Raw genomic sequence first — 144,179 nt, forward strand, 5'->3', positions numbered from 1 at the left:
TTTGATAAAATATTTCGGAGGGGTTGGCAATATTTCGGTTGCCAAGGAACTGGAGAGAGCGTCTGTAAAGGGTCAATGCAACAGTGTACATTGATTCTTATGTAAATGTACTATATTTTATAAAGCAGCGTGAAAATATTCCTATTATTAAAATAATAATACATAATACTTAATACTTGATTTTAATCATAAAGTTATTTGTTTAAAATGTTTTGTAGGTCGGCGCTAAAGGTTACGAAAACATTTTAAAATATATAAAACATTTTGAAGGTAAGGTTGCTTAACACTTGAAATCCCCAATTTAATTATCAACCCGAAAAGAAGAAACGGCAAGATGGCGCCACACCGTAGTGACTATTAAATCCATCCCGGAATATCTCTACGAAGCCAACGTCACTTTATGACGTAAGCGGAGAGTAAAAGAATAGGTTGTGACGTAACCTTTCGCCGACGATTGCTATAGACAATAATTCCATATCTTCCACCTATACGAACTGAAAATTCGAGCTATTTTTAGAAATCATTTGGCGGCTAGGCCTCGGTAATTTTGATGTTATAACTATAATAATTTTATTTTGTCCTAAAGTTGTGGGATTTTTATTGTAATTTAAATCATTTTAAGACGACTTAGAAATTAGCGTATATAAATGCCGTAATAAAAAATAAAATGCAAAGGGCGCATTACGCAATTATATTATAAAACATTATTTAGTTATCTTATATGCATACCACAAGCGCATTTTTAGAATCCCAAAACTTGATCCCCAAAAATCGACCATTAAACGACCTTGGACCAACGCCTTTTGAAGTTATCTTAACCAGATTTATCCATAAATTCGGCTGAGAGTGTAAAATCCCGAGAATTTTTGTAACAACCAGGTTAAACCATTTCTATCCTTCGTATAGTCATGTCAATATTATCTGAAAAATGAAGACGTATGAGAATGTTAAATAGTGACCAGGACTTCGACTTTGTACCTTTCTCAATTTTCTCGAAACGAAATAAACAAACAAATACGGTTAAAATAAATAGGCCCAGAATGACGCTGTACGAAAACTTCTATCGTAGAGATAAAATGGCATCAGTCATGACGACATTTATGCCATTTTTCATTATGACATGATGATATAGAATTATGTAGTATTTTTAAGTCCATGGTTTATTATCTTAAACGGTGTAAAAAACAATTCCGCGCATAAAGTCGACGGGGTAATCGCTATAATTGATAAAAATTAAGCCAACCTCGTGTGTATATATAAACTTTTTGTTCTACTTAGACGGCGGCAGAGGGCTTTGGAATTCTTATGGGCCTAGTTTCTTCGAATCTTCTCACACTACATGGCGTCGAGGTTTCATCAGAGTAGACCTCCGCGTCCCAATATTGGATGCTAGCCAGTGTCGCTTTCTTGTGACTCAGTAGTCGAAGCATTCGTTTTCTCTTTACTATTTTTTAATAGATCAAATAGCTTATGAGGATTTCAAATTTGCGGGATGCCATATAAAAAAAATATTTTTACATTTTATTATTATTTAGTAAAACAACTATAAAGCTCCTCGACAAAACGTCTATCTTTCAGAACTCTATTAAGCACAATTAGCGGTGAAACCGTTCCCCCTTGGTTAATCCTCGGGGCAATTTCATTCTCTTTTCTAGCATGTGCCCTTGCTTCTTGAAAAACTGTACCCTAAAATTTGTAATTTGTATTAAATGTATTATTGCAATAAATTAGAAATATTTTTTAATTCACTATTTTATGTTAATTTTCTATAATCCCAATGCCCGAAGTATTAAGTTATTTTAAAAAAACGCATTTATCACGGTGGAACTATATCTTACCTACCGAAATTTCCAAAACTATCGCGAAAAATCCCAGCGTAAGGTTACAAAATTTTCAATTTTGCCGCGCAGGAACGATACCGAGCGAAATTAAAGCGCGCGGAGTGATACGGGTTTTCGCTCCCCGTAGAATCAGTTAGTAAACAAGCTCTCAGCTGTACGGGTTGTTTAAGGCTTAGGCTCGGATTTCTTATTTCTACGTGGTTTTTTCTCAGTTTATAGCCGTTGTTTTTTCGGGGAAAAGAGCTCAACTCTTTCCTTTTCGGGTTAATAACATGTAGGTGTTAATTAGGAGCCGAAATATTGGCTTAATTAACGGCGAAAGAAAATAGTCGCGTAGTGGACACACTTTTTCGGAAGTCGGTCGAGATCAATCCCGAGAGTCACCGACGGGCTTGCTAGGCCTAATCGCCGCCGACCAAAAGATGTCTCGTCGAGAACTTCTTCGTAGGTAGATAACTTGTGGTCATTTAACTGGCTCTTTTTAACGCGACAACGAGATGATTTGCCAAGCTTAGGCGAAAATTTTGCATCATGTCCAACGTATCGACAAATAGGTATGTCGTCTTTTTCTCGTATTATCTCCTCTCCTTCGAGTCGCTCCTCCGATTTCCTCTTTAAGGCTTTACGGCTAATTTTTACGATTTCGTCCGCATTCGCTGGGACGGCCATTATTATCCTTGTTGAAAGTTCCCGTACTTATGAAGTTATTGAAAGAGCCTCGTACTCATATTCATCCATATAATTGTTCCATCTATTAAAGTGGATTATTGTTTAATAATTGGAATTTTTTTAGTTAATTTGGACCTGTTTTTCGCTTCGAAACTTTGTATTTTCCTCAGCCACGTATACGAACGTTATAATGCCGAGGCCTATTGTATAACCCTTGTCACATTCTTTCTGCCAGACCTGTTTTTGTCATTTTTGTCGGGAATTTTCTGCCTTTTTCTAGGGGTAATTTCGCTTGTAAAATCTAGCTGAACTTAAATTTTTATTTTTTAAGTTGATTTCTCAGTTGACTTAAGTAATTTTTACCAAAGGCAACTATGCCTTCATTTAATTTAGGTTTATCTATGTGAAATTAGAACAAAATATTAATGTTTTCAAAAGTTATTTGTTTCTTTATTAAGAGTTATTTGTTTCTTTATTAAGAGTTATTTGTTTCTTTATTAAGAGTTATTTGTTTCTTTATTAAGAGTTATTTGTTTCTTTATTAAGAGTTATTTGTTTCTTTATTAAGAGTTATTTGTTTCTTTATTAAGAGTTATTTGTTTCTTTATTAAGAGTTATTTGTTTCTTTATTAAGAGTTATTTGTTTCTTTATTAAGAGTTATTTATTCTTTATTAAAGTTATTTAATTGTTTTACGTTTAAGTCTAACATTTTTATATTGGTTAACAACAGTTATCCGTCATTGATTATAACCAAGTTTTATCATTCAAAATTGGCAAAGACTGGTTTAAATTCCAACATAAAATCGACTTAAGTATCTATCTGGTTCTTCAGCCATGTTATTCCAACCAGTTCTTCAGGAGGGGGATGGAGGAAAGAACTAGGCCATAGATTTCATTAAGTAGGGTAACGCACAATAGTTTTCACAGATGGCAGCTCTGATCGAATGTAGTTGCCCTCCTACTTTTATGTGCCAATTGTTTTCTTGGCTATTGGGTAATTAGTAAATAGTAACAAATCTAAGAGTGCTACTTGTCAAATCTAACATTTTGGGTTGCGTTTAAAATCCCTTTCATGCTAATGAAGTCTTTTAGCATTAAACAACATTACACGCAACACAAATCAAATTCATTCGTAAGCTTTGCATTTCTGAAGCCTTGGGATGTAATTTACATATCACCAGTAGACATTGAATAAAAATTTTGAAGTATTATCCAATTTTATTTTTGCGTATCTAAATTTCAGATACGATATTCAGCTGTACAAACTTATCTTTTTGTCTGATAATAACCTCGCAAATTTTTAAAATGCGAAAGAAAATTGTACAGCTACACATTTTTATAGACCTAGCTCTAAATATTATTTTGTAAATTAGCTAAATGGTTGGGAGAAGGTTATTGAAAATGAGCCTTTTACATTCGTATCTATTGTTTAATAATTGTAATTGTGAATAACACCTGTCTTTTTCCCAATCAACAGGTGCCATATTGTATTTAAGATACACATACATTAAGAGATGCTCGGTACGCTGTTGTTAAGGCCTGTATCAGTTTCGGATAAGTTAGTCTCGAAGAAGCCAGGATATCTATATTCAAATTATACGCAAGCCGTAACCATTTAGTACCACAATAAATCATCAAAATGAAAAGGTACAGTAAGCAATTGTCCTAATATTGAAATGTAGTTCATTTGCTGGAGAATTAACGGAATTAAATAAAAAACCATATTGGAAATATGAATTAGTGCCCCAGTCCATCAAATTATTTAAATGAAAAGGCATTGTAATGATGGTACGCAGTTTTGATAAAATTGAAATTTTGCTCATATGCTAGAGAATTAGAGAAATTGTTTCCATTTATAAAACCTTATTGAAAATGTCAAGGAGTACATCAGTAAATTTAAGTTATTTGAAAGAAAAGGTAGTTAGGCAATTCTCATAAAATAGAGATGAGGATCATTTGCTAGAGAAGTAGTTATATTTATGCACTAAAAACTAAAGGTAATTATTTGAGGTATATTTAGCTCGCAATAGTCAAGGGTATTAAAATGAGACTGGTTTATCCCCTGCTGGGTATGCCTTAAGCGAGATACCTGCTTTTTTATTCTGGAAAAGTGTTGCGTAATTGGGTTGCACAAATAAAAAACATCGCGCGGTTGGAATAAGCTAGAATATATATTTTTCCAACCCATTGTTTGTCAAATGTCTGAGGGGCTGGGCCCTTTTGTTAGAAATACGAAGCAGCGTGGAATTTGATCAGCTGTGTTTTTAATATCGACAGGTCCTGATCACGCTTTCTCAAGGACCTTCGCTCGACTGTTTTACGGGCCGTTTATTTCTAATAGTTAAACCAAATAGTGTATACTTGGGGACAATCTTTGGTTAAACTGTTGTTTGCGGAAATTTCAATGGTTTTGAATAATTGTTTGTCTTAACCGTTCGTAAAAAACCTAAGTTGACGGTTCTCCCAGCCATATCAAAAACAATTTTTTTTTCCACAACACACAATGAGTATTACATATTAATAACCCAAGGATGCGTACTTGGTAAACTTCCATATTTTTTTCTGGTACGGGGATAAAGCGTAAACAATTACTTCAACCATTTTTTCCTCATGAAAGAGTATAATAATAAGCAATTTAAACTTTTCGTAGCCCTTACATTAAATAGTAATTACGCTATTTCCCAAATTGATATATTAGATGAGATTAAGCACGCAATGAGCTTGACGTAATTAAGGTTATTTGTAAGAAATTTCACGCTAAAAACAAACTGCAGAGAAATCGGACACCGTCGACTGTTTTTTTGTACGGGCTCAAATCTTTCTATTGATATTAATTTAAAGTCCAAAGGGCGTGTTAATAAAGGCTAAGTACAATGAAACGCCTGAGAAGCACGAGTAGAGTGATAAACTGAAATATACTAAAACCCAGGGTGATCGCACTTGTATTTTAGAATTTTTCCTATAATTTCACTACACTAATTTCATATTTTTCTTATATTTGTGGAATTTTTCGGGCTTCACCTGTTAGAAGTATATTATTTGATATAAAAATTTACAAAGTTAGAAAGAGGTTTATAAATCTTTGCTCGCTCAACCAATTATCAAATCGCCCTTAAAATACACGGATTTTCACTTCAAAAGTACCTAAAACCTACATTTTCCAGTAATGTTAATGAAATTTATCATATATTTTCATTTATTTTGCACAAAATATCTCTTACAAAATCCCAAATTTCTGTGATTAACGGGAAATACTTTGCATATGCTTATTTCGTTGTTCAAAACTTGTCAAGGCCTAATAAAAGGAATTTGGAAACTGAGCACCCACCAGATCCTCGAAATATCTAAAAATCCCTATTTATAACCCATTTTTAATATGCCCATGGTACCTAGAATTCCTGGGAAAGTCAGGGAATTTGAATATTGGTATAGAAATCAGGGAATTTGAATATTGGTATAGAAATCAGGGAATTTGAATATTGGTATAGAAATCAGGGAATTTGAATATTGGTATAGAAATCAGGGAATTTGAATATTGGTATAGAAATCACGGAATTTGAATATTGGTGTAGAAATCAGAGAATTTGAATATTGGTATAGAAATCAGAATTTGAATATTGGTATAGAAATCAGAATTTTAAAAATTAGTATAAATCAAGGAAATGTCAGGCAATTTAATTTCAGTTGCAAATAGGAAACTTTTACCAAAATAAAAGTTAAAAAATACAAAATCTAGGCACAAAATAAGTCCGGGAAAAGTCAGGGAATTTGATTGTGAAAAATCTGTAGCAACCATCGGCTCCAAATATTTTTATACTTCTATTTAAGGGTAGTTAACAAAATAGTTAAAATTCAGCACCAAAGTTAGTTTTTGAGATAATTAACTTTTTTTTGATTCGATAATTGAAAACAAATTAGTTTTGGGTATAATTTAGGCCTAATTGAAATAAAGATTTCATTTTATTGGTTCCTATTTTCCCCTATTTTTTTATCGTCAATAGTCCTTTTCCCCCTCTATTTTCCGAATTTCGATGTTGAAAAAAATTGAACGTGAAAACAATCAGAAACCAGTCGTTTTTGTGTAATCTTTAATATATCTGGTACAATAGCGTAGGTCAAAAATAAATGAACACCATTATCAGATGAAACTTAAATTGCCTCGGAAAGGCTAAGGTTTAATCATAATTAACATTTCAAATTATTCAAGAGATTTGAGTTTCAAACAATGCGCGACCAGCTTACATGGTTTTTATATATGAAGTTCGTGGTGGACTATCCGATGGCTGACACGTACATATCTTTATTGAATTATTTGTTCGGGCTTTATCTTTCCCAATAAACCCGTATAAAATGTATTTCGTAATATTTTGACAAGCAGGCTGGCTCGATTTACCGACTCCCGGAGAGAGATGTCATTGATTAAAACCTTTTTCGTCGATATTTTCTCGAATTTGCATCGCGCGATTTGACACGTACAATACACTTCGAATTGAAACCGCGGTAGCGTCAGGGGGACGTCGGGTAACCGCCGGTGATATTTTGGGGTCTATATTGACGTAGATTTCAATAATTTTCTCCTTCCGTTGTCGATTTGAACTCTGGGCTTGATTGCTACATAGCGCGCGTACACTAACTTGAGAGAGATAAAGGTGTTGTTTCTAAGCGTCCTTGGAGCCGCGGCGTGGTCTCATCTTGCGGATGAGAAGCACCGCCTCCCACACCAGCTTTCTACTTGCCCTTTATGATTCTCTCTCTGCCTTTACGTTGTCTTTATACAGGGTTAAAGCGTCTCTCCGCGCGTATATAGTATCAATATTTTGCCAGCATATACGAGACGGGAATTTCAAGAATCGATATCGGAGAAGGCTAACCTGTTGTTAGCTACGCTCTAAAGCCTTAATAACGTTGCTTTTTTGTCACGTTTCGAAAAAAGGGTTAAAACTTATAATTGAGTTAGGTATTCGCGTCATTGTCGATTAAATTGAAGCGAAAAGTCTGGTTTTTTTCCATACTTGACGATAATGAGAGTTTGGTACATTTTTATCAGGGTTGTCCAGATGAAACCTCTTTTTAGTTTAAGGCCATAATTTATTGATGTTTGAAATGTATTTTTCTACAATAACGTCAAATTACTTTATTTAAAACGTTAAACGAATTAAATATAGAGGTAGTAAGTAAAGGTTGAAACACGAAAACAAGAGGGTAGAGATAATTAATAATAACATATGTAACATAATTACTCGTAAGTATGCCACTGCACCTTTATTCCATTCAAAAAAATCTTGACTAACGGTTTGTTTCACCGCGAACCAGTAAAAAGGTGGACTACGTTAGATTTTAACCTTTTTATTCATTCCACCAGCGTTAGTAAAACTCATACCAAGCCTAGAAGAGTTAGGCCGAGGCTCAAGAGAATTTGCAAAGTTCCAACCTTGTAGATGCCCCAGAAAAGCTCAACCTGAAGTTCCAACTATTTTTTCCAATAAACCTGCTTCTTTTATTTGATAATGCAAATTTATTTTAGAACCTGAGTCCCAGAAATCTTCATTAATTGCATTATATTGTAGTTCATTGTAGCTCCTAAGCCTTGGTTGTTCAAACAGGTTTGTTTACCAAAAAATGGCCGTCGGTTTATCAGACGTAGAGCTAATTGCGCTACGGCATAATCGGCAATTGAGAGTCGATGACGTCAAATATTAAGTAAGCTACGGATGACGCAATATCTGTGAAACAAACCGTTAGTGAAGAAATAGAGCTAGAGGCATACGTATGAGTTATTATGTTACATATGATAATAATAATAAGCTAGGCTAATATCCAAGGCACACCGTAGGGTTATATTCCGAAGAAGCGTAGTGGAAAGCCCATTCATTATTTTGTTTTCGAGATTTTGGATCCTAATCAGATAATCTTAATTTCGGTATTTTTAAATTTATTACTAGACCTCGTAATAATTTTCTTTCAAATTTTCTATTTGGAAAATATTTCCTGAAAAAGTGTACTCAACCTCTACACATTTTTAATGTCAAATTACTAATTTGATCTAATTTGTCACCATGCGTTCGTCGATAAATATAAATAGTCTTTTATAAATTTTTGTAAGGTTAACTTTTATTTTAATTTAATCGCGCGTTAAAAGATCAATTAGATGAATGGTTGATATGCTGGAAACGAATTGAAAGTTTAGATTCAGCTGACTAAAGTTTAATCTAACCCAGAATGTGTTTATTTATACTTTGGAAGACTATGTTGAAATGATTCTCGAGCATTATGCTCGAATTTTCCCTCGGAACGAGACACCGGGCTGATTTGATTTTCGTTTCGGGTGATGGAGCTTGCTTTTAGAGTATGAGGCCGATTGGGAGCAACTCTCAAACAAGTATAAATAAATACTTTTTGTCCTTGATATAGCGTTATCGTTATTCAACCTGTAATAAATCAGTTATATAATTAAGTTAATAAATATCGTTTAGTTCGTAAGAATGGTAGTAAGCTGGATAACGTTTAACTCTGGCTTTAAACTGGGTTGCCACACGTCAGGGCATTTAAAAATGGGATTAAGAAGTCAGGGAATTTAAAAATGGGCCTAAAAAGTCGGAATTTAAAAAGGGCCTAAAAAGTTGAGGGAAAAGTCAGGGAATTTAAAAATGGACCTATACAGTCTGGGAAAAGTCAGGGAATTTAGAAATGGGCCTAAAAGGTTGGGGGAAAAGTCAGGGAATTTAAAAATGGACCTATAAAGTCTGGGAAAAGTCAGGGAATTTAAAAATGGGCCTAAAAAGTCGGGGAATTTAAAAGGCCTAAAAAGTCAGGGAACTTAAAAATGGGCCTAAAAAGTCGGGGAAAAGTCAGGTAATTTGAAAATGGGCTTTAAACGTCGGAAATTTTAAGAATTTGTAAAAATTCAAGGAAAAGTCAGGGAATTCAATTTTATCTTGGCACTTTTTGAGGGTAATTTTATTCTAGATCTATGACAATTTCTGTGATTATCATTTATTTCCACGAAAGTGTAGCTTATTTTTTCAACAATGCAATAACCTTTTTACTGAATTATAAATCCATTTAAATTTATTAACTTCTGATAAAAGTGAAATATAAAATAAAACTTGACTTAAAAAAATCGGGGGAAATATCTTAAAATGGTCAGGGCAAACAGGGAATTTTAATATTTTATGACAACCCTGTCAAAGTATTAGGCTATTCTGAGGAGTGAAATTCTGATATATTCCGCGATGTCATAATGCCTAACGACATTAAAACCATTGATGACGTCATTATTCCGAACTAGATGAAATAAAAGTAAATTGGTTTACAGTATCCCCCCCCCCCCATGTTTGCCTTACAGTTGGATAACTTTGTATCCAGCTATTACAGTGAGATGAAAATTTGGTTTCTTGGGTAAATTTGGGTGTGGCATCCACTGGGTGATGGCCGAATTATTCAAAAAAATTCCTTCAACTGATAAAATATTTTTTTGGGGGGAGGGGGGAGGGGCATTAGACCTGTATAGTGAACTGAACAAATGTATTACCATCCCGACAAAATTCACGAATTATATATTTAATTTACGTTTGTCAGCTCATGTATCGATTTATTTAATATTGTGCAATTTCGTAAAAATTTGCTTTAAATTTCCATATAAATATGTTTTGACCAACTGGCAACTTCACTAAAATAAGAGCTAAAGTAAAAATATTAAATTCTAATAAAAAAATATGAAGTTCTAAAATGACAAATTTTGGCCATTAAAAAGATCAGGGAAAATTTATAAATTGATCAGGTAATTTGAAACTGAAATTTTGGTATCAAAGTAATTCCAATTTTACTTTTTCGTTTTTATCCGCAGCAAACATGTAACAAGCTATAATTTTTTCGTAGGAGCTTTTTTTATAGTTAAAGGAAATAGTTTAAAATTTAAAAGGCGAATTAAGCGTCATATCGCTTTAACTTGTTTAACTTAATTTCATATAGATAACCTTAAAAGTGATATATGCTTTATATGTTATATTATATTTGTGAAAAGAAACAAATTTGTTACGAGCGTGAATCTTGCTATACAAGCAAATACAAATTAAATTGTCCTTATGTTTACACGTCTTATAATTGATTGATGTCGCTTGATATTATGAGCGTACTTCATTGGCTGCAGAGTTTGATTAGTATGTGGAACATTTTAAGATATTTCGAAGTATATAAATATCGTAGAATGTCCTTGTACTAAGCTCCGTTTATTTTCTTCACTTTTGTAGATTCATTTTCGAATATCAATAATGTTTCTGTAAAATAAATTAAAAAAACAAAGAAATAAAAAAATGTTGCTGTTGCGTCATAAGACAGATCTTTATTAGTACACTCTTAGCACGCGCTCGCACCCTTGTGAAAGTAAGAGACGGTGACGATTTTGTTCAAAGTCGGGCGTAATGTAGACCTATATGAGGTATGCAATTTCCCAAAAGGAGACGTTGCACTCACTACCCATTCGATTTGCCATGGCAACCGAAAATGTTTTTGACCACTTAAAACAAGAATAAGATTTTTTCCTTATTTTAACCCAAAAATGTTCCAATTTACCCAAACTTGATGAAATTTACCTAAATGTGGTCCAAATTACAAATTGCGTGATTTTCAAATTTAAAAAAAAAATCCGTGATTTTTTTAAATGGAGATTTTTTGTTTTTAGTGATCAAAAACATTTTCGGTTGCCATGGCAAATCGAATGGGTAGTGCAACGTCTCCGTTTGGGAAATTTCATATCTCATATAGGTCTACATTACGCCCAACTTTGAACAAAATCGGCAATAAACACCTCGGGTACTCTCCTTGTAAGTTATAGAAAGAACTACTTCTTTTTATAACGCATTCTATAAAGAAATTGTAATTTTATTTTATTATTTTAAGTTTTGAATTCTGAACGGCGGATTTACTAATTTTAATTACTGGGAAAGACCAATTTCCGCGGTAGTATTTTCGCAATTCTAATGTTAGATAATTGAGTTGATATCAGAAGTGTTGTTTTTGTCATTTTAAACAATAGCAATCGGAATAATCGGGCTTGATACGAAAAGTGGTGTCTTCCATTTGAAAACCAGTGAAGGTTTTAGCTCTTCAGTTCCGTTCGTAACCGTGCTTCACTCGTTCCTCAGATATCTAATTCTGCCGGTTATTCACGCTGTTAACTCCTGATAGGTTTTACGAGGCGAGTCAGTAGAAGTAGAAAAAACCGTTTCTTTATCGGTGACTGCGTAGATTCCGAAATAGATTCGGAGGTTGTTTTGTAGGTCAAGAACCTTATATATTTTTCCCATTCGAATAATTTTGGGAAACAGTCGCCCGGGATTTTCGTTGTACGGCTATTAATAATTCTTAAACCCTCAAAGCGGGTTTTACTTTATTTCTTCGTGTCAAAAACCAATAGGGGTTCTCGTGCCTTATTAATTTTAGTCCCCGTCGTCAGTCGCGACTCCCGCCTGTCACCCTTCCCCGCCTTTCGCCGCCGAAAAGGAATACGTCACGGAGTCGAGTAAAACGTCGAGCTTGAAAAGAACGCGAATTAAAGAAAAACATACGGGTCTCGAAAGGTTTCCTTTCACGTTCGCACCACGCGGATCACGTCTTCGCCTATTTATGCGAAGGTTGGACCAACAAATTGCCTATTTCACATTCCAACTTCAAGAAAACCGAATTATTTTAATCTCCAAAAAACCGATAGAAAGATAAAAAGCAGTGACGTCATTTTGTTATTACGTCATCGTGTTTTTCGGTTTATTAGTCGACTGAAATGAGCGTGGAAAATCAATAGTAAATCTTAATTTCTTGATGTTATTCCGCCATCTAGTGAATTATCTTCAAACATAACGTATAGGTGGTAGTCAGGAGAAATTTAGAAAAGATGGCGGCTATAGATAGTTCAAAGGCAGGGTTGGGATAGGGGACAGGGTGGATGACGTTAGCCTTCAACCATGGATAGTAGATTTTAGAGGATCGGTAAAAAGCCTGGTTTTTAGCCCCCGTAAGTCGATCACACTAAGGGAGTCGGCCAAGGGTATTTGAAAAAAAAACAAGTATCGCTAAGAGTGGACGATACGGTTCGAAAAAAGAAAAAAGATAAACACGAATTACATTTTTACGCCAAAAGCTATTTTTTCACGTCTTTATAGATTAAATATGATATACTAAATATCAGTTTATAGTTTTTATTGAATTAAAAAACCAAAATTAAAAATTACTAAAATATAAAGCGCAAAAAATTACGTAACAATATCAACCGCATTAGATTGCCATTTTGAAATTTTAAGATCGCGTGGTACAAACGACCTTGCAAGACTCCCTCGGTGTCTCTCGGGCTGATTGATACGCGGGGAGAAATAAAATGCACTGTGGAAGGGTATCGAAAACCTGTCCTCTTAATTTACTGTCCATGCTTCAACTATGGTGATGCCGACGTCACCAGAATACCCCCTAAAAACATTTAATAAAAATAATTATCGAAATAAGTTCCATCGCAAGATGCGCACTAAACTTTCGCGCTAATGTGTGTCGTAGTGAGAACTTAACTTAGCTGGTGAAGACGATTTTCGCGTCTTTTCTAAAGAAATAAGAGTGCTATTCTCCAACGAAGTTTTCGTCATTTCTCGGGAGATAAAGGGGTTTGGTGGGAAAAAATTGTTTACGGAATTTTCTGGTTTCATTTCAATGAAAGTGAGGCGGCGTAGAAATAGGTCAATGGGTCGCGGGCCTAAATAACGACGTTCGAAACGCGTCGGGGTTCGACATCGCTCGCTACACCGTTGATTTTAACCTCAATCGGATTTCGCGCGCTGTAACAGCCCCACTACTTTATTCGCTCCCCTCATTGTCTCTTCTCTCAGGGCTGCGGCTGAATTATATCCCTACAAACCCTACTAAGATTCCTAGAAATACTAGCGGAACGATCCCGTACGACCAAATTTACTTATAGGGAGTATAAAGTTAACATTTTTATGGCGGATCACCTAATTTCGTTATTTTGAAATCGATGTTTGAATTTTGAGGGTCTGGTTACGTAATCACGGGTTTTGGGATGGCCGGAATGTATGGCAGAGTCACGTGACGAAAGTACGAAAACTACCCGAATATTCATACGATTCGGTGAACTTTTAACAGAAGTCAAAGCGGTTGCCACAGAACCTGTAATTCCTGGAAAAGTCAGGTTATTTTAGAAATTAGTCGAAAAGTCGGGTTATTTTAGAAATTAGTCTAAAACTCGGGGAAAAGTCGGGTTATTTTAGTAATTAGTCTAAAACTCAGGGAATAGTCGGGTTATTTTAGAAATTAGTCTAAAAGTCGGGTTATTTTAGAAATTAGTCTAAAACTCGGGGAAAAGTCTGGTTATTTTAGAAATTAGTCTAAAACTCGTGGAATTTAATTTCCTTTGCCAATAGGAAACATTTAAAAAAAATATGTTAATAAATACAAAATCTGATCACAAAATAAATTAGGGAAAATCGCCGGAGATGGTCAGTTAAAACTTGGAAAATTCAGGGAATTTGAATAAAAAAAGTACCGTAATTTGAAGGAAAAAATCTATATGGGTAATTACAAGAAAAACCCACCGAATTGATAATGTTCGACCACTCTCCCGAACAGACTCTGAATAAAAAAGCGACTGTATATTTCTCATTGAATATTTTGATCATTTTCGGAGTGTAACGATGGCCCTAATGGTTCGATGTCTGGGCTGGGTGTGGGCCGCTTTAAAGTCCCGTAGACGTAAGGAGGAGGGGGGGGCGCGTTAGGCCCCGGGGGCGCCGCGGAGTGGCACGTGTGTCCCATTTAGGGGAGAAGCGAGAACCTTCTACGCGAGGCCTCCAGCCAAGGCACCCGAAGACGCCGGTTCCTTGACATTGGCCCGGACAACACGCGAGAAAGGAATTGGCGACGATTTTTTTTGCGAGACCCTTTTTCGGTTTCGGTAATAAACGATAGTAATTATATAGCGCTTGATTTACGGCACATAAATCTTCTAAAAAGCTATTCGGTTTCTCTCTCGCTAGCGTATCGAGTTTCGAGTCTTTTTTTTTCTATTTCGTTAAATTTGTATTTATATTGAAGAAATATCTATGCTTTAGTTTATGGATTAACGCGCTGACCCTTTTGACTAACTTGTTTGGAACTATGTAAAAATTTCGGGATGATTTCATAAATATAAAACTGATTATGAAATTTTGGTAGGGGCTAAAATAAGGATTTTTTAAAACTACCCAAACTAAACATAATTACAATGACGAATATTTTAACAAAATTATGAGAGCCAAAAATTGGCTGCGTTTGTCGACATCTCCCATACTTTGCGATAAATAGCACTGCCCAAATCCGATTTTAGAACTGCCCACTATTTAAGGCCCTAAATTTTGGTATCGGTTTTTTGCCTGTTTAATTCGGATTTTTGAGATGATTAACGTGCACAAACTTTATTAATATTATTTTAAGATTTTTTTATCCTGTGTATTGTAAGGTACCTTAAAGATCAAATATTTATTGTTTAATGTGATAATCATAAGTTAGTTTTTCTGCCCAACCGACAAAGTTCATCACTCGGAACTAGTCCTTATGCATTGAGTTTGCAAGTTTTCTCCCCACTGGGTTTTACCCGAGTTCTTCGGTTTCCCCTTTCCATAATTACTTATAGATGTTTACGGTTATAGTGAGTGTAGGCAGCTGTTGGCTCGCGTGGCATGGAGGGCTTTCCACCACCCTCCTACGCGTTGTAACCCGGCCACCTATTTAAAGGCATCAAAAAGTCGCTATAGATGACTTGGGCCTAAGGTGGTGCCTTGGTGATTATCTTTCTAGTATATAGTTTAGGAAATGTATTTTTAAATTATAGTCAGGGAAAGTTTCAATTAAATTATAGTCAGGGAAAGTTTCAATTAAATTATAGTCTGGGAAAGTTTCAATTAAATTATAGTCTGGGAAAGTTTCAATTAAATTATAGTCTGGGAAAGTTTCAATTAAATTATAGTCTGGGAAAGTTTCAATTAAATTATAGTCTGGGAAAGTTTCAATTAAATTATAGTCTGGGAAAGTTTCAATTAAATTATAGTCTGGGAAAGTTTCAATTAAATTATAGTCTGGGAAAGTTTCAATTAAATTATAGTCTGGGAAAGTTTCAATTAAATTATAGTCTGGGAAAGTTTCAATTAAATTATAGTCTGGGAAAGTTTCAATTAAATTATAGTCTGGGAAAGTTTCAATTAAAATAATTACGTTAATTTAAGATTATCGTTTGGTTAATTAAACACATATGAAAGAGCAATAGCTATAGCAATTGATCTCGCCATTAGCATAATTTGTATAATAATTAATCGACATCAACTAATTGAATCTTTTCTTAAATAATAATAATAATAATAATAATAATAATAATAATAATAATCAGCTAAGCTAACACCCAAGGCACCACCTTAGGCCCAAGTCATCTAGCGAGTTTTAATATCTTTAAATCAGGTGGCCGGGTTACAATGTGGCAAGCCCTTCGTGCCAACTACCTACGCGTATTATTACCGTTAACCTCAAGTTTTTAACAACTGGTTTGAATAGAGCCGCTACCGATTCGGCGTTTACTGATTGTAGTTTTAATTTATGTAGATAGTTTAGTTATATTTCCCCAATTAATTTTCTTATTCGATATTCCAAAACAATATTTAACAAAAGCCTTTTTATTCCGCGATAAATTAAATTCATTATATGAAACGATTCGTTGCTTGCTCGTAGCGTCATAGACATAATACCTCGTACCTTAATTTAATGTCAGAGATCACGAGGCAAAACACGATCCTACGATGCAAATCCTCACGTGATCACCTTGGGCGTCTTAATGTCATGGCCGACTTACCTTGGCAACGGAAACAGGCCACACCCACGAGCCAGCTTCGATTTTCGTAGTAAGTTCTGGGCTCTTACAATTTTGTAAAGATTCGAAACGTTTCCTCAACAAGTTACTTTGATTGTACTAAAGTAAAATAGACCATCCGCAAATATTGTGTACTTGAAAATTATGCTAACAAACTAAATTTATATAAAAGATCTTGCTTTTTTAACAATATTTACAGTATAATCCATTTAACGTGTTGATCAAACCAGATACCTTAAATATATCAACCAATTTCATGGCTAATACTTGGTTACATTTTCTGAAATCGGTTACTAAAAGTTAATATTTTTCTAATTTGGCTACTAAAAGTTTCTATTTTGAAATTTATTAGGTTATTTCTACGAAAAAATATTTTACCATATTTAATTTTAGTACTGCCCATAGAAATCAGAAACGCCGTCTTTTAGCCATATCCCTTATTCGTAACGAAGGTAGGCTCTCGGGCGTTTGCAGGTCATCGGGGGAAAATAAGTTTCGAGATTCGTTATAAATGTCAATGGCTCTAGTATGTGTCACGTAGGAGAGAGAGTAACCTACTGCTGCCAAGTACCGGTGTCTATGATGGGCTTGACTAGTGCACGAAGTGAAAGAGCCCTCGTACATCTGTTATTGCACAAAACCCCTGGAATATCGAATGAAGTAGCTTAATTTTTGCGTATTCCGTAACGCAAATTTGGTCTTCGGCTAAACCGTTATGAGTAATTTTATCGTAATTTTGGTAATAAAGTTAAGCCCTACAATATATTGTGTTCCTTAATTTAATTCACCAATTATAATTATGCTTCAATGTATTTGTGGAAATGTACAAAAGTGGGCTGTCATGCATTATCAATTCTGAAAAAAACTTATTAAATTTAATAAATTAATCGGGGCAAGATAAAGGCATATAACGTTAAATAAATTAATAAAAAAATCAAAGCAATAAAAATCGAATGATATCAAATAAATGGATTTTTTAGATTTAAAAACAATCAAATAATAAACACTCCTCGCGGTAGAAGGCGTTTATGGTGCCTAAATCCGCAATATTATATTTTTTAACGCAAATATCTTACGAATAACCTTAATTAAGCCATATTATGTTAAAAAATGAGTGAAAAAATTTGCCCTAAAATTTAAGTTATTTAAAAAGAAATCCATTGATTTAAGCCAACGGCGGAAAATATTTTTTTAATAATTTTAAGCAAAACCTGAACAAACCAAATGTTTAAATAATACTTAAACAGAATGAAGGTGAAATTTTCGTCAATGTGGCAAAACGTACAGAAGTAAATTGTGCCCGAAAATAAATACAAAAAATAAGACTTAAATTAAATTTTCAAATTCGATTGAAATGAAATTACAAATTACCAACATGAGTGTGTACTTAATAATTAGTTAAAAATTGGATATAAATTCTGATAATTTTCGAACGAAACTTGTAGGTTAGTTTTGGGAAGTTAATCCCCCTTCTCCCTATTAGCGACCCCCGTTGCCTACGCTTTTATGCCCCCCCTGTGAACCGACTGGTTCTGGCCCCCTTCGCGTATCTCCCAAAAACATCTGGTCGCGCGAATCACAAGTCCCCCCAGTGGTACTACACCGTGCAAAGAGAAAAAAAATAAGATTTTGCCTCTCGCGGTTAATTGTTCCGTTAGCCTCCCCATCAACACCATTCACAAAAAGAAAGATATTTTATTTATTTTTTAATAAATGCGTTTCTTTTATGTTTTCTTCTGGCCCTGTGACTCCTTTTAAACTGCCTCCTACCGAATCCCCCCCCCCCCATCCTTACGTCTTCATCTGTCAGTTGTCGCTCTTACAATTTCCCGCCCTGCAACGGGGGGGGGGGGAGGGTGAATATCAGACTATCAAAAGATGGATACTCCGGGATGAAAGTCGATCATCATCTTTGCGCAAACGGTTGTTGAACTTTCCTCTCTGTGTTTCTCCCGCAGCTCCTCGCTCCACTTACGGCTCGCACCTTCTTTCGGTCGTCTTCTCCGCGCTGTTTCGCCCTCCCCCGCCGCCTTCTGTGCATCCCCCTGCCGGGTCGCTTCTCTCTTTCTTCGGGGGTGGGCACGTTGCGCTCTTTTTGGAGCCGTTTGGGAATCGTTGAGTTGAGCCGTGATGAACGCTAAAGTGAGTTCAGTCGCGCTCAACTGAAAATATCCCGTCATTACAGGGTTGCCAAGGTATCTGGAATTTCTGGAAAAGTCGGGGAATTTGAGTATGGGTATAAAAATAATTGAAAAGTCGGGTAATTTTAAAATTAGTCTAAAAACCCGGGAAATGTCAGGAAATTTAATTTCGGTTACAATAGGAAACTTTTTCTAAAATATAGGTTAAAAAATAAAAATCTTGGCACAAAATAAGTCGGGGGAAATCTCCAGAGATGGTCAGGGAAAACCTGAAGTCAGGGAAATTGATAATGAAAAAATGTGACAACCCTGTATTAGGTTGTTGATTAAAAAAGGGGAAAATACCAAAGGTTTCGTATTCACGAGGGAAATGTGCGATGGCTGAGAACTTGTGTGTTGAAAATATGAGTAAACCTTGGAATAGCCCAACAATCAGCGTGCCATTACGCCATATATTCTTATGAAACCCGTTATTTAGCTGTTAACGAGAGGCGATTGAGAGCGCTAAATATTCGGTAGGTTATATGGGCCGCAGCCTCTTTCTTTTTAAGTGAGCCGCGCTTAAATATGAGCTTATCTGTCGGTCAAATATTGAAGAGATTGAATATTTCTAGGCTACAATTAATTTGCCTTAACTCTATCAGGGTTGCCACGGTACCTGGAATTCCTGGAAAAGTCAGGGAATTTGAATATGGGTCTAAAAATCAGGGAATTTTAAAAATTAGTCTAAAAATCAGGGAAATGTCAGGGAATTTATTTGTGGTTGCAAATAGAAAACTTAGTAAAATATAGGTGAAGAATTACAAAATTTTGGCACAAAAAAAGTCAGGGAAAGTCTGGAAAAGTCAGGGAATTTGATTGTAAAAAAATGTACTTGAGTTCTCTTTGCTGTTACTTATTTTCATAAAAGATATTCGTAAAAATCATATAGCTTAATGTTTTTAAATGGTTCTCTTAATTTAACGCGTATTGAGTCTTATTTCAAGTTAGAACGAGCGCTTTGTGAGCTGAGCCCGATTTGTGTTAAAGAAAATGTCCAACCTCTCTCTCTCCGGCTGGTCGGGGGAGATTTCTTCGTGACTTTTATAACGCTGCGCGCGGTTTGTTTCATTCGAAGCATTCGACACCATTCTTAGCTAACCTAGGCTTATACCAGTACTGACGAGTGAAATTGGGACGATATACTGTTATCATCCGGATAAATTGTTTCCGCTTGTCATTGCCGCGCGACTAAGTCGACGGTTCGGGGTGAACTGAATTAACACGCTGAAACAAAAACTCGGTGTTGAAAAAGGGCCGACAAAAATATTAGTTTAGTCTGTTTCGTTGGCCGCCGCGAAAGGGAAAAATATATGGCGTTCTCTCTCTTCTTAGGACCCCCCCCCCCTGCCCTGCCGGCCCCCCTGCTGAAAATCAATACCAGGATTTAGATCCTTTCTTTTCCACCGCGTAAAAAAAATCCCCGAAACTTGGAAACTCATTTCGTGGAAAGTTACTGTTTAATGTAGTGTGATGTGTCGTTGACGCCACCGACGACTTTCATCCGTGTGTGGATGTATTGATATTTTTTTTTATATATATACGGGGCAGACTGTTTAGTTTTCGTTTTATACAAAATAAAATATTATTCTTGCGGGTGGATTTGTCCTATAAAATATGCTTCTTTAAGGGCGTCTATTCACGAAGGGTGCCAAATTTAAGATTTTATACTTATTATAAATGAAGGTTTTTTTTTGTAATTTTTCTTTACGCGATTATTTTTAACATGAAAGCTGGCGAATTAAAATAATGTATATCAATTTGACGATTTCAGATCAACACTAACGGATTTAACTCTACATGGTTAGTATAATCCGCGAAAATATTGTCAAAAATGTGATACGGAGAACCTTTTTGGGTTACTGAGAAAGTACGAGTCTACTTTTCTTGGTCTTCTAGCGCAGCGGTTCCCAATTTTGTTTTGCTATGGAACCCTAAATTATCCACCTAATTCTGGCGGAACCCCACTCAATTGTTTTACTTATCTTAAAAGACTCTTGACACAAACAAATATGGCTGGACTGTGATATCTCGGAACCCCTGTGACCTTTTGAGAACCGCAGTTCTAGCGTGATCTCCTACTACTCCTCCTTCAAACGCAAACCCTCATTTTTTTCCAATTGTATGGCGTCATCTAGTATAGGTCGTAAGAACGTTTTATTTTATTCTTCTGTATTGTATTTTACAGATAAGTTCGATTTAATTCTTAATTTATTTCGTTCATCTATAAGTAAGTTGAATTCAGCCATTCAATATAAGAAAATATTTTTTAAACAAAGTCCCCGACAGATGGCGTTACTTTATCAATTTGAATTGCATTGTTTCTGTAAACGGGTCGACTCGTACGTTCTCAGTAACCTAAATAGGTTCTTTTCTCTGTGCTATAGTTTTCATTTCGAAATAAAAATAAAAAAATCAGCTAGGCTAATACCCAAGGCACCACCCTAGGCCTAAGTCATCGAGCATCACAAACTCATGCGTGATCTTGGGAGGTCAAAAACAAAGCACGTTTTGTTTCGCAAATTGTGAAAAAGCGACCGAATTGAATTGGTTTTTATAGAATGTATATCAAAAATGTATTTATAATTGGTGACGCTATCCCCCCCCCCCTCCTTTCTTAGCGAGGGAAAACAGGACCATGATGCCCGCGAATAGCCTCGACAGTATTAATCCATTCGTGATACAACGTACATGTTTTAATTTCTGAGGATTAAATTTAAGTCACCGAAAAATAACACTTTATTACCATTGCAGCTAGGAGCAACAAACACAGCACCCCACAAGGAGAACGCAACCCGTCAAAAGTCGTGCATTTTCTCGCTTACAGTGTTCATTGGTTAGACGCTTTAGCGGCTGCTGCCGTAGGAAGGGGAAAATTCTGAAATTGTCTTCCCCCCGCCCGTAAAACGTTCAGCGTAAAGATTCGTCCAATGAAATTTGTACACATCACTGCGTTAACGTGTTTAAAAGCTAGCCGCGTTCTCCTTGTGTGTTTGTTGCTCCTAGATTGAAGTAACCTTCTATTGAAACAAAGTCATTCTACCAGAGTATAAATAAATTCAATGTTGAAATCCCCCCCTGCTCGAAGGGTAAACTCCCTCCCCCGAGAAGAAAAATAAAATCAGCCCTATGTCTCATTGGTTCCCTGAAACTTACGATTTTATTGATATTTTATCCATTTTAAGTCCCGCCACTCACAATGTCAGTGAAATTGCTGGATTTAGCTATAGAGTAATTTCAGCTCGTAGCTTTGGCTATGGCCGCCATCGTGCGCGGGTTTTTTCTCTATGTGAAAAAGCATGGATGACGTCGTGTCACGTGAGACTAAAATTACTGAATAGGATAAATTCTTATACCAAGTCATTCTAGTCTATACTTTTGTTATTGTCGACATGGTTAGCTACTAGTATATATTGGTGATAAAATGGTAAAATTTTGTTTTTTTAAGTGAAAATCAATGATTTCACTAAAAATTGATTGTTTTTAAATGCATAAAGTTAGTAAATGAAATAGCATATATAGTGCTATAAAATCCTATAATTTCGAAAAAATATCATGTAAAGTCCTACATTTCTAGAAATATAATCCTATTTTTAAAAAATTTTGAGTGGGGGCGGGTCATTCCACGCGACTGAAGCTCACGCCGGTAACGTATTTCCTTCCCCCACCGCTCTCGTGCCGGGGGAAATATTTGACCATGACGGCCGCGAACATAGTCATTATTTTTAAATAATTTCAACCAAGAATTTAAGTCATTGAATATTGAACGCCTACAGCGGGTAAAATTTCTCGAATAACGATTTCACGTTGCGAAGTCAACCTGACCTAATTAAGTTTATTTGAATGAAATTCCACATTGCAAATGAAGACACCGCCGGGTCAATTTCACATTTTTATCGTTAAAGAAAATTCGCACGTTTCGGTCGGGAGTGGAGCGAACCGATTAGACGGCTCATTTCCTGGGTCCATAGCGAACTGGCTCTCTGGAAAGTTTACTTCAACTCTGTTATAAATGGGTCTCGTATGGCGTGAGATGACCAATTATTACAAGCTTGCCGGCCTCATTGAAAGTCTTTTGTGTGGTCAAGCACGCGCCAAAATGATGGACTTAAATGGTCTTTCCAACTTTTTACGCCTCCGCAGGGTCGTTTTTATATTGGTCGTCCACCCGACGAACTGCCTCGCGAAATGTAGACGATATTTTGGATCGTCAAAGTTAGAAATAACCCTTTTTTAGCGCATTCCCTGGAAGAGAAATCTTATCTGGGGTTATTAAGAAAGAGATATACATTTTATATATCCGAGGCTTACTGGAAAATATATATTTTTTGGCCTGGGTTAAAGGTTATCTCGGCCATATAGCTGACCGTTTTTGTTAATAGCAGCTGGCCACGTTGCCTTGGTGATACGCTTTTATATTGATTTTTAGGAACGGAGTTTTTAATTTTTTGTTTTGGCCGATATAATATTTCATAGATGGCGCTTGGCTTCATTTTTAGGTTACATTCGACGGTTTGCTTTTAATTCGATTAAATTGTCGATAAAAATTGACAAATACGTGTCTAAAGAAAAGTGGAAAGTCGTGTATATTTTGAAATGGCTTTTGCATTTTAAGCGTTTTTTCCGGGTTAATTTATGTTAATGTTTGCCTTTGTCCAGGTGCAAATATGTTGATTTTAAAGCGGATGAACTGGGCTTGATATTTTTTATCATTTATAAACCTAAATAAATATTTACATGGTTCAAGGAAAACTACCACCGTTTTACTGTCGATTATAACTAAAACCTTTTTTATTTCTATTAAAAATCAAAGGGCTGGTTGATATAAAATATTTTTGTGGTTTAATTGAAATTAATGAAGAATAATTAGATTTTGCAACTATTGCAATTCAAAGCACACCAAATAAAATAATTAATAGATCTAATTTACACATTTTAGATTACGTTACGGATACAAGAAAATTATCAAGTAATAAAAAAGTTATTTAAAAACTAAGAAATTCAATATGAATTACTTTAATTATGCTTTTAACCCTGGCAAGACAGCACTGAAATTAAACAATTTTAAGATGACGTTAATTAACAGATTTACTGCTCTTGGAATACTCTCAGTTAAAAATTAGAGTACTCCGCTAGCGCCAAGGTTTAAAAACTGAAAATGGAAAAAAACTATTTGTCGCTAGCTAATAAAAATATTTCTAGAAATCTGTTCCTTTACCCCGTAGCGTGTAAAACCCTCGGTATGCGTATTTTTGTTTAATTGGGTACGAATCTGGTATCGGCGTTTGATACGATTATTGTTTATCCAATTAACCGACTCTAATCGCCTTATCGCTGACTAATCAATTACGAATTAAGAAGGATTTTCTTGCATAAACACCAGAGCGCTTCACCCCGCAATTTATTATTATTATAATAATAATAATTGCTCACTATAAAAAGAGCGCGTAGCAGGGCCCCCAGAGGTCCTATAATTCCTATAAAATGCTATATTCTCAAAAATGTCCTATAACATCCTATATTTTTAGCAAATTCCCCATAAAGTCCTATAAAATCCATATTGCCCATTTCATTAGGATAAATTCCTATACAAAGTAATTCAAGTCTATACTTTTTATTGTTGACATGGTTAGCAGCTACTAGTATATTTTCATGATAACATGGTTAAATATTTTCTATTTTTTTAAGTGAAAATCAAAGATTTAACTAAATATAGATTTTGTTTTTAAATGCATAAAATAACATATATAGTCCTATAATTTTGAAAAAAGTCTTATAAAGTCCTACATTTTTAGAAATATAATCCTATTTTTCCTATAAAAAATTGTAGGTTTGAGTGGGGGAACTGGCGCGGGCGTTTTAAAAAACCTCGCGGAAATCGGTCTAATTTCGCGAAGATCCGTTTTGGCGCAGCGTTGATAATTCGGAAACTGATAGACTTAATCGCCGGAGAAATAGATTGGCTTAGATTAATAAAACCCCGCTGTCGACCGAATTATTATCTTCAACCAACCCCGAAAAAACGTCAACGTTTGTGCCACGCTACTCGGCTTCGCGCATTCCAGCCAAGGTCGCGGTTACCACGAACCAGCTCCGCCGCTCCGATCGTTCTCTCTCGTCTGCTTCCCCTCGACCAACGAAGAGGGAACATCTTCTTCCAACGGGAGACCCCCCCCCCTCCTACCTTACTATAGCTTCCTCTTCCATGGTTATTTTTTGACTATACAGGGTGCTTCAAAACGTCATACAAAAATTTGAAGGAGTTGTAGGGGTTGAGTTGAGAAGTATGCCTGTTTTATCCCATTGTCCTACCTTGGATTAAAAATATGTTAATATGTTAAGTATTATATTCCAAGGACCAAAATTATTTAATGAGCTAGATATTGAGGTAAAATCAGCGTTGTCGATAAATTCTTTTAAAGCTAAATTCAAGTCTTTCTTAAAATCTAACTTAAAATTCGGAGTGTGACGTCCCAAATATAAATATAAAAATATAAAAAATATAATAAATAAATGTATTAAAAAATGTTAAATAATTATCTATGTAAATTATCCCCCTAAATACAAGCACCGCTTAACTAGGGGAATTTTTTTTGTCCGTTAAAAGAACCCACTGAGGTTTAAGTGGATAAAACAATGTAAACTTATTTTTGGACAAATAAATAATTAATAATAATATTAATAATAATTTTTAATCCAAGGTCCTACGTTGAGTTAAAAGAGCGCCAGAGAGCTTCAAAGTATGGCTTACTAGTAGGGACTTAGAGTTTACTTTTTTACGCTGGTTACCTAGATTTGTTTACAAAGTCCTTTTTTTACCTATCACACAAACACAAACCTTAACGGTAATAGTGAGTGTAGGGAGCTGTTGGCTCGATCGCGTGGCATGCGGGGCTTGCCACCACCCTCCTACGCATTGTAACCCGGCTACCTGAATTAATGGCTTCAAAAGTCGCTTGTTGACTTAGGCCTAGCTGATTATTATGTTCGCATTTCCCCGCTGCTTGGTTTTGCGCTTGTCGCAGCCTACTTCCAGGGGCTAGTAGGCCCCAATTTGAAGCTCTGGCGCTCTATTAACTCATCGTTGGAAAATGGAAAAAAATCAGGCATACTTCTCAACTCATCCCCTACAGGCTGCAACTCCTTCAAATTTTTGCATAATCTTTTGAAACACCCTGTATAATTTGATTCTTTGGGCATGTTTTAGATCAGTTTCGAGTTTTTCGTCGAAAGAGAGAGACTTGACCTGAATCGGGGCTACGTTCGATTAAGCTTTTCAAAATATATTTATCTGGATACAAATTAAGCCGTTTCCGATCTTAAGCAATCCGATTTCCCATGATTCTAAAGGAACTTTTCATTTCTTTTGGGTGTTGCGACCTATATTTCATTTCATGGCTATATATATACTCTCTTATCTCCCCAATTTTATTATTTGCTCAAAGTATTACCTTTTTTATAGCCAGGGGCGTTTATTTTAAAATACTTTTAATTTCGATGTAAATGCCGCGATTTTTTAATAGTTCCTCGAGTTTCACTTTTTAGAGGAAGTAGCGCGCGTTTTCTGTTTTCGATACCGCATTCTTGAACGCTCGTTCTTGAAGCGTAAAGTCGATTTACGGGCTGAACTTCCTCGTATATTACTCTAATGTTTTGGTAATTTGGAAATATTTAGCTTTTCAATATTATGTCCATTATGGAATTTCTATAAATTGTTTGTAACTTGCACGATCATCTATTCTATTATAGTTTTACTCTCGGTTCAATGGCGTCGTAAACGCGTAATAATCGGGAAGGAGAATGGTAAGACGACAGCGCCATCCTGTGGCAGAAACCGAATACTCAAAAGGTTTAATAGTTCACACTGGGATAAATTTCATCATTTTTACAATTTATATTTAAAGTTAAACAGGGTTACCTGGAAAACCTGGAAGTCTTGGAAAAGTCGGGGCATTTGAATATGGGTATAAAAATCAGAAAAGTCGGGGAATTTAATTTCGGTTGCAAATAGGAAACTTACTAAAATATAGATTTAAAATACAAAATCTTGGCACAAAATAAGTCGGGGAAAATCTCCGGAGGTGGTCAGGGAAAACCTGCAAAAGTCATGGAATTTGATTGTGAAAAAACTGGCAACCCTGTTAAAATAAAACCTTATTTTCGTCAGCGGTCTTGATCACTTCATTAGTTCAAAATTCAATTCATTTTTGAACAAAATCAAGTTAACTTAATCAAACAAACTCAGTCAGGAATTAATAATTTAAAAAATCTATTGATTTAAATAAATTATTTTTTGCCACTAACTACTGTACATGGTTTTCAATGTCGATTCAACCAAAACTAAATTACAAATGGTAATTATATTTAAATGATCAGAAATTTTAATTTACGATAACAATACAATCAATCGATACGTCACAATAAATGACATTGTTTAAAATAAATATAATCAATTAAGATAGAAAAACGATAAAAAGGAAGTAAATTATTCATTAACTAAAATTAACAGGAAAATAATGATCTAATTTCGGTGGTTTTTTTCGAAAGTGGCTTTGTGGTTTTGCCGGACTCGACTGTATTTGTCGTGGACAATCTTTCAAGTCTATACGCGTATTTAATCTATGACAGGCGCCCAAAATGGGTCCATTTCATGACTTCAGCTTTTCAGTAGTTCTTATATTTTTTTACACATATCAATATTTAAACGTTATTACATCATTTTCTTCCTTTGGCCGCCCCCTTTTCAGAGACCCCTTTTGGGTTTAAAAAATGCACGACCATTTTGAATATTAATCTTGTTCACTTGAGAGAATTTAAATGAAACGGCCTTGGCAGCTTAATGGATATCGCGGGGTGTTTCTCACTCAGTCGACTCGACCGGCCTCAAAAATATATTTTCATATTTTTCCCCCCTTTTTGTGACTTTTTAAAAATGTAGTCGACGCCAAATGGATCTGCATAATGCCCCTTTGTAGAAGAAAAAATAAACCCTACAAAACTAGTTACTGGGGGGAATTTAAAACCTTCCTTGATCTAAATTTAACGTAAAAATTCAGATCAATATTCACGCTTCAGTGGCTTTAGCGTTAAACGTCGCTTCTGGTAGAGGTATAGTACCAAAAACCACTGTCACTTCGGATTTGTTCTGGGTTTTTTTTAAATGTCTGCTATTGTTTATTACTGTCAAAAAACGGGGGGGGGACGCAATTTAATTTTTCTTACTCCTATGACTTCGCAACTTTACAATGGGTTGATCTGAAATTTAGATTATTTTATATTACTGAATTAAATTATTGACTTATTAAATCTATCATTTTAAGGGATGATTTTAAAATTATTCTGTAACAATTCCATTTCAAACTGAACCTAAACAAACCAAACTTGTGAATATAATTTAAATTTTAGTCTTAAAAACTGATAGAAGCAGATTGTCCATCAACCAGAAGTAGGGAAAGAGCAATTGCTTGGAAATCAACAAATCACGATTTAAATAAAAAAAAAATTGTTTCTAAAAAAAATTTAGAAATTTAATTATACCACTAAAATAAACGTGTTTCAAGTTTAATCGTCTCTTTGTTGTAGAAGAGCTTGTAACTTTCAAATTTAGATCACGATAAAAATTATTACATGTATTAAAATAATTCAGATAAAGCAGAAATGATAAAACCGAAAGGCATCAAATTATTACGATAATTTTAAGTAATTACTTTTCGTTTATTATATACAATATGATTTCATTCGCTAAAAATAATAAAATATGGTTTTTGAATTTGTTTAAAAAGTTTTAAGCTTTATCTCGTTTCGAATATTTGTGTTTAAAATTGTAGCTTGATATCTCGATTCTCGAATATGGAGTGCATAGCGAAGACACGAAATCGGGGAAAGTTTCAAATGTTTGTTTTTATACTTGATTCGATAAACATGAGATTTATTATCACCTTCAAAATAAGTAATTTCCAACAACGCCTTCACACTTTGAAATTTTAAATGGGTAATTTAAATTCTTTATTAGGCTAGAGTCCTTGGTAGTAAAGTAATATTCACAATGGTATTTTAGAACATTTAATATCGCCAAAAAAAGTATAATGGATTTTATATTGAACATTCTATTATTTATCGCACGAGTGTCAAAGTTGGCTGATTTAAATTGATATGGCTTAAGGCAAACAATTTAATCCACATAAAAAATGGCAAAAATATATCTAATATCTAAAACAATTCTAAGTAAATTATAATATTAAATATAATTTAATTTTAGATTTTACAACCTTCAGAAGCGAAGTATCTATTAGACTGAAAACGTTGTTTAAAAATCAATGTATTAAAGTCAAAAATCAGATTTATAAATTAAAACATCTAATTTTATCCCAACCCACGGTGTATCTTATAATGTTTAATTTAGCGTATGTTTTGAAGTTAAACGTTTTTATTTTTCACCATTATTATTATTATTAGTGACGGCATTCGAGCACGGGCGCACGCCTTCGATTGAAGTTTAATTCAAGAGAAAAAAAATAATATTGTATATTATCAACAGAAAATGCGGAAATATTTATCGTCAGTTTATGAAATCGTTTAAGCGTGAAAAGGAAGCGAATTTTAACATATTTATTAGCCTCTCGCATTCAGTATTTAGGCCTCTCGCTTGTGTTTATACAAATGACAGCCCAAAAAAATTGGAATTCGATATGAAGTTTGGAAGAGTAACTGCGGATTTGCCCTAGTGTTTCGCTTAAATTCGGTAATTTGTAAGTTGCGCGGAAAAACGTACGTGTATTTGCGTATTTCCTGTTATATTTCAACCTCCCTTCTACTTATCGCTAATATACAAAAAAAAATATAATGACAAAATTGAACACGTATATTTTGTTCTACTTGCCGTTTTCCGGTGCAATATTGAACTTTTAAGTAGATAGGTTAAAGCACCCCGCGTTACAAAGGCAGTAACGTTTAGGACTGATATCCAAACCCACGTAACTTGAGTTAAGTTTTTTGGTATTTTTGCTTTAAAGGGAGTATGAACTTCCATATTTATGGTTGATCAACGAATTTCATATTTCTTCTAACGTTTTGCACACAGGTCGGGGAAAATAGGGGAATTGAAAAATAGACCTAAAAAGTCGGAAAGGACGGGCAATTTTAAGAATTAGTTAACAGTCGAAATTTAAATTTATCATGAAAATTTTATGAGGTGGTTTAAAAAAAAACCTGAAGTTTGTAAACTTTGCAATGAAATTATTATTTAGTTAAAACATAACCGTGAAAGTCACCTTCATATTAAAATATTAGTAAATTCATTATCGTCTGATAAAAGTAAAATATTAAAATAAGGTGATATAAATTTGGTCTTAAGAAGGTCAAGAATTTGAATATGAAAATATTAGTGCAACCTAGGAGCAACAAACACAGCACCTTACAAGGAGAACGCAACCCGTCAAAAGTCGTGCATTTTATCGCGTACATTTTTCATTGGTTAGACGCTTTAGCACCTGCTGCCGTCGGAAGGGGAAAATTCAGAAATTGCACGATTTTTGACGGGTTGCGTTCTCCTTGTGTTTGTTGCTCCTAGGTGCGACCCTGTTTTTCAATAAATTTATGTCGCCCCAAAGAGTTTCAATAGTGGCCGCTCCCTACCCATGGCGCTGCTTAGTGAATTGTGACTTTATGACGTGAAATCTGGAAATCGTTCTCAATAGGTGAAAACAATTCGCCAGTCCCGAACCACTCGAACTCTCCTTGCGCAGTCTAATCGCCAGGAACATTATTCTTGAACTGTTCGGGCGGAGACTATTGGCTACCGAGAACCATTTCTCGGGTCGTTCGCGACTGTCCAAAGCAGTACTTACTCAAGGCTGATCGCTTGGCCTAGTTTCAGATAATTTCATCCCCCAGTGTCGAAAAAGGGTTCAAAGTTCAAACATCTTTATGCTTTTCCCTTCGCTATCCCCGTATTGATAGCGACGGTCACCTCGTCATTCGGACTTCGCGGTTCTCAAGGGCATTGTAACTGCTGACAATTTTGACAGCGCTAACAATGCCGGACTTAATCCTTCCACATGGAGCGGTCGGGAGAGCGAGCTGACCCGTCGCTATCAATCGAGGGGGAAGTAAAAAGGATGTTTGAACCCTTTTTGGGCAAAGAGGGGTGAACCTAGGCCTTTAAATTCGCCCGCAGTAGTTTTTTTCGACTAAATATCAGAGTGCTTTTAGCATGGAATTTCAGACTATTCGTACAACAAGTTCGGAACTGTCCGGGACGTTTTGGTGACGTCATAGCTTGGTCCGAATAAGGACAAATAGTTTTCACCTATTGTTTGGTTTTATGGCAGAACTGCCCAATTATGAGATGGGCTGTTTTAAAGTTAATCCTAATTATCCAAGAAATAATTTCTCTAAACCGCGCCTGGTCAATTAATATAAACAGCTAAAAGAATGCTTTCCATTTATCATAAAAATTAGTGTCCTCGCGTGCACACGCCCTTTGCACCATAACAGGGTTCGTACACGACCTGGAAAAGTTACGAAATTTGAGAAATGTCCCCCAAAAGTCGGAATTTTTAAATCAGGCAAAGATGTATTAAAATTAAATTAATATTTGGCAATAATTTAAATCAAACCAATCATTTATTCTACCAAAATGGTCATCGAAAATTTGGCAAATGGCTTAGGGTAAACCTGGAAAAGTCTGGGAAATTAATCCCGGAAATTTTGTACGAAGTTAATAATATTATTCCATAAGTATTTCCCAGAAAGCATACTTATTATATGGACTTATTAGACTAAACACGAGAACACTAATTTTAATGCTAAATGAAAAGTTTTCTTTTAGCTGTTAATTGCTCTTAACTGCGCCTGGTTAATTAATATTATTTCTCGAGCTAATTAGAGTGACGTCGTCAGAAAATATCGCCCCCTGGCGAGGCGTTTTCAAAGCAATGCCAGACGGTGCTGCTGTCAGTAAATGTTCTACACGTGAATAATGGAAAGTGTCGTACTTATCGAAAACGATTATAGGCTTATTTATTATATGCGACATTAAATTCGACTTTTTCTCTTCATAAGTAATAAGCTGATAAACGTAAATAATAAAGCCCCTCGATATTCGGCGTTTTGACTCTTTCGTGTAGGGCCCCCCTATCCGCGTCTATAGGCGTTCCGTTATTACTTAATCGGTCAAACTGTCAAACAATTCCCGACGAAATCCACGCGTTCCTAGTTGAGAATTTTCCCAAATTGTCGACGCCGTAGAATTGTACGTTTGTGTAGGATCCAATACTGGTTTTAATTCGCTAATTGACTTATCAGGTTAAACTGGCTTCGCGCCTTCCACGTATGGAGATCTATATAAATCGTAATTAGGGATGTCGCGCGTATCTCATTAGGCCAAGTCCTTTTTAACGAATTTGAACGGTCGTAGCGGGGGCTTCGGATCGCCGAGGTTGGCAGTGCCGGCGACGCGCTTTGCCCGGAACAAATCGCGCGCTTGTGTATCAACAAGTTAGCGCGCGATGGTCGCGGTCGAGGAGGACAGGCGCGCCAGAAAAGACGCGGAAATGCGGAGATTTGGGGGGGCGGAATCGAGCGGGTTTCGCTCGCGCCGCCGGGAATCGATTGAAAAAGCTCGCTCTGTTGTGACGACAATACGGTGGAAGGGGACCCGCACCCGTCCACCTGGCAGTCGCCCGTCGCCGACCGTACCCTCTCCCGGTTTCGCCGCCGAGTGTCAGCTTCGTCTATTTCCCGCTAGATGTCCTTGCCGTCCCCCTTCTTTCAGCGTTATCTTCCTCGGTATCGCCTCCGCGGACTTCTCTCCGCGGCGGACTGCGGCGCTCTGCCGTTGCGGGGGGGGGGGTCAGTTTCCATGGTTTCGCCGTTGCCCGCACGCCGAGGAATATAATTAATAGAAACGGATTTATTATCGGCCACTTTTCCTACTTCTTTCGCTCGGTTTCCTCTTCTTCCGGCGAATTGAGGAGAAGTACCGATTTCAATCCCGTTTATGGATTGTTTCGTCCGCGAGATTAGCGCGGGATTAAACCTTCTGAAGGAGAGAAGGGATACCCTTTGGCTTCTTCGATTCTAGCGCCCATGTCACTTTTATTTTGCCGTAAATGTTAAGTTCCCTTCTAGCACTTCTGTGAATATACCGTGATCAGGCGGAGAAAGTACCTTGTCAAACAACGCGAATCGTTTGTCAATTTAAATCGATCACGTCGTAGAAAGCCTCCGCTATTACCGCTTCAAGATTAGACTTAATTTTCTGATGTTAGTAAAATCATTCGCAAACAGTTAAATGTAGTCACTAATTTACTCGCTTTGTCCGTAAAGCAGCGTTCAGACTATGTGAAAATATTACGTTTGCGTCGATCGTGTCGGTTCTTTCGATTTCTTACACCGTTCAGACTTCTCAACAGAGACTTTAAATTTTCGCGCGTGTCGTTTACATTTTTCATTTCGTTGCGGACTGCCTAGATGTCGTCTCGGTTTAAAGCTCAAAAAGTTCATAGCAGACAATTAGCCTTATGCCTCATCAGCGCTGACTCTAGGTAGTGGCGACCTTTAGAACCATCGAAATACTATAACCAATCAGAGGTGGATAAAAAATTATTTCAATTTTTCCGCCGTTATTACTGAGCTTTGATTGGATGAACAATCACCTTTTATGTTAATCTCGGTGCAAGGTTGGTACCTTTCTGAACAGTGAAATGAACGAACCGACGCGACCAACATAACCGAAACGACACGACCGATGCTAACGTAATATTTTCACAGTCTGAACGCTGCTTTACTGTGTATAGACGACTTAAAATTACCGAATATGTAGAAAAATAATGTAAAAATCGAATTTAAAAGCCCCAATTTTTTGGTAGGAAAGGGTAGCTCCTCCTTGTACGTTTATCTCATCACTTTTTAACCCTCGGTCAGACGAGGGGGGGGGGGGGAGGCGGGCCAAGACCAGTTACTGCCGCTTCGAGCTACTTCATGATGTGGAAGTCCGGTTCAGATGTCACGATCGCGTGCGATCTTGGCTGGCACGCGAGCAATGCCCCGAGCGAATACCCCCTCCACCCCTCCCGTGTATATTAGGGATGAATTAGACGATAACCCGGATAACCCTCGTTCGTTATCCACGATATTGAGGAATGTTGGCAGTTATTTGACCCTGTAACCAGAAGCCCAAATTGAGAAGTGGTTTCCGTGTCCAACACCCGTGGTCTAACGCCTGTCATCCTTGGACGTATTTTTGACTGCACTACATCTTTTCCATCTTCTTCACCAGTACCGGATTTACTGAAGGTGGGGTCGTATATAAGGAACGCGTAAAAAAGCCTAGTAGGCCTAGTCCTTAATCCGGCACTGCCTCCCACTTACGCTTTACAATGTTAGAGTTCCACTAGAATCGTTTCGATCTACACCATGGCAATTGAGGTTACACTACAATTGTCAGAGTTCCCCTAGAATCGTTTCGATCTACACCATGGCAATTGAGGTTACACTAAAATTGTCAGAGTTCCCCTAGAATCGTTTCGATCTACACCATGGCAATTGAGGGTTGATAGAGCAGCTTTTTCTTGTTCTCCAAAAAATTATAAACCAAAATTAAACCTCAATTTGCCCGTAGACATTTCAAATAATATATATATGCTTCCAAATAAATAAACTCGCAATAGGGCTTAATATAAAATCATAACGGTTTGTCTGGCCCCCTTGCGGAACAATGCTGCCAGAACTTTGATGCAGGGGCGTGCCAACGTTTTAACGAGAGGAGCGGGGACAGAAACTATATTCTAAGCCCAACCTTTTTAAATAGGCTGCGTCCGAAAAAATGCAGAGGGATAAAAACAAAACACAATGGTGTCGCGTGTTTAGTCAAGTTGACTAAAATTGCGACACCGTAAGAGTCAGTCAGTATAATGCAAGGCTCCCACCAGGTCCCTAAAATACCTAAAAGCCCCTACTCTTTTTCAAGGTCCCTAAACCACCATGAAATCGGGATTTCGTCCCTAAATCGCCCTATTTCTAGTAAATTTGGTGAAAAGTACCATCGGCTTAATTATAATGAACCAGAATTGTAACGATTCACATTTAAAAAATATTAAACTAAGTAATTTTTGTGATAAAACATTTTTTAGTTAGTTTTAAAAATTTCATACTTTTAAAAGTTTAAATAAATCTAATTTTTTATTAAATTGGTCCCTATTTGGTTCCTATTTCACCCTATTTCTAGCCAGAAAAATCCCTAATTTTTTTTAAATTTTGGTGGGAGCCTTGATAATGAGTTTAATACAACTCTGCCGAAAGTCTGCCCCGATAAAAAGTAGCCCCCATGCTTAGAGGACAGCGAAGGGTTCCACCACCTTGGTTCCACATTCGTACAAATCCCTTGCACTTCAGTGAAAACATTATTTTAGAAATCTTCAAATTCCGAAATTTGTTCAAAAATCTCGAAATGAGCCTAAAAAAACAGAAATCAACGCGAAAATTGCTCTCTGAAATCTTAAAATCACTTTCTGATTTCTGAAATAACTTTGACATTCAAAATCCCTAACGATAAAATTTGCAAATGTCGGACCCCTCTGATTACAGTTTTGGCAGTATAACCTAGGAGCAACAAGCACAAGGAGAACGCAGCTAGCCTTTAAACCCGCTAACGCAGTGTTGCATGCAAATTTCATTGGACGAACCTTTACGCGGAACGTTTTACGGGCAGGGGGGGAAACAATTTCCGAATTTTCCCCTTCCGACGGCAGCAGGCGCTAAAGCGTCTAACCAATGAAGACTGAAAATGCACGACTTTTGACGGGTTGCGTAACTTGAATTCTCCTTGTGTGGGGTGCGGTTTGTTGCTCCTAGGTATAACGAAAAGCAGGTTGTAACACAAACTCAACATTGGATTTCGATGAACATTTTATGGAAGCGCCTATTGTAACCCGAATAGTCGTACAACCCCTTTCCTGAAAATTACACTTAATAGCTGTAACAATAATGGCCTACAGTGGTTACTTAATTGATTAGTAGACCTAAATTTGAATACGAGCGCGCTAATTCTAAGAACAATAAGCCGATTGTATTTCCACCCTATGTTTATCGAAAGTTTCCGCGAAGAACGTGTCCGAAATTAATTTTATCTCCTTTATATCACGTGTTGTTCGAAACACGTGCCGTTTTCGAAATGAAACGGGAGAGTTAGCCCGTCTAACTTCTCCCCGGCTGCGCGCCGAACAAACATCAGCCCAAAGGCCAGAGAGAGAAGAGTCTAGATTGGACGCGGAGTGGAGCGACTTATATCGCGGCTAGTTAGCCATACAAGCCACCGCCGCCCCTTCGTTTTACAGGAAATTAAAAGTCTCCAGTACCTTTTGTTTTCCGCCGATGTGGAGGTTTATTAGACCTATCATTCTCTCCTCTCCCCTCTCTTTCGCTTCCCCCCAAATAGTTCTTTTACCGACTTCTCCTTCGTCAATCCGGGGGGGGGGTGGCGGTTTTCCCGTCACGTGACCTCGTCATACGCGTTCCCCATTCTTCACTCTTTAGTATAATGGCTTCTCCCCCCATGGCCACCTTTTTCCCGAGAAATACGTACCAGAGATCCTTCTATTAATAGAATTAGACTCGTCTACTATATCTTTTTTATCGACGATGTTGGAAAAGCTTCGGATATTCGCTCGTCGCAATTTCACAACGACGGTTTCTCCCCCCCGCATTCTTCTCCCCCCCCCCCCTTTCGCAGCGCGCGGAAACGAAGACCAAAATAAGTTGTCATTCCGTAAGATAAGTTTCGTTAGAAAACATTGCGCGCCTATACTTAGTAATGACACGTTGTCGGGGCTTTTGCGGATGACAGTTACTCCTATTCGGCCCATATCAATGTTTACGTTGTAACGGCGGATGAAAGTAATCGTTATTGAAAGAATTGTCGTTGCCCCCAAAAATAAGCGTTATTTTATCGTGCAACAGCCTCGCTAAAATTAGTACGTCATTGTTTGCTAATAAAAATGACTAAACTCAATATCAGCCGTTTGGAAATAGGATATCCCGCGACATTTCGCCGTTCACCACCGACGCCGATGAAATTAATCTCGCCTATATTGGTTAATCCGGCCGGAGTCTACGGCGAACGGAGTCCGTTGCGCGCGGTTTTTAGCTCGTTAGATTAAACGGCCGCCTTTTATTAGATTAATTATACCTTTTGTACCCCCACTCTCTCTCTCTCTTCAAACGTGGCGGAAGGTTATATAGTCCGCCCCCGCGATTCCGACTACCCCGCAAACGTCGATAGCGCGGCGGAAGAGCCGACGTCTCCGGGAGTCGTGGGCGTCCGAAACTCGGCGCGTCTGGTGTTGACAACGTACTCTTCGGCTTAGATTCGCTACTAGCACCTGAGGAACCTTCTCGATTCTCGTCCTCCTCCCCCGAGGGTATTCCGACGAAGAAGCTCTTTTCCAGTCGTGTTTGAATTTCCCAATTTATTTCACACCCCCCTCCACCCTTTTATCGTTTCTCAATCGCGGGTGATAACTTTTTCGTTTCATGGCGCAAAGGTCATCCCTTACTCGGCTCTAGTGTCGTTGTTGATTCGGACGAGTCGAGTCTTTTTCATCGAACTCTTCTACAATATTCGGGTTAATATTTTAACCGGCGATCATCCGCGTTTTAGGGAAAGATGTTACGGTGAGTGTAAAAGATGAAATTTCTTTTTACTGACGGCCCAATTTGTAATAACTTTTCGTGCCGCGTAATTTGATTTCTGACCCGGCTACGTTCTAACCCTTAGTTTGTCGTTCTTTTTTCGATAGTGTGGACAGGGATGTTTTGCGGGAGAAAGAGAGGCAAGCCAGGGTCAGGGCCCTTCGAGGCGGCCGAGCAGCGGGGCCCGGCGGCACCGCTGGCGGCGGCTCCGGAGGCCCCGGAGGAAGCCTGGAAGAAATCCGCGAATCGACGCCAAAGTCGTTCTTCCCTCAACTGATCAAGGTACGTTCCATTCCACGACGTTTTAGCGAACGGTATCGGTCGCTGACGCCTTTTGTTGGCTCGTTGCAGGTGGATCCTTCCGTGGAGGACGAGACCTCGAGGAGGATCAGAAACGCTTTGGGAGATTTCAAAGAGGTGCAACGATATCTGGTGAACGATCCGAAGCATCTAATTGGGATCAGTAGCAACGCCTCGGTGGCCGCGGCAGTAGCGGCCAACAACAGTTCTCAAGGTCAACACCAGAGGTCATTTTCCAAAGAGCCATCCTCTCACCACGATGATCACAAGAAAGGAATGGGCAATGGACAGTACAAAAGCTCCTCATCCTCCGGTTTGGGGTCGGGATCGATGGTTAATCATCACAGAAACAATCGTAACCATCATCAGTCCCAGCCTCCGAAACCCACTCAACAATCGCAGGTTCGTTACCGGTCGAATCATTCTCGATTCTTTTCATCGCGACTGACCCGGAGCGTTGTTTTCTCGTTGCAGAACTCTAGTTCGGGTCCCAGTAACGTGGGGTCATCCAATTACCAAGCTCAAGGCGGTCGTAAAAGCGTCGCTACGGCTGGCAAAGAAGCCGAGCCCCCTCCTACCCCTAAGAGTCATCGTAAGAAAATTCCGTATCCTCTCTCTTCCTCATCGGCTCATGGCAATCGCGGCACTTCTTGCGGCACTTCCTCCTCCTTAGTCAATCCCTCGTCTTCGTCCGCTCCTCCGCCAGCCAAGGATGGCCGCCCACCCAAAATGAACAATCCTTCGAGACCCGATTCCAGGAGGTCCAACCAGCAACAATCATCGTCCGACCAACACGGGCCTTCGACCAATCAAAATAGGATAAATTCTTCTTCTTCTTCTTCTTCTTCGTTAAGAGGAACTTCCAACAATTCTTACCACAATTCTCACAATGGTGAAATTGCCTCTAACTCGGCTCAAAGTAGTGACGGTAACGTCGGTCGGCTTCCCCGAATACCGAAACTTCCCTTATTGTCGTCCAACGATCACCAGTCTTTGGACCCGTCAACCAACTCGACCGTCGAATTGGAGACCATTTTGCAGGTAAGCCTCGACTGTCCCGAAGCGGCCCACAAATTGCGTAACGTTATCAAATCTATACCTTCTCCGTTGGTAACATTAGTAAGATCCACCCACACCTAAATTACCTAACAAATACGACCCCCCCCCCCCCCCACGTGATTGACATTAAAATTATTAAATTATTCTAAAAATCCAGCGAGTTTATTGTGTTACCTCAATAAAAGGCAGCGTCCCATTTTAATTGAATAGCAAAAGTATAAAATTGCTAGTGTACCTTAAAATTGTTATCTAAATTTCAGCCAGCACTCCCCCCTTCCCCGGTAACATTCGGTAACGCTTGTGCGAAATTTGCAAAGGGCCCCGAATGGGATGCAGTTAGTCGACAGATAAAGCCCGGTAATAGTGAGTGTAGCCTAGGGAGCTGTTGGCTCGCGTGGCATGAAGGGCTTGTGTCGTAACCTGGCACCGGTTTAAAGGCATTAAAAGTCGTTAGATGACTTGGGCCTAAGGTGGTGCCTTGGGTATTGGCCTAGCTGATAATTATTAAAACGTATTGTTAGAACGCGTAGGATTGAAGACGTGGTTTTATCGCACGTAGACTGTTTAGATTTAATATATTCTAATTGATCTCCTTCGCAGGAAATGAAGCAAGGAGTGCCACCTCCTTTATCGGCCATCGAAACTCCCAGGGTGGAAGATTCGCGGTGTTTCTTCTCTCCGGAACCCCTCCCCGACGAGCCCGCTCATCATTTGTCTCAAACAGCCGCCGTTCAAAATCGCAACAAGAACTGGGGTAAGTGTAGCGCTTTAAAATCATTAAACCACATCAGTCTGCGGTTTTTTTAAATGTGCGTCAAAATTTATCGATTACGTGTCGTATTTTCTAGCTATGTCGAGCTAAAAAATCCCTTAGCAATGAACTATTTTTTAATTATCAGTATGTTGCGTTATTTTATCAGTGCCATCTGATTTAAAACGTTTATCAGTAGTTTTGAGTTTTAATATTTGGGTTGAATGGATTCATTTTCACGATGCTTGTGTTTTTGCCAATTATAGATATGACTGTGAAACTGAAAATGTTTTTATTCGGGGTTTTTATTCTACGCGTATACGTTAAAATTTCCCTTATGACGTAAGATAAGGTCACCCTTTTCCCACGTGTTTTGAGGGGTAAAAAATTTGGAAGAGCTAAAAATAGGCGGGGTCCGACAAAGCGCGTACTCTTTATGGGCGGAGTCAGAGATGGGGGGGGGGGAGAAGTGAAAAGTAGCTCGTCGTTTTATCGAACGAGCTTGACGTCACGTTTTCTACGTAGCGGGCTTTCGCCTTTCGCTATAACTAAGGAAAAACAAAAATAAGATGGCACTTGATAATGTTGAGCCAGAAAATACCGCGTATTAATTCAGATAGCCTCGCTATTCTCTCGTTGTTTTGATGCATAGCGACTTCGCGAGTAAGCTATACTAGGTTATGACTGCCTACCAACAATTTCTTCAATAACGCGACGCGTTTTCTCTCTCTACTTGTCGACACGCTCGCGGTGGCGACATCTACGCACTAACGGCGAAACTATTGATCGCGTCTTTCCCAAATTCTGCTTATCTTTTCGCTAGAGAGAGAGAGAGAGAGAGAGAGAGAGAGGGAAAATCGATATTTTATCTTTTCTTTGTAATTATTTCCCTGATGACAAATCAAATACGTAAACAGAACGTTCAGAAAAATTTCTACTTGTTTACGTATCGGGATTCACTTAATATTTTTCGCGCAATAACGCCCAACGGTTATATAGTACTTTGAAATTGTAGAGGTTGATATAACTCTAGGCTCCCTCGTGGCGTCATAAAACGCGAGCGCTTTGTAGTCTTGACTTTAAAATGGCCAGTTACGTCAAACCGCGATTCTTCGTCCATTCCAAATTGAACAAAGAAAAAAAATAATAAAAGTTTTTAGCTGTGTAGATGAATTTCCGGATGTCAGGTAGGGGTTGTTCAGATTGATAGTGCTTGACAGGTAATCTGTTGATGTAAAATTTCGATGCGCGGCTGTATACACCGTACTTTCTTTGACGTCATTACCGAACGTCACTTTTAACAATTTTACGTATTTCCTCAATTAGTTTTGTTTCGGTTAATTGTCGGGTGCCGCCATTTTGCGTAGCTCTTCCCGACCTTAGCCGGGGGGGGGGGGGGACCTCGTAAAAAAACGAGCTTTGAGAGGGGGTTTTGACCCCCCGTCCGAAAGAAAAACCTCGCGAGAAAGAGTAAAAACATAGGTGGTCGATTCCCCGTCGGGATATAATGGAACAAAATCGTTCTCGGAGAATTGTCGCCCCCCCCCTTTCCAAGAAGGATGCAGAAATGCATGGTTGGATAAAGAGAGCGTTTAATCACGGGATTGTTTGACACCCGTGCCTCTTAGGAGGGAACTCTCCGTCGCGTCCGCTCAAGTTGACAGTCCTCGCTTGGCCGTTCCTAGGGTGAAAGCGGACCCTAACTACTATATATTGTACTGTCAGATAGCCGTTGTCGCGTATATGCAAATGAATCTGGCGCGGTCCTCCGCCGTTCCATCGGCGAGGTCTCGTTCGGACTTGTACGCGGAATCACGTCAAGCCGGGTTGACTGCTTTATAGCGAAGAATGAAGGGTGGCTTTGATTTCCGCTCGAGAGCGCCCCTTCTTTTTCAACCGAAGGAATGCGGCTGTTGTAGGCTCGAGAAAGCGGACGAGTTTTATGTTTGTTGCGTTTCTGAATAAAATATTCGCGTCTTTTCTATTATCCGTTTTCTCATTGTTATATTTAGGGTGGGTTTTGTTTATTTTTTTTAGTATGTATTTTTGGGCCCCAACAATTTTAACCGCCGGACCAGACTCGCAACTTTTCATTGTTAGTTTTCAAGATTTCTTAAAAATGTTTTAATACTGTATTGCGAAAGGCTTCTTCGCGTTTGCTGGTAACCCGAGAAGGCTGACCTTAAAGCTTAAAGACGCCGCCCCAAGATGGCGACCATTTCGAAATGTACGGCCGAGTTAAGAAACTATTTCCATCAAATCGGAAATTAATCATTAGGCCTATTCGGAAAAATGTACCGTTTTCGAGGAACCAACCTTGAATATTCCGAGGGTTTTTTCTCGCGCAACGAGCCGCTTGGTTTCCCCCGCTCGGAGCGAAATTCCCCGGATTTTAATTATTCCGTTAACGATACCGAAGTAGTTGTTGGTAGGTCTATCTATCGCCTTGTTAGAGTATACGTTTCGCAACGTTGACGTTCGCTTTAAACGAAACCGTTGCGAAACGCCCGTAGATGGGCTGACCTTATCGCATCCAATTATTGCTAATTTTAACGTTATTTTGCAGCATCTCGAGGACGTACTGGCGGACGGAGAACGGATAAACCGACGTAAGTTTCACGTTTATTTTTAGAGGGTTCTAGAACGCTTTGGAAAACGCGTACGTGTGAAACCTGTTATAGATAGTTTACACCTGACGTTTTGGAAGCGTTCTAAACCTTACTGTTTCAAATGGGACTGTTCGGACTTACTTACAGCCTTATTATTTTCGAAATATCTACGTAACTCTGACGTAACGTATACATGATGTAAAACCAGAAATATCGCGGGTGGGGGGGGGGGGGGATATAAATACCGCCTCAGAAACGTTTTGCAATTACTTCGTACCATTTGTTAGCACGGAAAATGCGGTGTATGTGTATTAGCCTTCGCGTAATATTATTACACGACTTTACCTTCAAGTACGCGTCGTCTAAAGGTTATTTTACCATTTGGGAATATATTTAACAATGAATATACAACTGTATAAGATGGCCCTAGTACGATGTCGCTTTGAAAAGGGCGGTAGCCTATGAGCCGAGTGACGCGATTTACATGTTTCTAGGCTCCAATCAGGAGAGACTAGGAAATGACGTTTTTTAGGTCCTCGATAGGTCATAACAGACGGTATTATTTGTTCAGGAATTAGCTTCGATGGGCTTTAATAATGTTTCGGGATTTATGAAGTTTAACAGATGAATGTATTTCAAAAATGTCGTATTGAAACATGTCAGAAGTCGCGGTAAGTGATATACATTTGTTCAAAGCAATTTTAACAACCGCATGTGGCGTTTTCGATCATCTAGAAGTATAAACAGTAATCCAGGTAACCTTAAGCCGAACTCATGAGCTTAGGAATTAGTGAAGGCCTTATTCCTTCACTACCTTAAATCCAAAACAATATTAGGTAAATAATTTGCCAGAAAAATCTTTAGAAAACAAAAATTTCTCACCAATTTAAGTCATTATTAACAATTGTTTCCCTAGTTTTGCCAAAAGGCCTAACTCGAGCTAGATTACTGAGCTGTCGTCTGCTTTTTTTTCTTTTTTTTTCCTATTTCCGGACACGTGACTAATGCCGTCACTAGATAAGCTCCAACCCTAATTCTAGGTACTACCTGCCGACCCAACTGCCGTTGTATATTCATTGTTAAATATATTCATGATAGTACGGTACTATACAGTGATTTCAGTATCACTTGACACAACGTCACCTATGCTTTTTCCCATAGAGAAAAAATCCCGCACAAAATGGCGGCCATAGCCAAAGCTACGAACTGAAACTACTCTATACGGTTCTTTTGCTATTGGTAATTTACGTAGTGTAGGTCTACATTCAATCGAGAAGTTCGTCAGCGAGGTCTCAAGAAATAAGAGTACGTCGAACGTAACGTAGCTTTTTCTAGGAATTTTTTAAACCTAAAACTTGTTAATTTGTAGAGCTAGAACTACTTAGATGTAGGAAATGCCTTTGAGAAAAAAGGCTGATATCTTGGACGCTATTACGAAATCTATACAGGCGTTTCGTAAAACTGGTTACCTAATAATGGCGATGTACCCGCTGGGAAAACAAATTCGTGTTCAAACTCTTTTTATTCATCTCGAATACGAACTTGGAACGGTTCCAGTCATTTAAATTAGTCTTCCGCGAAAGTTTCCCTGACTTTCACGTTCAGACGCGTGCGGCTTAATCTACCTATAGAAAAGTAAATCAACGCGACTAACTCGGGGCTCCCAGAGGTCCTATAATTCCTATAAAATCCTATATTTACGAAAATGTCCTATAACATCCTATATTTCTAGCAAAATCCCCCAAAAGTCCTATCAAATCCTTTAATTTTGATATTTTGCCCATTTCAAATCCAGCCACTCAGTTAAATTGCTAGATTTAGCTATTGCATAAATTCATATACAAAGTCACTCTAGTCTCTAGTCTATACTTTTGTTATTGTTAACATGGTTAGCTAATAGTATATTTTTGTGATAAAATGGTTAAATAGTGTCTATTTTTTAAGTGAAAATCAAAGATTTATTTACCTAAATATAGATTTTGTTTTTAAATGCATAAAGTTAGTAAATGAAATAGCGTAATAGTCCTATAAAATCCTATAATTTTGTAAAAATAGTCCTATTAAGTCGTATATTTTTCGATAAATAATCCTATTTTTCCTATAAAAAAATTGAAGATTTGAGTGGGGGCCCTGCTAACTAAATCGGTTAAATTTATTTAAAATAGTAAAAGTGATTCGCGCAGTTTTGACCGTGGAAGGCTGACGTCAAAATTGACCCTTTTACGGACATGCCAAGAAATAATGAAAATTTCCATCCTTTGTATCGCTAATTTTAGCCACTCTTACCTGGACGGCTATAATTCGCCTTTTATTATTCTCGTCACGTACCGCCAACCCTATTAAACTTTGTCCCACCCACCTACCTAGACTGATATTAAGTCTCTCTCTTCGATATACAGGGTGTTTCAAACGATTTTACAAACTTTTTAATGAGTTGTAGGTGGTGAGTTGAGAAGTACGCCAGAGAGCTTAAAAGTGTGGCCTACTAACCCCTGGAAGTAGGCTTCAACAAGCGCAAAACTAAGCAGCGGGGAAATGCGAACATTAAGGTTTGGGTTCGTGTGATAGGGTAAAAAAGGACTTTGTAAACAAATAGAGGTAACCAGCGTTAATAAGTAAACATAAACAGTATTTAAAGTCCTGCTGCTTGGTTTTGCTCTTGTTGCAGCCTACTTCCAGGGGCTAGTAGGCCACACTTTGAAGCTGTCTGGCGCTCTTTTAACTCATCGTAGGAAAATTGGGGGAAACAGGCATACTTCTCAACTCACCCCCTACAACTCCTTAAACTTTTTGCGTAACCTTTTGAAACACATTGTATATAACGCGTTTTCAAGAGAGATTAAATTCCAACCGACCAACTCCGTATACCGAGTGTTAGTTGTCTTTTAAACCGATTCGCGGCGATGCCATTGTCAATGTCCGGCCATCCATGCCGGCCCTCGAACCCCCCCCCCCCTCCCTCTCAACAAAATAATCGCTGTACAATCACATATGGAAGGTTGGAATTTAATTTTTAAATTATATCTATTTCAAGTTTTAATCAATATCATTATTCAAAGAAAAAGTCGTCGCTAAACCATAAGTGTCAACCCCGTAAATTGTAGTAAAGTTCCATCCATCGAAAATACGTCAATTTATCACTTAAATTCGGGGGAAATCCTCTTTATCCGGGAAATCGTTTAAAGGAAAATTTCTCCGAAAATAAAACCAAGTGAAAATTGGGTCTTTTTCAACGGAACGAAGGCAATTAACATTTCTTACAATGATGGTCTAAAAATGCTCGTTAATGCTATTGACAATTGAAATTTTAAATAACGTCAAAACGCGTTATGTAAAAGTCCAGATATTTGTTAAATTCCATACTTCACTTCCATTTTTAATAAAGTAGTAGCACTCCGTAGCTTTGGCCATGGCCGCCATTGTGGGCGCGAATTTTTTATGAATAGTAAAAAGCATGGGTGACGTAGCACTGCCATTACTCTATAATTAATGTACCGTGGAAATTTTCCAACTCTACCGTATACCGTTTCCCACTAAGGATACTCTGATTTTCCAAATTTAAACACCCTGTATAAAGAGTCTAGTGTCGTAGCCCATTATCAACTGTGTATTTAAATATTTAAACAATTGTAGTCGGAGAATTTTCCGAAATGATCATTTTCCGCCAAAGAGGTTATCATACAAAGGTAGAGAGAGAGTCAAAAACAACAGAGAAAATGTCTAGCTTTCGGGACCAAATTTTCCGGGGCTATACCCCCAGGCTTCGCGCCGATCAATATTTTGAGGAGGGGGGTCCCGAAAGACGGGGGAGGGTCTAGGGGCGTCACTTCCGGTATCGCCCTATATCTGCCTTCTCCAGTTGGACCATCAATTTATTAAACCGAGATCCTTAAAACCCTTTGCACCCTCGACGCCCGGGGACAGATCCCCCATTTTACATTTCTCTCTCAGTTTAGTACATAATTTGGGAAGGACAAAGCCTGCGCCCCCCCCCCCCTTACCTCCCATTCGTGGAGGCGTATGGCCATCGTCATTTGCTCTTTATAAGGAGGGCATTTTTTCCCGTCTACGTGACAAATCCCGAGTTTAATGGACTTGACATTTTATTAGTAACAGGATTAATTAGATTTGTGACGAGTTTTTAATTAGAATTGGCGGACGTTTTTATCTCCCTCCTCCCTCCTCGTTCTGGGTATTTTGTCGAGATAAATCAATTTTATCGCGTTCGAATGAATTTTTAGTAGTTTTTATTTTATTTTCGCCCGTAAATGTCGCTTTGACCGACTTAAATCCAGTGATTTCTTTTTATAATTATTGATTTAAATCTTATAAATTTCAATGAAAATGTCAAAAAATTGCTTTCGTAACAATTTCAATTTAAAGCCAAGCAAATAGGAAGCGAGAAATAGTCACGAAATTTAAGTTTATATCCCTTATTGAAGTTAAATATAGTATTTCGCTATTTGATGGTATAAAAAAAATCAATGGATAAAAAGAAAAGATCGACTTGAAATAAATCGATTTGTTGAATGCTAACTCTAGTGTCAACGTAGATAATATTGCATGTGAGATGTATATTAAAATACCCAAAAAATCTTTAAAAAGTTAAAAGGAAAATCCTACACGCTGTGACTATTGGAAAGAACGTAAAAAATTAATTTGGACAAAAAAGACTTTCCTCGTAGATCGGGAAACTGTATAATATTATTTAAAGTTGATTTATGAGAAATTGGCATTCAAAATAATCCGTACGATTTTCGAGTGAACTATATGACCCAATCCCTGGAATCGAGGAGGCGTAAAATGCCCTAGCCCCCCCCCTCACTTGCCCTTTCAATTCGCGGTACTGGAATTTGTCGTCTTGTCCTGGAAGCGGCGCTAGGAGGAATTTGGCGAAAATCTCCACTGTCCGCTTTGCTCTCTCTCGGAAACACATTTTTCGAAAAGTTAATTCAAGGAAAAGTGCGCGAATATTTGATATTTTTCTTTACCGCGGGTTTTCTCTCTCGTACAAGTTCTTCGGAAAGGATTTTTTTGGTTTCCATCGCCAGTGGAAACCGCACCCCCCCCCCCTTTATGCTCTCTGCCCCCTCTCTCCCATTTTAGGATTTTTTATCCATTCTTCTTTACTCTTCACTCAATTTATAAATATATTTTTTTCCGTGAAAGTCGACTCGAATTTCTAGTTTAATTGTGAAGGGTATTAAATAAAAAAATTAATTCAGACCAAGAACTACGGGATGAATTTGGTCGTAGCAGACGGGGCGCATCTTTGGCGAAACTACCATTTCCTCATTTTTAAAATTTATTTCCTCCCTTCGCTCTTAATTTTTATAATACCGCACTCTCTATTTTCGAAAGTTTTCTTTTTTTTTAATGATTTCGGCTTCTTGTAAAATTGTTTTATGGGAGCTTCGAAGCTCTTTATTTACTTATTTTTAAGGATGACTCCGAGACCGATTTACGCTCAACATCTTTTGTCCTAATTTACATTTCTTAATTAGTCGAGAGACAAGTTGGGCCAACAAACATTTCATAGTAAGGGGAAACTGTTTAATGTTTTCAGCAGAATTTGTCTCGAGTCGATTTCCTTTTTATACGAGCGGCTAATCACTATCCGTAATGGATGAACAGGCCTGTACCTTTGACTGTACTAAAGTTATTACGTAATCGATTACAGATTTAGCACTATGAAAGTCTGTAATCGGTGTACAGAATTTAAGGATGTAGTTAGACCCTCGTTTTATACCCGAATAGTTTCAAGAATTTTTTTTAATTAAATTCAAAAACTGCCCATAGTCTACGTTAATCCTAGCAAAACAAAATCCTATTTCAAAATCTTAAAAAAAAAACGTAGTCTCAGATTTTCAAAATCTGTATGACATCCGAAATCCCATACTCATCACGTGTAAATGTTCTTTCTACATCATTAACTATAGTTATTGAAGATCGAGAGCACGTGCTCGAGTCGATAAAGATTTTGGAATTTGAAGTATACGCGCGAAACGCGGGTTCCAATGAAGTGCTAAAAAGCTTAAGCGCATGAAGCGGAGAAAAACATTTACGTTCAATTTTTATTTATGTTGAAAAATACTTCGACACTTTAAAAAATAAATATATCTTTTTGTCCCGTACTGCAAACTACTCAGTGGCGTTGCTAGGCCGTTGTCGTTTTCCTCCTTTCTCAATATTTACCAGATTTGCGTGTCTCTCTCCTCTACCTATTTCCAGGGATAACTCAACCCCCCGTGCCACGCCACTGAAACTAGTGACGCCATGCCATTCGCCCCCGTTAATCCCTCCTTAACGTAATCCGGTACTTGTTTCACTTTAATCTTCATTGTTCCTTATTGACCTTTCCAATTATATTCAGATGAAGCGATTTGCTGGCGTATGGCTTCTCCACCCCCCGGACCTCGTTCTTAGCTTGCATTCAATCCCCACCCCCTCAACCAACTGCGTCCGTTTCGCGATACGGAAAGAGGCATTTGCGTGTTTGTTTGTCAGCAGTTAGTCGAGGACTTATTTTTTATATACTCTTCTGATTTTCGCAACGTCTTTTTCATGTTGTTGGCTATTTTGGGTTTTATTTTCTTTCTCGTTGGTTTCCTCCTAGTCCGAACCGATCCTCCTCCGTTTTGCTAGTTCCGTCTCTGGAACCTCTCTCTCTTGTACACTGCCCCTCTTTTCTATTGATCGACTTTTTTTGGGGTAATATTGTTAACATATTACGGGGGTCGTTCGTAAAGGCGTATTCGCACCTTATTTACCGATCAGTTATTCTTTATCCTAACATTAGGTTCTGTTTTAAACTGGGGTATTAAATTGGATTGTTGAAAAGGGGAAGTTAATAAACTAATAAAATCATTAATTTTCTCCTATTTAGATTTTTTTTAAGCATTTGCTTTTGCGTTTAAAAGTGTCAGTAGAAAAATGTGAAAATAATTTTTATTAAAATGAATGAAAACTTAAAAACAAAAAAAAATGTGTTAAGAGTAGTGAAATAGCAGCAGCAGTTTTAAATTTATCTTACGAAAGCACCCATTAAAATGAAACGTGTACCTTTTTATAATAATTACATCCTGGATGCGCGCACCGTATAACTGCTCGAAACGTCCCGCGTGTATTAATCCGCCTAACAAGGAAAAAAAGGGAAATTAACACTTATGGTTTTTTTAGAAGTAAATATCCCTAATATTTTCACGATATAAGAGCTTTATAAAGTTAGTATATTTAGCCCCGCACTGTGTTTTCTTCCAAAAAGCATTTTGAAAAATAAGCTGTAATCTGAGAATAACGTTAATGGAATCGAAATACGAATACTTCTCACTTATTATATATTTCTGGAAATAGTTATTGCTAAGCCAATAAATGTTACGAGGAAAGAGTTATGTTACGTCATTGAACAAAGCTGTTTTAAATATACTTTGTTTTTTACCAGACTTAACGATACTTCTCGATAATACAAATTTGACGTGTCTCCCCCCAATTTCGTAATTGATGAAAGAATTTCGTTTCTAAGAAAGGTGAAGCGAGGCTTTATCATTCCCAGGCGGGGTGTTTTTCTTCTCCGCGTATGTCAGAAAGTTAATTTATAATTTACGCGTTATCCTTCCGCCCCGGCTATGATTGGGCAAATATGTAATTCTATTTAGTAACTAAGCAACCGACCTAGAACGAAACAATAAGCCTCAACCTACGCCCTCTCTCGGTGGAAAAAGAAATTTATTCGCGAAAACCAAGGCCTACGAAGGAAACGGAGTTTATAACCATTGTCAGAAGCGATAAATTTCTCGTCCCCCCCCCCCTTTAGCATTCGAAGCCCGCCTTCCTCCCCCCTTCTTCGCGGTTAACGTCACAAAATCCTTCGCCCAAAGAGTCGGAGAACGCAGGCAGCGCCGCGCTTTCTCCCTGTTCATCGCGCGCGCGGGAGAGGATGACGTCGCCAACGAAGCCAAGTCGTCGTCAAAGTGGGCTGTTTAGTTGACCGCCTGTTATTCGCTCTTTCCAAGCTGCGCAGTTTTAGTTTCCGCACCGTTTGGCTCTCGGCCCTAACACGTGGTGGATCATGATGGTATGACCGTGTTTGTGTGATTGTCTACGTCCTTCTTGGCTGATTAGCGTTATAATTATTAAGTATCATTTAACGCGTAGCCCGCGAGTTTTCAACTTTTCATTCGATGACTTGAATTTTTTATGAAGTTGCTCGTACCTTTATTAAGCTTAATATCCCTTATTGGTATTATCATATGTAACATAATCACTCATAAGTATGCCATAAAAGCATTTTTGTTAATGAAACCTTCTTCACGGGATATGACGTCAATTACGTCACTTACAACTCCGTGACGAAATACGCGTCATCAACTTTACTGATGAGAAACGGCAGTTAGTGAGAATTCCTCGCGCGTTTCTGGCTTTGCCCATGTCAAGTTTAGCTCGTGCCTCGCGATCACATGATTTCATTTCCATGGTAACCTTTTCAATAGCGCAAGGATTATAAGCATTTTTGCATTTTTGGGTCCGCTCAATGTATGTTCCGCGTGAAACTAGGTCTCATTGAATTTTTTTCAATGGAAATATTATACAGAGGCATACTTATTAGTAATTATGTTACATATGGTATTATTACAAATTGAAAGGAAGTCCTATTTACCGATTTATTTTAGCAATTAAGTTCATTTGGGTGTTTGCGTTAATTGAGGCGTAGTATGATTTCCGGCCCCTATTTGTATTTAATCAAATGATGAAATTGCTACGTGCACGCCTACTCCTAAAAAAGGTAATAATACATTGAGAGTGTCAATAATAAATCTTAAATACCTCAAAATATCTATTTACAATAAATAAAAGCTGAAAGTCGAGGTCACCCCTTATTACTTGTTTGTTTTTGAATGGAGAATTTCTAGACAGGCGCGGTTCTAAGGGACCCGGGCCCACCCAAAATTTTGGTTTTGATATAAACGTACCTACCTTTTCCTCATATTATTTCACTATCGTCTCGGGCATGGGCCTACCCATATAATATACTCTAAAATCGCCCCTTTTTCAAGACCGGGTGTAACTAAGTACGCTATAAGGCTCGTCGAAAAACCAAATGCCTATTTACATATAAAAATGCAACTTTACTTGAGTAAGTTCAGCTTCGACTCCGTCGAAAAACCAAATTTCTATTACAATTTGTTAGTTCTCGCTTCTCAGTCAAGGATATCTCTCCTTAGTTTTTGCGGTTTCAGAATCTTGAACAGGTTGCATTTCATTCTTAGAATTCAGATCAAGCTATATCGAACCGTTTTATGAGAAGCGGGCTTACAAGTCAATAGTGACTTAGCCCGAAAAAACTTGTCAAGAAAACCTAAAAATATAAATAAAATAATTGAATTGAATTGAAGTCCTTGGTAATAGGTTATCATCACTTAGTTTTCTCTTAGCTAATCGTGCACGGAAATAAAACAGGAAATTGACCAATTTCAAAATTGTTTTCCCTGCCGTGTACCTCTACATTTTGAGGTATATCGGGCTGATATTTTCACGGACAAAAATAATTTTAAAATGTACCGATTTAGAAAAGAATTGTATTATTGAATAAAATTATCCTGTTTCGATCAGTTTCCAGCTAATTAAATTGCTTGTAATTCTGTGATAAGATGCTACTGAAATATAGTGTGGGATTTTTTCATAATCTTCTCGAGGAAGTCTCGTTTTCAGTCGAGCTGTAGTTAACCAGCTTGTTCCTTCCTGATTAACGGTAACGCGGTGGCGGCCTCCACTCTTTTCGAAAAATAACTTACGGCCCTCACGGCACTAGGCTCGTGCTTATGAAATTTTTGTAGTGCCCGAGGCTTTTCAATTTCTAGTGATTTTTATCACCGAAAATTAGTGATTTTAGAAATACCCAATTTGCGCTTAGAACCTGAAATCTGAAAGACCCTTAGTCGGATTCGCTTAATTCTAGTGGCCTCGGACCTTCCCCACCTCTTTTACAGTGCTTCCACTTTGGAAATTTTCAAATTCCTTTTTTTTCTGTACTAGGTAGCCTAAACAATTACCTTTTATTATTTCCTTCATCCAGATGATATAATTCCATGTTTGTTATATTCAGGTATAGGGCAATTACCAATTTGCAGCTGGATCAGTCTTTTTAACAAAAAACTACCATTTGTCAATGAAAAATATGTTCATTTCATTGAAACGTAGATTTCTAATATAAACTGGTCTGGGGGTTTTTTTTTAAACGAAAATTCCATTCCCTTTTTTTCGAAAACAATGGTTCTCCAAGAAGTAATGTTTCAGAGATTCAGGACCTGCAAGTTACTGTTAATACAGTGCTTGTGGAAATAATGTATTTCTTGGCGATTTCTTTGAAGATTTTTTATTTAAGCCTCTATAGGCGATTCTATAAAATACGGGAGGTCATCTGAGTTTTTTTGTACTGGTAAAGATAAGAGCGCGTGCTAGCCTATGTTTTGACTAGAAATGTTATAGAAAAATTTATTCTTTTTTCTAATTTTGAAAGGCGAAAATTCCCTACATGTGGAAGCACTAACTAGAAAACTTATAGTTGTTTAGGCACAAAATATCGCCGATGGTAATCTTAAACCCCACCCCATATAGGTTTCAAAATCAATTTTTTTATATAGTTTGTCACATTATACTAACCTTCTAAAACTCTCTTGCATCAGAAAAATAAGTAAACATTACTAAGTAATTTTTATTTTCAATTTACACACTGAAGTGTGCTAAAACCTTCGAACCTGTGAAGGTACAAGTTTCTTTTTTAAGAAATATATTAAATACTTCATTGATATTTACTATTTCTTCACCTTTCTTGAAGGTGTTCTCATGATGGGAAAAATATTTGTATAACATCATAGGCCTATCTATTGCCCGACCTAAAATGTAACTGCGGGTCCCAAAATTAATGAAAATTAGTAGCCCAAAAAAAGAAAAGGGGTGTAAAAAATTGCTTAATAAGTATATGTGGTGCAAAATATGGATGCCTGTCCTGAATTAAGAGGCAGTGTACACTTATGATAGTATCAGAAAATTATAAACTTAAAAAAATATTTTTAATAAGAAATGGCTCGTACACTGACTTAATAAAACTTGTTCGCATTATTTACCATCTCCATGCAAATTTTTACTTTTTTTTTTATGCCATGAGTCATGTTTTGATTTTTGAACAGTGATAGGGTGTATGCCCTTTAGTACTTGGTACTCTTATGTACATCTCATTTGTGACCTAGATGGATACTTTTCTCTTCAGATTTTATAAACTTTTGGTTTTTTGACCTATAATCTGCTTTAGGAAATCCAATATAATAAAAATAAATATTTTTGATTGACTCAGATTTTAAATAGTTTTTTTGTCTGTAATATGGCTCCATATTTCTTATAGAACTTGCATTAATACCTTAAATTGAAACTTAATTTATACTTTTTTTAAACCAGACCAACCTTGAAAGACGATTTGGATATAAGTGAAAGTGATGATGAAGGGGTGAGTGAAGTTTTTTTTAAATTATCTAATGTTCAATAGAAGGTGGCCTAAATTTCATTAATTTTATTTAGGAACTGCCATACAGGAAAATGTCTCATCGTATATCTGATTATCAGTCTCCATCTGTAACCCGTTCATTTCAATATGGTTCTTTGGATAACCACTCTTCCCACAACCAGTCTTCTAGCCAACATTACCCGTTGTCTCGCCATGCTGGAGGTGTGCCAAGATCTCCTCCCGGGACACCCCCTGATTCTCCTCCCGCATCCCATTCGGGTTCTTCACCAGGGTCCATTCGGGGCTCTCCTCTTCAATCCTTACCTGGGTCTCCAATTCACTCTCCATCAGGCTCTCCAGCCTGCTCACCAGTGGGACCAAGGTCTCCTCCTCCTCCTCCTCCAATGGGTAGCTCTTCGATTCATTCTCCAGGGGATGATCTTAGCCGAGGGTCTCGTTCCCCTTCGGTCGCTTCAGATTCTTCGAACAATTCTTCCTCGGTGAGCTCTGAAGGTGAATCTTCTGAAGATGAATCAGATGAGAAAGATGTGGAAGAAGATAATAAGGATAGTGATGATCACAATGATGATCTAAAGGACAGGAGGGGTAAGGATAAAGACTTCGAATCAAATATCTTGGATGAGAGAGCTGGTGATGGTGATGATGCTGTAGTTCAGTCGGTAGATGATAGTGCTGCTAAAGATAATTGGTCATTGAAGAATTTTATGGAGAAAAAAAATAGTCCAGCGTTGCCCGCTTTGGCTACACCTGGCCGCTCTGGGCTGGGATTCAGATCTGATCGAATTGGAAGTGATAATACCGTGGCCTCTTGTGATGGGAAAAGTGACAAGTCTAGCTTGAATTTAGGGCATGGTGGAAGATATGATCTGGCTGATCACTATTCTGTCAATGAAATCTTGAATCCGACCCCAGATATCAAAGAAATTTTGCGGAGTCCCACCCCTGATATTATGGAGTTGGATAGCATGAGGCCTAATCAGAATAATATGACTGGACCATCTGATCTCATGTCTCCAATCAATTCTCCCGAAACTCCAACACCAATAATGCGTAGGGAAGAGACCCCGCGCATTCAATCTAACAATTCGGAATCAAAACGACATTCTTCCTCTTATTACAACCCAGCTGCGGCATCATCAATGCGTTCATCTGGTAAAATATATTTCTATCGTTTTGAGTGACTTTTATATCTAAATTGGTCCTAAGTAACTTTCTTCACTGTTTATTAATATAGATTCACCTTGTGGGAAACGTAACAATGATGAGGGAGACTTGATACAACCAACTATAAGAGCGAGAACTGGGAATAAAACTAACAAGCACAAATCCCGCCGTGACTTCGTAAAAAGTCGTCGAAGCAGCAGCGAGTTGAGCGAGGGTGAGTTAGATTCTGATTCAGATAAGAAATCAGTTTCACCCAAGAGGTCTCGGTCAAGTTCATCATCCAGTTCTTGTTCATCCGATGATAATGAAAAAGCTGTTACAACCATGACGGTGCCAATGAGTCGAAAGAACAATTCTTCAGCTGATTCTCGTAAACCAAGGCAAATGATGGGGAAGAAAGAGGTTAGAAAAATTCTCCAAAACAAGGAATCCACGAAAGTGAACCACACTGAAGAGAAAGCCAAAAACAAAATATCAATGGCCAATCCTAGGCGCTCTGTTTCTCCTGTTGAAGAAATTGCCAAATCCTCGTCCAAGAGCAAGGCTTTAAAAAAGGAGAAAGTCAAAGCTAAAAAATTGATTGTAAAAGAAGAACCCAGGAAAACTACCAAAATGCCAGGTAGGCCACCTGGTTCAGGAAAAGTAGCATCTAAGACAGTTGCAACGTCCAAGAAAGCTTCTGGTGATAAAAATGACAAAGCTAGAAAGTAAGTGGTATCTCCTGAAAATGACCTTTATCCTTGTTTTGCTATAATTTTGCTATATTTTCTCAAAGGGGAAAAACTTCAAACTATAAATCAAAAGAATTTGTAGATTCAAATTCTTCATCGGACAGCAGTGCAAGCTGTGCTAGTGATTGTGAAAGTGCTGCTAGCAATTCTGACGAAGAAGAGGAAGAAGATGGTGTTGTTCGTGGTGTGGTTGGAAGATCACCTCGAATAAAGCCAGTAGCTACAGTTGCACCTTTACCACCCTTTGCTCCACCCGGAAAGAAATCGAGGATGGATAGTCCAGTAAATTCGCTAAAACCTCCCCCGGTCAAGCCTATTCCTGTCAAAGCCGTGGTGGCACCTATTACGCAGCCCGAAATTACTTTACCTAACAAGCAATTTAATGTTCCCATTAAACGTCTCACTCCTGGCCGACCTCCTGGTAAAACAAAGTCGAGCAAAGAAAAGATGGAACGGGCTCTTGTTGCTAGGAAGAAAATGCCAGTTGTAATTAAAGAAGAATTAGATAGGCCGCAAGTACTCTCTTCTCCAATTAGTGATCATATGGAATTCAAAGAAAATATTCTCCCTGAATGTTTAATGGTGCGAATTAACTTGTCTTTGCTGGAAAGAGTTCCTCCGTACCCACCAATCTCTCGTGGTTCAGTAACTAAAACTGTTGATGATCATTCTAATTTTGAGAAAATTAATGATAGTGGGTCTCGCAGTTCCAAGTCTAGAGATTTGCCTCAGAATTGTACTGCTCAAAAAGATAGTGGGGATAGTGTGAAAAGAGAGTCTAGTAAAGAATCAGTTTCTCAAGTCAAAGAACCTAAAGATGTGGTGAAAAAGAAAAGTTCATCTGTTGAGGCTGCTTCCCGGCCGTCTAAATGCAGAACTCCACCGCCACTTAAAAGGAAGATTAAAGATGAAAAGCAAGAAGTGCCATATGCCAAAAGACTCAAAATTAAACAAGAAAAACCTGAGTAAGTATAAATTTAAACCTTTGCTTTATTTTGATGCTTTGATTGTTCCATTCACAGTTGATCTGGGTTTCTAAACCGATATTTTAAATTTTTATAGTGAAAGGACCAATATCAACGTAGATGATGACTTGCGCTATGAAAATTTTACCCCTAAAATGGAAAGATCAGACAGTGTTAGCAGTTTAGCTTCATTAACAAGTCAGCAGAGCCACCATGGATCTCAAAGATCTTCAACACCAACTGGCTTAAAGAGAAACTCCAAAAAAGACAAGAAAGAAATCAGAGAGTTTCAGACAGAAGTGGCTCCAAAATCATTATCCGTGCCTAGGGCTGGTGCAATTGTACGTATCTAATTAGTTTTTCATTCCAAAGTACTCATTTAAAACACACACTCATTTACATTTGTAGACTCCATCGGAATCTAAAAAACCTAGTGTCCCTTTCAAAAAGGAATTAACTTCAAACGTAGCTTCGGTAGTCAGTGAAAAAGAAGCCCGTAAAAGAGAAAAAGAAGAGAAAAGGAAACACCGCAATAGGAGTAAAGAAAAACCTGAGACAAGTGCACCATCGTCGTCAGGAATGAGCACTAAATCAAATGATGGTGGTAGCCAGGCATCCAATAAAGATCTTGAACGAGTTGACCTTGATAAGGCAAAAATTAAAAGGATTAAAGCTTCTCCAAAACATGAACCTGAAGAAGGATTCCACTTGACTAATTTGAAAATTGCTAAAGAAAGCTCAAAGGGTGAGAAGAAAAGCTGTGATAAAGGGCCAAATGAGAATTCAAATGCTGCTCAGTATCGTCTTGATTACGAGCCAAGGGATGACAGGCCATCTGATTACTATCTTGGTGAAGCTAAAAAGCTAAAGCATCAAGCGGATAAAGAGGTAAATTTTTCAACACATACTCATTTGCTTAGAAACTAACAACTGTATTTTGCAGTCTAATCGTACTCTACAAGTAATGAAATACTTGGAAGCTGTGTTATATTTCATATTAACTGGCAATGCTATGGAAGAAGCTCATGTTGATAAAGACAAAGTCTATACTATGTTCAAAGAGACTCTACATCTCATTAAGTAAATTTAAGACCTTTATTTGCTTAATATCAAAATCTTCAATAATTCAATATTTCAGGTCCATATCTTCAAAGGTCCAGAAAAATCAAAGTTCCTCTACTGGAAGTACGGATAATAAGCTGGCTGTACTTAGTTTACGGTGTCAATCTCGGTTGTTTTTTAAGCTCTTTGCCATTAGGAAACCTGAGATGAAAGAATTTCAAAGGAAAATTACTGAATTCCAAAAAGTAAGATTTTATTTTGTACTCTTTTCAATGTGTATCCGAGGTTTTAAATTGTGTTGTCTTAGTCTCAGGCTGGTAAATTGGCTACACAACTAAGTTTAGCTGCTGGTACATCCTTACCAAATCAAGTGTTAAATACTGGTCATCAATTGAAGTCTCCTTGTCAACCAGCGCGAGGTTTGAGTGGTGTTGGAGCCAATGGGGTTCCATCTCCTCATTCACCCACACCCTCTCCTGCTGGAAGTGTTGCTTCAGTGGGATCACAAAGTAGTGGATATACTAGTAGCAGCAACGAACTTAATGGTGCTCAAGGAAGACACACTGTAAGCTCATTTTGTAGTGAAATCAGAGGTCTAGGAATTAAACCATTTTTTATTTCAATAGATTCCCAATAATGGAGGCTCATCTGGTCATGGCCACCATGGTTTAATTGCGCCTCCGGGAAATATCAATCATCAGTCTGTTTCTACCAGCACAGTGAGCATACCAGCAATTATATATAGCATGATTCAACGGCAGCAGAGCCATTTCAGTAATTTGCAGCAATGCCATGACCTATGGGAACAAGGCGACTATCTCATAGAATATTGTCATGCTAAAGGTAAAATTTTAAACTTGAAGATTTACCACACATTATTTTAAACCAATATTGAGTCACTTCTTTAAAATGGAAGAACCTCCTATAATATTTTTTGTTTCTTTAGAATTCTTTGATGGCATAGATGAAGATTGCGGAAAACTGACTATACATAGCACAATCTCTCAGTTGGTTCGTTACATCCATCAAGGACTAAAATCTTTGAAAGATGGTGATACGTGATCTTTGACCAATTAGTGTTTTGCATACAGTTGAAATGGAGACAAATTCTTCCTTACCTGTCTTCTATCTTCTTTGAAACTTCCGTAAAAACTGTTTTCCTTTCTTCCTGAAAAACTTCTTTTCATAGTTTTAGGCAGCAATAGTTATTTTCTCCCACTCGTAACAACAGTGCGCAATTTTTTATTTAAGATAAAAAAGTCCATCCGACATTTTTAAAATATCTACAAAGTTTTTTGCTTTTTTTTTTAATTTTACTATTGTTCTATTCGCGAAGACTATTTTTGAGTACGAAATCTCCAGTTGGTTTGATAAGACACTAGCGAGAAGTGAAATGAAATTGTCATTGGTTCGCTAAATAGTTCTTTTAAATTAACAGAAAGTTTTTCTGGTCTAAAAAAGCTGTTTCAACAAGGTCTTCGTATTTCAAATGAATTTTTTTATTTATCTACTACAAAGCAAGAACTGGATTCATACTAAAAATTATTTGTAAGAATGTGAATATTTTTGTACATATTGAAAAGATAAATGCTACTCTACAAAAACTTATCACCAGTTATCGTGCGTGTAATTTATTACAAGAGAATGAAAAGATCGTAAGCGAAGAATTTTTGGACAATTTACGTACAATAGGCAATATTATAGATTTAAAGTTGATTAAAAGGCCATTGAATGAAATGATAACTGGTTGCGCGGTAGAGAAACACGTAATGGTTTTGTAAATAATTTATATTTTAAACATTTAAATTCTTGAGAAAAGCAAATCATACAATTTTTGTCTTATCTTAACCCAATTTTTCATTGGAGACAAAAATAGACGATTGTGAAATTAGGTAAAAAAGTTGATGTTCCTTTCCCTAAATGTTCTTTAAAATTCAGTTTTCAACTTATTGTAAATTATACCAGAATTAATTATTTTACAGAGAGCCCAAATGAGTGTTTTCTAGAGTTGAAACATTGCCTTTATAATATTCCTTACTATTTCCAAGTACAAATTAACGCTTATTTTATATAATTGTACTTGTTTACATTTCCTACTTAAGCAGCATCATCGTATTAGTACTTGAGTAATAGTGTACTTAGTTTTTAAAATTCTCAGTATTTAAGTACCATCTTTATTTGCTAAATTTACTGCCTGAAATGTGTTTAAAATGCTGTGTTTCAATTTGACTTAACACTCAAAAATAAAGAATTTCGAACTGTTTAAAATAATAATTTTTGCATTTTAATTTAAAACAATATTTATTATGGTTATGCAAAGAAAACCTATTGCAATATATGTGCAATTGATACAATTTCGATTGTTGGACGATGATTGGTTTATTTTCACTGATTAAAAAGTTACCAATGTATTAAAATTGTTACTAAGAATGAATTACCAGTGAAATTAGCAGGTTATTTATCACGCATTTTTCGGAGACTCATTTCTTAAAATTTGTTGGCTCTAAACTCATTTTAGATTAAATTTAAAGTAATAGATTATATTTTTAAGGATTCTATGCACAAACTAAAATGTACCTAGTAGCTTTTCACAAGGCAAGGTTTTTAGGTGTATATGATTTCTTTCCCTGTCACTTTAATTAGTAATAGCACACTTCCTGTTTTTGCTAGTAGTATAGCAACATGTATATGTTTCGTACATCCGAAAACACTAAAATACTTTTATACCATAATTTTGAAAAAGAAAAGAATATTTTGCCACTGGTTATAAACAATTGTACTACCGGTCTATACATATCCTATTACATCACCCCTCCCTCAAAACTTTTAAAATATAGTAAAACATTTTTAAAAACGTCTTAGTTAACTTTAATATTAATAATCGGTATATGCAATAGTTAAAATATACAATGGATAATATATGGAATTGAAAAAAATGTTGTCAAAAAAGTGCAATTTGCCAAAAATGAAATCAGTTAGACACGGAACACCTTGCATTTTTGTTCATTCCCAATAATTTATCAATATCAAATTATGTTTTAAATTTTGGTATCATTTATTAAAATTTAATGTAATGCTTTCCATCAAATCCGAAATGTAATTTAAAAAGTTCTGCTCAATTGTTTACATGTTATATGGTATTTTGTTTATTTTGGGGGAAAACCGCTTCCCCTCGCTTGCATAGAGCCTACCTCTTTTTGCCTTAAAGATGAGATTTTTGTAGCTATCGAAAAATAATTCTATTTCCAATATTGCTTTTGTAAAATTATCTCGTTGCATATGAAAAATGTTACAAATTTGAACAAAATTTAGTCAGTCATAGATGGTAAATCGCAATTCATTTAATAGCACCATAAAATTTAAGATTTATTTAGCTAGCTTAATAAGGCAAATTGGCTATTGTTTTAGTTTGTTAGTACTCAGTTGAAAAATGTGCCTTGATTTATTTAAAGAATGCCCCTTGTCCCGTATTTCCAATTTTTAGTGAAAAACGAATCAAGTTTTGACTTAAAATTTAGACATAATTAATCGTCTAAAGTGCGAATAACTTATTTTGTAAATAAAAATGTTTAAGAAAGGTTCGCATAACACACAGACAAATGTAAATATAGTTTGATAAAATTTCCAAAAATTTATGAAAATGCCTGATAAAATGAAAAAGCTTTTTTGACAAAAGAAACCGTTATTCCAAAATGTTGTATATCACTTAACTTTCTACTGTAGTGCCATTAACATAAAAATGAAAATTATCTTAAATAGGAAAATTGAAATTGTGATTTTTTTCCTTAAAATATATTTTGTCAAATTTTTCTTGAATATTATTATTCTATTCTTTAAATTTTTTAATGTGATACAAAAATTTCTTTCAGCAAAATGTCAAGAAAATAAGTGGTGTTATTTTCAAAAAATGCATTTTTTGTACAAAAGTAGTGTTTTCTTTATTTGAAAATGCAGTTATTCTCGTTAGGGGCAAACAAGTTTGTCAAAATTTAAAATACGTTTATCACATGACCACTACCAAAACGATAGTTGTGAATGTATAAAAAATAATATCCAGCCTTTGCTTTTTGGATTATTTTGAATTACTGAATTGCCCCTCAAGATAAACTTAGGATTGTTAAATAAATAGGTTCTGTATGATGTTTCTGCATTATACTGTACAATTGAGAATGTTATATATATAATATATATTATGTATTTGTGATTTTCCTACCAAAAGGTATAAAAACATGAAAAGTATTTAGATTTTTTTATTCCACATATTAGGTGACTAGGTTTCCCTTGATCTAGAATTTGGTGGTAGGTAGTGGCATAGCAAGGGATACGCCCCGTCCCTGCGGAAAGTGTTTCAATACAAATACATGAATATTTAAAGGGATCCCTCACTCACAACAGGGGAAGGCATAGGGGTCACAAAAACACTGGATTTGAAGCACACTGCAAGTCTGGATTTTATGTTACCCTTATGCCTCCCCCTGTTGTGAGTGATGGATCCCTTTAAATATGCGGAAAACCCGCGAAAGGTTAGTGCTCCGCAGATCCGGCTCCGGAGCTGAATTTGGCTCTGAAAATAGTCGGAGCCGATCTAAGCTGCTGGCTCCTCGTAAAATTTCAAACCTTAACACGCATGAGTACGTCGCCTGGCCGACAACCAAAAATTAAACCGAAAATAAATAGTTCAGCGTTTAGTGATAAAAAGGTGAAATTTTGTGTTTATAGTTTTTGCTATGGGAAATTAATTTCCGATTGGAGGCACTCTAAATCTGCGAATTGACATTACTTAAGCGCGATTAAAGTTGTTTGAAAAGTGTTAGTTGATATTTCTGAATTTTACCTCAAAAGCTCAAATTGGACTCGCCGGTCAAGCTCAGTCTTTCCGCGTGGATGTTTGTTTTCTGGGTCATTACTAAAGCGTCTTTTATGTCAAACTCACTAGCACTTGCTGTAACTTGTAAGCGTGAAATTACTATTTCAAAGTAAACTGTACCAGACACAAATGAAAACTAATCCAATTTTATTACAGAAAATCATAAGATATTTTATATTTAATCAGTTTTAGTAGTGTTTAAAACTGGTAAGGAACGGAGTCCTTACATCCGCCACATTTGCACAGGGCATCTTAATTGATCTTTCACACAATTACAGTGTTTGTTACATCCTTAATTCACGCAACCGCATTTCAACATTTCTTGGCAAGCTTCCCCCGCTGTAGGTAATGTAATCCATAAAGGATTTAAAAAATAATTTATATTCGTACACCCGAAACTAGTGGGATCAGGTAGAATTGGACATAACCAGCTCGGTACGCTACTCTTAAGAGATTTTGAAGAAGCACATGCTGTGTTGGTGGAATATTTTCATTTTCCCGATTTTTATTAGCGAAAAGTATTTTTCGGGCTTTATTTACATTGCTTTCCGAGTTACAACGAGTTCTGTTTTATTTTCGTTCATGCGGAGAAACTGTCCAATTGCTATAACCTTTTTTTGAGCCTTGAACTCTCATCCTTAAACCTTACCTCTTTTTATCCTGGCAGATAACTTGAAACTAACTCGAGATAGACGTTGAAAATAATGTCCATTCGGAGAACGCTTTCAACAAATTGTCCAGAAATAAAGGCAGCAAAAGCGTTTGAATAATCGTCAAACGTTTGCGCGCTACCTGGCCTGATCATATTAACAATTACCCGCCATCAATAGCTATCATGTCTACTTCTGGTACTATGGACCGATGTACCTCATCAGAAACTTCTACTGACGTCTACTAAATGTCAACTAAATTACTCATGAAAAAAAGCTGGCTTTTTTCTATACCCAATAATTTTTTTCAAATTTTTTAAAGCCAATGAAACGTCTTTGCCTATAATTAGCCGACTGTAGATCGTGACTAGTGTCCTTGAATGGGTTTCTCATTTCGTTTATGGTACTGATAAGGGACCTAACGTCATTTAGGAATCTCTCTTGTGAACTCGAAGCATCTTTGAATCTCAATGCGGAAAAGGGTGATTTTCGTGGTACCAAGTTGAGGTTACGGGAGTTGCTGCATATTCTTCTGACCTAGACGGTCTTCAAGCAGTGGACTCTACCACGGGGATTTACCTCTCCAAATTGCACCCCGCTTTGACCACTGATTACCTTGAAATATTCCTGAATAGCATCGGAGCTACTCTCATCGATCTCCGCCTCCTGCCCCTTTACCAACGGAATTTCCAAACTGGGTTTTTCGATGTGAGCGGCCAACATGTGGTTCCAGCTCTTGACCCTGCAAATTGGTCAGAAGGGGTTGTTATCTCCATCAGCGAGAAGGACGGCAATCGACGAACTCCAGCGAAATGGGGCTTAAACCCAGACCCTCACTTTATCATTTGGAGATCGTTGCTGATTTCTAAGATACACATCACTACCACAGCCGACCAAGTCCGCGTACATCTATCCCAGCTTGGCCTTCATCCCCTCTCAGTGGAGCCTGAAATTTTTGAGGGGCGTCGCAATTTTTTTTCGGCTTTGTTCCCACCCTGCCGCCTCACGAAACTTCCCAAGCTTTCAACCCTGAAAATTGGACGTTAGGCATTGCCGTGTCCTTCTATCGGCCTCCAGGTTCAAAACGTCCGACAAAGCGAATGCCAGACCGTGACCTGCAAATGCCAACATCTCCTTCCTCTACACAAACATTGACTCTCTAAAGCTAAAACTCTACGCCCTTCGAGCTTTCATTGATGCTCATGGGCCATCCTTTGTCGCGATTACCGAAACCATAAGTCTATGATATTATTCCATAAGTTGGTCAATTTGGGGAATATTTTACTGATAGCTAGTAACGGAGTGGGGTCATCACAAGAAAAAAATCTCCCCCTAGCGAGGCGCTGTCAAAGGCTACGTGTGACGCGTTAGCAAGCGGACGCAAAACTGCGACGAAGCCCGTAATACGGTCTGTCTTGTGAAGAGCTCTCAGTAAAACTTTTGCATGTGAAGAATAGGAAGTGTCACACTTATGTATAAATATTATACACTTATTCCGAAAATAAACTCGATGACACCATCTCGTCAGTTGACCTGTTGGGCCAAGACTTTGAGGTTTATCGGTAAGACAGAAATACGCATGGTGGAGGTGTTTGCCTCGATATCAGCAAAGATTTCAAGTCTTTTACCATTGCGCTTCCCACAAACATTAAAGCAGTAGCTGCTCGGGTAAATGTTGGCCATCGTACACAAAGTGACTTAATTATCTCCTTATGGAACTTGCGAGTGACCAGTCCAATCTGCTCATCATTGGAGACTTTAACTTCCCTAAGATTAATTGGGATACCCTTACCAGTTCCAAACCACCCCCACGACACCTGCCGTGCTCTGTGCCGAACTTCAACAAGGCGGACATCCAGGCCATATCCGCTTAACTTTCTTTTCTCTCGTTATCCTCCTGCTCTTCGGTCCACGATTCTTGGACTGCACTCACAGTTGCGATTAGCACGGCAGTTTCTACTGGTGTGCGCTCCAAGACCATTACTCTTCGTCACAACCTTCCTTGGGTAGGCACTTCTCGTCGCCGGTTGATGCGAATCACAAAGCGCCGCTACAATAGGGCTCGGAAGTTCCCCACGGCCTCCAATCTCCAAAATTTACCCGCCACCATGCCAGGGGCGTAGGAACCAGAGGGGGGGAAATGCCCCTCCCTAGAATTTTGCTAATGTTATTGCGCCCTCCAACTTTTTGGTCTGTTGAAATCTTCAAAAGGCTCAAATACTCATTTTAAACTCGTATAAAGCTTATAGAACCACAACTGTGTTTAAATTTCAGTCTTTTCCCACCAATTTACATAGTAGTAAAAAGTACACATAGACTCGGAGAAGCTTCACTCCATTAAAAATTCAAAACCATTCTTTAGACCCCTTTCGTTTCTCTTTGCCCCCACCAACTTCTAGAACGATCCTACGCCCCTGCACCGAGCTATAGTTAAGTACGCCCTACGGGCAGCTAGAACGCACCACGTTGACTCTGTTGCCTCGGACTTCAAGTCCAATAGACGTCGATTCTTCCAACTTGTGGAGCGGAAAAACAAGTCGCAGGGTGTGCCGGATTTGAAATCGGCTGGCCAGGTGTTTACAAAAGCCCCTACCAAAGCCATCCTTTTGGCCCAAACTTTCCCATCATTTACTCTTGACACGGTCCCGTTGTTACCTTCGCGGGTGCTTGCAATAACTCCTAAAGTTTTCTCTGTGAAAGGGATCCATCATCCATCAACTATTGACCGCTACAAAACCTCTTGCCCGGTGGCGCCTCTGATTGGCTCCCTGCTTCGTCAGGTGTCCCTTAGGGCTCAGTACTTGACCCACTACTTTTCGTCATATATATCAATGACATCGATGACAATATTGTATCGCAACTGCACGATTTTGCTGATAATGTGGCTCTTTCAAGGGCTATATGCTCAATGCAGAACTGCTCTTCCCAACAAGATGACCTGGATAGAATCCATAATTGAAGCATTATTTGGAAGCTTCCACTCAAGTGTGCAGTCCTGTCTCTCTGTCTACAAGGCCGGCCTGAAGATAATTCCGTTAACACCCGGGATGGATCCCCGCTCAAGCAGGTTACCTCACAGCGATACTTCGGAGTGGTCATCACTGACACTCTGGAACGGAGCACCCACATAGATCGCGTAACCTCTCAGGCTCCGAGAGCTCTTGGTTTTATTCGACAGCACCTTACGCATTGCTCCTTCACTCCAAAAACTCTATGCGTCAAAACTTACGTTATCCCCATCTTAGAGTACTTATCGGCAGTATGGTCCTGACCAATTTCAACTGGTCTACCCTTGCCGCTCGTAGACGTGTTAGGCGGCTCACAAAACGTGCGGCGCTCTGGTCCCCTTATTCCGAACTATTTCAACTTGGCGCCGACCACCGAGAGGGTACAGGAAAACATCTCTCGTTCTACCAAGCACACATTTCTCGCTTCATTCGTCCGGGACTGGAATTCACTCCCGGAACACCTGAAAGCTATGCCTCTCAGTTCCCAGTTCTGGATATCACTGTATAATTTATATTTTGTTGTGATAGCCTGATAGGTCTCGAACCCTTTTTCGGGCGAATAAAGAACCTAAGAACTCCATGGTGTTTAAAAGCATATGATGTAAGTTTTTCGTTCGAAGATACGAACTCATTTACAATTCTTGCCATTTCCGGGCCCGAAACCATCCGTCTTAAAAGTGCTGATGGTTTCTTAGTCAATCCAACTGCACCACACGCGTGAAAAGTTTAATTTAGTTTTGTTGACGGTGAATTTTCCTTTGCAGATCATGTGTTTTGGTGGTCGAGTGCGTGAAATTTCCATTGAATTCCCTTCAAAGATTCGATGATAAGATGAAGTTTAATTTTGCTTCGTGGACTGATCACTCCCAGGTTAAAACCTGAAGCTGTACGCTCAACACAAGCTGCCAAAACTGAAATTGCGGGTGTATCCGCTTGCGACATTAACTCCCACTGCTGTGTGCGAAGCGAGGGGTCGGTCATTTGGCCAAATCCCGTACAAAATTTGGAAAAAAATCCAAAATCCAAGAATTTTGCTCCCATAGACTTTATATGACAAATCCACAATAAAAAATGGTGCGACCATCCGTAGTAGCATATGTAACATAATTACTCATAAGTATGCCACTGTACCTTTATTCCATTCAAAAATCTTCACTAACGGTTTGTTTCACCACGAACCAGTAAATAGGTGGACTACGTTAGATTTCAACCTTTTTATTAATCCCAGTAATTTTGGGAGTCACACTATTGGCTACTAACATATTTATTTACGCCAATGGAAAACCTCTAAATTGAGAAGGAATTTTTGCGTCGGAATTTTAGTCAGCCCAATGTAGCTTTATTTAAATTTAAAAACTCGCTCGGTTTGTGCGGATGAAATTAAATAATGAGTAATTTAGAAAAATAAAAGGTTGGGGAAAATGACCAATAAGTGATCGCTTTCCGAAAATGGAACAAGTCGTGGAAGTGGGATATTCAACCAGCGTTATTGAAACCCATATCAAGCCTAGAAGAGTTAGGCCTAGGCTCAAAAGAATCTGCAAAGACTCCAACCTTGTAGATGCGCCAGAAAAGCTATTTTTTCCAATAAACCTGCTTCATTTATTTGACAATGCAAATTTATTTTAGAACGTGAGTCTCCGATAACTTAATTAATTTGCAAATTAATTACATTGACAGAACTTGACACTTTATTGTAGTACATTTTAGCTCCTAAGCCTTGGTTGTTCAAACCGGTTTGTGTACTAAAATAATGGCCGTCGGTTTATCAGACGTAGAGCTAATTATACGACGTCATAATCGGCATTTGAGATTCGATGACGTCAAATATTACGTAGGGTACGGATGACGCAATATCTGTGAAACAAACCGTTAGTGAAGAAATAGAGCTAGTGGCATACTTATGAGTAATTATGTTACATATGGTAGTAAGGTACTGCTACAAATGCTGGATTTGTCACCTGTCCGGGCTAGGTGGACGCTGGCGTAGGGCACTATGATGATAGGCCTCCGGTGATATGGTCTCTGTTACTAGGTACACCGGGCTATAAATTCTGACGCACTGTCATAAAAGGGGAATGTTCACAATAAGTTTGATGAACAATTAAAGGGGAAAAAGCGACAAAAGAAAAACGAGAGGCGAGGGAACCAAAGATCAAATGCTTGTGAACAAACCCCTACCCGACAACCAAAAAACCGACCTCGTTCGAAAATGACGACCACCGAGCAATGTCGAACGCGGGCGGGAAAAACACGAAGTCGGGATAACCGCAAAAACCACATCAACACCCCCTAAAAAACGAACCAACCTAGCTAAAAACTAATTTAATGTTTAACCCCGACGGAAACTCTGTGGCTAAATTAAAATTGAGGCGGTTTTCTTCAGTGCGGCGGCCTTTCGTGGGAAGATTAGTAGTTTTCATGACACGGATGGAAACGTCATTGATGTTGTGAACGTGATTAAAATGTTGGGTGACGTGGTTCTTTGCTGGCGTCTTTCTAATGTCGTTGAGATGCTCCCTGAACCTGTCAGCGAGCCGCGTTTCAGTCTCACCGATGTAGAGCATCGAGCAGACTTTACAGCTAAGAGCGTAAACGAGATTGGACATCGTGCAGGTGAAAGACCTTTGATCTGGAAATCCCGCTTCGGACCACGCACCAGTAGATCACCAGACACGAAAGCGCAAGTGTTACACCGCGGGCGATTGCACTTTTGGGTACCCTCGTAAGTCGCGCTGGCGTCATGTCCCGGCAAGGAGCTAGAAACAAGGATAGATCGCACGTTATTATCACGGCGGTAACAAAATCTAGGCGGATCACTGAAAATATGGCTTGTGTCTGGGTCCATCTGTAAAAGGTGATAGTTTTTCCGAATAACAGTTTTGATTCGATGAATTTGCGGATGATACGTCAAGACGACAGAAGGCCCCTCAGTGGCTGGCTTCTTGGGGTGAACGGCAAGAGCATCATCGCGTGTAACAGCAGAGGCCTTGGTAAGAGCAAGCTGTAGAACCTTGGTAGAGTAACCTCTTGCCGAAAAATAATCGCGCATTTCGATGGCCTTGTTGTTGAAGTCATTATCTGAAGAGCAAATTCTTCGTAAGCGAAGAAACTGGGAAAATGGAATTGTATTAGTGGTGTGCCGAGGATGAGAAGATGTCGGCAAAAGGTATGAACGAGAGTCAGTTGGCTTGCGATATAACGTAGTGGACACGCCATCACCGGAACCCGAAATACACAAATCCAAGAAGTTGATAGTTTTCTCGGAGACTTCGACCGTGAACTCCAGGGCAGGATGCATGGCGCAAAAGGATGCGAGGAAGGTTTCTAGGTCAAGACGACTGCAAGAGGTAAAGTGGGCAACGTCATCGATGAAACGACCATGTATATCCGGAGTAGGGCCAGCGTAACCTGAAAAGAATTGCTCCTCAGCCCAGCCAACGAACATTTAATCCATGGTCCACCAGCAGTGTTCGAAATAAGGCGGTGGCGTCGGTCAAAGACCAGTTTATTTTTAATTAAAAGTATCTATATTATATTTTCGGAAGTTTGTTTGTCTGTTTGTCGAGCTTTCGAGCTTTCGAGATTTATTTTCCCGCCCCTCTCTCTCCCCGCCCACCGGCTAAAGGTCCGATTACCCTCCCCCTCACCCCGGCCGCCCGCCGGCTGAAGGTCACGTCGCCGGGCCAAAATTTCTTCCTCATCGAGGTCTTTCGCGCGCGCTCTCTCTCTCATCTCTCTCCACTTATATGGCACGCCAAACCGGACAAAATTCGTTTCATTGGTTGCTGCCGTACGTTTTTAGACTCTTCCGTACTTTTATTTTGGGTCTCCCCTACGTTTTTCGACTCTTCCGTATATTTTTTGGTTCTCCCGTACGGTTTTCGTCTCTTCCGTACTTTTTTTGGTTATCCCGTACGGTTTTCGTCTCTTCCGTACTTAGAAAGCGTTTGCTATCCTACTTTGAAATCGGTTGTTACGGTACTTTAAAAAACGACTGTTACGGTACTTTGAAATTGGATATTACGGTACTTTCAAAATGGGTTGTTATGGTACTTTGTTTTATTCGCAACCGAACGCATTTTCGACTTTTTAAACTAAAGTACTTGGAATGTTAACGCCTTAGGGGCTGTTCATAAATTACGTAACCCAGAAATGGTACTTTTTCGAACCTCCCTCACCCTCTCCCTTGGTCAGTTTTGAGCCCCCTATACCACCTGACAAATACCCCCCCCCTCCAATATAATAAAACCATTATCCTTCGAAGTATTGAATTTATTTCAAAATTAAGTGTATTCTTTGGCCTCTAGAAAGGTAATTACACTATTATAAATGATAAAACAAGTACTAAATTGCGACTGTAAGCTAAATTCATTGATAATTTAAATTCCTATGTAAAATTATGATGTGTGATGTAACATTTCGATGAACCCTCCCCCACGTCACATTTAGTGACATTCAAACACCCCCCCCCCCATACCAGTGGCGTAATTAAGGACTCGCAGACCCCACGACGGCGGGGGGTCCAAGGCATTTACACAAAATATGGGGCCCTTTCGTTTTAAGTATTGATTTCTTAATTTATTGAAATTTTTAAATAATTAAAAAGATTATGGTTTGACTATTGGTTATAATGTAGAAATCTGGCACATATCCCCAATATTTTCACATAACTTGAAAAAATGTAGTAAATAAAAAGTGACTTGCAGGGAAACAAATATTTAAAGCATGCCATGTTGGCTCGGCTTTAAAGCTATTCCTTTGTAGTAGATGTCGCCAATGTTAACTTTTTATGTTAAGAAATATTGTAGAATACTATATTAAGTCACAGATTCGTTAAATAAAAACTCTAAAGTTAAAATCTGAACAATCTCAACATTCAAACAAACAACCGAATATTATTTGCGCGATTTCTAGCTAATAAAATAAAATGAGTTTCTGACTGGTATCGCCTTCTAGTAACACTTGGCGTTTTTATTAAATCGGCCAAATATGGCCGGTAGCCCTGTTAAAGAATCTTCTCCCACTTCAAATGCGTATCGGTTTAGTGCGAAGTCTATCGTCTTTCCCAAAAGGGCACTGCCCTAGGGCGCCAAGATTCTGAAAGTCCCCACTTTCAATTTTTGTCATGCTGAAAATATGGTAAATCTTAAAAACTTTTGTTTTTCACATTTTCTGTAATGATAAAACGCATTTTATCATCAAGAACCAGTGATGCACAAAAAAAATTATATCTATCTTTTTCGTATCTTTTTACATAGATGGCAGCAGCTATACTATACTATCAATTTTTTCCCTCTGAAATTTCTATAGAATATCATTTAATTTTTGATATTTTTGAGCAAAGATGGCGACAAAATCATTCACAATCTTTTATTTTATTTAGTTTTGGCCCTTTGATTTTTTCCCGATCTTTCAAATTTCTTTAAAGATATGAGAGTTTCAATTAATTTCAATTCTTTTTTGCCCTTGCCTGAAAAATATCAATAGAAATCTTTAAAGATTTTGATAAGTATCATTTCAAATACTTCTTTAGTTTTCATTATAATGAAAAGTATATTTAAAAATATTTCAAATACGTTTCACGAGAAAGTAGAATCAATTTTTTTCATATCAAAAGTTCTAAGTATTAAAATGAATATTTCAATTTTTATCTTTTGATTATTGATTCAGAAGTAAATCCTTCAACATTTGATTTTGATTTTATGGATTAGAATCGATTTTAATTTTAGTATTTTCTAAAACTAAATAATGGAAAATAAATAAAGCTATTGCATCGCCACAGCCCACACCGCCAGTTTGCAACACATGACTCTCTAACTGCGTCTGCGTGGGACCTTGGAGCAAAGAAGTGGACTTCTCTACTCCAAGGTGGGACGGTGGGAAAAATAACTTTTGGGAGTTTTGGTTTTAGTTTTGAAATCGCCTTTCAGGCTGCGCGGCGCGGAATCAAAGTCTCTGCTTTCCGTCCCCCCTCCCTCCGACTGTTTGCCACCCCCCCCCCTCACCACCGTTATAAAACGGCGACCTTTGACCGCTCCTCTCCCTTCAATCACTTAACAGTGTTTCGGGTTTGGCGATATTTCAGTATCACGTGAGATAGGTTCGCCGCTCAAATAGTGTATATGGGCATTTCTAGATGGCGCTAAAATATTTCCTCTCAAATAGAAACAAAATTGAAGAGAAACCAGAAAAAATCTATCGTGTAATTTCTAATACAAAAAATGGAAGCACTAGCTCTATTCCCGCTCTTTTTTCGCTAGGCTAGGTAAGAGAAGAATCTTTTCAAATATAGATCGCTTCCGATTTATTATCTTCAAAATTCTATCGCGATCATTTTGCAATGTAGAAGATCATATCAAAATCGTATAATTTTATTTTTATTTTTCGGATAAAGTATCATCTCGTATCCTAAAAGTATCCAAAGATACGAGCGCGCCCATCACTGTCAAGAACCCAGCATTACCCTAAAAATTAAAAAAAATATGCAAAACATGTCTACTCGTGATATAGACGGTGTAGACCGTAGCATTTTCTATTTGATCCAAAATTTGTATATTAAGACGACGATAGACTTCGCACTAGACCGATACGCATTTGAAGTGGGAGAAGATTCTTTAACAGGGTTACCGGCCATATTTGGCCGATTTAATAAAAACGCCAAGTGTTACTAGAAGGCGATACCAGTCAGAAACACATTTTTTTTATTAGCTAGAAATCGCGCAAATAATATTCGGTTGTTTGTTTGAATGTTGAGATTGTTCAGATTTTAACTTTAGAGTTTTTATTTAACGAATCTGTGACTTAATATAGTATTCTACAATATTTCTAAACATAAAAAGTTAACATTGGCGACATCTAATACAAAGGAATAGCTTTAAAGCCGAGCCAACATGGCATGCTTTAAATGTTTGTTTCCCTGCAAGTCATTTGTGAATCCGACTCTATAAAAAAAACACTTTTTACCTCTCCGAGGGGACAAAGTCCCCTAGGAGGGGTTATACAACGACCGTGTCTGTCTGTGGGTCTGTGGGTGGGTCTGTGGGTGGGTCTGTCTGTCAGGACTGCGAACGCGTTCGCATTTTCGGTGCAAAGTGTAATCACTGCGTACGCAGTTTCTCAAAGGGTTGGCAAAACCACCGTGTGACGGTGAGCGTTAACGGATGCATTTGCGGTTTGGTTTGGATGGTGTTTTTTCGCTCACCGTCGTGACGGTTTGGTGTATTACGTTTTTGTAATGTTTATGCGTAGGTTGTGAGTGTTGAATTTGTTGTGTTTGTGTTCTGATGGTTGTGCATGTTGAGTCTGTTGTGTTTATATGGGCGTTTTCTCTCCAACTTCTTCTTAATGACTTTGGGACGGACCGAGTGCTGAGTGTAATGCTACCTCTCAACGTCCAATGGCAGGGTTTCCACCAGTTGTACACGGTATTCGTCTTAGTATCAATTTGCGATCGCATCGGGCGGGATTTGAACCCGAGACCTCCTGATTGACAGGCGGACGTTCTACCACAGAACCACCGACACTTGTTACGCCTTATTGAAAATTAGACCTTCAGCTTTATTGGAAGCGTATTTAATAGAGTACGAAATTTTGGTTTAATTGAAATAGAATTGAAATTGAAATTATTGCATCGAAGAAATTCTAATTTAGCGTTTCTCTATTGATTAAAAACAAATGCGCCACCCAGGTTTCGAACCCAGACCATTCGGCTTGGCAGTCGAGCGCTCTACCACAGAACCACCGATAGCTGCTTAGATTCACTGAAATTAAGACAGGCATCGTAAGCATAATAGGTAATAAAGTCTTTTTTTATTAATGAATTTATGAAGGCCTAATCTGGTATTTTTTAAAGGTTAAATCTTGTTTTAGCGCAGTCAGCCGAGATTAGAGGGTTAAAGGTAGACCCTGTGGGTGGTCCACTTTCTTAACGACCTATATATAGTTCTGTTAATTCAAAGGAGATAATTTAACGTTAATTGCTTTAAGAGGTGGCGGTTAGTCAAGTGGCTCTCTGTGCTTTGTTGATGGTAAGGTTTTTGCTTCTTGTAAATACATTTGGTGTGGATATTTGGATATCTACGATTTCTAACGCAGTCAATGATTTCTTGGGTGTGCGAGTCATTATATGATATTGGAAATTGGACGGCATTGGTCTTTTTCATGTGGTATGCGTCACAACGTCAACAGGAAGTGAACGAGTCGTCCACTACCAGATATCTACGGTATCTTCATCAAGGGCGAGTGTTGAAATAAAATGAGCGTTAAAGATGCGGCAAGTATTTCGTAAGCGAGTAATTCCAAAAAGCCTCTGTAGATATTTCTTTCATTAAAATTTGCTTCGTATTATATTTAACTGATAAACTTGTTCTGTAAAAGGGTTTAATTCAATTGTGCATTGTTATAGTACGTCTAACTTACTGTTGTAACTACTTAACTTATGATATTCTGAATAAATTAAAATTGGTCGTTTCGTCTCAATTATTTTAATTATAATTAAAATTTTATACCGGGCGGGATAGAAATGGGTTAATATTTTTAACAAATAACTCTTAATTGCGGAGATATATCTTTAAGGGTTATCTCGAGAAATTAATACCACTAGGGACAATTCTTCCGAGGAGAGGTATATTTTGGCTTGCCAACTTTTTACCTCTCCGAGGGGACAAAGTCCCCTAGGAGGGGTTATACAACGACCGTGTCTGTCTGTGGGTCTGTGGGTGGGTCTGTGGGTGGGTCTGTGGGTGTGTCTGTCTGTCAGGACTGCGAACGCGTTCGCATTTTCGGTGCAAAGTGTAATCACTGCGTACGCAGTTTCTCAAAGGGTTGGCAAAACCACCGTGTGACGGTGAGCGTTAACGGATGCATTTGCGGTTTGGTTTGGATGGTGTTTTTTCGCTCACCGTCGTGACGGTTTGGTGTATTACGTTTTTGTAATGTTTATGCGTAGGTTGTGAGTGTTGAATTTGTTGTGTTTGTGTTCTGATGGATGTGCATGTTGAGTCTGTTGTGTTTATATGGGCGTTTTCTCTCCAACTTCTTCTTAATGACTTTGGGACGGACCGAGTGCTGAGTGTAATGCTACCTCTCAACGTTCAATGGCAGGGTTTCCACCAGTTGTACACGGTATTCGTCTTAGTATCAATTTGCGATCGCATCGGGCGGGATTTGAACCCGAGACCTCCTGATTGACAGGCGGACGTTCTACCACAGAACCACCGACACTTGTTACGCCTTATTGAAAATTAGACCTTCAGCTTTATCGGAAGCGTATTTAATAGAGTACGAAATTTTGGTTTAATTGAAATAGAATTGAAATTGAAATTATTGCATCGAAGAAATTCTAATTTAGCGTTTCTCTATTGATTAAAAACAAATGCGCCACCCAGGTTTCGAACCCAGACCATTCGGCTTGGCAGTCGAGCGCTCTACCACAGAACCACCGATAGCTGCTTAGATTCACTGAAATTAAGACAGGCATCGTAAGCATAATAGGTAATAAAGTCTTTTTTTATTAATGAATTTATGAAGGCCTAATCTGGTATTTTTTAAAGGTTAAATCTTGTTTTAGCGCAGTCAGCCGAGATTAGAGGGTTAAAGGGTAGACCCTGTGGGTAGTCCACTTTCTTAACGACCTATATATAGTTCTGTTAATTCAAAGGAGATAATTTAACGTTAATTGCTTTAAAAGCTGGCGGTTAGTCAAGTGGCTCTCTGTGCTTTGTTGATGGTAAGGTTTTTGCTTCTTGTAAATACATTTGGTGTGGATATTTGGATATCTACGATTTCTTGGGTGTGCGAGTCATTATATGATATTGGAAATTGGACGGCATTGGTCTTTTTCATGTGGTATGCGTCACAACGTCAACAGGAAGTGAACGAGTCGTCCACTACCAGATATCTACGGTATCTTCATCAAGGGCGAGTGTTGAAATAAAATGAGCGTTAAAGATGCGGCAAGTATTTCGTAAGCGAGTAATTCCAAAAAGCCTCTGTAGATATTTCTTTCATTAAAATTTGCGTCGTATTATATTTAACTGATAAACTTGTTCTGTAAAAGGGTTTAATTCAATTGTGCATTGTTATAGTACGTCTAACGTACTGTTGTAACTACTTAACTTATGATATTCTGAATAAATTAAAATTGGTCGTTTCGTCTCAATTATTTTAATTATAATTAAAATTTTATACCGGGCGGGATAGAAATGGGTTAATATTTTTAACAAATAACTCTAAATTGCGGAGATATATCTTTAAGGGTTATCTCGAGAAATTAATACCACTAGGGACAATTCTACCGAGGAGAGGTATATTTTGGCTTGCCAACTTGTTATTTACTACATTTTTTCAAGTTATGTGAAAATATTGGGGATATGTGCCAGATTTCTACATTATAACCAATAGTCAAACCATAATCTTTTTAATTATTTAAAAATTTCAATAAATTAAGAAATCAATACTTAAAACGAAAGGGCCCCTTATTTTGTGTAAATGCCTTGGACCCCCCCGCCGTCGTAGGGTCTGCGAGTCCTTAATTACGCCACTGGTATGGGGGGGGGGGGGGGGTTGTTTGAATGTCACTAAATGTGACGTGGGGGAGGGTTCATCGAAATGTTACATCACACATCATAATTTTACATAGGAATTTAAATTATCAATGAATTTAGCTTACAGTCGCAATTTAGTACTTGTTTTATCATTTATAATAGTGTAATTACCTTTCTAGAGGCCAAAGAATACACTTAATTTTGAAATAAATTCAATACTTCGAAGGATAATGGTTTTATTATATTGGAGGGGGGGGGGGTATTTGTTAGGTGGTATAGGGGGCTCAAAACTGACCAAGGGAGAGGGTGAGGGAGGTTCGAAAAAGTACCTTTTCTGGGTTACGTAATTTATGAACAGCCTCTAAGGCGTTAACATTCCAAGTACTTTAGTTTAAAAAGTCGAAAATGCGTTCGGTTGCGAATAAAACAAAGTACCATAACAACCCATTTTGAAAGTACCGTAATATCCAATTTCAAAGTACCGTAACAGTCGTTTTTTAAAGTACCGAAACATTCGATTTTAAAGTACCGTAACAACCCATTTTGAAAGTAACGTAACAACCGATTTTATAGTACCGTAACAGTCGTTTTTTAAAGTACCGTAACATCCGATTTTAAAGTACCGTAACATCCGATTTTAAAGTACCGTAACATCCGATTTTAAAGTACCGTATCCTCCGATTTTAAAGTACCGTAACAACCCATTTTGAAAGTAACGTAACAACCGATTTTGAAAATAACGTAACAACCGATTTTATAGTACCGTAACAGTCGTTTTTTAAAGTACCGTAACAACCGATTTCAAAGTAGGATAGCAAACGCTTTCTAAGTACGGAAGAGACGAAAACCGTACGGGATAACCAAAAAAAGTACGGAAGAGACGAAAACCGTACGGGAGAACCAAAAAATATACGGAAGAGTCGAAAAACGTAGGGGAGACCCAAAATAAAAGTACGGAAGAGTCTAAAAACGTACGGCAGCAACCAATGAAACGAATTTTGTCCGGTTTGGCGTGCCATAAATTTCTTCCTCCCCCGGCTTCCAAAAGTCTTATTTTCAGAATTATTGCTGGCTACAGGTCGCGTCCCCGCTACAAGCTCTCTTTCCTTTGTTAAGTTTTCTGAAAGTATTATTGGCTGCAGCTTCAGGTTTGGAAGGGAAACGTCTTCGTAGGAATCAACAGGCCAGGCTTAGATATGCACAAAAGAAAAGGTCCGAAAACGCTGGAAATAAGGTGTTCGCAGGGGTTCCTTCAACATCACGGTCCGCGGACGCTTCTACAGTAACTCGCCAATGGCCGCATTCAGCTGCAGGGAAGACGATGCCAGTGAGGTTCGGGGATTCAGCTGTAGAAGAAAAACGTCTTCTACGAAATGAACAAGCCCGACTCAGATATGCGGCAAAGAATTCCACAACACAATTAGTGTTGTACTCCCTCATAACCTGACATTAAAAGTTGACAGTCCAGTAATGCTATTGGATCCACCTAAGCTATGCAACGGAACCCGTATGGTTGTCAAGGCTATGCAAACATACGTCATTGAGACCACAATTTTGGATGGCCCTTTTAAAGGTGAACATGTTTTCATTCCACGCATTCCGTTGATTCCGAGCGATTTGCCATTCTCTTTCAAGCGACTGCAGTTACCTCTTCGTTTAGCATATGCTATGACAATACACAAATCGAGAATGCTTCTTCCACGGGCAACTGTATGTTGCTCTCTCGCGGGCCGAGGATCCCCAAACCAAAGAATATAAAGCCCCAGGAATGGAAGGTGTAGCTCCGTCTAGTGGAAATTTTGCGCCTCTCGTTTTTAAAGAGAGACCGGGTTGCGTTAGCCGTTTCCGGTTACTCTGATTTGCTTTGCCGGAAGTTTCTAACGCAGCAAAAACACGCGGCCTCTAATATCAATCCTTCCATTCCTGGGGCTTTATATTCTTTGCCCAAACCCTCTTTGACCTTGCCGATGACAAGAAGCAACCAAAAAAATATTGTCTACTCGCAGGTACTAAGGGATTAAAGTGATCATCTGTTTGCTACACAAATCAACTTATTAATCTAAAAATAATTTTCAACAATCGCAACACTTAAATCATTGTACATTATCTTTACCATTAAATAACATAACTTAACGAAATCGTTCCATGTTCATTACTCAATTAAGTTCAAGTTATAACATACGTTTTACATAAAATATTTTAAAGAACTACCGGGCGAAGCCGGGTGCCAAGGCTAGTTAAGAATATGTTTAAGAAACATAAGCCACGGCCAACTTCGATCGCGCGTACCGCGCTCAGGGCCGGATTAAGAATTTATGGGGCCCTAGGTCCAAGTTAATTTTGGTGCCCCCCTTTCAATAGCGAGCGAAGCGAGCTAAGCGCTTCCTCAATTTATAATTGAGAAATGGAAGGAAAATTCATTTTGCTGCCAGATTTAGTATGTCGTCAGGGGCTAGACGGCCGTCCGTCAGAGAATGTGACAATCAAACGTTTTTGGTTCATAAGGGTGGACGCATTTACTAAAATTACTCCGGAAAATATTTTGTGAAAAGCAAATGATTAAATTTTTGTATTTCTATTTTTTTCGAACCCTCTTGGTGCCCCTTATAGGCTTGGTGCCCTAGGCCCAGGCCTATTCGGCCTATTGGTTAATCCGGCCCTGACCGCACTTTAGCTGCCCCGTCAATCGCCCCGCATCTAATGTTAATAGGTGTTTCTATAAATTACGGGAAATCACGTGTAAATGTTTTATCTACGTCACTAGCAATAGTTATTGAAGATAGAGAGGGCGCGCTCAAGTCGATTAAGATTTTGGAATTGCAAGTCCACGTGCGAAACGCGCGTGCCAATAAAGTACTAAAAAGCTTAAGCTCGTGACGCGTGTATGAATAATCCCGATAGGGGCGCTACATACGACCAAAAACCTACTATCGGTTTTCCACTTTCCTATTTAGAAAAAACAAGGTATAGTAAGTTAAACTATCTTTTCGCAATATATTTATGTATAATTCATAATTAAAAAAAAATTACCTTATAAATATTAAATGAAGAAAAAGAGACGCGTTTTTTACGCGAAGGCGCCATATTAGAATACATAGTTTTGAAGGTTGTAGAGGTGTTTAGAGCGTTTTGACGCGTAAATAATGTATCTCTTAAAATTTATTAATCTTTATTAATAACAAATCTTTATCAATAGTATATATATATTTATATATATATATATATATATATATATATATATATATATATATATATATATATATATATATATATAAGTTATAACATACGTTTTACATAAAATATTTTAAAGAACTATAACCGTTCTTAGGTAGTATTTTCTGTAAATCTAATTAGTTTTAAGAGTAAGAATCTTAAAACTAATATAATTTAAGATAAAAGATGCTTAGGTACATCTTTGGAACTAAATAGGTAAACGATAGAATGATGGTCTGCAGCAGTGTTGGAAATAAGCTTTTTAAAAGTACTGGTCAATGTGACCACTATACCCCCTACTTAAAAAATAAATTAAGTGGTCATGACCACTCTTCTCTGCCCCACCTCCCCCCCCCCCTTTTAAATTACCTTTGAAAGTGAATTTTTAAAAGCGATTAGGAACTATAATGAGTTTTTTCTTAAACATATTCTTAATGATTGATCTAGATGTTTCGCATTTAGTTCGACGAATCTGACTGATTTTAGCGGAAGAACGTCAAATTGCATTACTGCCAGATGCCATGAAATACGCTCAATTTTGGAGTCAAAATCAGCGATTTCCTTGGCTGTGAGAAACTGAGAGCGCAACACTTTTATCGTTTTCTCTTTTAAGTATAGAATTATACTTTTAATAGTTCTTTCTATAAATTTTTAACGCTTATCCAACTTGTTAAAAGTAGAAGTATAACATGTTGCTCTTACGTCACAAGACTTAGCTTTGGTAGAATTATCTTAGCACGTGCGATTTGCACGAGCGTTAGAAAATAGGAAGCTCCTCGTGATTCGAGCGCGCGCTCGTAGTTTAGGAAAAGGTAAATATAGTGACGTAAGAGCTACATTAAAACAAGAAGGCCATGTTACTTTATAGAAAGAACTATTAAAAATAAACTGACCATTATGACCAGTGAACCACCAGATTCTATTTAATTTACTGGTCATAGCCTAAAATAAACTGGACATTGACCGACGCCACCGCCTTATTTCCAACACTGGTCTGCAGCCTGCTTTTCAAGGAGGATGATTTCTGTTCAGGTTTGTAGATTTATTATGGAAAATTTTTTCAGTCAGATAAAATTACAAACCGGCCCTTACTAAATATACAATATTATTCTAGGTTTAAAAAGACGAAAGCCCTAATCTTGTTGAAACCTAAAGTTATAATTGAATTTATTGCGCTTATAATATATTTTAACTTAATATATAATAAAAAATGTTAAAATAATATATTTACCCTGAAGTTACAGTTAATCTTCTTTTCACTTTTTGTTTTATTTATTTACATGTGTTTCAAGTATTAAACAATAATACTATGTTGCTGGCACTGGGGCGTATTAATCATTAGGCAAAGTAGGCACGTGCCTAGGGCGCCATTTTTCTATTGGCGCCAAAACTCTGATAAAGCCCCACGGTCCATGTACTTGGCTTGCCCCTCCTCAAAATAACGCCGAAAAAGTTTGAGGAAACTAAAATATATTTATTTATTTATTAAAAACCGATACGCCCCTCCTTAGCTGACCAATGCCAAGGGGCGCCAAATTTTTCTGTGCTTAAAGGCGCCGAAAGGGTTAATCCGCCCCTGGCTGGCAGAATCTAGAGGATGTTCTTGATTTCGGTTTAACTCTTTTATAATTTATAAACACCGTTAAAAAATTAGAATCATTAAAAAAATATTACACTATTAGTTAAATATTAACCTACATTCGGTTTAATTCAATGTTTTTTAAAATTTATTTAAAACTAATTGTTTTTGGTGGATTTTACCTATTTGGTCGTAGCGAAAACCTGGTGGGAAAATATATACACGTTAAGGTTAAATTCAGGCGATTGTCGGGGTCGCTAAAGCGCGGTACGCGTGATCGAAGTTGGCCGTGTATAAGCATAGAGACATTGATATTAGCATATGTAACATAATTGCTCATAAGTATGCCTCTGTATAACATTTCCATTGAAAAAAATTCAATGAGATCTTGTTTCACGCCGAACATACATTAAGCGGACCCAAAAATGCAAAAATGCTTATAATCCTTGCGCTATTGAAAAGGTTACCATGGAATTGAAATCATGTAATCGCGAGGCACGAGCTAAACTTGACATGGGCAAAGCCAGAAACGCGCGAGGAATTCTCACTAACTTCCGTTTCCCATCAGTAAAGTTGATGACGCGTATTTCGTCACGGAATTGTAAGTGACGTAATTTACGTCATATCCCGTGAACAAGGTTTCATTAACGAAAATGCTTTTATGGCATACTTATGAGTGATTATGTTACACATGATATTAGTAAGGGGTAAGGCACGGAATTACTTTCGTGGAGAATCTTTTATTTGTCTATGTTTGTAGCCATGTGCTTGGTGGTCGTTGCCTTATGTTGGAAAATTTCCTTCGTAACTCTTACTTGAAAACTATTTCACAGTTATTTGATCCTGTCAATTTCTCTTACAATAGTTTGAGGGGCCTCGTTTTGTTAAAAACAAACCGAAGAAAGGGAAGCTTATCTACAAATGGGTGCCTCTCTTCAAATCAAACAATAATTCCGACTACTACTACAACTAGTTTGACAGTCCTCTTTTCAACAAAATATAAAAATCTGTTGAAAAGCTCATCACATTCAAAAAGGAACTTAACTCATGGTACAGTGAAACCTTCATTGACAAATATGAAACGGTCCAAGTCGGAGCCTGTCGACATTGAGGAGCTTAATTTAGAAGCAAAAACCCACGCCGATAGAAAATTTTATGATCTATCTCATGGAACTGACCATCGACCACAAATTAAACAAACCCAAGATGAGATTGAAGTTCATCAGGATCTGTTTCATTATATATACAAAAATGTTATTGGCAATGAAACTACATTTGCTGCTCCATTTGGAATGCGCAAAGGTTGACAATTAACTGTTAATCATTTTATAGATAGATCAGTTTTAATATTTTTCTTTTTTAGTCATATACTGTGACTATGTGGCATCTGGGAAGCCATTAAAATTTATTGAATCTTTTATTAATGAAGAATGTTTACCAATGTATGGCAATACTCACACAACAACATCCGTAACTTCATTGCAGAGCACGCTTCATCGACATGAAGCAAGGGACATTATAAGAAACTGCGTTAATGCTAGTGAACATGACGCAGTTGTATTTGTTGGGTCTGGTGCTACTGGAGCCGTTCACAAATTAATAAGTGCTTTAGCACTTTCCAAACAAATTCCCAGTGTAGTTTTCATTGGCCCATTTGAACATCATTCCAATATGCTGCCATGGAAAGAAATTGGAGCAAAAGTAATAAGAATACGTGAAAACAATTTAGGACTCCTTGATTTGACTCATTTAGGAAAAGAATTGAAGGTAAATTTTAACCTTTTATGCAATAAAAAAATGTATACAGAGTGTTCACTAAAATATTATATATCTTGAAATCTTGAACCATAATTAAAATTTATCTAAAGCTATTTGGACATAAAATGTGAACGTGAATATATTTCATCATAGAGCTCAGTCTCTTAAGATAATTTTTGAATAAGGTTGAAGACATGGTTCAAAGTCATTCAAATTTTTACTAGGCAAATATCAGCTAAATCAGCCCACGCTATATGACTTGAAAATTCTAGCACAAAATTTTAAATTATTAGCCTTATTAGTAGAAATCCTGTATTTTCATGTGTTTTCATTTCAATATAGAACTATCAAGATCAAGGATTCAAGTTAATGGGAAGTTTTTCTGCAGCATCAAATATAACTGGTATTCTAACTGATGTGAACGCAGTTACAGCACTTCTTCATCAGTATGGAGCGTTAGCTTTTTGGGATTATGCGTGTGGAGGACCATATCTGGACATTGATATGAACCCAGTTATTACTGGGTTAGTAATTTTTTTACCACATTGACTTTCATTTTCAAATTAAAATTTTTTTCTAGACCAAATCAGCAATTAGTTTACAAGGATGCAGTTTTCCTTTCTCCTCATAAATTTGTTGGAGGTCCTGACACACCGGGCATTCTTATAGCCAAAAAGAAATTATTTATCAATCCTGTTCCATCTGGTGGAGGTGGAGGCTCCGTTTTCTTTGTATCTCGAGAAACTCACCGCTATCTTCAAGAAGTAGAAATGAGGGAAGAAGGAGGGACCCCTGCCATTATTGCTTCAATTAGAGCTGGCCTAGCATTTCAACTCAAAGATGCTTGTTCAGCAAAAGCGATTGAAGCCAGGGAAAAAAAACTATGCCAGTAAATGCGTAATTTAATAAACACCTTTAAATTACGTTCATTATAATCGTTTTATTTTAACTATATAGGAAGGTGTTTGATAAATGGGGCAATGTACCAGAAATAATATTACTAGGTAGTACTAAAGTACCCCGATTAGCCATATTTTCTTTCCTCATTCAACACCCTGCATCGGGCTTCTTTCTACACCACAATTATGTCTGCACGTTGTTAAATGATTTATTTGGCATTCAAACTAGAGGTGGATGTGCCTGCGCTGGACCTTACTCTCAAGATCTTTTGGGGTAACTAACATTGGCCATCTTAAAACATTTATTTAGTATACCGATTTATGTTATACATTGTAGAATAGATGAAGAATTAGCCCAAGCCATTGAAAATTTGCTGGCGGAAGATAGGTATATACATAGGCTGGAAGTTTTAAACTCTAATTGGTTTGTAAAATTTATCACTTTGGTCGCATTTTAGAACAATTGACAGAATTCATTTAAGAAGATATCGGGAATATAATCATCGTGAAATTCTGCGCCCGGGTTTCAGTCGGTTTAATTTGCCCTTTTTCATGACTGATGATGATGTGGAATTTGTATTGGAAGCTGTTCAAATGATAGCCAAGCAAGGCTGGAAGCTTCTTCCTCTTTATATCTTCAACCAAGAAACGGGAGAATGGAAGCATAAGAATCACCAACTCTTTAGAGACAGGAAATGGCTTGGTGCAATTTCCTACGCATCTGGGGAATTTAATTTTAGCCACCCCAAAGAATTTAATACAGGTCCTTTGCCGTCCAGTAACAAAGACTGCCTCAAATTTGCTGAAAAGTTATTTGATTCTATTGATAAGGTGAATATTTTTCATTTTCATTGTTGGTAAATCATTCCATTAAAAATCAATTCTACTTTCAAAAGCTTGTACCCAGAAATATAATGCCAGATCAGTCACTTCTGTTCGATGATGAAGCTAAGCCATATAGAATTTTTTTACTTCCAAGTGAGGCTCAACAGCATTTACTTTTTGCAGATGAAGGAAAGAACTTGCCCATAATATCCAAATTGATGTATAAACCTTCAATAATATCAGAAAATGTTTCGTTGGATGATGGTGATTTAAAGTGTACTACTAAGGAATTAATTTGCAAAATGCCTCGTAAAAATATTGTCACTAGTCCAATACCACCTACTTCTTGTAAATGGCATTCACCACCTAAAAATATTTTTAAACCACTGTTAAAGGTATTTTTATAAGTAACCCCAGCAGTATATAATATATCTCTTAGAGAAGTATTCATCTTCCCATTTCTGTAATATTATTTGCTTGAAACATGTACCTTCGCAGGCTCCCACTTCTTTTTTCAAAATGTTTCTTAATGAGAAATAGTGCCCGGCAATACATGACATGTTGGCTTTGGAAAACTATTAAATCAAGAAATATAGTTTATTCAAAGTTAAATCTTTCTACGTCACAGTAAATTTAGAACCTATGATTAATGTATATGCTTCTGAGATTTGACAGGAATATTTCCTATTATAAACTGTTTTGAGCCTTGAAGGTACATGTTTCACTTTTTATGACCTATATCAGGGTTCGTACGGAACCTGGATAAGTCAGTGATTTTGAATTTGGTTAAATAAGTCCGGGATTTAAATAATAACGTAAAAGTTAAGGATTTTCTTGGTCAACAAACTTTGCATCGCAGAGAAAATGAAGTCTCTTCTCTTGCCCGCTCCTGAGAGAGGAGATACAATCTCACAAGGAGAGTACCCGAGGTGTTTATCGCCAATTTTGTTCAAAGTCAGGCGTAATGTAGACCTATATGAGATATGAAATTTCAGAAAAGGAGACGTTGCACTATCCATTCGATTTGCCAAGGCAACCGGAAATGTTTTGGACCATTTAAAACAAAAATAAGATATTTTCCTTTTTTAACCCAAAAATTGATACAATTTTACCTCAAAAATGTTCTAATTTACCCAAACTTGAAGACATTTACCTAAATGTGGTCCAAATTACCCATTTCGTGATTTTAAATTAAAAAAAAATTCGAAGCTAGGACCCTGTGAAACTGAGAAAATCCCATGCTTTTTTAAATGGAGATTTTTTGTTTTAAGTGGTCAAATTAAATGGGTAGTGCAACGTCTCCTTTTGGGAAATTTCATACATCATATAGGTCTACATTACGTCCGACTTTGAAGAAAATCGGCAATAAACACCTCGGGTACTCTCCTTGTCAGTGTGCTCTTATTAAATATAATTCAGTTTATGATATTAAAAAAATATTGTTTCAAACTGTGAAAACATAAAATGATGAAAAATAGCAGGAATATTACCAAAAAGGTCAGGTATATTGCCAAAATTAATCAGGGATTTGAAATCCGAAAATTTCGTATCGACCCTGTATATGGATACTTCTCTTATATTATGTACCGTTTGAAATTTGAATGTTTACCATGTTTTTTTCTATATGTCTGTTTAGGCGAATGAAGATTTTAAAATGATCAAAAATGGAGATAAAGTGTTGGTTTGTCTCTCTGGAGGCAAGGATTCTCTCTCTCTGCTACATAGCCTCCACCAGCTACAATTTTATATGAAGAAATTGGTATAAAAAACCAATTTTCTCTTTCATTGACATAATTAATGACAATTTGAACTCTGCCCAGGATGTCTCATTCTCAATTGGTGCTGTTACAGTGGACCCTGGTAGCAATGCTTATGATCCCAGGCCTTTAATTCCCTATTTGGCTAGCTTGAAAGTTCCTTATTTTTACGAGACCCAAGGCATAATTGAACAAGCAGCAAATTTGGACAAGTGTAAATCAATTTGTAGTTTTTGCAGTCGTATGAAAAGAGGGCGAATTTATGCCTGTGCTCGTAGGGAAAGCTACAATGTCATTGCGCTAGGGCAACATTTGGATGATTTAGCGGAAAGTTTATTCATGTCTGTATTTCATAATGGACGATTAAGAACCATGAAAGTTAATTACACTGTTAAGTGAGTATTCTTTTTTAAATAAATTTAAGTAGTTTACAAAGTATTCTGTTTTATTTAGGGAAAAAGACTTGAGGGTTATTAGACCCTTTGCATATGTAAGAGAGAAAAATTTGCGTAATTTTGCAGAAGAGGTATAAATATATTTTGCTCCACTTTCTTGTCATGTTAATTTTATTTTAATTTAGAAACATCTACCCGTTATTCCTGAAAATTGCCCTGGATGTTTCGAAGCGCCGAAAGTATGTATAAAAACAAAATTATCTTCCATTTAAGTTAATATATCATATTTATTAGGAACGTTATCGTACAAAACAGCTACTAGCTCAACAAGAAGTGCTATTTCCACGTTTATTCGTTAGTTTATTGTCAGCCATAAAACCTTTAATGGGCGTAAATAGAACTGGACTAGAAAGTGGACAAAATTTTTGGTTGAATTCTAGGAATATTCATGAAAGTAACAGTTCTGAATCAGATGATGACTGATATATAGGATAATAAAAAGGGAATTCATTTTTTAACTATAGAAATATTACGTAAATTTCTATGCTTTTAACTCCCACGATAAATGATGATATTCAAATAAATTAAAATATTCAATGACATTTTTTGAAATAATATATTTGACTGCCCTACAAAAAAATCTAACGTTGGCCCTTCAGTAAAACATCTTCAAGGAAATCGCCAAGTAATGTTTCCAAGAGCCAGGATCTGCAAATTGCTGTTTATATAGTGTAGTTGAAATAATGGAAACTTTTCACCTGTATGGTATTTTCTTTGAACCAGGTAGTGCTTTTTTTTGACAAATTAAGGGCAGGCTTAGCAAAAACACTAGGCGAAAACTATTCGCTAGTTTTGGCATGGAGGAAGAAACTACTTCTTCCTCCATGGTTTTGGAGTAATTTTTAGAAAATAGCGAGCAACTTCAAAATACAGTTTGGCTGTTATTGCATAAAAGAAGTTGGTAGTTTGGGATAAAAGGTGTACTCTTTTTGTCCCAAAGCGAGCGAATAGTTTTGGCCTAGTTCTTAAGTATTTTATTCCTGCAAAAGGCGATGCCCATAGTAGTTTGCAAGGTAAATTTATAAAACAATGAGATCAAAGAGTATATACAGGAAAATTTACACAGGGTAATGAGATCAGGTTAAATAAGCGTTTAGCTCGCGGGCGAACTTTGAGCGGTCCACAATGCATTTGAGGTGGTCCGGAAGCAGCGTTGCCAGATCGAAAATCTGAAATTATCGTATCTAGGCCAAAAAATTATCGTACATTTCTTTTTTGCGATAAATTTTAATTCATACATAAATGCGTTGAATTTAGATGATTTTTTAAAGCACTACAGGAGTTTTATTTCAGGAAAATAAACAAAAGTCTATTATCATTATTAACTGAACTTAATATGTTTAAAAATGTTTTAAAAAAAGCGGTAATAGCTAGGAGTAATAAACTCACACTCTGGACTACGCGTACAGAAAATGTATATGATTCATTTTTAAGTAGAAAAGTTATATAAATTAATAATAAAATATAAATCGTTCGTAGGTTTTTAAAAAAATCTAAAGATTATCGTACATTATAGTACGTTGAGGCAGAATTATCGAAATAATGGTACGATATCATACGCCATTAAAATTATAGTATGCCCTAAAAATTTTGATTAAATTATCGCACTGTGCGATAATTATCGTACGTCTGGCAACGCTGTCCGGAAGGGCAAGGAGGATAGGAAGGGAGGCGAAGTAGGAGGGATCCTCCTTGGGAAGGGTATTCCATTCCTTCAGTGACGAAGGAACGAAAGAGTGCCGTCGAGTTGAAGTCCTCATGAAAGGGAGAACGTAGTGCGGTCCACACCGACCGCCACGAGGGGATCGAGCCCAGCCCGAAATTTAGTGGGAGAGAGGAGATAGAGCGCCGTGAGGTTTATGGACGATAGTGTGGACCGTCACGAGGCTCTTTACTCGCCGACGCGACCGGAGGGAGGGCCAGTGGACGTTCTGAAGGACCCGAGTTATGCTGACGTCCCACGAGTAGCCAATAGACATAGCGAAACGAACTGCCTTCCGCTGAACCATTTCAATCTTGTGGATTGATGCTGCCGTGTGAGGAGACCACACGAATGAACAGTAGTCCAGGATTGGGGTCACATGAGTCTTGACGGCGGAGGCTTTCGTGGGGAAGGAGCAACCGTGCAGGTGACGCCGGAAAAATCCAAGGGCACGATGCGCTTGGGAAACGATCCTCGAGATGTGAGAATCCCAAGAAAGCGTAGAAGTGACGGTGACTCCAAGGTATTTGAGACGTGCTCAAGAGCCTCCCCAGAGAGGTGGTAGCGATAGGCGTGAGGCTTAGAGCCCGGGCGGTGAAGGGAAAGCACTTTACACTTATTGGGGTTAAGTTGAAGCTTCCAGCGGGCGCTCCAAGAGAGAATTTGCTCGAGATCACCTTGTAGCGTATAGTGATCGGCTGGCACCCCAATCGCCCTTGACAGGGCCACATCGTCTATTATGTTCTGTTTACAAGTGAAAAGTTTTTATTATTTCAAAAAGCACCAAATGAACAGTAAATTGCAGTTCCTGGCTCTCAGATATGTTACTTCTTGGCGATTTCCTTGAAGCGCCTATTGAAAAATTATCATACATTATCGTAAAATGTAATTATCGTCTGGCAACGCTGCTGGCTAGTTTGTGACTTCAATATCGCGTTTCATTCCACCTCAAAAAAAATCCCCAGAAACACCTATTTGGTAAGTAGAGAAATGCCAAATAAAGTAAAACTAAATTAAGTGTGGTGCTTTTTCTTTGTAGATTTCAAGATTGAATAAATATGTGAAGAATAGCCCCCTATTATTTTCCGGTTTTTTTGGTAGCATTTTTTACGCTGAATTTAATGGTGTATTAATTATTATCCGCAAACATGTAAATAAAAAGTTATCGGGAATGTGATTTTTCACTGGTATTATTCTGAGATTTCACTGGCTGTTCTACCCCGAGATAGAGTAGGACACATGAAAACAAACTTTCATTTTGGCCTATACTAATTGAATATCAATTAATTACTTGGGCCAATGTGAAGCATTGAACATCAATTAACTATTTTAGTTTTCCACGTATTTGGACAATACTTGATGCGTTATGGCTAGGTACTGTCCTCTAGGTCGCGTTATAGACGGCCCATCGTGATAGCAAGAATGGGGTTGGGGTGGCGCCGTCAGGCGCCAATATTCTGTTTTCGATTGCACAAGTGGAGATTCAGTCGATAAGAACTTTTCTTACCCTCGCAAATGCTTTGAAATTGTAGATTTTTCACACGTGTTAACGAAGTCCTTTGGGCTATTTTTAACAATAGGTACTTTTGTTTTTGTTAGTTGCTCTTAAAAAGTGTAAAGATACGAATAATTCTTAGATTTTAAAAAAATTATTAAATAATATTATACAAGTAGTAATATTTCTCGATTCTAGTAGTATTCTGGTTTATAAATATCAATAACCCATATCCATCCGGGTCCCTCTGTAGCACAAATAAAATTATAAAGATAAAGCACTAAATCACAATGTCTCCCAGAAACATTATGAAAAACGTCCAAATACGATTTTCCTTTATCAAAGCTATGTAGACCTAGAATAGGACGTGGAACACTTTTCTAATTGAAACCATCTTCGTAACTCTTACGGTTTTCGAGATAATTTTTGGATGACCTTGAAGACATGGTTCAAGGTCATCAATATTTTCATAGTAGGTATTCCCCTACTCACTGAAAATTGCAATTTTCTACCTAAAACAGGTTTGGAGATATTCGCGGCGCCTACTTTTTTCTCGTTTCGTCCCACTGTGCGCCGTTAGGCGCCAATACATACATTCGACGATGTATAAGTCAACATCACACAGAAGTCTTAGTATGGTTAAAAAAAAACCTAAAATGCGTTGAAATACGATAAAAATTCCCAACCCTTAAAAGTTAGTACTGTTCTGCATATCAGCCTTTTCCTTTTTCGTCATCAGTCCTACGTTCTCCAAAACGTATTAAAATCTAGTTTCCCCTGGTAATATTTATAAAAAGTGTTACAGACAGACTGAGACAGTATCGTAAATCAAAGATAATTCGCTCCATGGTTTGCGCCTTACGGTCCTTACCGCAACCAAAGATAATTTAATGGGCCCCACCGGTGTTTGAAAAATTCACCCAGAAAATCAGGTAGCAGACGACGTGTCGTAGCTTTCCCTATGTCCGCGATTCGCGCGGGAAACTGAGGAATTTCAAACGCTGGTGGGGCCCTTTAAACTCATACCCTAGATTCGAAATCACTCTCTCGCGCGTTGCCGATAGCGTTTACCCACTTCCCGCTGGAACTCAGAAAAAATTCGCTCCATGGTTTGTGCCTTAACGCAACCGATGGAACCCGATTTTTCTGAGGTCACGTGCCGGAAAAGGGTAAACGCTTCGTAACAAAACCGTCAATGGGAAAGCTCTCAGTATTCGAATCTAGGGTAAGAGTTTACATTATCTTTGCTCATACCCCCCTTTAAAGTCATGGCATTATCAAAACTTAATAGGACCATTGGTGTACCGAAGCCAGTATTCCTGGCCGAAACTACTCTATCTAGGTGAGGCAAATAAAATAAAAATGCAAATATTATCCTTTTGTAGCTTCTATAGAGTAATATCGGCGTTACGTAAGTCGACGTCACCCTTGCTTTTTCCTATAGATAAAAAACTGCCCTCAAAATGGCGGCCATAGCCCAAAGCTACAGAGCGATACTACTCTATTTCATCAATCATAACCCTGTAAGGCCATAATCAATACAAATGCTTGTGTGACCTAAGCTCCATTTGGAGCCGTAAACCTCGCACCCTAGATTCGAAATAACTGCCTCGTCTACCGGAACTCCGAAAATATTAGCTCCAGAGTTCACGTTCCGGAAATGGGTAAACAAAACAGTCATTCAGAATTAGTTGTTGATGAGAACGCGAGCGCATGCGCAGTGGACCGTGGCACTAAGGGGAATTGACCAAGAAGTAGTGGCGTTTTTCTTTGGGTTGCTCCGAAACCACTCTCAACTCCCTTTCGGATAAAAAAAAATTGACGTGTGACGTCATCGATCCTTAAGAGAGCGGACGAGAGTACTTTTCCAATGATAAACGTAACTTTTTTCGGATCAGTATTTTTGGCGCGCTTTTCCCAATGAGAAACAATTGTTTCTCGAACTTTCTTGTATATAATTCAGACGCGTTTTATTAGGCCTAGAACGCCGTAAAAATGAGTCAAAATGTGATTTTCGGCAGTAATAGCACTACGGCCACCATGTCCTTTATTGTTTAATGGAAAGAACTCTGAAGCTTCAAATTCCGCGACGAGGGAATAACACATTTCACGGGTTAATCGAAAATTATCCCTAAACTATAATTTTTTCATATTAGTCTACAGTCTACATTAATAGCGTTTTCCATTTGACTGCTCTCGAGCACTCTAGATCGCTCTTCTCAACATTTTATGTTCCATTAGCGTGCTCGGATCTGCTCCAATCAAGTTTCGCGTGTTCCATTTCGCTCTCTCGGGTGCTCCGAGATCGCCCAAAACTGATCTGCCGATTTCGACAGATCAACGGATCGAGATCGAGATCGGAGCAAATTTTCGCGTGTTCCTTTTAGATTTTTTTGGCAAAATGGCAGACCAAGACGCGAAAATTTAAATTACTAGCAGACGAAAAACAACAAAGCGCGGGAATATGTTCGTGGAATGTTCCATTTGCGGTTTTACTCCAGTCGATTGGGGTGAGATCTATGACGTTATAGAGACAGATTCAGAGCGAATCTTGAGCAATCAAATGGAAAACGCTATTACATTACAATATAGTAGAGGTAGTAATAAATTTATGTACTTCCTCATTTGAAAATCTATGCACTACATTTTTAATAAATCTCTCAATTTTCGGATGTTCTGCTTTATCCTTAAAAATATGTTCCAAAAAATCTTCCTCCTCTGAACTTGATGATGAAGATTCTAATAATAACATAATAATGAAATCTTCTTCCCTGACCGCCGCCATTTTCCACAAAACTTGCTCCGAATCCGTTGATCCGTCATTTATCTCGGATCAACAGAGAGCAAGAAATCAGCCACTCTCTCGCGGAGCAACGTCCCAATGGTAAACGCGAATCTCTGCGGGATCTGCTCTCGAAAGACAATGGGACACGCAAGGACTTTCGGAGCACTCCGGGAGCAGAGAGAGCAGCCCAAAGAAAAACGCCATTACATAATTACTCATAAGTATGCCACTGTACCTTTATTCCATTCAAAAATCTTCACTAAGGGTTTGTTTCACCACGAACCAGTAAAAAGGTGGACTACGTTAGATATTAACCTTTTTATTCATCCTAGTAATTTGGGGCGTCACACTATTGGCTAGTAACATATTTATTTAAACCAATGGAAAACCTCGAAAATGAGAAGGAATTTTTTGCGTTGGAAACTCGGAATTTTAGTCAGCCCAATGCGACGGGGTCTCGATCGATAAACGGTTTGAAAGAATTTTTGGATTGCCTTCAAAATTCGTCTGTTGCTGACGTCACCCAGATGAGATCCCATTGATTTTCAATATGATCTCATCTCAGTGACATCACGATGTTCGTTAGCAACGAAGTTACCAACCTTAGCCCTTAGCAACCACAGCGTATCGAGGCAACCTTTTATAGCCTAAAATTTACTAACCTTGAGCCCAATGTAGTTTTATTGAAATTTATAAACTCGCTCGGTTTGTGCGGATGAAGTTAAATTATGAGTAATTTAGAAATGTAAAAGGTTGGGGGAATTAATGACCGAAAACGGAACAAGCCGTCGAAGTGGAATATTCCACCAGCTTTTATTAAAACCAATATCAAGCCGGCTAGGCTCAAAAGAATCTGCAAAGACTCCAACCTTGTAGATGCGCCTGAAAAGCTCAACCTGAATTTCAACTATTTTTTCCAATAAACTTGCTTCTTTTATTTGACAATTTAGAACGTGAGTCTCCGAGAATTTCATTAATTTGCCAATTAATTACATTGACAGAACTTGACACTATATTGTAGTTCATTTTAGCTCCTAAGCCTTGGTTGTTCAAACCGGTTTTTTATTAAAATAATGGCCGTCGGTTTATCAGACGTAGAGCTATTTACGGCATTATCGGCATTTGAGATTCGATGACGTCAAATATAGACTAATATCGGCGTGACGTATGTCGACGTCACCCATGCTTTTTCCTACAGATAAAAAACTGCCCTCAAAATGGCGGCCATAGCCCAAAGCTACAGAGCGATACTACTCTATTACGTAGGGTACGGATAACGCAATATCTGTGAAGCAAACCGTTATTGAAGAAATAGAGCTAGTGGCATACTTATGAGTAATTATATTACATATGCAAGCAGTATAAATAAAAATTCGCCACCGAAACGATTCTAGGTAATTGCATAGCATTAAAAAGTTAATACGCCACCAGTCCTTTTGACTATCTCTCAACGGCACTCTAAAGAGGACGTGGTGATAGCTTTCGGTCGCGAATAGGGGGAAGGATAAGGAGCTGAATTGGGATTTCAAAAAGGACCATCTGTCAGAGCCTGAAAACGTATTGACATTTAGCTTAGATAATAAACAATAAACAGGTAAAGGGAGAAAGGGTATTGGTAGGACTGGCTCCAGGGAGACCTCGACTAGACTAAGAAAGGTATAGATATTACCACGGACTGTGTATACACTATCAGTGCGGCAAGCTCGTAATACGCAGTTCGTGATTTGACATTCTTTGAACAGGCCGTCTGGTGCACGGCCAAGTTAGATCCACTCGCCTGTTTTAATCGTCTTTAATGTTAACGAGGAAGCGAGCGGATCTAAGCTGGCCGTGCCTGGTGCAAGTGAAGTGAGCGTGCGCAGTGGACCATGAATGGTCTGAAATGACTGTTAACAAAAAAAAAGCTATTAAACTATTAGAAAGAAAGCTTTGGTTTTCATTCCTCCCCCTTCAACCCCTTCTTGGGAACCTCCCAAAGTGGTCCACGCCGGAGTTTCCGACGTGATTTCCGCCACCTGTGTTATACTTCACAACGCTTTTTGGACTTGCTAACTTTATTTATGTATTTATTTGAATACATAATAGGCTGCTAAGCTACAGTAAGCTTTTGTGCAATCTTACAGGTTGTGGCTTATGGAGATATGACAATAGTATGATATAGAAGAAGAAAAAAATAAAAAAATACGTTAAACATGAGAAAAAAATAAAAAAATGTGAAAGCAATAGTATAAACGGGATAAATGGGAACAGCGCGGGGTTACTGAGAGTCTATGAGATGCAGTGGAGTACATCGCTGGGTAATTTATTCCACAAGGTAATTGTACGGACGGAAAAGTGCCATTGACGGGTGGTAGTACGGACATGTGGTTTGACTATCTTGGCATTATGACCTCTCGTTTTTCGAAGAGTGGCGAAGTTGAAGAAAGTATCTGCCTGTAAGGCAGAGTTGGAGAAGGTCGTTGATAGTATGTCGCAATAGTGAGGCGTCAATGGCAAGTTTGGAGTTCCGCATCTCAGGCCTAATGGTTTCAAGCCCTGTCGTCAGTGGCGTCACCAGGATTTCAAAACTGGTGGCGCTTAAGCCATTAGCACTGGTCAGGGGCGTCCTATAATGAGTGATATGGGGGAGGGGGGAGCTCCTAAAAAGGTTTTTAAAGTTGAAATATTGAGGCCGACTATGAAAAATTAAATTTTTGATGGCCATTTTTAAGTTCGAAGAAACTTTTCGACAAGTGAATTGGAAAAATGGGGAATTTTAGGTGGCGCTTCTCGGAAATTTTAGGTGGCGCTTCAGAAATTTGACAGGTGGCTCAAGCGCCGCCTAAAACACCCTAGCGACGCCACTGCCTGTCGTTAGCTAGGTGAATCGGTTGTGGTCTTTGGTCAGTTGGTCTCTATCTCCAGCCATCTGCGGGCTCCAAACCTCCGAGGCATAATTTATTTGAGGAAGCTCTAGTGACTGGTATAGGGTACGTATCAGGCGCGGGGACCGAAAATAGAAGGAGCGCCTGGTTTATTTATTTTCTTGACAACCTTTGTCGTGTGATGGGAGAAGGTGAGTGATGAATCGACCCATACTCCAAGGTCTGACTATTATTTCTCTTTTTTATGTTTTTTTTTCTTTTGTCGCGTATGTTAATCTTTTGTTGGTTTGTGTTTTCATTTTATTGCTTTGTTCGCTATTAATGTTTATAAATTTTCTATTTAGTTTTATTTTGAATCTGGCGCACATGGTGTGAAGGCTCAATGCTATATACACCACTGCCCTACGTTTTTGAGTTTGAATGCTCCTCATACTAATTTTTGGGCGCTGAGTCTAAATTTGATGTAATATTTTTCTATATGGTCTAGTTTCCGAGGTGTAAAAATAAAAAACGCATTAAAATCGAAGTTTCGAAAATACTCCGCAGAAACGCATTAACGACCGCAGCACCGTAACCAGGATTTGATTTCAAGGGGGGCACGCAATGGAAACAAATTTAAAAAAATAAAAAAATTGTACATACAACCATACGGTTCAGGGTGGGCACGGCCCGACCGCCCCCCCCCCCGGTTACGGCCCTGAATGACCGTCGAAAATTTGCAGAAACGCATTATGTCGTTATTAACCAATAAAAGTCTTAATTTCGTATAATTTCGTCTGCTTAAATTTCTACAGCTGCATTCCCAGGGTAACAATCACAATGGCCATTACTTAGTATTTTTATACCACATAATGCGTTTCTGCCAAGAGTTTCAGCCAAATATAAACATACAAAACGCATTATTTCAAATTATTCTGAGATTTACTTAGTTTTGGCGATAGTCGTTGTCTTATTTAGATTACGGACTAAAAGAAACCCATAACTAGTTTTCAGTTACCTAAATACTGTAGTATTGTTATTTTTCATAAGAATTACGAAAATCGATGCATCTCGAAATGCCATTTTTGGAGATAATGCATTTCGGCAACGTAGGGCAGACCTACTTCTATCCATTCTTGTTATTCCGCAAGGAGCCGCTCTGTTCAAAAATAGTGTAGTTCAACTCACCGGCTATATTCAACTCATTGAGTTGGGAATATTAATCAAAACGTCGGATTTCAGTATTTCGCGAAACAAGTTTAAAAAAAATAAGAATACTGCCGTCTGCTCCCAAATGACGAGAAAACTTTATCATTCTACCCGTGGCGCCGTCTATCTCTCAATGGTTCGTTCAAATAAGACGCGTTTTCTAGGCTCCTGGGTTCTCTAGTCACCGGCAAATATGATACAAATAGAAATGGTGTAAAAAAATCAGTTCAGCATGGAGACCTGGCGATTATTAACGATCTTTGTGACATTTTTAAAGTGGCGAAAATCAATTAATGTTAAGTTCCTACCTTTGTTTTGCCTAGTTTTTTAATTGGCTGTCATTAGATTTCGTCTGTTGTCAGTTTTTTCTATTTTCGTTTTTGTTTTTTAATTTTTCCTCTTCTTTGTTCTGGTGCTAAGTCCTTTTATGTAATTTTGGAGTGTGTGGTGCGAAGACCCCGCTGTCATAGGCACCAAATAAATATCTTTCTTATTTTGAAAAAAAAAAAAAAAGACGCGTTTTCCAGCAAAAAGATATTTTGTTTTTAAATAATGGATGGCGCCACGGGTCACATGATAACGTTTTCTCGGCATTTTAGAGGAGACGGCACATTCGTAAATTTCAAGAACTTGTTTCACGGGGAGCAGATTTGATTGGATCTCTAGATTAATATTCCCAACTCAATGGTTCAACTACAGCAATAAAAACCTGCCCCCCCCCCCCCCCCCCCCCCCAGTTTCTATCGGCTGCTGCATTGCTCTTTGAAAGATAAGTTGTTGTTTTTATTAGTAAAGGTCTTAGGGAAAGTTCATTTTTTTATTGAAGTCAATCTCTTGAGACACAATGGCAGAGAAGATGGATGACGATGAAATTAAAGCAATTAACAATTCTGATCAGTTAACCCTTGGCGAAGATGAAATTGGCACATCTTTAGGAAGCTTGAATCAAAATGTTCCGTCTAAGGGGAAGCCAGTTTGCATTATTGTTCTAGGAATGGCAGGCTCTGGAAAAACAACATTTGTACAGAGAATTACAGCCCATCTCCATGCCAAAAAACAATTTCCATATGTAGTAAATCTTGATCCCGCTTGTCATGAAGTACCGTACCCTGCAAACATTGACATTCGTGATACCATAAAATACAAAGAAGTTATGAAGCAATATGGGCTGGGCCCTAATGGAAGCATTATTACATCCCTGAACTTATTTTGTACTAAATTTGATGAAGTCATGAAAATTATAGACAACAGAAGCTCAGAATATGAATATGTGATATTTGATACACCTGGTCAAATTGAAGTGTTCACATGGTCGGCATCTGGAACTATTATAACTGAAACATTGGCTTCTTCATTCCCCACAGTTGTTGTTTATATCATGGACATTGTTAGAAGTATTAGTCCTGTGACTTTTATGTCGAATATGCTCTACGCATGTAGCATTTTATACAAAACTAAACTCCCTTTTATTGTTGTACTTAATAAAATAGATATTCAAAACCATTCATTCGCTTTGGAATGGATGAGAGATTTTGAAGCTTTTGAAGCAGCAATTCAAAATGAAAAAACTTATTCATCAAATTTAGCCCAATCCATGAGTTTAGTTTTGGATGAATTCTATAAAAACTTAAAAGCTGTAGGTGTATCAGCAGTAACTGGTGTTGGAATAGATGACTTTTTTCAAGCCATCCGCGAAGCGGCTTTGGAGTATGAAACGGAATATAAGCCTCAGTATGAAAAACTGAAAGAAGATAAAGGTAAAGCTACAAAAGCTAAACAAGATAGGGAAATGAAAAAGCTGGCCAAAGATATGACACTACGAGAACGTGTTTCTGATGTGCTTTACAAAAATGTGAAAAGGGATCCGTCATCCGAATCTGATGTTTATATTAACATACATCACAAACAAGATGAAGAGGGTGAAAATGAAGAGGAAGATGAAGAGGAAAAAAGAGCCTATGAAGAATTTAAAAAAGAGTTCTTAAATAAAAATTGATTTTTTTACTTGAAATATTTTTGTGTATTTATTGAGAGCAGCAACAGATTTAATAGGAAATCTTTTTGTTATTCACATTTTCTTCAAATTAAATATGAAAAAAGATTGGTTTGTGATAACATTTTATCTCAGAAAAAAATACTCAAAATAACATATCACTTATCGAATAGCATAAAGATAATTTAGTTTTGCCATAAGTAACATAGTAGGCAGTGGTGGGCAAAACACATAAAAGCTTAAAAACCAGTAATCGCGCTCATTGAATAAGAAACAAATGACCTGTTTTTCGCACGATTATTCACAAAAAAAAAGAGAAAGAAAATATAGTATCGTCCGCTCTATCAGAGAAAGACACGAATTAGTTGAAAGTTCACAAGATTTGGTCTGGACAACCCATACGTGAGCGTGCTCACTCTGAGCGAGAGACATATAGCTCGGGCAAAATTATCTCCGCCCACAGAGAGCAAACTTCCTCTAAGCAAGGACGTGCCGCGTTCTCCGGCAGCTGCTCACAGACGACGAGTGATTTTATCCCGAATGAAAAGGGGTCTTGTTCTTTTTCTTTGTTCTCAGCGCCGCGTTCAGTTGTGTTTGCTTACAGAGGACGAGCTATTTTATCCCGAACGAAAAGGGGTTTTGTTCGTTGTCATTGTTCTCAACGCCGCGTTCAGTGGCGTTTGTTACTGAGGACGAGCAATTTTACCCCAAACGTTTTCATCGCTCTCAGCGCCCAGAAAAACCACTTTAGAGCATTGTCGCATCGCATTCGTTATTACTGTCGAAGCCCCTAGAGGTCACGCCTTGTCGTGGTGGGGTAGGGGTGGAGGGCTTGCGTGCGTTGGGGGCCAGCGGTTGGTGCGCCCGGTTACAGGTTCGTTTAATAACTTTAATGGTTCGTTTAATGAACGAACGCCCGCTGCCCGTCTCCACGCCAGAGTAATTGTGACCAGACCACCATTGTCCTGAACTGGGGGGCCCCTGAGTCCTTTGATCCACACTCTACATTTCTTGACCTCCCATTAAAACGCCATTAATTTCACATGATTTAGTTAAATTTATTGTACTGTCTTGGCCAACTTCGATCGTGCGTACCGTGCTTTAGCGGCCCCGTCAATCGCCTGAATCATGGAAAAAAGAGGGTAGGGAGATGATATAAGTCATAGACATAATAAAGAAATAGACACCTTACGCGGAGTTTGATTTGCCAAAAATATACGGGAGCGATAACTAGCAGACAACCGGTATTTGTTCCGTATTCCTGTGGTACCACGTTTAAGCGACGCCTGTCGATTAGGCGAGAAAATACCAAATCATCACGTGACACGTCACACATGTTCGTGTTTGTAATCTTTTAGGTACTCTGACGTGATTCGCGAATTTTTTGGCTGTGAGAATTTAAAATAAGGTAAATTTTTATTATAATTTTTAAATAAGTCAATTAATTCTTTCAAAACCCAAATAAAAAGCAGCAGATGATCTTATAATTAAAAACAAAAAATTCTAATTGCGAAATGATATTTTGTCAAAGGCTTAAGTAACTATCGGGTTTGTTGTGGTTATGGCTTGTTATGGGAATATTCTGAGATTCTAAATTATAAACAAAAGTAAATGGAATTTTGATGAAAAGATGATTCTACCTTGGATTAATAATGATTCTACTAAAGGTATGTAGCTATTGTCCTTGAAATAAAATTAGCTTTGACAATTTAAGTCTGATGGCTTGACCCTTCATTTCTAGATTTTTGTCCTTCGCTAATTTGTGGAGTCTGAGCTTGCAATATAAATTAATAACTTTCTTAATGATGATGTTCGATTCCAACTTCAGGATAAAAAATGTTCGTGGTGATCTGGTAAGATGTCCATGCCAACAATATTTCGTAATACAGCAAGTTCTAGCAAGACTACATTTCTTTTAAAATCTTTTTATAACGAAACCTACAACACTTTCTCAATGGACAATTGCTGTAAATCGCGATACATTCAAATCATGATTTAATTTGTAATGATCACTTTTTAGAACGGGATATACAAATTGTAAACGGCAAAAGGTGGGTCACACCAAAAGCCATTCCAACTCTGGTTTGGTTTCCATAGAATTAAAACAAGTAACAAAAGTCTAAATAATTTTTTTATTTAATTTAAAGAAATTACATCCAGTTGAAAGTGAAATAGAAAAAACCGGTGATGCTAACTTCTCACCTTTAAATTTTGACCAAGGATCATTTCGTGTAGGTTTAATTATGTTATTATAATTTGAGTAAGATCTCCTTGGTTTTTAGCCAATTTTGTTTAGTTGTTATGAAGAGATATTCCTCTCTCTATAAAAGAAATGTAGTCTTGCTAGAACTTGCTGTATTACGAAATATTGTTGGCATGGACATCTTACCAGATCACCACGAACATGTTTGATCCTGAAGTTGGAATCGAACATCATCATTAAGAAAGTTATTAATTTATATTGCAAGCTCAGACTCCACAAATTAGCGAAGGACAAAAATCTAGATATGAAGTGTCAAGCCATCAGACTTAAATTGTCAAAGCTAATTTTTTTTCAAGGACAATAGCTACATACCTTTAGTAGAATCATTATTAATCCAAGGTAGAATCATCCTTTTCATCAAAATTCCATTTACTTTTGTTTACAATTTAGAATCTCAGAATATTCCCATAACAAGCCATAACCACAAGTTCCACAACAAACCGGATAGTTACTTAAGCCTTTGACAAAATATCATTTCGCAAATACAATTTTTTATTTTTTATTATAAGATCATCTGCTGCTTTTTATTTGGATTTTGAAAGAATTAATTGACTTATTTAAAAATTATAATAAAAATTTACCTTATTTTAAATTATCACAGCCAAAATATTCGCGAATCACGTCAGAGTACCTAAAAGATTACAAACACGAACATGTGTGACGTGTCACGTGATGATTTTGTATTTTCTCGCCTAATCGACAGGCGTCGCTTAAACGTGGTACCACAGGAATACGGAACAAATACCGGCTGTCTGCTAGTTATCGCTCCCGTATTTACCCCCCGTAGAATCTTGGGTCTATTTCTTTATTATGTCTATGATATAAGTGGGGTGCTTCGCTCCCCTTCCGTGCCGCTCTCCACCCAAAGGTGGGAGAATTGGGGGACGACAAAAAGGGGTTTGTCACGTGAACCTGCTGTAGCAGTTACATCGCGCCCTCTTTCCATATAACAAATTAACAATATACATCTACAAGGCCATGCGTTCGGAATATTATTATATTTTAGTCTGTTTTTATTTCCTCTCAATTTAAGTTATTATTATTAATTTCAATATAATTATGGATCATAGTTATCATAAATCACGTAATTTTAAAAAGCATTCCAAGACACAACTAAACAACATCGAAAAAGGTAAATAAAAAATTATAAAACTAAAAATAAATGGTATGCCTTGGAGTAAATACGTTCACTGACACTAGCTCCAAATAACTTTTCTTTTTAGGTATTGGTTTTAACGAAAAATTTCTAATTGATACCTTACCCACTATACTTAGTAATGCTTCTAACCTGTATTAGGTAACGTATATTGGGAGACCCAAAGAAGTAATTGTAAGTATACTGGAGAAGAAGACTTCAAGAAGTTTGAAATTCCAAGTTACAGGATTCTTAAACATAATTTGAATAGCTGGGGTATTTTACTGTTTTAGGCTTTAACTTATCATTCCCTAATCTTTTAAGGATGCATTAGAGGAGATAAAGAAAACAAAAATTAAAAAAATAACAACAGATGCTGTCGATTATTTATCAGTTTTTCAAGATGAAAAAACTGGGCTGCTCGACAATAAAAATTTCACTTCTAAGAGGCATCAGCATGCACTTTTCAAGGTTTCTCTTGGGTTTTGGCAAGGGATAAAATTTAATGGTTTTAACACCCGGATTATTTGATGTACTGTAACTTTTACAATTTCTATAAACGCAATATCTTCCCATTTAAAAAAAAAATTAACCTAAATCATGAGTAAAATGTAAGTAATATCATGGTAATATCAAAAATATAAATAGATGGTAGTTTGTGAAATCTAGGCGTTTTCAAAAACCGGAACCGTTAGAGCATGGCCATGGCATAGCCTAGAGGGAGCCAGGTAGCTAACCATATCACGTGACAAAAGTTTTACCTGGATGCACTCCCTCTTTTTTTCAAGCCCCATCCACCCGTTTGGGGGAGTTCGGCATCAAAAGCCGGATAGAGTTTCGAAAATCAATTCATCTCCCTACCCTCTTTCCTCCATGCCTGAATTTAACGTGTATATATTTTCCCACCAGGCTTTCGCTACGACCAAAATTTAACGTTAGTCAAATAGGAAAAATCCACAAAATACAATTATTTTTAAATAAATTTTGAAAAACATTGAATTAAACCGAATGTAGGTTAATATTTAACTAATAGTATAATATTTTTTCATGATTCAAATTTTTTAACGGTGTTTATTAATTATAAAAGAGTTAAACAGAAACCAAGAACATCCTCTAGATGCTGCCAGCAACATAGTATTATAGAGTAATGGCAGTGCTACGTCACACGACGTCACCCATGCTTTTTCCTACTCATAAAAAATTCACGCCCACAATGGTGGCCATGGCCAAAGCTACAGAGTGCTGGTACTCTATTGTTTAATACTTGAAACACATGTAAATAAATAAATAAAACAAAAAGTTAAAAGAAGATCACTGTAACTTCAGGGTAAATATATTATTTTAACATTTTGTATTAAATAATATTAAGTTAAAATATATTAATAAAGATTTGTTATTATTAAAGATTTATAAATTTTAAGAGAGACATTATTTACGCGTCAAAACGCTCTAAACACCTCTACAGCCTTCAAAACCATAGAGATAGAAAAGAAATAGAGGCACTATTGTATCTGGCGAAGTTGACCGCGAGTGCCGACCCCCTTTTCGCCAATGTAGGAAGCCATGAGATGGGCAGATTACGTGGTGCCATCGACGCGCGGTGAAATGAAATACATTATTCCTTTTTAAAAATCAACTGTCATTTGATGTAAACAAAGGAATGATAGATGGCGTTGCAAATTCTGCCCATCTCCGCTTTCATACATGCGGGGGGGGGGATGAATTTTCCCGGTCAAAAACAGGGGTGCCTTAACGCGGTAATCTTCCCTCTATTTCTTTTCTATCTCTATGTTCAAAACTATGTATACTAATATGGCGCCTTCGCGTAAAAAACGCGTCTCTTTTTCTTCATTTAATATTTATAAGGTAATATTTTTTAAATTATGAATTATACATAAATATATTGTGAAAAGATAGTTTAACTGACTATACTTTGTTTTTTCTAAATAGCAAAGCGGAAAACCGAAGAAAAAACATTTTTCCGCGATTTCGCTTGTATTCCCCGCCATTGGTGATAGTAGGTTTTTGGTCGTATGTAGCGCCCCTATCGGGATTATTCATACACGCAAATTAACATTAGATGCGAGGCGATTGACGGGGCCGCTAAAGCGCGGTACGCGCGATCGAAGTTGGCCGTGGTACTGTTAAAGTTGAAAGCACCGCGCGTGCAATTGAAAAACGTACTCGCGCTGAAATATTATCTCGCGGAATAAAACGATACTTTAGATCGTTGTATTTGAATTTTACTATATTTTAAGAAGGTCACTCACCAAGAACGTAGCGACTTCTCGCGTCAGTTAGGCTAACTGCACAAAAATACGGTTTTAATTGAATATAAAATTAGTTCCTTGGGCTAGTGGTGCCATTTTCAATCGTAAACAAGATTTATGTATGTTTATACTATAGTTTGTAAAATATTTCAAATTAAATATTAAAAAGAAATTCGAATATAAATCTTCAATCATTGACAAAATTATGCAAAAACCGAGGTTTTATATCTTAATTATTGTAGATTTAGGGAGTTTCGTAAGAACGTCTTATTTCTAGAGTTATTGCTGACTTCAAAACATTAAATTTTTCATTTACCCTGCAAAATGCATCTGATACCCCCAAACTTGAGTTAATTGGAGAGACCGCAAACAGTGTTAGGCCCGGCCCCCCAAATCCTCCCGTGGAAGATTCTGGCAACTTTTCAGCTTCATTCCAAATTAAGTCAAACCGTTCAGACCTTCTAACATTTATGCTAGCTACTGTAGCTTCACAAATAGCAACGGTTTCCGTTAAAACGACTTTAACGATAGTTTAAATCAAGTGGAAAATATACCCGCGACACTCACAAAGGAGAGTACCCGAGGTGTTTATCGCCGATTTTGTTCAAAGTCGGGCGTAAAGTAGACCTATATGATATATGAAATTTTCCCATTCGTTTTGCCATGGCAACCGAAAATGTTTTTGACCACTTAAAACAAAAAAATCTTCATTTAAAAAAGCATGGGATTTTCTCGGTTTCACACTTACGAAAATTTTTAAAAAATTTCAAATTTTAATTTATTTTTTAAAATCACGAAACGGGAAATTTCGATTACATTTAGGTCACTTTCATCAAAGATAATTTAAACTCGTACCCTAGATTCGAAATCACTCTCTCGCGCGTTGCCGATAGCGTTTACCCACTTCCCGCTGGAACTCAGAAAAAATTCGCTCCATGGTTTGCGCCTTACCGCAACCACGACCAACTTCGATCACGCGCTGCCACGCTATATAGCGCGGCAGCGCATGATCGAAGTTGGTCGTGCCGCAACCGGTGGAGCCTGATTTTTCTGAGGTCACGTGCCGGAAAAGGGTAAACGCTTCGTAACAAAACCGTCAATGGGAAAGCTCTCAGTATTCGAATCTAGGGTACGAGTTTAAATTATCTTTGCTTTCATCAAGTTTGGGTAAATTGGAACAATTTTTGGATAAGATAAGGAAATTTTTGATAAAAGTGGTAATTCTGGGAAAGTTTCATTAAAATTTAATAAATTATTGTTTGAAATTTGAGTAAAAGATCAAAATTGGATAAATTGGCTAAAATTGGGTAAAGCTTTTGAAATTGAGTAAAATCGGCTAAAATTGGGTAAACTTGCTTAAATTGGATAAACTCGAATAAAATTCGGTAAAACTGTTTAAATTGGGTAAACTCGGCTAAAATTGGATAAAATCGAATAAATTTGAATAAAATCGAATAAATTTGGTTAAAACTGTATAAATTGCGTAAACTCGACCAAAATTGGGTAAAACTGTTTAATTTGGGTATATTTTGTTCGTTAGAGATTTCGTAGTCAAATTAAATAAAACGACTTGGTTACATTATCGAAATTTTCTAGACAAACTCATCATGGTGGGAGTCTTTAAAGTTTGTAAAATTGGATGACCTTGAAAACGTGGTTCAAGGTCGTGAAAACATTTTTTCGCGATCCATTGGGTTTAGAAACTAGGTTTCAATTAGAAAAGTGCGTATCACCACATTCTCGTCCAAGTAGCTTTAAACCATGTCTTCAAGGACATTCCAAAATGACTTTGAGAGAAGACCACCACCATGATGAGTTATAGAATGGAATTTATTAATTAAAAAGACATGTAAATACATAGAAGGACGCAAAAATGGCTTTACAGACACTGAGACAATAAATTAAGATAGTCCGCGAGGGAGGTGCCGGGCGGAAAAGTGTTCAACACCGATGCGGCGTTACCCCGCTGTATTGCGATTGCTATGATGAGTTTGTCTAGCAAATTTCGATAATGTAACACGACGTTTTTTCGAGTTATAAGCCTTTCTTGCAATTTTCACTTTTACCAGACCTCTCTGATTTTGGTAAAAACTTTCTCGATTTCCTATTGGTCAAATCGTTGGCGTTGCTAAGGGGTGGATATTTTTTAAATACGGGACTTTAAAGGATTTTCAGGAGCTCGTCGCGGTTGTCCCTCCAACGACGTAAACAAATCCACAACAGAAATAAAACTTTGAAATAAATGGTGGGCCCATGAGGGATAATTTTGAACAAATAAAAAATAAAAAAAATTCATTTTTGCAAATACAAAAACCGTTTAATACGTTAATTTGCATGTAGTTGGTTCAAATATTAGAAGCCCATATATAGGCATATTTCAAAATTTGGTGGATCATAAAGTTGATCTGAAATTTTTCCGCCAATCCCATATGAAACGGGCAAGTTAGAAGGTCGCCATTATTGTTGAATCGGGATATCCGCGACATCTGACAAGCGCATTAAACATTGTCCCCATGGTTACGGCGGAAATTTTGAAAGCATCGTTTCGTGCGCAGGGACGGTATTTTTGTGTTTGCGTTTTACAACCACGAAAAATTAAAAATGGTAAAAAATTGCGGTTTTTTTTGTTCTGTAAGAATCGATTACGGAAAGAAATAAAATGCTAATTTCATAAGTATGTAATAATATAAGAATAATTTATTATTAATCTTGGAATAGAAGTGTTTTTCATTTTCAGCGAACTTCAAGATCATATGTTTGACTTTGAGTTGGGGATAGGCCATCAACGCCATAGTTTAATTAGAAAACTAATTATGTTATATGCCAAATATCGCCTGAACAAAATTTACAGAGACAAAAACCTGGAAATGAAAGGGAAAACAATTAGACATAGGCTTTCTTATTTCAAGACCGGTAAATTTAAAACGTTAATAAAAGTGGCTTACGTGTAATTTATGCTAATGTAGCTTCTTGGGAACGTAATGATTTTCATAGTTGTTTAAATAATAATAATAAATCTGTCTTATTTTACACCTCTATAATGTAGAAAACCGATTGAAGACGACGTTATGCCGCATTATCATATTTAGTTTAAAAATTTTAATTAGATGGCGTGGATATACGCGATTCCATTATAATAGCGGCCTTCTAGCTGGTACATCTCCCCCCAATCCGATCGTGGTTCTAGTCTCATTTCTATTTCTAGACGCAGTTCACCAACATCACCTTACTCAATCGGTCCTTGACTTCACTCGACTGGGTCATCTATTTCAAAGTCCTATTATCCTTGATCTTGTATTGACCCCCGAAGATCACCTGGTATCTGATGTTGAGCTTCTCCCCCCTCCCCACCTTGGAGAAAGAGCGACCATAATGTCATTGTCTTCAAACTTACTAGTCCGAACCAGAGATTTTAAGGGGGACTTTGAGGGATTCCAGTTATACATATCACAATTCAACTGGACTGCAGTCTGCAGAGCTCAGCGCCGATGATGTCGAATCCTGTTGGGGCAATTATTTTCTGGACTCAATGACTAGACTCTGGGTCCCCAGTGGATGTCATCTATCTGGACCTCAGCAAGGCTTTCGACACCATCCCCCACTCGGGACTAATTGAGTCACTCGAAGAAGCTGGTGTGCAGGGCAATGCCTTAAAATGGCTGTGCAGTTTCATCAAAGGTCGCCATAATGCTGTTGTCCTTAAGGGCTGTGCCTCCACACTCCTAATACCGACGAGTGGAGTCCCGCAAGGATGCGTGCTCGGGCCCATTCTCCTTTCCATTTTCATAAATTAATTTCCAACAGTAGTAAAACATTCCCAGTCGTACCTCTTTGCCGGCGATACCAAGCTGGCCCATCCTGTAGCTACCACACAAGAACAATTATACCTCCAAGAAGATCTTGAGCGCATGGACAAGGGACCACGGCATGACTTACAATGTCCTGGAGAGTGGAGTAAACCACCTAGGTAATAAAAACCTACGCTATAACTACACCATGAACGGCGTGAAACTTGCCAAACCCGACTCTTCCATTCGTGATCTAGGAAGCTGGGTCGATTCGTCTCTAACCTTCTCCCATCACACGAAGAAAGTGGTCAAGAAAATAAATTCCTTGACGGGACTAACTAGGCGCTCCTTCTATTTTCGGTCCCCGCGCCTGTACGTACCCTATACCAATCATTATACTTCCCCAATTAAATTTGGCCTTGGAGGTATGGAGCCCTTAGTTGGCAGGAGACAAGGACCAACTAAAAAGGGCACATAATAGATTCACTAGGTTGAAGAAAGGGCTAGAAACTCATACGCCGGACGTGCGAAATTCCAAACTTGCCATCGACTCACCACTGTTGCGACACAGCAATGACCTTTTCCAAATCTGGAATATGTGGACTGGCAATAGGTGTTTTCATAAAATCCGGCTACGTTGTTTTCCCCCCGACAAAAATTGCCCCCTCAGTCTTTGATGGGAGTTCAGTTCAGTACATTCCAGTTCTAAAACCGTCGGTGCTACTCGCATGAATTTACGTCAACAAGCTGGCAAACATGTTTCCCGAAAAATCAATAAAAACCAAAGACTACAGACAGTTACATGTCCCTTCCTAAATTATATCACCTCCAAGGCTGTTCTTTGATGGGGATTTTATGAAAACACCTATTTGGCATTAAAAGCAGATACTTTCATCAACTTCGCCACTCTGCGGAAAACGAGAGATCACGATGCAAAAATAGTCAAACCACATGTACGCACTACAACCCGTCAATGGCACTTTTCGGTCCGTACAATCAAAGATAATTTAAACTCGTACCCTAGATTCGAAATCACTCTCTCGCGCGTTGCTGATAGCGCTTTCCCACTTCCCGCTGGAACTCAGAAAAACATCGCTCCATGGTTTGTGCCTTACCGCAACCGATGGAGCCCGATTTTTCTGAGGTCACGTGCCGAAAAAGGGTAAACGCTTCGTAACAAAACCGTCAATGGGAAAGCTCTCAGTATTCGAATCTAGGATACGAGTTTAAATTATCTTTGGTACAATTACCCTGTGGAAAAATCTACTTAACGAAGTACTCCTCTGTACCTAACGCCCGATGGCACGCCGCAGCATAAAAAACTATCTCATAAACTCTCAATAACCCTGCTCTGTTCATGTGTTACCTCTAATTGCAATTTTTTGGGCTCATTTTTGTATTATTCACTTTTTTTTCTTTTCTTGTTTTTCTCTCTTGCCCATATTTTAACTTTCCTCATAATTTTTATGTCCCCTTAAATCACAACCTGCAAGCAAAGACGCTTCGTTACATAGACTGGCGTCTTCAATGGCTTAACTTGCATACGATAGCAGACGCTAGTCAAAAATTTTTCCCGCGCTTCAGCAGTGCTACTAGTGGCGCCTCTAACGGCTGGTCAAAAGCTTTTCTCGTGTTTCGAAAGTGTTAACATGTTTTTATTATGGAGACGCCTGTCTAGTAAGCAAGGCGTATATATGGCACGCCATCCTGGTCAAAATTAAGTTGAAATATAGGGTGATGGTTTGGAAATATAGGGTGATGTTTTGGAAATATAAGGTGATCTTTTGGAAATATAGGATGATGGTTTGGAAATATAAGGCGATCTTTTGGAAATATAGGGTGATGGTTTGGAAATATAGGGTGATTGTTTGTAAATACAAGGCGATCTTTTGGAAATATAGGGTGAACCTTTTTGAATATATAGGGTTATCTTTAGGAAATATAGGGTGATCTTTTGGAAAAATAGACCCTCGTCCATTAAAGACCTATCTTTTGGAAAAATAGACCCTCGTCCATTATAGACCTATCTTTTCTCGAAACACCAGGAGGGTCGCATTCCCCGATTTCATGATAAGTGAGCGGTAGCACTGCAAATAATAGTTTTAAAGCAAAAGCGAGAGATGGCGATAGCGTCGCTATTTTAAAATCACTTTGCATAAGCAGCCGATGCCGGGGATGGTGACGTCAGTGGGAACCCGGAAGCTCAGATTTCCTCATTTAAATCAATGCTGTAATATTGTCTCACCTTATATTTCCAAAACATCACCCTATATTTCCAAACCATCACCCTATATTTCCAAAAGATCACCTTATATTTCCAAAACATCACCTTATATTTTCAAAAGATCACCCTATATTTTCAAAAGAGCACCTTATATTCTCAAAAGATCACCCAATATTTCCAAAACATCACCCTATATTTCCAAACCATCACCCTATATTTCCAAAAGATCACCTTATATTTCCAAAACATCACCTTATATTTCCAAAAGATCACCTTATATTTCCAAAACATCACCCTATATTTCAACTTAATTTTGACCAGGATGGCGTGCCATAGTAGTCTTTTACATTCTATATTGCGTCCATGGTTCTATGAATATAAATATAAATAATATAACCTAGCAGTAATTTCATCAACGAAGAAAGTAGGGAAAGACGAGTTTCCACTTTTGAAACTGCCGTTCACGTAACCACTCCGTGACGGACTATCATTAGATGAAATCGTTCAGTGTCATACTAATTATTCTTATGTTACTTATGGTCTGGCCTATTGGTTATCCTAGATATCCATAGACTAGTTATTTTAAGACATTAGTCCTTCTCTCTCGTTTTTGTAAAAGTTAGGATTCCATGATTTCCATGATCCAATCCATGATCCATCATTCCCCGCAGTTTTTCGCGCCTAGTCTGATGTCACGAGCCACGAGTCGGACTTTCGCTACAAATTTGTACATTAAATAACAAAATATTTATTAAAAATAATGTCAGCTCAACCCTCTGGAGGTACTCGTTTTCGACCTAATGAAGGAGACTGGGTTTGTCCCGATTCCCAGTAAGTTGAACATTTGGTTGGTATGGAACAGTGTTTTTAAAAAAACAAAGGCCTAATGGTTACGAACCGTGACTCCTTACCTTGTTTTAGATGTGGGAATGTCAACTTTGCTAGAAGATTTACTTGTAACCGATGTGGGAAAGAAAAATCTACGACACCACCTAAGAAAAAATTAGGACAGGAAATAGGTAAAGCTGCAGCTGAAAAAAGTAGAGGACTATTTAGCGCTGATGATTGGCAGTGTGGGAGGTAATAATTATTCATCAAGTATTACGTAGGCAATGCATCAAGTTTAAAAATACAAGGTTTTGACCTTTTAACTGTTTCTTGTCCCAGATGTGGAAATGTAAATTGGGCTAGGCGACAACAGTGTAATATGTGCAATGCTCCTAAATTTGGAGAAGTTGAAGAACGAACTGGTAAACTATCATCCTTGGTTAATAACTGAACTATTTGCCTTAATTTTGTGGATTGTAGGCCTCGGAGGCGGCTATAATGAAAGAGAAAATATAGAATATAAAGAACACGAAGAATCTGACAGCGAATATGATGATGTAATATTTTAAATATGGCTTAGCCCAGTGGTTGATGAAAGCTACTATCTTCTATTAAGTTGTCTTCCTTTATAATTGTATTTATGTGATGTAATGACAGATCAGCCGCTGGGTTTTTCCATTTCAAAGACCCTTTTCCCTATCCACTAAACTGTTGTTTTTGACTACCATGGTTCTGTGCAGAAAGTCCCATTATGGCAGTTTCAAAAATTTGGTTGCGCTTGTGGGAAAAGTAGTCCTTTGATTCGCCAATTGAAATAAATAATTTTTTCTTAATAGTTTGGAAGAAGAAAAAAGAAAAGAAAATTAGGAGAACCTGACGATGGCAATAAAGAAAAAATAGAAGAGCCCAGTGAAACAAGACTGGATATAAAAACACCTGTAATAATAAATAATTTTTTCCATCGTAAGATTTTGTAGGTAATAATTTTTTTTTAGAACGTACAAGCTGATGGTGAAGAAGAGGAGGAGGAAGATGATGATGACGAAGATGGAGATTTATCTAAATACGATTTAACAGGGTGGGGTGATGATGAGGATGGAAACAGTAAAGACAAAACTGACTCAAAATCCTCGCTCAAGAAGGCCGAATCTTGGTCAAGGTAACAGGTGGTTGGTAAAATGGTGAAAGGTCATTATCATTTTTTGTTATCCTTTCATCACGAAAAACATGCCTTTTTTGCCCTTTTTTTTATTTTGTTTATAGCTTGGAATTGTTTAGTTAATAGATAGGGCTCTGTCAGTTTGAAAGTATAAAAAAAGTCGTGATAATGATTCTAGGTGCCATTTTCTTACAATGTCCGATACTCTGAAGAAATAAGAAGATGCATCAGCTGGCAGAGCTCTAAAAAATTACTATCTTTAAAGGCAAAAATATAATTGTAATTTTTTTTACCCTTCCTGCTTGTTCCGCCTGTCCTTTCGTTTTGCGTAATCAAAATAGGTCTGATAATGAAAATGACTCTGAGGAATCTCGCTCAAATTCTGCAAAGAATTCATAAACTGCTTTTTTAAATCAATCATGGATTTCATACCTAGGTCTGATTTATATTTAATTTTTTTTTTCGAAAATTTAAAAAAATATATTTTTTATTTATAGTACATAATGAGATATGAACAAGTTTGGTTTCATCATTAAATTAAATGCACGACTGTTGACGTAGAAAAAGCCATATCCACGATTTATTCTCATTTCATGTTTAATTTTTTGAATTGTGTTTTTTCTCCTTTTCCCCCCTCTTGAGAAGGTAAGTATAACGGATGATTGACGAAACATCAATTAATTAACGTCGCTGTTCTATAGCTTTGCTACCGTTTCTCTTTATGAAAAAGCGAAATATTGTACACTTACATGTTTTTAAAACTATGCATTGTATTATCACGGGTTTCTCAGTGCTAGTCTAGTCAGAGTTTTAAGTAAGGAACTCTAGCCAGGATTGAGAATTCGCTTTTCCAATTCAAGACGTTAAATAGAGGAAAATTTGGAACTTTAAAATTTTTCTCGTTATTTGTCAGTGCATTTGCTGTTAGAGTGTTTGACCCTCTCAAAATGTTTTTAATTTTTTAAGACCTTGCGCTGAATTGTATAACGCGAACAGTTCAATAAATATGATTGAGTCACTGGTATACGAGTCATTTATTAAGTTTTATAAATAAAAGGTTAAAATTAATGCTGATTAAAAGTAACTTTAATATTTCATTTGCATTTTGTATAATTACAATATGGTCACTTCATTTTCCAAGAGCATCGAAAACACTTTGAACATCATTTTTGATGTGGTTGGCATGTTTTTTATGATCTCCTTGGTATATCATTAAAACGTTGCTATAACAATGATCACCAGTCGTAACTGGCTTCAGTTTTTTGGCAGGTGGCTGGCAAATATCTTCAAATTCCTCAATCACTCTTGTAAAAACAGTCCTAACCCCACTTTTATTGTATTTTTTGATAATTGGTGTTAAAAGTTGTGTTTTTCTGTTTTTGTAGAAGGTTTTAACTATAAAGAGAAAAAAAGCTTAAGCTCAAAATTTATGGATAAAATACAAGCAACTCTTACCCTTGGGTTTAGAATCCATTTTATTGGCATTTAACATCATTTTCTCTTCACAAGTTATCGCCCAACTGTCAATTATTGATTCTGCCCATCCAGACGTTTTTATATCAAAGTACGAAGAATCTGAACTGGATTCTCTAACAAAGGAATTTTGTTGCAAAATTGGCAAGATTTTGGACTAGAAAAAAATTTGGTAAGTTCTAGGTTATTTATCCATTTGTTAGAAATATACTTCATTGAGGGAACAGTCTGATATATCCAGTATCTTCAGCTTTTTGAAACAGAACAACCAGATAATTGATTCTTCAGTTATTTTAGGATTTGCTGTTTTAAAAAATAAATTTATAGCGAACTGTTTAGTAATATATCTTTTTAAAAATATTTTTAACAGAGACCTGATATATCTAAATGTTCAACATTAACAATTCCTCTTGCAAACATTCTCGTTGGTAATGTCAACTGTCTTAGAGCAATATTACTCAGGCAATTATTTCTCAATGAAAGACTCTTTATCTTATTGAAATTTGCAAAATGTTCAAAGATATCGTGATTATCCCCAAGTTGAAGATCGGACAAATCAAGTTCTTGAACGTATTTCAACATTAGATACAGAGAATCACTATATCCATTAATGACTAATAATCCGTTTCGATTAGAAAAGTTTAACGAGGATAAAAAATCATCAGGATAAGCATCAACAAAAATAGAGAGTATATAATTTGACACTGTAGTGTTGTGTTTTGTGAAGTTGAAGGCGTTGTTTCTGAGAGCAATTTCAAACAACTCTTTCCCAACTATAGATGGGAATTCTTCCAGTGACTGTACGTATTCTATATGTTCACCCACGTAATTTAATGCTAATTGAAATAAGGACTTAGGTGCATAATTGACGTGAGTTAAGCCTTGGCTTTGGTCTTCTAGTTCACACTTTTCACCATTTTCCACTGTCTCGTCAACACTTTGACACGCAATAAAATGCAAGTTACCTTCGTTATCTATAGTTTTTAAGTTTAACTGTGTAGTAGAAACGAAAATAACGGGTCTCGCTGAAAAGTCTTCCGTCATTTTTAAAATAGCTACTGGAGGAACTCTACGAATTTTGACGAAATTTACCTTTCGCCTTTTTTACCCCTACGATCCCCCCTCGTAACACGTGACACAGTTCATGCTCTTGAAATCAAAATAATTAAGACCTTGACCTTTGCATAGCACTTAAATAAGTTGAAAATTTATTCATTAATTCTAATGTACATTGGAATTTAATTTTGATAGTTCAGTTTCATTTACATCGTAATCGATCATACCATTTTTTAGACACAGCCATTCACCAAAATACCCAACATCAATAATGCGTTCATAAAAGGTAAAATATTTGGGTTTTAGAAAGGAACACTGGGAGCTAAAAATTGAACAATCTTGGTGATAATTATTAACCCAAATAACAGAAAATATTCCAAAGCTGAAATATCTCAGAAGACCCTCATTATTTAGTCTATGAATATTTTGTATGAATTTATCAGATACAGGGTTTCTTACTGTATCACTTAATAGGGTTAAATCTGTAGTAGCACGAGTTAATTGATCAAAATAAGTTGAATAATCTGGGTTTGATTTCATTGCATAGCCAGTTAGGCCCAAAATAGAAGAAATGGTGAGGAATTTTGCAGGTTTCTTCTTAGATTCTTGGATTACATCAACTCCAACAGCTTTATAATCTTCAAAAACTAATTTCCAAAATTGAACTAAAATAGAGAGGATTTAATAATTTTCATGCCTTTAAATAGTTTCAGTAATATTTATCTTTCACCTATTCGTTCGATTTTACCCCCTTTCCATTTATCAGGCAATGCAAAACTAGGTGGCTTAAATTTTAACAGTTTTGAAGATTTAAACATGATTTTAATGATTGTTAAGAAACTGAATTACACCACATGGAATCTACAGCTGAGCTGTGGTTTCTATAGGTGGCGCGACTATACCAAAGATAATCTATACTACGTTGCAACACTACTAAAATAACATTAGTTTTAACTCCGCCGGTATTAATTTTTGAAACAAAAGACAAATTATATATTTAGGGTTATAATAACCTACAAAAATATTTTAACCTAACGTGTTTAATCCATGTCTCAGCCTCGAGGAGTCGAGGACCACTGTCCCTGTGCAACAATAGAGAATTGTGCAACCCAGTATTGCTTATTTTATACAGATTCTTGGTGCAATTCTAACCGTAAGGTTTAACCATAGAAATCTCATAGGTACCTAGGCTAGAATGCTGCCGTCTATGGCGTTCGCCAATGAGAGGCGATAAAGTGACTACGCTATGCCCGGTGCGGCGGTGCCTAAGAATTACTGGGGCACCGCTACGCCCAACCAGCGTTGCCAGATCGAAAATCTGAAATTATCGTATCTAGGCCAAAACATTATCGATTTTCCTGGAAAATTATCGTACATTTCTTTTTGGCGAAAAATTTTAATTCATACATAAATGCGTTGAATTTAGATGATTTTTTAAAGCACTACAGGAGTTTTATTTCAGGGAAATAAACAAAATGTCTATTATCATTATTAACTGAACTTAATATGTTTAAAGATGTTTAAAAAATGCGGTAATAGCTAGGAGTGATAAACTCACACTCTGGACTACGCGTACAGAAAATGTATATCATTCATTTGTAAGTAGAAAAGTTATATAAATTAATAAAAAAATATAAATCGTTCGTAGGTTTTTAAAAAAATCTAAAGATTATCGTACATAATAGTACGTTGAGGCAGAATTATCGAAATAATGGTACGATATCGTACGCCATGAAAATTATAGTACGCCCTAAAAATGTTGATTAAATTATCGCACTGTGCGATAATTATCGTACGTCTGGCAACGCTGCGCCCAACGCGTCATGTCTCAGCGGATAAATATGAAAGCTGCAGACGATGCTTTCGATAGCCCAGCCACGGCCCCATGCACGCGCTCACGCTGCTCGCGAACAGTGTCTGCGCGTGCAGGGGGCCGTGGCCCCGCTCAGGAAAATCCCATAGGATTATGCTAGGTTTTTTCGATTTTGAGATCGTATTGGAAAAATAACGAAATTATAACGGTAAATATGAGATCTGAAAAAGTGGTCTTTAAACTTTGTATGTTACTGCATAAATGCAGCATTTAAATTTGCTAGTTACCATTACATTTGCCTGTTTTGATTATAGAGATGGAATCGGAATGTGTCTATGCAATTATAATTAGTGGAACACAAAACAATTTCACCAAAAAACAGGTGTAGTAATAATTTTGAATTTTCTATAAATACAATTTTTTTCTTTTATAACATCAAACAAATCTTCCACAAAGGTATTTTAAGTTTCAAAATAATGGCTTGATAGACTAAACACAAAACAAGGGCTTGTACCGTAATATATAAGGCACACAGTCCCACTAAAGATAAATAAGAAAAGGGGGGCTGCTTATAGTAACCACGCTCTAATGAAATTTTGTACAAGTTTTTAGAATCAATTCAGATTTATATGGCACATGCATTTATAATTAGTTGAACACAACGGCCGTGTTCAGTAACGCTCAACGGAGGGGAAATTGTTAATTAACCGTTGATCTCCGTTTGCAATCGTGACGCCACGTCTGTTGATCGCTTTTTTACGATTGTTGTAAATTTTATAAAATATCGTCTGTCATGTCGTCTGCAACTAGCCTTCCCGTGTGCTGTGACGTCACGATTGCGTTTATCAACAAAATAACCGGCTCTTCCAGCCGCTTATTTCGTTGACTCTCCGTTTGCAAACGTGACGTCAATCCCGCGGAAGGGAAAAAAGTCGACAGTAGCGAATGCGCATTCAACGGTCCAACCGTTTGCTGTTACTGAACGCGGCCCATATCACAATGAACAGTTAAAGTAATAATTTTGTTTTTATAATTTCCATAAATACCATTTCTCGAAATACAAACATTTCAAATTGCTTGCCGTTTTCATATAAATATATTATGATATTACCATAAGCCTATCAACCCTAAGTTTGAATCGAAAGGCAGTGTTGGTTCAAGCAAACGACTGACGAAAGTACAGCACTAAATCCACCCGGTGGCGGAAAAGAGAAACGTAACGCGTCCCGAAATGCATGATGCCAGAGAGGTGCGTAGAGAGAGAAAGGGGGAAGGAAGAAGCTTCAATTTATCTCTACCAGGTGCCGATACTATCGCCTGATTTCTTATTTTTCGCCCGTCCAGTAGTGGTACAAAGGGCGCTATGCGCGTCTCAAACTTAGAGGTTATAGGCTTATGATATTACCTGTACAAGGAAACATTCACGCCCTTTTTTTTGCACATTGTAATCATAGAAATCGGATAACAAACTAGAACGCTTAATCGAATGGCTGGCAGACCACCGATTAGATTCATGGCTAAAACGACAGTAACTCCATCTACGCCGCGCACACGAAGCTGATTTTATCTAGTGATCAGATCTACTTTGTTAATAACGTAGGCGCTGATGCAAATAACCATTTACAGGTGTTGTTGATTCATTAGTGGTCTTTTCCACTTTATAACGGTTTTAGCAGAAGGTACATAGTGAGGGAACTCCGAATGTGGTTTTCGGATTCATATTTTTCGAAAGGTAAATACAGCATTTCTTTGTTATTTTACGAGATGATAGATTATCTTTTGAATAGTTGTTGTAACTTATCTTTATTAGTAAAAAAAATAGTTTACTGTATTTAGGGCTAGTTAGGAAGGCTTAGGCTTAGCAATTATATTTTACCTAGCTAGCTCATGTCAATTTTGCTCATATCCAAAAGTTAAATTTTTCTTCGCTGTTTGTTTGGGAATTTTACATTGGTCGCATAGGCATAACTATTTATAATACCAAAAGTGACATAATTACCAAAAGTGTGTCAATCGGACCTATTTCTGAATGAATGTTACCAGCGAAATACAAGTTGGGAGGGGAGAAGGGAAAGTATGCCTTGGGGAGGGAAGGAAGTTAAAACCAACAAATAACGCCTCCTAGTGAGGAACGGAGGAACTAAATAGCACTGGTCAAAGTTAGTGTATTTTGTTATTTTTCGTCGTTCTATGGAGATGCTATCGCCATCTGCCTAAGATATAATACCATAGACTTAAAAAAGATCCAGAAAGGCGACAATAAATAGTCTTTTATGTGGTCGATCTCGAGTCGAGCATTCATTAAACCATTAGCATACGAAAGTACAGGGATTGTCACCCTTTTGGTAATTATGTCACTTTTGATAATACTTAGTTTATAGTAGGTTTTCAGTTTGCTTCTGTTAAAATTAGATGTACTTTTGTTTAGAAAGACTGTCTTTGCTATAGTTATTAACTATAGAGAGGATATTTTTGCTGGCTCTGATCTCTACATTTAGCGTTGAAATAATACACAATGTACATACTAATTTAAAGTATTAAATATAATTTATTATACGTTTGATTCGCTCGCGTTCTACATGTCGAACAGTCTCATCGGTGTCGTGTTTTCTTTTCAAAGCATTGATACTGGCCTTGTGGATTTAATCCTTACGGCAGTCAGTATGAACTTAAATTGAAGTGAGCCATTAATCCGACTTTCTCATCATTTTCTCTCACAATAGCTTCATTTTCAAGCGATTTATTGCAGAAATAACAAGAGTTAGCTAGTTCGTAAATTTTAAACACGCTTTCACGAAGAGCGGCGGAAGCGTTTTAAGTCAACGAAGGCGCAAAATTGGGTACAACATGAAATCTGCGAATACGACACAACGATTGCTCGTATGTAAAATGTTCATAGAACATTTTTTTGTAGGAAATAGCCGGACCCTAATGTTCGTAATTGGGTTTATAGCCGTACATACAATACTAACGTAGATATTCGCGATAAACCATTACTGTGCACTGGTTTCCCCCATAGCCATTACGCGTAAAACAACTATTTCTAACAGTAACCTGTGAAAAGATATGTTTTTGTTTGAGTAATTACACCTTAAATATTTAATTACGCAATTTTGAACCATTCTTCATTTTTTATTTAAAAAGAAAACTAGCTTTCCATGATTTGAAAGAAACGCGTTTTCTAGTGCGTTTTTAGCGATTGGGAATTATGATAAAAAGAAAACTATTTCGAACACTAACCTGTGAAAAGATGTTTTCTTTTGTGTATTTACTCTTACATGATTTAATTACGCAATTTTGAGCCATTCTTCAACTTTAATGAAACATAAGTCGCTTTAAAGATGTCAAAAAAACCGCGTTAGCGTCGAGCTAAAGTCGGCCATTTAGTTCACCAGTGTGGCGCAGATGGCGTAACTTTCGTTGCCAGCCAAACGAAAAGCATGGGCCAAAGGCAAGGTTCTTTAAAAGTTCTAATCGGACCATGCGACAAAATTTCAAAAATCGTTCTAGTTTGTTATCCGATTTCTATGGTTGTAATTAGAGACTGAGGAGCCATAACAATAAAAGTTAAAATTATTAAATAAATAGTTTTTTTTATCTTATCGCCTCGTCCGAATAATTTGATCACCGCCATATTTGAAAACATCGACAGTAAAATTAAAAATAAAAGTGATATCGACAAATCAATTGCTGGTTCTATAGTGACGTATAATGTAATATATTATTATTAAGAACTCAAGCTAGATATAACCATAGGCATCTCATAGGTACCTAGAATGCTGCCGCGTAACTGAGAAATAGCCAAATAGCCGTGGCAGACGATCGACCAATATTAACCAATCAGGACTCAAAGAGCGACGAACGCCGGTAACGTGTGACATTTGACACCACTTTTAAATTACTTTCACATGTGACAAATGTTAAAGGGCGTTTGGAAAGATTCATCACACGTAGACTTAAAGGGGCTCCAAAGTTCGGTAGCAAAAAAAAAAGAAAATTGAGCATGCTTTTCATTCCCCCCAACCCCTCACTCGGCCTTGGCAGAGGCGGGCAGAGTCAACCGTAAATTTCGCACTTTACTGACTTTACTCACATTTTGCCACCGAACTTTGGAGCCCCTTTAACAAGGAATGGTTTCAGATTCCTAAAGACTCTACATGTTCGACTAGGTTTCAAAGTATGATATCTTTTTTTGTAGAGTTCTGCATCCACAGTGCCCTTAAAAAGCAAGATCTTGATCATCAATATATTAGTACACAGAAACGATTAGACAGAAAACTGTTAAAAATTCAGCACTAGTTCACTGATACAGGACAGTGACTAAATATTTCTTTCCCTATCTGTCGGAAATATTCTTCCTTAAATAACATACCAGAAATATGGTATTTCCATTTTATCAAATTTTATTTATATTATTTAAAATTTCATTTTTTATTTAAATTATTACTTTTTGTAATTAACTTTGTTTTGGTATATTTAATTAAATTTTTTGTAAATAAAATATTCCACGAATTTCTTTTGATATATTAAAAAGTATAGTTGTTAATATTGAAATGAAAAAGTCGGCCCAGGCCGTAATATTAGTTCCACATCGGTGTATTCGGGTGGTCAAACCCATACAACCTTAGTAGACATAGGTAGGCAAACTTATACAAAAGTTGTTGAGACTACGTGATTTCTTATCGTTTGATATATAAATTGCCATCCTAAGTTAAAGAGTGGATGCAGCCAAGGAGACCCGAATGGACAAACTAATATAAAATCTGTTGAGCCCATGTGATTTCCTATTGTTTGATATATAATTTACCATCCTATGTTAAAGAGTGGGCACCGCCCACCCTCAGAATACGCGGGTGGGCAAACCAATACTAAAGACCTGACAGTGCTGAAACATTGCGCCCCCTGTTTACCTGACAGAGCTGAAACTTGCACACAGTTTAGAGGTATAGAAGTAATATAGGTGTAGTCATTTTTGAAATATAGATGTGGAAGGGTATCGGTCGGCGCGAAAAATGAGACTTGACCCTTGGAGGAAAGGTGTCCAACCTGTGGAAGCTATGATGACGAGATTCACGCGTCATAAAGGTCGCCTTTCGTTGGCTCCACGTGTTTGCGGGGGGTCAGAGGTTTTTTGTTAACTTTTAGTTTCGTTTTGGAGGAGACATCCGGGGATAAAACTCTGCCCTTGACATTGGCTATAAGAGGGGGCAAATGTACTTTGGACTGGGTCACAAAGAGGAAACACTTTAATTAGTACCATACATTCGACGGATTTGTTTTATAGGAAATAGGAAATCAGTTGAAGCGCGTCAGTGCGATGATTTCATCGCAATTTTTAGGGCGTATTACAATTTTCGTGGCGTAAGATATCGTACCATTCGATCACTTTCCCTTTAAGGGGTTGGTCGGAGGGGGCGGAAATTAACGGCACTGCGTGCGCGTCAAAGTGTTCTATCGATTGAGACCAACTCGTTTTTTTGGGTCACTCTCCCTTTAAGGGCGCTGGTCAGAGGGGGCGGAAATTAACGGCACCGCATGCGCGTCAAAGGGTTCTATCGAATGAAACCAACTTGTTTTTTTCGGTCACTCTCCCTTTAAGGGGGTTGGTCAGAGGGGGCGGGAAAAAAGAGAGATCAAAGTTTAATTCAAACTTCCCGCCAAACTAACTGCTGGATGAAATATTCAAAGAAAAAACGCGCTGAAACTTTCGGACAAGTACGACATCTCTGGACCAACTATACAAACTATAAAAGTGTTCAAGGCTAAAAGTTCAAGCGAAGTTGTTGAAGAGGTCGGCGTTGCTCACTTGAATAAGGCGTCGGTTTAGGCACGGCCAACTTTGATCACGCGCTGTTCGCACTACAGCGGCCAACACATTCATCTAAATTCCGCGAGCAAGGATTTTCCCCCTATAAACTGTACTATAACGTGTAGGAGTTCAGCGCCACGCTCGGTATTTATATTGTCTTCAATGTAAAAGCTATTCTAAAAATAATAATCCGCTAGGGGCGCTCACGTCATACACATCTTTTGCTCATAGGTTAACACAGAAACGTCAACGAATGAGATGGCCGCTGTAGCGCGAGAGATCAAAGTTGGCCGTGGTTTAGGAGACTACGCGGTCAGAAATCTCGGTTCGAATCCCGGTGTCGTCTGTAATAGAAATTATTTTTCGCAGCTCCATCTACCATGTCGTCGCTTTCCACGACAAACAAAAAAAAAAAAAACCCCTAACGACATTCCGTCCATACCAATGGTGTTACTTCGAATATATATATTCGATGTGAAACTAAAAAGGAGTGATTCTTGTACTTACTTTTTATATTTCGTACGAAATCAACTGTTTTACTTTAGAGTTAAAATAATTCAACATCACAACTGAATTCAACTTATTATACTGAGAGCAAAGATTATTTTTCTTTGATAAGCAATTTTACAGTGCCGCCATCGTGTGCCCGGGAATTGCAACACCGTCGTCTGCTTCTTCAACGCCCTCATGGAGAAAAAATGTACCACGAAATTTAAACATTACGGGGATAAGAAGAGGCGCCTCTCTGTAGCGAAGCGACTTTACACTCTCTGATATCACACGTTACCGGCGGTAGTCGCTTTTTGAATCCTGATTGGTTGATATTGGTCGATCGTCTGCCCCGGCTGTTTGGCTATTTCTCAGTTACACGGCAGCATTCTAGGTACAAAATAAGTATGCCACTGTACCTTTATTACATTAAAAACACTTCACTAACGGTTTATTTCACCACGAACCAGTAAAAAGGTGGACTAAGTTAGATTTTAAACTTTTTATTCATCTTAGTAAATTTGTAAGTCATATTATTGGCTACTAACTAAGCCAATGAAAAACCTCTAAATTGAGAAGAAATTTTTTGTGTCGGAATTTTAGTCAACCCAATGTACCTTTATTGAAATTTATAAACTCGCTCGGTTTCTGCGGATGAAGTTAAATAATGAGTAGTTTAGAAAAAGAAAAGGGTTTAGTGATTGCTTTTTCTAAAATGGAACAAGTCGTCGAAGTGGGATATTCCACCAGCGATATTAAAACCCATACCAACTTACCAAGCCTAGAAGAGTCAGGCCTAGGCTCAAAAGTATCTGCAAAGTTCCAACCTTGTAGACAGAGGTGGGCAAAAATTGTGAGCGAATTCCGAAATGAACGCTCAGCCGTTTTAAGTTCCACATCGATATATATATATCGAAGTGGGACTATTGCTATGGACGGAATGTCGTTAAGTGTTATAGTTTGTTTGTTTGTCGTGGAAAGTGACGACACGGTAGATGGAGCTGCGAAAAATAACTTATATAAATTATATTATTGCCGACACCGGGATTCGAACCCAGATTTCTGGCCGCGTAGTTTCCAGAACTGACGACTTTATCAAGCGAGCCACGCCGTTCTCTTCGAATTTCATTCTTGAACTTTTAGCTTTGAACACTTTTATAGTTTTTATAGTTGGCCCAGAGATTTTCCGTTGGTTTCATTCAATAGAACTCTTCGACGCGCGCGCAGTGCCGTTAATTTCCGCCCCCTCCGACCAACCCCCTTAAAGGGAGAGTGACCGAAAAAAATAAGTTTGTTTCATTCGATAGAACTCTTTGACGCGCACACAGTGCCGTTAATTTCCGCCCCCTCCGACCAACCCCCTTAAAGGGAGAGTGACCGATAAAACAAGTTTGTTTCATTCGATAGAACTCTTTGACGCGCACACAGTGCCGTTAATTTCCGCCCCCTCCGACCAACCCCCTTAAAGGGAGAGTGACCGAAAAAAACAAGTTTGTTTCATTCAATAGAACTCTTTGACGCGCACACAGTGCCGTTAATTTCCGCTCCCTCCGACCAACCCCCTTAAAAGGAGAGTGATCGAAAAAAACAAGTTAATAAATTCATGGGTATTTTATTTATGAATTTGCGAATTTACATGCCTTTTGGTGCCTAAACTACCCAAATGTTTGATATAAACTTCCTAAAATTAACCCATTTGAATCCCAGTTTAAGAATTTCTTTAGATCATATTTCCACTAATTTCAATAATTTTAAAGAATTATGTTCGTCGTGTTTTGCTTACCTATTTCACCTTTGATACTTTCCGTTTATCTAACGATAGGAAATCACATGGCCTCAACAGCTTTTGTATTGGTTAATTTGGTTTGCCCACCCGGGTATCCTGAGGGTGGGCGGTGGCCACTCTTTAACATAGGATGGTAAATTATATATCAAACGATAGGAAATCACATGGCCTCAACAGCTTTTGTATTGCTTTGCCCACCCGCGTATCCTGAGGGTGGGTGGCGCCCAAGTTTTATCCTTCAACTTAGGATGGTATTTTATATATCTAACGATAGGAAATCACATGGCCTCAACAGCTTTTGTATTGCTTTGTCCACCCGCGTATCCTGAGGGTGGGTGGCACCCAAGTTTTAATGCTTCAACTTAGGATGGTAAATTATATATCAAACAATAGGAAATCACATGGGCTCAACAACTTTTATATCAGTTTGCCCACCCGGGTCTCCTGATGGTGGGCGGCATCCACTCTTTAACTTAGGATGGCAATTTATATATCAAACGATAAGAAATCACGTAGCCTCAACAGCTTTTGTATTAGTATGCCTACCTGTGTCTACTAAGGGTGGAACTAATATTACGGCCTGGGCCAACTTGTTAATTTGAGTGATCAAGGGAGCGAGTCCTCAATACACGTGACGCTATTTTATCTTTCTTCAACTGAGCCCGCTCAGACCGAGCTCCAAAAAGTTATCTCAATCACTGATCGTTCACGGCGCTTTGAGCGAGATCGGCCGATCGACGCGCTAGCATGTTCACTTCTGAGCGCCGCGTCGTCTAGCGGCCAAATAGTTCGTTCAATAAAAAGCGCTGCCGTAAAGTCGAGAGAGATCTACCCGAGCGATTGAAACTTTGTCCCCTCGGAGAGGTAAAAATAAGTTATGATGATAAAAATTAATAATTTCGACACGTAGGCCTCCCGTGAGCTTTAAAAAATGAATTCAATCATTGAATTCACGGTTATACAATCACTGTGTCTGTGGGTGGGTCTGTCTGTCAGGCCTGCGAACGCGTTCGCATTTTCGGGGCAAAGGGTAATCATTGCGTACGCAGTTTCTCGAAGGGTTGGCAAAACCATCGTGTGACGCTGAGCGTTAACGGATTAATTTGCGGTTGGGTTTGGTTTGGATGTTTTTCGCGACAGTTTTAATTCAGTTTGATTGGATATTTCATTATTGTAATATTTATGTGTAGGTTGTGTTCGTGTTGTGGGTGTTGAGTTTGTGTGGTGATGGTTGTGGACGTTGAGTCTGTTGTGTTTGTACGGGCGATTTCTCTCCAACTTCTTCTTAATGATTTTAGGACGGACCGAGTGCTGAGTGTTATGCAACCTCTCAACGTCCAATGGCAGGATTTCCACCAACTGTACACAGTATTCGTCTTAGTATCAGTTTGCGATTCATTAGCGCCGGCCGGGAATCGAACCCGGGTCTGCCTCGTGCAAGAGATTTACTCTAACCACTCAGCCACCAACGCTTGCTAAGTTGCGGTGTTTTTCTAAAAAACAGCTTTGGCGAAAGTGTTTTAAGCAGTTTTAAAGTTATTAACGTCAATTTTCCCAGTGCCATTTTATTTTTTTGATATGTTTAAAATTTTCAATTGTGGAAATTGATCAATTTGTAGTTAAATACGATCGTCGTCAGGAGTCGAACCCGGGGCACATTCTTAGAACGCCATTGACGTTTACATCTTTAAAGTTTAAATACTAGTAAAACCGGGATAAAAATAAACGTAATATTTGTTTGGGTGGGAAGATTATAAACACCTTACGTAGATGTTTATTTTGTTTTTAAAGTCTACATTTTTTACGTATGAAAATTTAAAGGTCAAATCTTGTTTTAGCGCAGTCAGTAGATAAGATAAAGGGTAGAACCCGTTAGTTTTTTTTTAATTTATTTAGTTTTTTTCAGTCGTATATTCTTATCTATTGTGTTTAGCGTATTTGTTTTCAAGCTTAATAGTTCATTTATGAAGAAAATATCGAGTTGCTCTGGTTTTCAACTCGGTCGTCATTACTTCGTAATTCATTTTTTTTCTCGACTGATTAAGATGTTTAATGCAGTTCATAAATTGGGTTCGTTTGTGTTTATTTATAAAGAACCCTAACTATTCCGTCTTCGGTCATTTATTGATATACGTTTAGTCAAGTGGCTTTCTGTGCTTTGTGAATGGTAAGTTTTTCGCTTCTTGTTAATAAATTTTTTGTTGTTGTGGATATTTGGATATCTACGATTCCTAATGCAGTCATTGATTTCCTGGGTGTGCGAGTCATTATATGATATTGGAAATTGGACGGTATTGGTTGTTTTCATGCGGTATGTGTCACAACGTCAACAGGACGTCTACGAGTCGTCCACTACCAGATATCGATATTCTACGGTATCTTCATCAAGGGCGAACGTTGAAATAAAATGAGCGCCAACGATGCGGCAAATATTTCGTAAGCGAGAAAAATACAAATACCCTCTGTAGATATTTCTTTCAATAAAATTGGCTTCGTATTATATTTAACTGCTAAACTTGTACCGTAAATAGGGTTAAATTCAATTGTGCATTGTTTTAGTACGTCTAACTCACTGTTGTAACTACTTAATTTATAATATTCTGAATAAATTAATCTCGGTTGTTTCGTCTCAATTATTTTAATTATAATTAAAATTTTATACCGGACGGGATTGGACCGGGATTACGTTTTTAGTAAATAACTCTGAATTGGGGAGATAAATCTTTAAGGGTCATCTCGAGAAATTAATACCGCTAGGGACAATTTTTCCGAGGAAAGGTATATTTTGGTTTGCCAACTTGTTTAATTGTTAAAATCAGTGACGGGATGAATATTTTTCTTTATTTTCTCATCGATTTGTGCGTTCTTAAAATTAAATACAAAGCGGAACAGAAGGTTCGCAATACTAACTGAAAAAATTTAAAAAATATTTAGAGTAATACAGGGTCTTTTTTTTTGCTCGGAAAAGTTTTTTTTTTCAAAAACTATTTATAGTACCGATTTCAAATTTGGAAGGTCAATTCTCTATACCGGGGGACATCAGTTTGAGAAATTTGAGCGTTTTCGGTAATGTTTTTCACCAATTTTGAAAAATTATTTTTCGACCACTAGGTGCGAGATAAAAAATTTCTATTATAAAGTTGTAGGCCGTCATCGAAAACCCTTAAAAATTGTTCACTCGACGAAAAACAACTTATTTATCAGTGAAAATTCGAGCTTGAAAAATTTACAAGTTGGTGAAGCCAAATTACGATTGTTTGAAACGATAATTGAAAAGGGAACAAGTCTAATACAAACGTAGTAGAGTTTTCACACTTGAAAAAATGTACACGTTTGGTTTTTAAATGCAGATATTTTATTCACATAAATTTTTACAAAACATTTTCAATAATATCACCATTGGCTGCAACACAGGTTTGTGCGCGGACAATTAAGTTCTCAAACGCTTTCTCTACCATTTCTGGTGCGACGTCTCGGCAAGCACTGATTATTCGTCTAATGAGTTCCTCCCTAGTTTCAATGGGCGTGGCGTATACCTTTGCTTTAACGAATCCCCAGAGAAAATAATCCAGCGGTGTTAGGTCAGGTGACCTTGCTGGCCAATGCACTGGACCATTTCTCCCTATCCACCTTTCAGGAAACTCGTTGTTGAGGTGCTCAGTTACTTGCCGGGAAAAATGCGGAGGGGCGCCATCTTGCTGAAACCACAACTGACGTCTTTCAGCCAATGGAAGGTCGTCGATTGCGTCACTCAGTTCGTTATGTAGAAAATGTAAATACCTTTGGCCGTTGAGGTTCGTCGGCAGGAAAAAGGGACCAATCAAACGGTTTCCAACAAGTCCAACCCAAACATTGACCCGTTCAAATTGAACCTGGTGATGATATTCAAAACCCCAATGTGGGTTGATGTCAGACCAAAGATGGCTGTTTTGATGATTAAAGGGCCCATCTCTAGAAAATGACAAAACATGGCGCATAAATTGTCTATCTTCTTGGACAGCATTTAGTAACCAGTTGCTAAATTCATAACGTCTTTGATGGTCTCCGTCAATTAGTCCTTGGTGGAGCGTAGCTCTGTATGGGTGATAGCGATTCTTATGAAGAATTTTCCACACACGATTTGCAGAACAACCCAAATCAGCAGCGGCGTTAGCGCAACTGTGACGAGGATATGCCACAAAGTACGCGACTACATTGTTCTCGAAGTCTAAATCCGGTTGACCCAATCCGCGAAACCTAGGTTGCAAGTTACCAAATTGATTGAAATCGTGAATTGCTCGTCTTACTGTATTTACAGATGGTGCTCCATTTGGATGTCTTTCTGCGAAGATTTCAGTCACTCTTCTAAGGTTTTGCGCTGCTTCTCCATAGTAAATGGCAACTATCTCGGTACGCTCAGCTACTGAATAACGAGGCATAGTTCGAAATATTATCAAACACTGATAATAATCTCCCAAAGTTTTCCTTTAAATACCCAATGCATGTTTAGGATTGACCTATAGCCTCGTGTTTTTTAAATCCGGTCGTTTTTTTAACCAAAGTTTCAACTGGATTAGGTAATTCGGTTTCAATTATCGTTTCAAACAATCGTAATTTGGCTTCACCAACTTGTAAATTTTTCAAGCTCGAATTTTCACTGATAAATAAATTGTTTTTCGTCGAGTGAACAATTTTTAAGGGTTTTCGATGACGGCCTACAACTTTATAATAGAAATTTTTTATCTCGCACCTAGTGGTCGAAAAATAATTTTTCAAAATTGGTGAAAAACATTACCGAAAACGCTCAAATTTCTCAAACTGATGTCCCCCGGTATAGAGAATTGACCTTCCAAATTTGAAATCGGTACTATAAATAGTTTTTGAAAAAAAACACTTTTCCGAGCAAAAAAAAAGACCCTGTATAAAGGAATACGAAAAACAATTGAATAAAATAAACCGCAAACTTTCGTATCTATATAGGTGGGTTTACTGATGTATAACTAGGTAATAAGTCACAGGGGCAGCGCGATGTTAGGATTTTGTTTTTAATTTCAGAAGTTCTTGAGGTGGCGCCACTATTACGTTTTCGCTACAATATAGGAACTATTGGCGCAATCTCTCGATTGAAAGAAGCTAAAAAAATCCGAGTTTTTGCTTACCCCTGTAAAGCAAACTCGGCGTCGAACGAACTGTAAACCGACCTATTGCACTTTTTTATTATGAAAATCTATCATCCGTCGAGATATTGAACGACGAAACCCCTTCCAGATTGAATTTTACCCCCGTAGGTAACAGGTTCATTGAAATCTCGGGGACTTGATTGCTGCAAACATTTTTATCTCGCTATTAGTAAGTGTTTTATTGTCTACGAATGTAATCAGTGCGGTTTTACGTCAGTTTACAGACTATCCAAAACTTTGGGGGGAACCTCCCACATCCCCTAATGGACGCCTCTGGAAATAAAGATTATAATATAATAACTTATTTTAAGGCGTTTGCAATTGTTTAAAGCCTTCAATATGTTTTCCCAATTCTAATACGTTAAGTCTAGCAGGCTGCCCACAAAGTTGAAATGTCTTGTTTCAGCGTTTTATATATTAGCCTATATGGAGAGATGATCCTAAAAAATAGTTAACAATGAAGGTGGTGTCAACGGTCACCGTCGAGCCATGGACTAATTAGTCCATGGTCGAGCTAAGGATGTGGCGGACGACCTCCCACTGGTTAGTCGGAGTACACTCTGTTTGAAAAGTCTTCGACAGCTGAAATTTTTGCCCTCTTTTTAATTCTGCTAGAAAACTATAATAGATAGCTCGATGAAACCAATTGCAACTTTTATTTATTTTCCAATATCTTTCGTTATTTATCGGTTTCGTCCGCCAAAAATTAATAGTTTGGCGGGAACCGTCGAAACTCATTTTTGACAACTGTTTAAATATTGGTTCTACGGCACTGACTCACGCGTTTTTGAATTCACAATGGTCGGTTCATATTTAGAAAGTGGAAAAATTATCCCTCTACAACCAACGGTTGAGAAGTTATCGCGTTTCCAAATTGTCGTCGAAGTTGCGTTATTTATAATCGCTTGATGCATTTTAGGTGTTTCCTAGTTTCGAGGAGAGTTTGGAAACGCTATAACTTCTCAACCGTTGGTTGTAGAGGGATAATTTTTCCACTTTCTAAATATGAATCGACCATTGTGAATTCAAAAACGCGCGAGTCAGTGCCGTAGAACCAATATTTAAACAGTTGTCAAAAATGAGTTTTGACGGTTCCGGCCAAACTATTAATTTTTGGCGGACGAAACCGATAAATAACGAAAGATATTGGAAAATAAATAAAAGTTGCAATAGGTTTCATCGAACTATCTATTATAGTTTTCTAGCAGAATTAAAAAGAGAGCAAAAATTTCAGCTGTCGAAGACTTTTCAAACAGAGTGTACAAGCACCTCTAAAGCCGCGTTCACAAAGACATTCTAAAGTAAAAGGGGGGAGAGCATTCCGCTTTCTGCGGGGTGATCCGACTTCAGCCTTTCTCTTTCTCCTTCTGCACAAGGTCAGCAGTTCACAAAGACTTCCATATTACTCGCGCTAACAGTTACACAGTTTTATTTGTGGCAGCCACAGCGCACCGAAACCACGAGGTAAACAAAGTCTTTCATTCCCTCGGGCCTCGGACTCCACTCTCTCTCTCAAGAAAACCGGTGTTTGTGTATCACATGACCGACACGACGTCATAACCGCTTCTCTATTGGCCAAAACTGGCATGTGATTATCAGCCGAAGGTCGAAATATCAAACTGGAGTAGATACGGGTTGTCGCCGATTTCCCTCTCGTCTTGAGAAGTTTTCTTTCCCCTTTCGACTTTCGGCGGGTTTGTGAACCGCCGATTTCTAACTTCGTCTTCTACCTTTCGCTTTCAACTTCAGCTATTTACCATTTTTAACGTCTTTGTGAACGCGACTTTATTTCTTTGGGGGAAAGCGGGATATAAAACCTTACGGTTAGCTGAGGTATTTTTAGTAGTTAATTCACTTTTCCGAATGCTAAAAACGCTGTTTATTAAAAGTTGATAAGAAGATTTTTAGCAGTGCTTATACTGTAGGATGCTGTTTTATTATCATATTTTTGTATGGTTAAGTTGGGCACTATCAAACACTAGTTTTGACCACAATCGAAAACGTCGTGTGTTCCGTCGTCTAACCTTAAGCTTGCTATCATTCAAACCATTACATTTACACTGTTTTGGACGGTGCTATTAGAGTGTAAAATCTATTATAATGGAGCAAGAAAACATAATTATTTTCAAGTTCTCAATACCATAGCAGAGCCTAAGTCTTAGCGCCAGTTCCGGATAAGGGCGATGGAAACTGGTCATTTTCTCTACGAAAACTTAGCCTCTGATTTTCGGCGGAGGATGTTCGTTCGGCTATTCTTTCGAACGAGTTCTCTCTTTCACCTTTATATTGGTATTTAGTGTAAACATAAATCTATAATATTGTTGACTAAGTATGTATAGTTAAAAATGTGAATATAAATATACGAATTGTGCAATAACAATACTAACCTAGTATATTGTTTGCTAATGTAGGATGTATAATTAAATTTATTTTTGAGTTTTCAATCGTTTAACTCGTTTACATTTAGAACTTAACAATGTAATTTCACTCGTCTTGGAAAAAAGTGTAAAATACATTTCAGAAGAATAAATTCATTGCTCAATATTTCTACCCAATTGCGGCAAGTACCTTAGGTAGCGCATGAAAGCTTAGGCCCTCCTCAGTTCTAACAAGGATCCTAATTTTAGGATCCTTGGTTCTAATGTCGAAATGGTCGAAGGGCCGCCTCAATGTCTGGAGACCACCTGTGTCGAGATATGCCAAAACCTCGAGAAAAGTGGACCACTGAATTGGAATGCATTGGGTAGGTGCAAGGTGCGTTAGGGGGTACATACAATCACCGAGTGAAGCGTCCGGAGGGAAAGCGTTTAATACTGAGGCCGCATTGCCTCTCTGCACGATGTGGCCCCCAGGCATTTCTTCGAGCAGCTTATGAATGGAGGGACCAAAGAATATAAAGCCCCAGGAATGGAAGGTGTAGCTCCGTCTAGTGGAACTTTTGCGCCTCTCGTTTTTAAAGAGAGACCGGGTTGCGGTAACCGTTTCCGGTCACTCTGATTTGCTTTGCCGGAAGTTTCTAGCTCGGCCAAAACACGCGGCCAATAATATCAATCCTTCCATTCCTGGGGCTTTATATTCTTCGGAGTGACGACTCCTGTTATTATTCTGGGCGATTTTAACGCACACAACACCCTCTGGGGTTGTGCCCATACCGACACGCAGGGACGGCTCATCCAGAACTGGTTGGAGACACAAGATACCCTGGTCTTGTTAAATACGGGGGATTCCACTCGGCACCCGACTAGAGGATCGAACTCAGCGTTGGACCTAGCTTTCGTCAGCTCTGACTTGGCCCTTCTCCTTCCTTGGTCGGTTCTTAATAGGGGCAATAGCGACCATCTCCCCATTCTCATGGGTGCCACCGCTCATCCCGCCCCTCTACGCCGGGGCCCCGATCATTGGCGTTATTCTGAGGCAGATTGTAAACGTTTCAGGATAGTTCTGGACGATTCTTTGGGGGATGCCCCCTTGACCGTTCAATCTGCAAAAAGTATCCTCTTCCAAGCGGCGCAAGGCAATCTAATTGGTGGAATGGCTCCTGTTCGTCTCAGGCAAAGGTCGTCCAGAGGGCCCGTCGGAGTACCCAGCGCTTGGGCCTTCTTCAGGATCAGGTGTACTATAAACGGGAACGCACTCGTTTTAAGCGTCTCGTCCGCGAATCTAAGACGGACAGCTGGAGGTCTTATTGCAACCGTCTCCATGCCCTTTGACTCAGGGGTGGTTCCAGGTCAGGTGGTTCCAGACCATCGAAGACTGTCACTCTCAATCACGGTACGAAGGTGATTACTGATCAGGTCGCCGTGGCTGAGTGCCTGACTCGCTCCACCAGAGCTGACGTTCATCCGCATCCGGCACTGCATCCAGACCAGGCGTACTTGCCCGAATTGATTTTGGAGCTTCCTCCCGCGAGTTACAACGCCCCTGTCTCCGAGGGGGAACTCTACGATGTTCTCACCGGCCTGCGCAAAACTTCCCGGGTTTGGACAAAGTTTTTAATTTAATAATTAAACACTCGACCCTGGCGTTCCGTACGGCGTTGCTGGCGCTGTAAAATTTCCTTTGGGGGTCAGGAATTATGCCCTCGCGGTGGAAGCATGCGGTTCTTCATCCAATCTTGAAGCCCGGAAAGTATCCAACTGACCCTTCTTCATATAGGGAAATCTCTCTACTCCCAAACCTGGGGAAAATCTACGAAAAACTTGTCCTTCGCCGCTTGGTTAGTTTATTGGAAACGAACAATCCGGTTTCGCAGAGGTCGCAGGGCTACGGATAACGCTCTAAGGCATGCTACGGTGGTCCAATGTGCCTTAGCGACGAACCAACTCTGCCTGGCAGTTTTTCTGGACCTCAAAGACCCTTTTGGCAGCTTCCACCATCAGGCGTTACTCTACAAGCTACAACGCAGCAGTCTGGAAGGTAATCTTCTTCGGTGGGTGGAGGATTTTCTGCCTACCGACTGAAAAATAGGCCGCTTAAACCAATTCACCGAAGTTAGAAACTGCGCGTGCTAAATCGAAAGTTATATTACGAACGATAATTAAAAAATAAACACCACGAATTTAAAAGATAAGAATGAGTTTAATATTAAAAAATGAAATACTGATAAATTTGGATTCACAAAATTTCGCATAAAGGGTTCCGTAAAAATCGCTACAAAAGGAACAACAACGCAAATTGTTTTTATCACAGAAATATTTTAAGAACACTACCCCTTTTTGGGTTTTTAAAAACATGCGCGTGCTTTTTATAAGCGCGTAGAGAAACGTTATTGCCGCTTGGATTTGTGGCCCTGCTCTGCGAATTTCGGATAATGGCGTCACATGCGGTCTCAACTTCCAACCGTTGAAGTGTCAATACATGGTCTTCTCTCGTGATCAACGCATTCCGGCCGATCTCTCGCTAACCCTCGGACACCTCCTCTGACTCGGGTGTCCTATAGGCTATCTTTGGTGTTAAACTCTCGTGGAAGCCCCATATTGAATCGCTGGTGTCGTCCTCCTTAAATTACCGCCCTTGGAGATCCTATAGCACCGTTTCCGAGAGGGCCGGCTCCCCTTCCTCCTTCGAGGGTGGTGCCTGGCTCAAAAACTCAACCTTACCTGGCTCTTCCACACTTCCCGGTGTCACTTGTCTAAAACCAATACGTCTCACTGGGAGGCTTCATCGCCCACGATCTTTTCTCGTCGGCTTCCCCATTCCAGGGACGAGTATAGCACAGAAGCGTTAAGGCAATGGTTTTTCGCGACCTTGGAGCCCCATGCTAGGGACGCAACTGTCATTTACATGGATGGTTCAAGAGCCGACGATTCTGGAGTTGCTGGCACGGCTTTAGCGATCCCGGCCCATGGTGTGGGCACCAAGTCCTACATAGATTCCAAGCACCCAATAAATCGGATCGAGCTGTTCGCTATACAGAGGGCTCTTTCGCACGCGGTGGTCAAACTCCATGGAGAAATTGTCATCTGCTCGGATTCCAAGAAGGCACTCTCTCAGCTTCATCGGCGCTCCACGGATCCGGTTGACACCCTCATTCACGATCTTTGTGACGTCTATCGGGGCAGTATCACGTTCTTATGGTGTCGTGCTCATTTTGGGATTTTCGGTAATGAAATGGCCGACGGTCTTGCAGGGGTCTCTCGGCTTCTTCACCCTCCACGGATTGACTTCTTTCTCCCAACGACAAAGTCCCCTAGGAGGGGTTTTACAATCACCGTGTCTGTCTGTCTGTCTGTGTGTGCTGCGAACGCGTTACCGGGGCAAAGTCGAAAAATCGTGTTTGCAGTTTAAAGGGTGGCAAATCCACCGTGTGACGGTGAGCGTCAGAATTGTAAATAGTGTATTTTTAAGAGAGTCCACTGGACCCGGACCCCTCCGCCGATCTATTTTTTCGACGAGTCCAGGACTTTTCCCTCTTTCTTCGCCCCTCCCCTCGTTTCAATTTTTATGTTCTTTAATCTCTCTTTATTCCTCCATATTAATCGAACTACACCATCAAAGTTTACATATTTTCATATATAATCGTGATCGGGTAATTTAAAATGCTCGTAAATATTATCACAATTAATTTAACCATGATGTTTTCATTCCAAACCCATAGAGCTTAATTTTTCTACCTTTATTAATTTTAATAAAGCAAAATTTTGGTCTTCAATGGCACTGTTACAATTACTGTGCCTAATGGAATACAGAGCAAGACTATTAATTATGGACTAATAATTTCCAAACTTCGTTAGTCTTAGAAATTATTCCCCACACGGGCCACACCTGTTTAAGTTAGAAGAGGTTTTTCCCTGGTAGGCCCAAGTTTTCCAAATTTTTCATTGGTCATCGTCAATTTCTATAGGCCTCACAGATGTTTTATGTCGGTTGTGGCCTTGTGGGTGATGAGTTTGTTTGTATGTATGGGTGTTTTCTCTCCAAATGCTTCTTATTATTGACTTTTGGGACGGACCGATCAGTGATGAGGGTTTCGATTAACGTCTCAACGTCGAAATGGCAGGGTTTCCACCAATTGTTCACGGTACTCGTCTTAGTATAAAATTGCGATTTCATCGAGCGGGAATTGAACCCGAGCCCTCCTGCATGATAGGCGAGTGTTCTAGCACAGAACCACTGATACACATTACGGTTCATTGAAAATTATAAACTCAGCTTGAGCGGAAGAGTACATTAATAGTTTTTAAAGTCTACATTTTACAATTTTAAAGGTCAAATATTATTTTAGCGCAGTCAGCAGAGATAAGATGGTTAAAGGGTAGAACCCGTGGGTGGTCTACTTAGTTAGTTTTTATTTCGTGACCCCCTTTACGGGGGGGGGGGCAAGAAATTTTGAGTTTACTCAATAGTGGAACAAATAGATGGTTAGGTAGTAGTGCCCGTAAAGGCGAGAGAGAACCGTTCGACATTGCAGAGAGGTCTACGGGTAACCTCTCTGAAAGAGAAGTGGCGGAGAAAATTGTAAATCAGTCACTTCGTAGTGGTCGCAAAGGCGCGCTTACTGCTACAAATCCCGAAGAGCAGTATCGGTTAACCTATAAAAATGTTCTGCGGAGAAAACGGAGAAAATAAATGAGGTTAGCTGCTAGTACACGTAACGGCTCGAGGAAGGTGAACTTTCTGTTTAAAATAGTAGAGAGTCCGACGAAGTAACCTCTCTGTATGAAAGGTGCGGAGAAAAAGAAAATGAGAAACAGTTACCTAGTAGTGGTGACAAACTCGCACTTACAGGTTCAAATCGCGCAGAGCAGTATCGGATAACTTGAATTAGACGCCACGGAACGAGAGAGGCGCCTGCTGCCGTCGGAAGGGGAAAATTCGGAAATTGTCTTCCCCTTTTTCGTAAAATGGCCCCGGAACTAGCCTTCTTTAAACGAAAATATTTTTACAAAAAACTAGTTCCTGGGGGGCAATTCTGTAAAAAAATCGACTGGGAATTCGATCTCGATACCCTATAATATGTCGAAATCGACTTCGACAATTTGCATTGATTTATGCTTATTCGAAATCTTTACCGAATACCATTCGTCGAGATCTCGAACTTCGAGATCTCGACGAATGGTATTCGGTAAAGTTCGAAATCTAGTTTTCGATCGAAAATTGGATTTCAAATATTTACAGAATAGGCCCCCTGGGCTTAAAGATTGTCTTAATCGTGTTTACTGTTTACTCAAAGAAAAAACAAGAATAGTTATATGATAAAGCTGCATGTGATATATCCATGTTCAACTTTCACCTAAGAAGGATCTATCATGGATTAACAGGCCCGTAGCCAGGATTTTTCAGTTGAGGGGGCCTGAAAAATTCCCAAGGGGGCACGCTCATTGGCGTACCGAGGGTTTGTGGCGGCCGGTTCAAAATGTGTATATGGCGCCTCCAATTTAAGTAAATTATGAACAAGTATTCTTTACACACTATTTTAATTATATTGAAATATAAATGATTTAAACACGATGAATATACTGGATTTAGAAGCCTCTACATCGGCATCTCTTTTCCTTCTCCGATAATAATCGCCATTCGCTTTACGTTAAGACATTTTCTACTAAAACACTTTTATTTAAAGTGTCAATAATAGTCCTGTTTTTAAAAATTGTAACTTTTTTATAAATAGGACTATTACTGACACTGTTCCTAACTTTTACCGTTTGTTGTATTTTACCAAAACTAACGTGAAAGGCTTAGTTTTTTTAATTACTAATATGATAGGCACATTGAATAGTTCTCATATCATAACTTTTATAATAAACGATAATCATGTAACAATAGCGCAAATATAAACTTACTTTTCAATCGATTGCCCCAATTTGGGTTTTGCTTTGATTGTTTGTTACGAACTTTAAAAATATTAAGTAACAGAATCTGACACCTAATAGATTAGTACCTATAATTATCTGCTGAATTCTTGATAAAATTCTTTATAAAAGTAAGAGACTCCTGTTAAAGTCTGTTAAACAACTAGAAATCTCCATAATGGCCTTTCGATATAGACTACATTCTAAATTGACGATTTGGACTAATTTTTCAACAAACAAGTTGCTTTTCTTCCTTCTTACGTCGTTGGTTCTGTTCTACCGATAATTTAATGTTATATACTGATTAAATTGCCAACGAGATCGAATAATAAGTCCGTTCTTCGACAATGTTTTTTTAAACCCGTTGATTAATCAGGGCGAGATACGGTCACGCCAACGGGAGCAGACGTGGGGACAAGGGTGGGGACACCCATGGCGGAAGTATTCCGACCACCCGTTGGGGGATTGGTGGTCGTCCTCACACGGGCATCCACAAACTCTGCCTCCCAGACCATTGGGATTACAGGAGTACGCCACTACCATTGACTTGGGAATAATACTATCTAGAGCCCCAGTTCAAATTTTCCCCATAGGCTTTAACCAAAGATAATATATAACTACGTACCCTAGATTCGAAATCACGGCGTTTCTCTATAGCGCGTTTTCTGTTGAGGCTCTTACTGAGTTCGCGCCGGAAGTTCGGAAAAATCGGGCTCCATAGCAGGGTGGGAAATAAGGAATTTCAAAAGATAACCCAAGATTATATTACTCACCTTTAGTTTTCTTTCGTTTAGAAACATTTTTTGAGCTACATGCATGATCCATTATTGTTTTAAAACCATATAACGCAAAAATATCTGGTATCTTGAAAACCGCGAGTCAAAAACAACGGCGCAATTTTCACTAAAACTTTACGTTTTAACTATATGTCGGTAGCCCTGCCAGCTCCATGGAGGCCATTTTTTCCGACTTCCGCCGGGAACTCAGTAAGAGCCTGCGTTACGTTCAAGGAGCTTGATTTCCAATCTAGGGTACGTAGTTATATTATCATTCTTTGCTTTAACACAGCATTAGTGAAGATAGGAACGAAAATCATGGGAGGGTTATCAATTACGACAAAAGCCACCTATGAGCGAAACATGCAACTATTTAAATGAAAAATTCTTCGATGGCCCCTGCCGCCACCTATTAGCGACTTTGTGAACTATTATAATTTTAACTTTTGAATTGAAGAGGGAAAGCGACGCGTTTTTAAGAAAAATTTTGAAAACGCGTTTTTTTAAAATTAAAGAAATGTATATCTGAAAACTCTTTATTAACACAATACAGGTCTCTTTTGTGAGCTCTTTACTATTTTGTAATAGATTTTGAGTGAAATTTTAAGCATAATGGGTAGGAAATGCGCAGTTTCGTCTTGCGAAAATAATGGAAGAAATAATGGAAGAAACAAAAAAGTGTCTTGGCATAAGTAGGAGCAGCACTAATATTCCTAAAAAATAGAAGACATTTTTATTCTAAATTATTAAAAATTACAAAAAGGTTTCCAGGTAAAGTGAATCCTTTGTTGCAAAATGGCTCAAAGCCATTGGAAGATCAGACTGGGTTCCAAACGCAACAGATGCAGCTTGCGGTGATCATTTTACAGAGGAAGACTTCAGGAAAAACACCACTTTTAAAATGCTTACAAACACCGCAACACCTTCACTTTTCTTAAATACAAATTTTAGAGCTGGCATGGTACTATTTAAGAAGAAAATAAATTATTAGACCATTACTTAGATAACTTTTTACAGAAAACGTACAGTAGAAAGTGGGGTGGCGGAGTGGTTAGCACTTTCGCCTCGCAGCAAGAGGAGTCGGGTTCTACCCCAGCTAGTGGCACTGGGTGAAAATCCGGAACCACTCCTGCGTAAAGTTTGTAAGTCCTCTCCCCACTGGTTAAAGGGGTTTTCCCCCGAGATCTTCGGTTTCACCTTCCCATAAAACTTGATGAGGTTAACGGTAATAGTTAGTGTATATTCTTTATTATTTATATTCATTATTTATTTATTTATATTCATTATTTATTTGAGGCAATAGTTGAGGCGCTTAATGACTTCTTTAAATCCGTTTTTACACCTGAACCCCACTTGGAAGCCGTCTACCTCGGAGACTTTGCTTCAGGGATGATCTAAATGAGTCTCTAAACAGCGTAGGTTTTTCTCTATCTGACTTTGGTGTCTCGTATAGCTCTGTTCGCCGTTACCTTTACCGTTTACCTATTCACAAGTCTCCTGGCCCTGACAACATTCATCCACGTCTATTACGCGAAGGCGCATGCATCATAGCTTCTCCCCTCGTGGAAATATATCGCCACTCGCTCCAATCTGGTAGGCTACCCGCCATTTGGAAACAGGCCAATGTTACCGCTCTCCGTAAATCCCCCACTTCCTCCTCAGTTGACACATTTCGGGGTATAAGTTTGCCGTGTATTCCTTGTAAACAGTTAGAGACGCACGTTAGAGATTCTCTTGTTTCTTTTTTATCTTCTCGTGGTTTTTTTTCTCCGGACCAACATGAGTTTCTTCGGCGACGTTCCTGCTTTACGAATCTTTTAGCCACTTTAGATCTCGTCACTAAATCCTTAGAGCTTGGTGAATCTGTAGACCTGATATATCTCGATCTGCGTAAAGCCTTCGACACCGTTCCTCATTCCCTCCTTATCCGTAAATTAGAATTACTCGAAGTCCCCCCTTTGCTAGTTAACTGGATTGCTAATTTTCTTACCAAGAGGGTTCAACGCGTGACATTAGGGGATGTCATTTCCTCCTGGTGCCCCGTTAATAGTGGTGTTCCTCAGGGTTCGGTGTTAGGACCACCATTGTTCGTCATATATATCAATGATCTCCCGTTAGCTATTCGGGAATATTTTATTAGGCTGTTTGCTGATGACTCCAAACTTGGGCGCGAAATCAAAGTATCCCACGATTGTCTATTGTTGCAAAGTGACTTAAACGCTTTGGACTCCTGGGCCGCAACAAATGGGATGAGTTTTAACCCTGATAAATCCACGGTCCTCCATTGTGGTCCTAACAATCCCCTTTTCCAGTACCGGTTGGGTGGTCGGGTCATCAATGCCAGCGAAATTGTTCGTGACCTTGGCGTCATGTTTGATGGAAAAATGTTGGGCACCACTCACAGTCGGGTGGCTTCTGCCCGCGGCTTACGTGCCCTGTATGTTTTAAAACGTTCGTTTTCCTATTTCTCTATCAAGTCCTTTAAGGTGTTATATCAATCTTATGTCCGTCCACATCTCGATTATTGCTCGAGTATTTGGTTCCCTCACCTGGTAAAGGATATTGAGAGGCTTGAGAGAGTGCAACGTAAGGCCACCAAGATGGTCTCTGGCCTTCGTTCTCTGTCTTACCCTGAACGTCTTGCGCGCCTTGGTCTTTTGTCCCTTTCGAATAGGCGTCTGAGAAATGATTTGATTGATGCCTTCAAACTAATTTACGAGTTGTATGGCGTCCCGGCCACCTCCTTCTTTACCATTCGCTGGACGGGAAAGCTCCTACGATATGTAAGGAGCGTAATGCTTGTACCTCGCACCGTGTCTTCTTCACACAGCGAGTAGTAAACTCATGGAATGCCCTCCCTTCCCCAATTACGATTAAGTCCTCTAGTTCTGCCTTTAAGTGTCGGCTTGACAAGTTTTACGGGTGGTAAATATCTTTCTTGTATATAATTGTATAAAACGAAAAAAACATTATTTATATTTTACTTTTCCGAACTGTACCTTTTGCCATATCCATCGCCATTCCTTTGTCATTGCTGTTATTTCATTCATATTTTTGTGTAACTTTCATGGTATTTTATATTATCTCCATTCTCTACTAAAGCGGGCGCAATAAGTGTAAACTTTCTTTTCCTGTTTAATAAACTTTATTATTATTATTATATTTATATTCATTATTTATTTATTTATTTATTTATAATCATTATTTATTTATTTATATTCATTATTATTTATTTGTATTCATTTTTTACATACTTTACTTGGTTTTAGTGCAATTTTTTTTAAATACTCTAAATTATTTCAAAATAAAATATGATTTACCAAGAAACTTCGTGGTTTTGTTTTTTAGCTTTAAATTATAATACTGTAGTTCACAAAGTCGCTAATAGGTTTCGGCAGGGGCAATCGAAGAATTTTTCATTTAAATAGTTGCATTTTTCGCTCATAGGTGGCTTTTGTCGTAGTTGATAACCCTCCCTAGATTTTCGTTCCTATCTTCACTAATGCTGTGTTAAAGCCTATGGGGAAAATTTGAACTGGGGCTCTAGATAGTATTATTCCCAACTCAATGGCCACTACAACCGGCGCTCTCAGTATTCGAATCTAGGGTACGAGTTTAAATTATCTTTGGTACCAGATTACGTCCCATATTATTGTTTCTGCTACAGCTTAAACTTTCAACTTGGCGCACGTGGAAGCAGACTTGTAAATAGTGGATATTTTTAAGAGAGTCCGCTGGACCCGGACCCCTCCGCCGATCTGTTTTTTTCAACGAGTCCACGACTCCGTGGCCGGGCAAACATCCACTATACAATTCGATTTTTTTTTGTGTTCTCAGAATTTTCCCCTTATTTACACAATTTACGATATAATTGGAAGGAGTCCCGTGGACTCCTTATCCCTTTCTAAAGATATTTTTTTAGGAGTCCCTTGATTTTTCTAAGGGATTTTTGACGCATGGATGCCATGGACTGCCGCTATTTACAAGTCTGCGTGGAAGGGAACTAATATAGTAAAGCGAGGTACACGAAAGGTGATAATATATTTTGTACAGTTGGACTGAGCTACATATAATATTAAATAGGACATATTTTATTGATTTTGTTTACTTACTTTGAAATTTTTCTAGGGGCACAATAATATTTTTAAGTGGGCACCGAGACTTTTTGAGGGGGCCCCCTCGCTGGCTACGGGCCTGTGGATTAATCAAACGGAAATAGATCCTTCTTAGGTGAAAGTTGAACTTAGTTCTAGCGCGTCGCATCGCGACGGTGGCGCCGCCTGGATTAAAAAAAAAGGAAGCTCAACATCAATTTTAAAAACAAATGCCCTTGACAGTGTGCCTTTAAGGCTCGTCCAATGAAATGTGTACACAACACTGCGATAGCGTGTTTAAAGGCCTGGTGTGGAACTTTCTTATCGAAGTCGTGTATTTGCCAGAAGTAATAAATAAGTGTGGCACTTTCTTATCGAAACCGTGTGTGGTCAGAATTAATAAATAAGTGTGGCACTTACTTATTGAAGCCGTGTTTGGCTAGAAGTAAAAAATAAAAGTGGCACTTTCTTATCGAAACCGTGCAGTGGCGCCGATCGCTTTTTTTCCCAATGGGGGCTGAAGCTCACTAATAAACTTGGAATGAGGCTGCTGGCAACACTATCTTGCTTAAAAGTAAATGGCCTTTAACATCGGCGGTTTTACCAATGGGGGCAGAGCCCCATTGATTTTTCCCAATGGGGGCTTCGGCCCCGCCGCCCCCATGGGATCGGCGCCACTGAAACCGTGTGTGGTCAGAATTAATAAATAAGTGTGGCACTTACTTATTGAAGCCGTGTTTGGCTAGAAGT

At 38.1% G+C, this 144,179-nt stretch overlaps 6 protein-coding genes and 1 long non-coding RNA gene across 11 annotated transcripts; 5 read left to right on the plus strand and 2 right to left on the minus strand.

The window, feature by feature from the left end:
- The first annotated feature begins 1,292 nt into the window (after positions 1-1,292).
- LOC149947314 (uncharacterized) lies at positions 1,293-61,657 on the plus strand. Of its 3 annotated transcripts, XM_090172957.1 has the most exons (18): positions 1,293-2,395; positions 3,989-4,158; positions 37,380-37,554; positions 37,624-37,974; positions 38,047-38,613; positions 39,232-39,385; positions 41,949-41,991; positions 53,443-53,491; positions 53,563-54,661; positions 54,744-55,380; positions 55,449-56,369; positions 56,467-56,710; positions 56,778-57,257; positions 57,313-57,449; positions 57,508-57,676; positions 57,739-57,996; positions 58,058-58,274; positions 58,378-61,657. In XM_090172957.1, exons 2-18 carry the CDS (start codon positions 4,151-4,153, stop codon positions 58,491-58,493), a joined length of 5,625 nt encoding a protein of 1,874 aa, XP_090029083.1. In that variant the 5' UTR covers positions 1,293-2,395; positions 3,989-4,150; the 3' UTR covers positions 58,494-61,657. The 3 variants fall into 3 exon arrangements, with proteins under 3 accessions (XP_090029083.1, XP_090029082.1, XP_090029084.1); XM_090172956.1 differs by lacking the exon at positions 3,989-4,158; XM_090172958.1 differs by lacking the exons at positions 1,293-2,395; positions 3,989-4,158 and adding an exon at positions 37,052-37,254.
- A 20,268-nt stretch (positions 61,658-81,925) lies between these two features.
- LOC149947315 (uncharacterized) lies at positions 81,926-87,558 on the plus strand. 2 transcript variants are annotated; one of them, XM_090172085.1, is made up of 14 exons: positions 81,926-82,002; positions 82,161-82,597; positions 82,659-83,062; positions 83,396-83,577; positions 83,634-83,942; positions 84,011-84,226; positions 84,290-84,340; positions 84,411-84,783; positions 84,849-85,172; positions 86,414-86,536; positions 86,598-86,929; positions 86,988-87,060; positions 87,115-87,168; positions 87,224-87,558. In XM_090172085.1, the coding sequence occupies exons 1-14, from the start codon at positions 81,968-81,970 to the stop codon at positions 87,410-87,412; spliced, it is 3,102 nt and encodes a 1,033-aa protein (XP_090028211.1). In that variant the 5' UTR covers positions 81,926-81,967; the 3' UTR covers positions 87,413-87,558. The 2 variants fall into 2 exon arrangements, with proteins under 2 accessions (XP_090028211.1, XP_090028210.1); XM_090172084.1 differs by lacking the exon at positions 81,926-82,002 and having other exon boundaries at positions 82,045-82,597; positions 87,224-87,556.
- A 10,207-nt stretch (positions 87,559-97,765) lies between these two features.
- Positions 97,766-99,034, plus strand: LOC149947316 (GPN-loop GTPase 1). Its single transcript, XM_090171434.1, has one exon. It carries the CDS (start codon positions 97,868-97,870, stop codon positions 99,017-99,019), a length of 1,152 nt encoding a protein of 383 aa, XP_090027560.1. The 5' UTR covers positions 97,766-97,867; the 3' UTR covers positions 99,020-99,034.
- A 12,310-nt stretch (positions 99,035-111,344) lies between these two features.
- LOC149947317 (zinc finger Ran-binding domain-containing protein 2) lies at positions 111,345-113,705 on the plus strand. The gene is made up of 8 exons (XM_090171287.1): positions 111,345-111,527; positions 111,618-111,776; positions 111,864-111,946; positions 112,005-112,081; positions 112,361-112,462; positions 112,520-112,683; positions 113,025-113,119; positions 113,181-113,705. Exons 1-7 carry the CDS (start codon positions 111,457-111,459, stop codon positions 113,080-113,082), a joined length of 714 nt encoding a protein of 237 aa, XP_090027413.1. The 5' UTR covers positions 111,345-111,456; the 3' UTR covers positions 113,083-113,119; positions 113,181-113,705.
- Positions 113,706-113,747: 42 nt separating this feature from the next.
- LOC149947318 (leucine-rich repeat-containing protein 42-like) lies at positions 113,748-115,288 on the minus strand. The gene is made up of 4 exons (XM_090171286.1): positions 114,531-115,288; positions 114,368-114,459; positions 114,139-114,313; positions 113,748-114,078 (listed from the first exon to the last, which is right to left on the minus strand). The coding sequence occupies exons 1-4, from the start codon at positions 115,198-115,200 to the stop codon at positions 113,813-113,815; spliced, it is 1,203 nt and encodes a 400-aa protein (XP_090027412.1). The 5' UTR covers positions 115,201-115,288; the 3' UTR covers positions 113,748-113,812.
- Positions 115,289-115,335: 47 nt separating this feature from the next.
- On the minus strand, positions 115,336-116,484 carry LOC149947319 (mitochondrial import inner membrane translocase subunit Tim29). The gene is made up of 2 exons (XM_090171288.1): positions 115,943-116,484; positions 115,336-115,877 (listed from the first exon to the last, which is right to left on the minus strand). Exons 1-2 carry the CDS (start codon positions 116,028-116,030, stop codon positions 115,378-115,380), a joined length of 588 nt encoding a protein of 195 aa, XP_090027414.1. The 5' UTR covers positions 116,031-116,484; the 3' UTR covers positions 115,336-115,377.
- LOC149947320 (uncharacterized) lies at positions 115,352-121,367 on the plus strand. Of its 2 annotated transcripts, none has more exons than XR_016480273.1 (4): positions 115,352-115,498; positions 117,340-117,407; positions 120,678-120,892; positions 121,224-121,367. It is a non-coding gene; the product is annotated as an uncharacterized LOC149947320 (long non-coding RNA). The 2 variants fall into 2 exon arrangements; XR_016480274.1 differs by lacking the exon at positions 115,352-115,498 and adding an exon at positions 117,144-117,233.
- The last annotated feature ends 22,812 nt before the right edge of the window (positions 121,368-144,179 follow it).

The sequence above is a fragment of the Leiobunum rupestre genome, chromosome 4, assembly GCF_980474605.1.
Source record: "Leiobunum rupestre chromosome 4, qqLeiRupe1.1.hap1, whole genome shotgun sequence".
NCBI classification, from domain to species: Eukaryota; Metazoa; Arthropoda; class Arachnida; order Opiliones; family Sclerosomatidae; genus Leiobunum; species Leiobunum rupestre.

Bases quoted from the DNA above. Each gene is read 5' to 3' on its own strand.
- LOC149947314 (XM_090172956.1), top strand. From the start codon at position 2,373: ATGTCCAACGTATCGACAAATAG. The intron at 41,992-53,442 runs GTAAGTTTCACG...TTTTTAAACCAG, and splicing joins CGGAGAACGGATAAACCGAC to ACCAACCTTGAAAGACGATT. The intron at 57,450-57,507 runs GTAAATTTAAGA...TCAATATTTCAG, and splicing joins GAGACTCTACATCTCATTAA to GTCCATATCTTCAAAGGTCC.
- LOC149947315 (XM_090172084.1), top strand. From the start codon at position 82,081: ATGTTGGAAAATTTCCTTCGTAACTCTTACTTGAAAACTATTTCACAG. The intron at 83,063-83,395 runs GTAAATTTTAAC...ATTTCAATATAG, and splicing joins ATTTAGGAAAAGAATTGAAG to AACTATCAAGATCAAGGATT. The intron at 86,537-86,597 runs GTATAAAAAACC...AACTCTGCCCAG, and splicing joins AATTTTATATGAAGAAATTG to GATGTCTCATTCTCAATTGG.
- LOC149947316 (XM_090171434.1), top strand. From the start codon at position 97,868: ATGGCAGAGAAGATGGATGACGATGAAATTAAAGCAATTAACAATTCT.
- LOC149947317 (XM_090171287.1), top strand. From the start codon at position 111,457: ATGTCAGCTCAACCCTCTGGAGGTACTCGTTTTCGACCTAATGAAGGA. The intron at 111,777-111,863 runs GTAATAATTATT...TTCTTGTCCCAG, and splicing joins GATGATTGGCAGTGTGGGAG to ATGTGGAAATGTAAATTGGG. The intron at 112,463-112,519 runs GTAATAATAAAT...ATTTTTTTTTAG, and splicing joins GACTGGATATAAAAACACCT to AACGTACAAGCTGATGGTGA.
- LOC149947318 (XM_090171286.1), bottom strand. From the start codon at position 115,200: ATGACGGAAGACTTTTCAGCGAGACCCGTTATTTTCGTTTCTACTACA. The intron at 114,460-114,530 runs GTCTCTGTTAAA...TTTTTAAAACAG, and splicing joins TGAACATTTAGATATATCAG to CAAATCCTAAAATAACTGAA. The intron at 114,314-114,367 runs GTATATTTCTAA...ATTTTTTTCTAG, and splicing joins CAGACTGTTCCCTCAATGAA to TCCAAAATCTTGCCAATTTT.
- LOC149947319 (XM_090171288.1), bottom strand. From the start codon at position 116,030: ATGTTTAAATCTTCAAAACTGTTAAAATTTAAGCCACCTAGTTTTGCA. The intron at 115,878-115,942 runs GTGAAAGATAAA...TCTCTATTTTAG, and splicing joins GGGTAAAATCGAACGAATAG to TTCAATTTTGGAAATTAGTT.